The sequence below is a fragment of the Pelodiscus sinensis genome, chromosome 1 (genome assembly GCF_052426305.1).
Source record: "Pelodiscus sinensis isolate ZL-2025 chromosome 1, ASM5242630v1, whole genome shotgun sequence".
Lineage (NCBI taxonomy): Eukaryota > Metazoa > Chordata > Testudines > Trionychidae > Pelodiscus > Pelodiscus sinensis.
In genome coordinates this window covers 355,401,151-355,542,234 of record NC_143052.1, presented here as the reverse complement: position 1 = coordinate 355,542,234, position 141,084 = coordinate 355,401,151, and the positions used below count along the sequence as shown (strand labels likewise).

Genomic DNA, 141,084 nt, shown 5'->3' with positions numbered 1-141,084 from the left:
AATCCATTTGACCTGGGACGGTTACTCGTGGGGGGTTATGAACTCTGTTTGTGGTATTTTCCCAAGCTAATGCCATGTGACTTCTCTCTCTCTTTCATTAAAAGTTTATTTTCTACGCTCAGACTCTGTGCTTGCGAGTGGGGAAGCATCACCTCTCAGAGGTGCCCAGGGTGTGTGAATTTCCCAGATTACTGGGTGGGGGCTCGAGCCGGTTCTTTGTTAGATGGACCCCTAGATATTTATCCGGCCATGGCTGCTGCCGGCCCTACCTGGCAGAAGGGCTACACAGATAATATGGACAATGGGCGAGCACCTCCTGTGAAGGCGGCAGGAGGGCCACAAACATGTTGGGCCTGTGGGGATGTGGGGCATCTGAAGAGAGAGTGCACCCGGGGGACCTGCAGGGCCCCAGCTAGCCCTGAGGGAAAGGCTAAGCCACAAGTGGCCTGGAGGAGGGCCGGGGCCTAGGGAAGGCACAAGCAGTGTTTTTGTTGCCACACTGAGGGCCATATCAAGAGGCACTGCCCCCAAGGAGTGGATCAGAGGGCTGAGAAGCAGGTTCAGTGCTAGGCTACTCCAAAGGAGGGAGTGGTGAGCACAAAAGCCTCCAGGAAGGGAGTGTCTGAGGACAAGAGGCCCAAGATAATTCTGGGGACGCGCCTGGGAGCAGGCTGTTTCAGTGGGGACCAAACCCTTGCTAGGGTGGAGAAATAGTCATGCTCTCCTTGCAAATACTATACACTATTGACTGACACTGGAAAGGAGAGTAAAAGGCATTCACTCGGGCTTCTACAGTTTCTCTGGGGAATGTTTAGGATCCATGCTATACAAGAACAAGCGAAACAGAGACCTGTAAAAACAGATAAAGGGTCTCCGGGTTTGAAACTTTCACCAAGCTGCTGGTTCCTATTTCCAGCTCGGGCACAAACTCACTGTGTGTTCTTGGGTAAATCACTTTGTTGTTGCCTGGCTCAATCATTCCACGACATGGGGATAGCACTGCCCAGCAGCCTGACAAAAATGCTTCTCCATGTAGGGGTCTAAAGTACCAGGCAGAGCATGTTAGACCCAATTTCACTGCTCAGGTTCAGCCCCTGGGCAGTGGGTGCCCTGGAGTTCCAGAGAAGGGGCTGGGTATGTGTATAAATGGCCGGTTAATGGAAGGTGCTGTGTGAGCTACTGAATCCATCCCCAGCCTCTGTCCAGAATCCGTCCTTCCCAGCTAATACAGGGGTGTATCCTTCTGTCTCTCCCAGCGGTTGTCTTCCTGGCTCAAAAGCTGATCCCTTATCCTGCCCTGAAGGCCTGGCTCTCGACAAAGGATTCCCAGTCCCTCCCCCTTGCAGGTGCCCTACCCACCCCCAGTTGGGAGAAACCAAAGCTACAGAAATGAGCCACATTTGGTCTCTGCCCACAGGACTCTGAACCTGAAATGTAGGGCCCAACCCTACTCCTAACCCTCAGCTGCTTCGACACAGCTCCCTGCCTTCCCTGTCCATTTCTGACTGGCCTGCCGGCCCCAGCTCTGCATGGTCAGTGCATAGATGACAGCTTCTCCCCTCTGAGCACTGGATCAGAAGGAGCCCAGAAGGGGTGGAGAAAGGGACAAGGAGATAATCCAGGTACGTTTGGGGGGCGGGGGAGTGAGCAACAGAAGTGGGGCCCTAGGGAAATGTCGGAGAAAGGGGTAGGGAGTTGAGGGGAGCGATGGGGCATGTAGAGGGGCTCAGAGATCTAGTTATAAGAAGTTAGAAAATCTCAGAGGGCTAGCTGTGTTAGTCTGCAATTTTAAAAACAATGAGAAGTCCTGTGGCACCTTAGGGTATGTCTAGACTACATGCCTCTGGCGACAGAGGCATGTAAATTAGACTACCCAACATAGACAATGAAGCGGGGATTTAAATATCCCTGGCTTCATTAAAATAAAAATGGCCGCCGTGCTGTGCCGGCTCAGCTGATCGTCGGCAAAATGGGGCAGTCAAGACACGGATCGGTCGACAAGGAAAGCCTTTGCTGACCGATCCTTTATGCCTTGTGAAATGAGGTTTACAGGATCAGTCAGCAAAGGCTTCCCTTGCCGACCGATCTGCGTCTTGACTGCCCCCTTGTGCTGATGATCACCTGAGCCAGCACAGCATGGCAGCCATTTTTATTTTAATGAAACCGGGGATATTTAAATCCCCGCTTCATTGACTATATCAGGCAGCCTATTTTACATGCCTCTGGCGACGGAGGCATGTAGTCTAGATGTACCCTTAGATATGTCTACACTACCCCCCTAGTTCAAACTGAGGGGGTAATGTAGTCATATGGAGTTGCAAATGAAGCCCGGGATTTGAATTTCCTGGGCTTCATTTGCATAAAGCCGGTCAGCGCCATTTTTAAATGCCGGCTAGGTCGGACCCCGTGCCGCGCGGCTACACGTGGCACAGACTAGCTAGTTCGGATTAGGCTTTCTATCCGAACTAGCTGTACACCTCGTGGAAATCTCCGGCTTCATTTGCAACTCCATATGACTACATTACCCCCCCTAGTTCGAACTAGGAGGGTAGTGTAGACATACCCTTAGAGACTAACAAACATATTATACCATGAACTTTTGAGGGTAAAAGCCACTTCATCAGACGAATTGGGGTGGAAATGTCAGAATCCAGAGTATATATAGAGGTTTCACATGGACCAATCCCTCAGTATTTCAAAGGGACACAGCAAAGTAACGTCAGGAAAGGATTTAATATTTCTTTGAAAGCCCAGCAAGAGTTTCAGAGGAAAAAGCCCATCACCAGCTGGCTCTGAATGAAGACCACTTTGGGAACTAGATCTTGAGGAGACAGCTTTAGGTCCCTTTCTGGAAAAATAGCTGGAGCAGCCTGGCCCGGATCTGTTTGGTCCTCACCCCGTAGATGATGGGGTTCAGCATGGGGGGGACCAGGAGGTACGCGTTAGCAATGAAAACATGGAAATACACAGCCACATTGTGGCCAAACCGATACGTGAGGGAGGAGAAGAGAGCGGAAATGTAAAAGGCTAAGATGGCACAAAGGTGGGAGACACAGGTCCCGAAAGTCTTCATCCGGACGCACTTAGTCGGGAGGCTGAAGATGGCCCTGAGGATTTGGGCATAGGAAACGGTAATAAAAAGCACATCCAGACCAATTACAGAGAATACCACAAAGAGGCCGTAGTAACTACTGCTATGGGTGTCAGCACAAGCCAGCTTCACCACGGCCATGTGCTCACAGTGTGTGTGGGGGATGATTTTGTTATTGCAATATGGCCACCTTCTCGCTAGGAGGACATAGGGCATTACGAAGACGCCTCCTCGCAGCACCATGGCTAGGCCAATCTTGGCCACCGTGGGGTTAGTCAGGATGGTGGAATGTCTCAGGGGATCACAGATGGCCACGTAGCAATCCAACGCCATGGCCACGAAGATCCCAGACTCTGTCACTGCGAAGCAGTGAAGGAAGTACATCTGGGCGAGGCAGGCACTGAAATGTATCTCTCTGGAATTGAACCAGAAGATGCTGAGTGTTTTGGGAAGGATCGAGGTGCACAGGGCTAGGTCGGTGATGGCCAGCATGCAGAGGAAATAGTACATGGGCACATGGAGACTCCTCTCCATCTTCACAATGAACAGGATGGTGAAGTTCCCCAAGAGGGCTATGGTGTACATGGTGCAGAAGGGGATGGAGATCCAGACATGGGCCGCCTCCAGGCCAGGGATGCCCAGCAGGATGAAGGTCGAGGGGTTGGTGAGGTCGGTTGTGTTGGACTCTGACATGGGGTAGGGCAGAAGGTGTCCAAATCTGAGGCAGAACGGTGTCTCCTAAATGTACTATATGTTCTCCCAGCTTCGAGTATGTGATCAGGTTCTAGGGTATTGGTTGCAGTACAAATACCTGAAAAGAGAGGCAATTTTAATATGAGACTTCACATGCACTACTGGAGGCTGGTTTCATGAGTGAATCAGACTGGTCTTTCTTCACACATTAAAAATCACATTTTCATTATTCAGAGAAATAAACGATGAGCCACCAACCTTACTCCTTCTAATTCCATAAGTCATGGTGCTCCATGCATCAATCATTCATATACCTCATGGTGTGGGAAACCTAAACAGGTACCATCAGGAAATCGGAGCGTTGAAATTGGTTAGACATCATTTTTCCTCAATGCAATGAACCCAGGTTTGAGGGTACCTGATGAAGTGAATTCCCTGTTCACCGATTTGCACAAAATCTGAGGGCAGAACATGTGCTGGAGAAAATATCCCATGTAGAACAAAAGACTTCAGAGACAATGGTAGCAGCTGCATGGAAACACCTTCTGGTTCACAGCAGTTGCCAAAGCAAAGACAAACTTCAGGCACCTAAAGGTTGGACTAGATACGAATTTGAGCTCAGTTTTGGTCGCCCAGTGTCTATGAAGGACATAGAAGATAGAAAGGGAGGTTCTGAGAAAGGCTATGAGAATGGGGGAGGCTGGTGCACATGGATAGACTGGACTGTCTAGGACTGCTGAGTTTTCGGTGGAGACAGAGAAGAGGGCATATAATGGAAGAAAAGAACATAAGGGCTTGTCTACACTACGGAGAAGATCGACGCTAACAGAATAACAGAACACTGGAGCCGTGTCCAGACTCAGGGGTTTTTTCGGGAAAAGTAGCCTTTTCCCGAAAAAACTTCCCCTGCGTCCAGACTCAAGCCGCGTTCTTTCGAAATTATTTCGAAAGAACGCGGCTTTTCTTTCGATGGCGGTAAACCTCAATTTACGAGGAAGAACGCCTTCTTTCGAAAGTCCCTCTTTCAAAAGAAGGCGTTCTTCAATGTAAAGAGGCCGTCTTCGAAAGAGAGCATCCAGACTCGCTGGGTGCTCTCTTTCGAAAAAGCGGATTTCTCTTTCGAAAGATCCGCCTGCAGTCTAGACACGATCTTTTGAAAGAGGCTCTTTCGAAAGATGCTTTCGAAAGAGCCTCTTTCGAAAGAAGCCTGCAGTCTAGACATAGCCTAGAACTGGAAGGGACCTTGAGAGGGCATTGAGTCCAATCCCCTGCCCTCACGGCAGGACCAAGCGCCATCTAGAGTAGACCATCGATGCTGCCGCAGTCGATCTTCTGGGGTTCGATTTTGTGGGTCTAGAGAAGACCTGCTAATTCAAACTGGGAGGGTGCTCCCTTTGGTGCCAGTAGTCCTGATCATTACGAAGAGTAAGAGAAGCCAATGGGAGCGTGTGCTTCCTTCAACCTCATGCTGTGTGACTGCACCAAAATGCGATTTAAGATACTTTGACTCCTGCTATGTAACTAATGTAGCTGGAGTTGCAGATTTTAAGTCGACTTTCCCCTTTAGTGTAGACCGGACCTAAGTGATTACATTCAAATGGAAAAAAAACCCAGAGAGTATTTCCCAACCTGTAATATCTATAGACACATTGTGCTTAATTCCCTCAAATGGAGGCAAATTAAGAGCAAACCTCTTTGGAAAGAAAAAAAATAGAAAATTGGGAATTTGTTAAGAAGAGTCTGTTAGGATGTGTCTACACAGCAGGGCTTAACTCGAAATAAACTACGCACATTGAGCTACGTACATTGCGTAGTTTATGTCGAAATAGCTTATTTCGAAATTGGGATGTCTACACAGCACTTATTTCGAAATAGAGCACTCTTCCTCTGACTTCCCTTATTCCTCGTACAATGAGGGTTACAGAAGTCGGAGTAAGAAGCCCTCCAGCTTGGCAGTATTTTGACACTATTTTGAAATAGCTGCCTGCTGCGTAGACGCAGACTACGTTATTTGGAAATAACACTAGTAATTTCAAGATAATATTGCTGTGTCGCGATACCCTTAGAGAGATAAAAGTTCATAATTCCACCGTCAAAATAGTGGACAACTCTGGCTAAAATTTTTCTTCCGTAGCAAAGGGAAGGCAGTGATTTGTGGGGAGAAATCAATATATAAGAAATTGAAAGAAGGAAATAGCAAGTAACACAAAGTGGAAATTATTAAAATAGATAAGGGATGTTGGCCACAGCAAGGATGGAGCCACTCTTGGCAGAGCTAAGGAAAACAAAATTACATGAAGAACAAAAGAAATCGAAGAAACGTTTTAGCCCAATTGCGAGGGGTTGAAAGGAAACTTGTTAATGTGCTAGAAACGATAGACATGTTCCAGAAATTGTTTTGATCTGCATTTGGAAACAAGCAATTTTAGGTACAGATTGAACATCCCTAATCTGGCACTCTCTGGTCCGTCAACATCCATGTTTCAGCATGATTTTAGTTAGCTGGATGTCCATTCACCGTGGCTGTGTCTAGATTTGCAAGTTTTTCTTTTCCGTTAAAAGCATTTGCAGAAAAGAGCGTCTAGATTGGCACGGACGCTTTTCTGCAAAAGCACTTTTTGCAGAAAAGCGTCTGTGCCAATCTAGATGCGCTTTTGCGCAAAAAAGCCCCGATCGCCATTTTCGGGATCGGGGCTTTTTTGCGCAAAACAAATCTGAGCTGTCTTCACTGGCCCTTTTGCGCAAATGCTTTGCGCAAAAGGGACTTTTGTCCGAACGGGAGCAGCATAATATTTCCGCAAGAACGCTGATAATCTTACATGAGATCATCAGTGTTCTTGCAGAAACTCAAGCGGCCAGTGTAGACAGCTGGCAAGTTTTTCCGCAAAAGCAACTGCTTTTGCAGAAAAACTTGCCAGTCTAGATGCAGACCATATGGACAATGGAATGGTTTCTGGTTTGAAATGTGCAAATGAAAGCCATCCAGAGTGTTACCCTCAATGTCTAGATGACCAGCTGTAAACAGTCTTCTTTGTACTTGAAGTCTTAACAGTGGCTGGTCTTAGAAAGTCACATGTCCACCCCAACTGGTAGGCTGGACCAAGTAATTGTCCACGGAAAGGTGGTATCTACAAAACAATAGAAGTAGGAGTTTTCTTTGTCTTTGGCTGGTATGGTACTCCCAGGAGAAGGAACCAAAAGCCCCAGGGAGAGGGAACTTCCCTGGTTTGGAGGCTTAGCTGGAATAAGAAAAGCTTTAGGGTGAGTTTGTAATAAGTTTGTGCTGAAGTTTCAGTGGGAGAATTAATGAAGCGTTTTTTGTTATTGTAAGTTTGTAATCTACTTTGCTCTGCCTCTTCTCACTTATAACCACTGAAAACCTACTGCTTGTACCTATAAAATCTCTTTTACATACTATCAAGCCAGTGTAAATGATTGTCACCTGGAAAGCAATCCGTATGTACATTCCCCCTTTCATTCCTCAAGGGGGCTTACCCAAATAATTCCTTTGGGATTCTGATCCCATTTCGGGAGGGGTATCCCAGGACGTTGGGCCCAAAACGACATTTCCTTTGGACGTAAAGAGTATCATTGTCTGTTCTGCTCCTCGTTGGGGGAAGGGGGAGTGAGGTAAGCTCAGGGCCTTGGCTGGGAGAGACTAGGGAGCTGGTCCGGCAGGACCAAGCAGTGAGGAGCGCCAGAGAGCAGGAAGGTGAGTGGCAGACGGTGGCCCCCACAAGGGGGTCTTCTCTGAGAGCCTCCTTCACAAACGCTATATAATACAAACTGGTTAGCTGACTGATCGCCGAACACAGCTGTCAATGGGCCATGGACAGTGAATGGGGAAGTAAAAGAGGCAATGGGTTAAACTATGGCGTAGCAGGTTTTGATGAACTCTCAGGAAAATCCCGGTGCAGTCCAGCCCTAATTCACATCCCATCTTTGGGCTCAATACCAGGGTAAATGGGTGAAATGCAATGGCCTGTGTTATACAGGAGAGCAGTTTGGATTAGCTATTGAGCCCATCAACTAGTCTTTATGAATCTATTTGTAAGCTAGAGGCACTGAGATGACTTCCAAGGAAGAGCAAATGTGTCCCCCAGCTTTAGCTGAGCTGCTGTTGGCTGTCAGCTTATGCAATAGCAGCTTATGGTTTTTGCCCCAAAGGTCCCATGTTCAATTCCTCCTGCTGACGACCAGAGTCCATCGGCTCTAAATATGGAAAAGAAAGTACATGGGGCAGGTATATTTACTCTGTCTCATAACAGACAAAACAAGAAAATTCGATTCCATTGAAAGTTTAAATAAATAACACTGAGAAAAGAAAATTAGTATCATAATCTATATCTGGCTAGGGGATTCATTGCCACTGGCATTATTGGAGGGAAGAACTTAGCTGAATGGGATTCATAAGTTGATTGGCCATAGTAGGTGGTTTTGGTGGCAACCAATTGTTTTTAAAGTGGCCTGACACCTTGAATTGGGAGACCTGATTTTCAGCTGTTTTTAAGTTTGCCAAAGTTTTTAAGCATTTGGCCTGAAATTCTCTTTCTTTCTTTCTTTCTTTCTTTCTTTCTTTCTTTCTTTCTTTCTTTCTTTCTTTCTTTCTTTCTTCAAGCATAACAGTTCAGGCAACTTCCCAAAGGAAGCTAAAACAGAAGAGCCCTTGTCACTCTTGAAAAACATTTATAATTATTCAGATGCAGAACCCTAGCACCTCCATGCTTTCCGGCACATAGAAGTCATATAAGAGCCCCACTGTTAAAAGCCAGAGCACTGAGCTGCATTACTACAGAGCCAACTCCTGAGAGCGTCACTCAAGTCACTGACCAGAAAGGGTGTTTTGCCTCAGAGGGACCTGGGTGAACTATGGACCATGGCCTCAGACTTGGCTTTGTATTGCGCATCAACTAAGAAATTTCCTCCTGAAGGATCCCACTGAATCCCACTGAATCCATATCGGGTGGCAGTCCCGTTGACGGGTAGGGAGTGGGGGAGGAGGAGAAGGGAACAGCCAAGGGAACATTTTGACCCATCACACCAGAGCAAACCCATCACCAATATGAAGGACCCTGGGATGTTTCATGACTGTGCAGAGCAGAGAGGACCACAGACTTAATCTCTACCCATTAGCCAGTTCGCACTGGATTTGCCAAACAAGTGAACTCCTCACCAAAGGATAAATACCTGTGAATTCTGAGAGGGACCTGTCTTCCCTGGGAATCCCCCTCAGGCAGCCGTGTCCCGCTGCTCTCTTGGCCCAGTGTCTGCAAGAGCATCCCACGCCGAGAGCTGACACAGGGGTGTGCACTGGTTATAACACAACTCCGTGCAGTCCCGGTGAAATTGACTCAACCTCTAGTGTTTAATTAATCACCGGAAGGCAAATAGGCTGGAGACCAGAAACACTCTAGCCAATCTTTCTCTCTCTGTGCTTTTTATCCCACTTTATGAGTAAACAGTAATTAAGGGTCTTCCCCGAAGGGAGATGAGAACTCCTCGGTTCTCCCTACATCAAGGCGGAACTGGCTGCTCTGTGTATTTTTTTATATTTAAAATTTGCACTTGATTAGTAAGAAACCGAGGGATAATCTATAGTTCTCCCTATGGTTTAACATACTGTAAATGCCCTTGATGGCTAAATAGCTAGTAAATGGACAGACCTGGAAAAAGATGCCAAAGGGAGATATGAACGCTTTTTGATCCGTCTTTAAGGGATCAGAGGTCAATAGCTCTCCTCAGTAACTACCGTCATACTGTGCAGTACGGCTCACGGAAGGATCTAAAAAATGCCCAGCAAAGGATAATGACTATGAACATATCCTCACGGTATAGATAGGTAAACTGAGGCATAGGGCAAGGTGACTTGACTAAAGTCGCACAGAGAATGACAGAACCGAGAGGGTCCGGCCTTCCCTACTCTAATGATGGTCTTTTTCTCAGTACCTGTGTACTTGACAAGAGGGAAGTGGGTTCAGGTTTAGCAAGGTCAGTTGGTTCAGAGGTGGGTGATGGACCTCACTGGGCGAAGAAGGGTAGTGCGGAGAACAGAAGAAGGGTAGTGTGGAGTCCCCTGGAATACCCTTCTCAGCCCCTATCGCACTGTGAGCCTGTGACAAGCTGCAATCCTCTTGTACACAGAGAGGGACATTTCCAGATGAGTTAAGAACATTAGAACAGGTGACAGGGGAAGGATCACATGATAATTCCCTGTTCTGTTCACTTCCTTTGGGGCATCTGGCATTGGCCACTGCTAGATGCCCCAGAGGAAGTGAACAGAACAGGGAATTATCACGTGATCCCTCCCCTGTCACCCATTTCCAGCCACTAACAAACAGAGGCTAAGCACACCACTGCTGCCCATCCTTGCTAATAGCCATTGATGGATTTATCCTCTATGAATGTATCTAGCTCTTTTTTGAACCCTGTCTACTCTTCACAATATCCTCTGGCGAGGAGTTCCACAGGTGGTGCTCTGAGTGAAGAAATACTGCCTTTACTTTGCTTTAAACCTATTACAGTAGACTTCCGATAATCCGGAACCTATGGGACCTAGGTGGTGCCGGATTATCAGATATGCCTGACTATCCGGAGGTACTATAAACTGGTTAGGTATATACTGTATACATTTTATACTGTATATAAAGTGTTCTTAACCCTTTTTATTGTACATACTGTATACAGTATACTGTCATGTTTTAGTGTTTTTAAGCCTTTTTTGCCCTTTTTGCTCAGTTCAGCTGCTGCCGCTGTTACCTTGTGACTCATTTTTTGCCGAAGTTCACTCACTAGGCTCTTGCCATTTTGATGCCAGACTATCAGGAGTGCCGGACTTTTGGATGCCGGACTACTGGAGTTTTACTGTCATTTCATTATATGACCCCTGGTTCTTATGTTATGGGAACAAGTAAATAACTTTTCCTTATTCACATTTTCCATACCAGGCATGATTTTATAGACCTCTATCATATCCCCCTTTAGTCTCCTCTTTTCTAAGCAGAAAAGTCCCAGTCTTTTTAATCTGTGCACATATGGCACCTATTCCAAACCCCAAATAATTGTGTTGCCCTTTTCTGAACCTTTTCCAATGCCAAGATATCTTTTTTGAGACATACGCAAATGAGAGAGACTTGGAGTGAGCAATACCTCACCCTGGCTGATGATACCAGCAGGGTTATACCGTATATTCCGGCGTACAAGACGACTTTTGATGTTAAAAAACATCCCCCCAAAATTGGGGGTCGTCTTGTACGCCGGGTATACATCCCAGGCGCGCCTGGGATGCCCCGCCGCCAGCTTCCCCCGAGGCTTTGCAAAGCTGCTGCGGCTTTGCTCCCGATGCCTCTGGTCTGCTGGGGACCATCTCCAGCAGACCAGGGACACCGGGAGCAAAGGAGGCGGAGGGGCGCTGGGGTATAAGATGAAACCCTATCTTTTAATTAAAAAATTAGGGGGTCGTCTTATACTCCCAGTCGCCCTATACGCCGGAAAATACGGTAGATTTCCAAAGCACAGACTGCGTCTGCTTCCCCTTCCAATCTCCTTTGTCTTCTGGAGCTTCTTTCAGGTGTTCAGTGGGCAGGGTGAGGGGAGAGACAAGTGATGACTCCAGTCCCCATCTTTTATAATTTCTTCCAGCTTGCTAGAAAGTCTGGGCATGTGACATGGAGGATCCACTCCCATTGGCCAAACATTCTCCATTGTTTGTGTGCTCCCTGTGAGGAAGCTTCTGACATAGAATCCCATTCTATCTGAGAAGTCATGGAAGAGAGGGAAGATTTCAAATGACTGGAAATGGGCAAATAGAACGGCACTCTATTTAGATTTAGGTATTCACATGGGCTGTGTCTAGACTGCAGGGTTTTTTCGAAAAAAGTAGCCTTCTTTCGAAAAAACTTCACCTGTGTCTAGACTACAGCTGCGTTCTTTCAAACTTAAATCGAAAGAACGCGGCTTCTCTTTCGACAGCAGTACTCCTCATTTCATGAGGAAGAATGCCTTTTTTCGAAAGTGCTCTTTCGAAAAAAGACGTTCGTGAAAGCAAACAGGGCTTTTTCGAAAGAGAGCATCCAGACTGCTTGGGTGTTCTCTTTCGAAAAAGCGGCTTGCTTTTTCGAAAGTACTGCTTGCAGTCTAGACGCTCTTTTTCGAAAAAGGCTTTTTCGAAAGTATCTTTCAAAAAAGCCTCTTTCGAAAGAGGCTTGCAGTCTAGACGTACCCATGGAGAGGACATTTACAAAGTATGTGGATGTTACCAAGATGGGAGGGGTTGCAACTGCTTTAGAGAAGAGGATCATAACTCAAAATCACCCAGACAAACTGGAGAAGTAGTCTGAGGTAAATAGGATGAAGTTTAATAAGGAGAAATGCAAAATACTCCACTTAGGAAGGAACAATCCGCTGCACACATACAAAATGGGAAGTGACTACTTAGGAAGAAATACTACAGAAAGGGAACCAGAGCTCATAGTGGACATCAGGACTCAAAAAGCAAACATAATCCTGGGATACATTAAAAGGAGTCTTGTTTGAAAGCCATGAGAAGTCATTCTTCCGATCTACATTATGGTAATTAGGCCTCAAATGGAGCACTGTTTCTAGTTCTGGGCTCTACATTTTAAGAAAGATGTAGACAAATTAAAAAAAACCCACAAGAGAGCAAAAAGGGATAAAAGGTCTAAAAACTAAGACCTATGAGGCAAGATAGGAGGGGTCGCCACTGCTTGAGAGGAGAGGGTCATAACTCAAAATGACCTGGAGAAAAGAGTTTTTAAAAGAGTTTAATTAACCTGGAAAAGAGAACAATGGAAATGGACATGATTGCCGTTTTCAAGTAGTTTAACGGTTGTTACAAGGACGATAAGCACTGGGCTTAAATTGCAGCAAGGGAGGATTAGGTTGGGCATTTAGGAAATTACATTCTGCCAGGCTCCTTAAGCACTGGAATAAATTGCCTAGGGAGGTTGTAGAACCTCCATCAGTCGAGATATTTAATAGCAGGGTAAGCTAACACTTTTCAGGGATGAACTAGAAGGCTGGACTAGATGACCTGTCGAGGTTTCTTGATTCTCCCATTCCTTTGAGGGGACTTGATGACAACAATAGATACTGTCTGGCTACTTCTCTGTTGTCCATGAAAGGCTGTTCTGAGGTGTTTCCAACCTCCCGTCATACTTTAGGACACAAAAGAAGATTTTGTAGCTTCACACTCAATGGGAGCATGTACAACCCAGTGAGACATCAATGTTTAGCAGATAAAAATGTTTAGAATGGTCCACCCAACGTTTGCTTTGTTCAAAGAGTGTATTAAAACCTTCACCATGATGTGGAGTACAACAGAGCTGATCCAGTAAGTGATGGGAGAGGGGAGGAGAGGAATGTAGCCTGGGAAGGAGCTATAGTGGAATTTAGGTGGGTCAGGCCAATCTGAGCAGAGATTCTAAGTTCGTCCTCTCTATCCCAGGTTACAAGTGAGTAGAACCTTAAGATTCCCCATCGTGAGGGTCGGCAGTTGATCGACAGTCACACTTTAAATCAGGAAATGCAACGAAAATCAATTTTATTGCCACGGGAATAACGATTACAAAAACCACAAAGAAGATGGCACTGAGAACACAGATGATCTGGATCTCTTCCCCAGCTGGCATTAGCAAAATTAAACTAAAACGTATCTAAGTGTACAGATACTAACTATCTAACAGCATTTCGTACCCATGGTGCTCTTAGGCTACATTTAGACTGCAAGGCTCTTTCGAAAGAGGCTTTTTCGAAAGAGACTTTTGAAAAAGCCTTTTTCAAAAAAGAGCGCCTAGACGACAACTAGTACTTTTGAAAAAGCAAGTCGCTTTTTCGAAAGAGCACCAGGCAGTCTGGATGCTCTATTTCGAAAAAGCACAGTTTGCATTACACAGTGCCTTTTATCGAAAGAGTACTTTCAAAAAAAGGTGTTATTCCTCATAAAACGAGGTTTTCTGTGTCCGAAAAAAATGCCATGTTCTTTCGATTTACTTTCGAAAGAACGCAGCAGCACTCTAGGTGCAGGGAAAGTTTTTTTGAAAAAAAGGCCACTTTTAAAAAAAAAAACCTGTAGTCTAGACAAATCCCTTAGGCTATGTCTAGACTGCAGGCTTCTTTCGAAAGAGGCTCTTTCGAAAGCATCTTTCGAAAGAGCCTCTTTCGAAAGATCGCGTCTAGACTGCAGGCGGATCTTTCGAAAGAGAAATCCGCTTTTTCGAAAGAGAGCACCCAGCGAGTCTGGATGCTCTCTTTCGAAGACGGCCTCTTTACATTGAAGAACGCCTTCTTTCGAAAGAGGAACTTTCGAAAGAAGGCGTTCTTCCTCGTGAAATGAGGTTTACCGCCATCGAAAGAAAAGCCGTGTTCTTTCGAAATAATTTCGAAAGAACGCGACTTGAGTCTGGACGCAGGGGAAGTTTTTTCGGGAAAAGGCTACTTTTCCCGAAAAAACCCCTGAGTCTGGACACGGCCTTAGTCTCCCCAAAGACTGTGTGTGGAAGGACCAGCCTCCCTTCTCCTTCACGGCCTTAGAGCAGGTGGAGCACGCGATACCTACAAGCAAGACTTAAACAATATAAAATAAGCAACATAGAAATAGAAAGATAGAATCGAGATACGCATTTGGTTTCTGACCTCGAAAAAAAACAAGTTGCAATCTGGAGCAGGCTCTGTCAGTAACGGCTGCAACAGCCCCGACTTCCCCAATTCCTGGGCCTATATTACCCTTTTGGCGCCAAAATGTCCCAGATGTTCAACCTCTTGCTCTAAGTTGGCCTTGGTAGCCTAAGATTTCTGTGGGTGTCTATACGTGATTGGAGGAAATATGGGGATAGCCCATAAATATTTATGAACGAGAACTGACTTTTTTTTTACCACAGCGGTTAGGTCCAGGAAATCTGGTACTTTAACTTTTGTGGAAGTAAGAAAAATCAGTTGGTAGAAGTTGGCAGATTCTGCTTACTGGTTCCAATCAGAATTAAGTAACGGCCTTCCAAATCCAGTCAAGCTACCCACAAAATGTTCTTTCCTAATACATACCTTGAAACATAACAAGAAATAAATCTTATTTATCATCCACTACCATATTTCTGCTAAAGCTATATCATGAAGAAAATGTAACTCAGTAGGCCCCTTGCATTGCTAGCATGCTATCAAAATATATCAGGAAAAAAAATGGGATAGCATAGGACAGATATAGCTTGGCAAGCTACAGAAGCAAGCCAGCGGGGTAGGGGTCTGTAGAAAGAGGTGGGAAAGGAGGGAGGAATCTCAAGGCAAGTTGAACAAGACGCAGCCCAATGAAGTGTCCATACACCAAACCCCCAGAGCGTCACGTTGACTATGAACAGTAAGATCAGCAACAGGTTTAAAGTCTTTTTGACTCTCCAGTGGGGTGACTCAGGGAAAGAATCCAGCTCCGTGTCACTGACCAGCTCTTCCTGGAGCTTGCTCAAGAAGCCACAGCACCAGGAGAAATTCCAGCTACACACTGGAATAAATTGTCTAGGAAGGTTGTGAAACCTCCATCACTGGAAATATTTAATAGCAGGGTGAGCTAATACGTTTCAGGGATGAACTAGATAATGCTTTGCTTGGACATGACTTCAGAGGGCTAGTCTAGATGACCTGTCAAGATCCCTTGATTCTCTCATTCCTTGGAGGGGAGTTGATGACTACAATAGATACTGTCTAGCTACTCCACTGCTGCACATGAAAGGCTGTTCTGAGGCGGGGCTGGCCTTACCATGAGATGAACTCAGGTGCCAGATTGTGGGGGGCACTACTAGGACCCAGAGTGTAGAAAATTGTGTCTGCTGCTGTTAGTTCTCCTTTATTTGAGTAGGTAGCGGAGCAGTACCATGAGAGGAGTAGAACAGGAATAAGGCAGAATTGAGACCTTTCAAAGTTTTGGCCCAAGCGAGGGGGCATGGGGGCGTCATTTGAGCTCCCTACCTCAGGTACCAAAATGTTGCAGGCTGGCCCTGCTCTGAGGCGTCTCCAGTCTCCCATCATACTCTAGGACATGAAGGAAGGTTTCATCGCTTCACACATAATTGTAGCCCATACAACCCAGTGAGATATCAATGTTTTTAACAGAAAAAAATGTTTAGAATGGTACCAGACAAGGTGTATTTTATTCAAAGCGTGTAGCAAATCCTTCACCATGATGCAGGGTGCTACAGAGGTGATCCAGTGAGTGATGGGAGAGAGGAGGAGAGGAGTAAGTCACTGAGGTGGGGGGTCTGTGTAAAGAGGTGGGAAAGGAGGGAGGAGTCTCGGGGCAAGTAGAACAGGTGGCAGCTCAACGAAGCGTCCATAGACCAAACCCCCAGTGTGTCACATTGACTACGCACAATAAGGTCAGAAACAGGTTTTAGGTACTTTTGACTGTCCAGTGGGGTGATACAGGAAAAGTGTCCAGCTCTTCATGGAGCTTGCTCAAGGAACCACAGCACCAGGAGAAATTGTTAGGTCCCTTTATTAGTAAAAATCTGGAATAGACTGTCCCGGATCTGTTTGGTCCTCACCCCATAGATGATGGGGTTTAGCATGGGAGCTACCAGGACGGACACATTGGCAATGAGAACATGGAAATGCAGGGGCACATTCTGGCCAAATCGGTGTGTGAGGAAGGAGAAGAGACCTGGCATGTAAAAGACTAAGATGACACAGAGGTGGGAGCCACAGGTCCCAAAAGTCTTGAGCCGGGCGTCCTTGGTAGGGAGGCTGAAGATGGCCCTGAGGATCTGGACATAAGACACAACAATACAAAAAACATCCATGCCAATCACAGAGAATACCACAAAGAGGCCGTAGTAATTACTAATGCGGGTGTCAGTGCAGGCCAGGTTCACTACGGCCATGTGCTCACAGTACGTGTGGGGAATGATATTTGTTCTGCAATATGGCCACTGTCTGGCAAGGATGGGATGGGGCACTAAGAGCACGCCACCACGCAGAGCCACAGCCAGGACAATTTTGGCCACCACAGGGTTTGTCAGGATGGTGGAATGTCTCAGAGGATCACAGATGGCCACGTAGCGATCTAAAGCCATGGCTACGAAGATCCCAGACTCCATAGCTGAGATACAATGGAAGAAGTACATCTGGGCAAGGCAGGCATTGAAATCAATCTCCCTGGAATTGAACCAGAAGATGCTCAAAATTTTGGGCAGGGTGGACGTGGACAGGACCAGGTCGGTGGTGGCCAGCATGCAGAGGAAATAGTACATGGGCTCATGGAGGCTCGGCTCCCTCTTCACAATGAACAGGATGGTGGAATTCCCCAAGAGGGCTATGACGTACATGGTGCAAAAGGGGATGGAGATCCAGACATGGGCCACCTCCAGGCCAGGAATGCCCAGCAGGATGAAGGTGGAGGGGTTGGTGAACTCAGTTATGTTAGACTCTGACATGGCATAGAGGAGAAGGTGTCCAACTTTGAGGCAGAACGATGTCTCCAGCATGTATCGTACGTTCCCCTTGACTTCCTGTGTTTGCTTAGGGTGATGGTCACAGTAGAAATTTTCAGCTCTGATGTGTCTCCTGTATTCACTGTGCTTACCTCAGACTTCCTGAATGTGCCCAGAATTATGTCTGTAACCCTGTGTGGAGAGACAATGTAAATATGAAGCATGACATGCACTGCTACATGCTCTTCGCATGGGTGAAGCATGAGTCTTTCATTGATCAGAGAAATGAATTATGAACAACCAACCCTACTAATGCCACTTCTGTATTTAATGATGCTCCATCTGTCAATAATTCCTACCAGTTGTCCTATAACAAACCTTAAGAGGCAGTAGCAGGGAAATGAAGGTGGCTATTGGCCATTCCTCGTTGTTCATTAATTGAATGAAACTCAGGCAGAGACGGTGACGTAAGGAGTCCCTCATTCAGCCAGTTCCTCAAAAATCTGAGAGTGGAAAAAACACCAAACCTTTGCCAAGACATGTGCCAGGGGGAACCATCCCAGCTACAGCATTCCCATGGGGAGAAGACCTGGCATCACCAACAGCAGCTGCATGGAAACACCTGCTTTTTGGCATCAGTGGCCAAAACAAAGACAATTTTTGGATGCCTAACGAATGGGATGGAGGAAAACCTGCTCGCAACCTGCACTCGGTTTTGCTCACCCAGGGTACGTCTACACTGTGGGGGTATCCTGGAAATCCCCCACTGCATCCAGAGAACACGTTTGCTCTTCCACTTTTTTTCCCGGAAGAGCAAACACGCTCTTTTGGGAAGCCCTATATTCCTCATTCCACGAAAAATAAGGGCTCCTCTGAAAAAGAAGGCTTTTTTGTCCGTCTATATGGGGCCAAATGGCAGAAAAGCCTCTTCTGGAAATGCAATTGGAAAAAGCTACAGAAATTGCAGAGCGTAATTTGAGTAGCTTTGTCCAACCCCCCCCCCCCCATAGTGTAGACCTAGACCCAGTCTCTATAAAGAATACAGGAGATAGAAAGAGGATATGCAAGACAGGCTGTATGAATCTTAGAGCCTGACATATGAGCAGAGAATGACAAGTGTGGAATTGTTAAGTTTAAAGAAGATGAAGAAGGGGATATAAAAATTATATTAATTAGGGAAAAATTAAAGAATGGAACTGATTACAATCCAAGGGGATGTCTACTCAGCAGGGCTACAATTGAAATAAGCTATAGAACTTGAGATATGTGAATTGCGTAGCTGAAGTCGAAGTAGCTTAACTCAGCTTTTGGTGCTGTCTACACAACAGAAAGTCAAAGGAAAAATACACGTCCTTTGACTCCCCTTACTCCTCATGAAATGAGAGTTACAGGAGTCGGAGTAAGAAGTCCGCCATCTTTCCATAATTTCTAAATAAAGGTTGTGGTGTAGACACGTTCTTTATTATTTTGGAATAACGCCAGTTATTCTGAAATAACACTGCTGTGTAGCTACACCCAAATGCGTAACCAGATAACAATTTCTAGCCTTAATGCTTCCAAAGGGCTAATTCCCCAAAGCTGATGCAATGTATCAGCAAAACTGATACATGAATGAAACGTGGCAGCAATTTAAGGAAAGTTTATGAGACAGTTAAAAGCCCATAATTCCACAGTGAAGGAAATGGACAACTTTAGCTGAAAACATGGTTTAATAGCAAAGTGAGAGCAGGAATTATAAAAGAAAATATATCAAACTAAGCAGGAAAGGAAAATCGCGAGGAACAGACATGTGAAGTTATTAAAATTTATATGGAATGTAAAAGACATCAGGGATAAATACATTCAGGGAAGGGCTAAGGATGAAAAAAGGAGATTAGTAAGTATATTAAGAACAACAACAACAAAAATAGAAAAGTTTAAGGCAATTCCTACAGGGAATGTCCCAGAAAAAGTAGATGTGTCTGCTTCCTCTGGAATTGTGGTTGTGGGTATTTTGGAAGACTCGGACAGAACAGTTAAGCAAACTTCTCAATAAAACTGGGAGAAGAGATGTCTCCCCATTTAAAAGATTGTATAATTATTTCAGAGGGGCAGTCTAGCACCTCCATGCTTCCCAGAAGTTAAAAGTCAGGTGATAACCCCCAATTAACATCCAGGGTGATATGCAAGGGGAGGAGGTGATAGTGTCTGTGTATTAACACAGAGCTGGTTGATGAGGTAGTTGCTCAGTTCTTACTCCAAGGGGAGTTCTGCCTCAGCAGGGCCTGAGCAAACTACAGGCCACACTCTGACATTTTGGACTTGCACTATACATCAATGAAAACCTTTCCTGCTGAAAGATTCCCTGTGGTACTCAAATGCACCCACTTCACGACTGGAGGCAACAGCTGGGGTGGCAAGAATGCCCAGAAAAGTGACAATTGACCAGTGATAGTGAAGCAAACTCAGAATCGTAGAATCCCAGGGCTGTCGAAGACCTCAGCAGTCATCGATTCCAGCCCCCTGCCCAAAGCAGGACCAACCCAACTAAATCAACCCAGCCAGGGCTTGGTCAAGCTGAGACTTAAAAACCTCTAGGGATGGAGACTCCACCCCTCCCTAGGGAACCCGTCCCAGTGCTTCCCCACCCTACTAGGGAAATAGTTTTTCCTAATATCCAACCTAGACCTCCCCCACTGCAACTTGAGCCCATTGCTCCTTGTTCTGCCATCTGTCACCACTGAGAACAGCCTCTCTCCATCCTCTTTGGAAGTTCGTTTCAGATAGTTGAACGCTGCTGTCAAATCCCCCCTCACTCTTCTCTTCTGCAGATTCAACAAGCCCAAATCTCTCAGCCTACCCTTGAAGGTCATGTGCTCTAGCCTCCCACATAATTTTTGGTGCCCTCTGCTGGACCCTCTCCAATGTGCCCACATCCTTTCTATAGTGGGGGACCCAAAACTGGATGCAATACTCCAGATGTGGCCTCACCAGACCTAAATAAAGAGAAATAATCACTTTTCTAGATCTGCTGGCAATGCTCCTTCTAATGCATCCTAATATGCCATTAGTCTTCTTGGCTACAAGGGCACACTGTTGACTCATCTCCAGCTTCTCATCCACTGCAATCCCCAGGTCCTTTTCTGCTGAACTGCTACTTAGCCAGTCGGACCCCAGCCTGTAACTATGCTTGGGATTCTTCCATCCCTAGTACAGGACTCTACACTTGTCCTTGTTGAATTTCATCACATTTCTTATGGCCCAATTCTCCAATTTGTCAGGGTCACTCTGGACCATGTCCATACCCTCCACTGTATCTACCGCTCCAACCTCTGGCAAGGCCCTTGGATTTTTAACATCTATGCAGAGCAGCAGGGAGCACAGACCTGTTCTCTGTCTTGCCTTGCACTGGGGTTGTCAAGCAGGGGAGCTCCTCAGCAAGCGACGGTACCTGTGAATCCTGAGACCGAAGCGTGTTCCGTGGGAACCCCCGTCAGGCAGTCACGTCCCGCTTCTCTGTCATCCCAGCCTCTGCAGCAGCATCCCACGCCGAGAGCTGGCATGGGGCTTGCTACCACTTATGATAATACTCAGTGTAGTCCAAAGGAGTTCTCTCAACCTCTGGTGGGTAATCGAGCATCTGAATGTAAACAGGCTGGACTCAAGTCTGCCTGAGCTACTTATCCAGCTGTAGGAGTAAACAGTAATTAAAGGACCTTCCCAGAGGGAGATGAGATCTCCTGGGTCCCATGCGGGGTCAGAGAGGAATTGAGGGCTCTTCCAGCTCTATGATTCTATGAATTGGCTGCTGGGTGTATATTTAACAATTAGTGTTGATTGGTAAGAAAACTTAGGATAATGCCCAGGTCTCTGTCATGCCTGATACCCTATAAATGCCTAGGAGATAATAGACAGAGTGAGCTGGAGAAAGATGCCTGATGGAACAAACAAACTCGTTACAGACACACGGGGCTGTCTAAGAGAGCAGAGATCATTAATCTCAACAGCAACTGTCATCATACTGCGCAGGGCCGTTCATTCAAGGGTCTTCAAAACACCTCCCAGAGGAAAGACCCTATGGCTGCATCTAGCCTGGCATGATTTTGCGCAAATACCTTTAATGGAAAAGTTTTTCCGTTAAAAGTATTTGCGCAAGAGAGCATCTATACCGGCATGTGCCTTTGCGCAAAAGATTTGCTTTTGCGCAAAAGCATGCATGCCAGTGTAGACGCGCTTTTGCGCAAGAAAGCTCCAATGGCCATTTTAGCCATCGGGCTTTCTAGAGCAAGAAATTAACGTGGCTGTCTACACTGGCCCTCTCGCACAAGAATACTTGTGCAAGAGGGCTTATCCCTGAGTGGAAGCCTCAGAGTATTTGTTCTAGAACCACTGATTTGTACATTACAAAGTCAGTGTTCTTGCGCAAATACTCGCGGCCAGTGTAGACAGGCGGCAAGATTTTGTGCAAAAGCAGGCGCTTTTGCGCAAAATCATGCCAGTCTTGACGCAGCCTATGGGCACATCTAAACTATATTTGTCTTTTGAAAGAGGAATGTTAATAAAGCAAATTGAAAGTGCAAATGACGCACAGATTTCAATATCCCGTGCTTCATTTGCATATTCGTGTCCAAGTGCTTTTTTGAAAAAGAAAGGGTTTTTTGAAAGTGAAAGCGCAGTCTAGATGGGGTCTTTCGGGGGAAAAAAATCTTTTTCCAAAGAAGCCGTACTCCTTCTCTCCCTTGGGTGCATCATTGTAATCTCAAAAGCAGCTATCTCTTCAATCAGACCTACTTCCTGTCTTAGGTAGGCAGAATAAGAGTTCTAATTGTATCCACAACAAAGTCCTGAAAACCAGGACCTGGATTGGGGTACTGTGGCGGGGCAGCTCCGCCCCTCCCGGAAACTGCCGCGGAGCCATGGCAGCGGGGGAAAGAGACCCCCCTGAACGCGGCGAGTACAGCCGGCCACGCCCCGCGAGCCAGGACAGGGACGCACCGGCCGGGTGACGAGCTGGGACAGGCGGACCCCGGAGGCAGGGGGCAGGGGGAGGAGGCCGGGAAGATGACGTCACCGGCACGCCGGCCGGAAGAGTCGCGGGAAGATGACGGGGGCGGCGACGTCATCTGCCTGCAGCCGGCGGGCAGTTCAAAAGGGAGCCCAGTGCCAGCAAGCAAGGGGGATAAGCGGGAGATGGGGTCACTGCAGCGGAGGGTTGGCGGGCCCAGGTACTGGAGGCCCTGGGTGGGGCCGCGGCCCGAAAGCCTCGGGAGCGGAGCCACCTAGAGCTGGGGAAGAAGCGACCCAGGGCGGGGACGTGAACCTCGAGAGCAGGGGAGTTTAGGGTTCTCGACCCCCCCCCCCGTTAGGTGAGGATCTTTATCCTGACCTTAGGGCCCTGGGTCGGGGTTCGGAGCGAGGGTGGGCCCGGACCCCCTTCCCCAGCCAGCCGAGCTCGTCTGGATCCGAGTATTTGTAGCCGATAGGTGTTGAAGCGACCAGAGGGGGGGAGCGCATGCAAGCCCCCCAGTCACAGGTACTCTCTCTTGTTCCTTTATTTATCCCCAAGAGGTCAGTTGTGTGACTGTTCCCCACCTAGTCAAGCGGCGAGGAGTCCTGTGGCACCTTATAGACTAACTGAAGTGTTGGAGCATAAGCTTTCGTGGGCAAAGACCCACTTTGTCAGATGCATGCACCTGGTCAGTTACCCAAATTCCTCCTAAAGCTTGTGTCTTGGGCTTGGGGCCTGGGTGTACCGATTCTCAAGTCTCACTTAAACTTCAACTCAACTCTCACACCAGTGTTCAAAGTTCCAGTGTCACTCAGAATAACAAGCTGTGCATTTCACACTGACCCCTGCACCATCGTGTGGGGAACTTGGAAGCTGTCCGAACTGCAGTTCCTTCTTTTTATTCTGCTGGACTGGTCTTCCTCCCTGCTATTCTGTGGCCCAGAACCATCTCTCCAGACCCTGTTATCACCCAACATATCAGCACGTGGAACCACACACCCAAATGAGCTACCAAACAAGAAACAAAGTGGTTTATTCACTGCAGAAGAATCAATGTCAAATCATGATACCTGATGGCAGATAAAAGCACGTTAGCAAGAAAATGAAACAAGATGACAATCTGAGATGTACTCAAACTAAATAGGCTTGGAGTGAGCAAAATCTCACCCTGGCTCATGATACCAGTGGGCTTATAGGTTCCTAAGGCAGGGGCTGCATCTGCTCTTCCATTCAATGTCCTTTGTCTTCCGGAGCTTCTTTCACATGTTCGCTGCAGGTGGATGGGGGCAGAGAAAAGTGATGACACCAGTCCCCATCTTTTATAATTTCTTCCAGCTTGCTAAAAAGTCTGGGCATGTGATGGACAAACGCAAAGTGCTCTACTTAGGAAGGAACAATCAGTTTCACACATGCAGAATGGGAAGTGACTGTCTAGGAAGGAGTACGGCAGAAAGGGATCTAGGGGTCATAGTGGACCACAAGCTGAATATGAGTCAACAGTGTGACGCTGTTGTAAAAAAAGCAAACATGATTCTGGGCTGCATTGTCAGGAGTGTTGTGAGCAAGACATGAGAAGTCATTCTTCCACTCCACTCTGTGCTGATTTCGCCTTAATTGGAGTATTGTGTCCAGTTCTGGGCACCACATTTCAAGAAAGATGTGGAGAAATTGGAGAAGGCCCAGAGAAGAGCGACAAGAATGATTAAAGGTTTAGAGAACATGACCTATGAAGCCAGGCTTCATGAACTGGGCTTGTTTAGTTTGGAAAAAAGAAGATTAAGGGGGGACATGATAGCGGTTTTCAAATATCTAAAAGGGTGTCACAAGGAGGAAGGCGAAAATTTGTTCCTCTTGGTTTCTGAGGACAGGACAAGGAGTAATGGGCTTAAAGTGCAGCAGGGGAGGTTTAGATTGGACATTAGGAAAAAATTCCTAACTGTCAGGGTGGTCAAATATTGGAATAAATTGCCAAGGGAGGTGGTGGAATCTCCCTCTCTGGAGATATTTAAGAACAGGTTAGATAGACATCTGTCAGGGATGGTGTAGACGGAGCTTGATCCTGCCTTGAGGGCGGGGGGCTGGACTCGATGACCTCTCGAGGTCCCTTCCAGTCCTATTATTCTATGATTCTAAGAGCAACAAAAATGATGAAAGGTCTAGAGAACATGACCTACGAGGGATGACTAAAAGTATCTAAAAGGGTGTTACAAGGAGGATGGAGAAAAAATGTTTTCCTTGGTCACTGGTGATAGGAAAAGAAGCAATGGGCTTAAACTGCAGCAAGGGTTGGACATTAGGAAAAACTTCCTAACTGTCAGGGTGGTTGTGGAATCTCCATCCCTGGAGATATTTAAGAACAGGTTAGACAGACACCTGTCAGGGATGGTCTAGACAGTGCTTGGTCCTGCCATGAGGGCAGGGGACTGGACTCGGTGATCTCTTGAGATCCCTTCAAGTTCTAGTGTTGTTTGATTCTATGATTCTATAGAGGGTCCACTCCAATTGGACAAACATTCTCCATCGTCTTTGTGCTCCCCGTGAAAAGGCTTCTTACACAGATTCCCAGTATTTGTACATTATATCTGAGAAGTCAAGGAAGATGGGAGAGATGTCAAATGACCGGAAAAGGGCAACTATAATGCCAATCTATTTGATTTAAAATTGGGCACAGAGCGCACTTATCAAGTGTGTGCATGGTACCAAACTGAGAGGAGTGGCAAGTGCTTTGGGTTATTATTGAAAATGGCCTGGAAAAATTGGAGAAATAGTCTGAAGTTAATACAATGAAATTCAATGAGGACAGGAGCAAATACCTCCACTTGGGAGGGAACAATCAGTTCTTAGGAAGGAATATTGAAGAAAGGGATCTAAGGGTCATAGTGGACATCATGACTCAAAAAGTAAAAATCCTCCTGGGATATATTAAAAGGACTATTGTTTGAAAGTCATGAGAAGTAATTCTTGTGCTCTAATGTATGCTGATTAGGCCTCAAATGGAGCATTGTTTCTACTTTTGAGTTCCACATTTTAGGAAATATATAGACAAATAAAAGAAGTCAGAAGAGAGCAAAAAGGGATTAAAATCTAGAAAATATGACCTACGAGGCAAATAGTTTATTAACATGGAAAAGAGAAGACTGAAAGGGGACATCTGCACAACAGGGCAAAAGTTGAATTAAGCTACACAAATCGAGCTACGTCAATTGCGTAGCTGAAGTCGAAATAGCTTAATTCGGCTTTTGGTGCTGTCTACACAGCAGGAAGTCTGAGTTAGAGCACTCGTCCTCCGACCTCCCGTACTCCTCGTACAATGAGGATTACAAGAGTCAGAGTAAGAAGTCCTCCAGCTCAGCATTATTTTGAAATAAAGGCTGGCAGTGTAGACATACTATTATTTCGGAATAACGTCAGTTATGCCAAAATAACACTGCTATGTAGATGTACCCAAACTGGACATGATTACCATTTTCAAGTATTTTAAGATTTATTACAAAGGGAAGTGAGAAAAAAGAATTGTTCTCCTTCCCCTCAGAGGATAAGGCAAGAATCAATGGGCTTAAATTGCAACAAGGGACGTTTAGGTTGGACATTAGGGAAAAAATCCTGTCAAGCTTGATACACACTGGAATAAATTGTCAAGGACGGTTGTAAAACCTCCATTACTGGAAATATTTAATAGCAGGGTGAGCTAATACGTTTCAGGGATGAACTAGATAATGCTTAGCCCGGACATGACTTCAGGGGGCTAGTCTAGATGACCTGTCTAGATTGCTTGATTCTCTCATTTCTTGGAGGGGAGTTGATGACTACAATAGATACTGCCTGGCTACTCCACTGCTGTACATGAAAGGCTGTTCTGAGGCGGGGGTGGCCTTCAAGAAATGAACTGAGGTGGCCGTCTCAGGTGCCAGACTGTGTGGGGCGCTACTAGGACCCAGAGGGTACAAAATTGTGTCTACTGCTGTTAGTAATAGAAATGTAGCCGTGTCCGTCTGCTATGTACATTGGACAAACGTCTCAGACACTTCGCCAAAGGATCAATGCCCACAAAACAGATATTAGACAGGATCACAAAGAAAAAAGTTTCTTGCCCTTTCAACCACAAAGGACACTGTCTCAACGACTTAACTACTTGCATCCTGCTTCAAAGACCTTTTAAATCTGCACTTGAAAGGGAATCCTCTGAACTGTCATTCATGCTAAAATTCGACACTTTACGCGTGGGTCTTAACAAACACTCTAGTTATCTTACCCATTACAAAGATAGCTTCCCCAATTATCACCTCTAATATCATTAGCCCACAGACATTTACCTTCCCCCTCCCCCCCCCCGCATCCCCCTTCTGTTCTGAAATTTGATTTGTCCTTTTCATATGTGTTCATTTTTTTAATTATATCCTTTGGTATATATGGTTGTGACTATTTTCTTCCACTATTTGATCTGAGGAAGTGGGTCTGGCCCACGAAAGCTCATCATCTAATAAACCATCTTGTTAGTCTTTAAAGTGCTACATAGTCCTGTATTTTGCTGCTGTTAGTTCTCCTTTATTTGAGTAGGTAGCGGAGCAGTACCACAAGAGGACTGGAACAGGAAGAAGGCAGAATTGAGACTGTTCAAAGTTTTGGCCCAAGCGAGGGGCCACGAGGGCATCATTTGAGCTCCCCACCTCAGGTGACAAAATATTGTGGGCTGGCCCTGCTCTGAGGTGTCTCCAGTCTCTCATCATACTTTAGGACAGTGGTCTCCAACCGTTTTACACACAAGATCACTTTTTGAATGTAAGTGAATTCCAAGATCTACCCCAAACTCAAATATCCTTCCCCCACCTCCTTTGTGCTCCTTTGCCCCGCCTCTCTCTGTGGCCCCTCCCCTGCTCACTCCATTCTCCTCCCTCCCAATACTCATTTTCACCAGGCTGGGGCAGCGGGTTTGGGAGCAGGCTCTAGTCTAGGATTAAGGGATTTGGAGTGTGAGAGGGGCTCTCATCTGAGCATGGGGCTGCAAGCTGTGGTGCTGGAGGGGGTTCTAGGTGCAGGCTCTGGGAGGGTGTTTGGATGCTTGGAGGCTTAGGGCTAGGGCAGGGTCTTGGGGTGCAGGAGAGAGTTCATGACTGGGATAGGGGTTCAAGATGTGGACTCCAGCTGGGCACCGCTTAGCTCAGGTGGCTCCTGAGTGATGGTGCAATGAGACTAAGGCAGGCTCACCCCTGCCCTGGCCCTGCGCCACTCCCAAGAGCAGGTAACAAATTTGCTCTCTCCCTAGTGATGTTGTGCCCTCTCTCTGGTCTGTGGAGATAGGATACAAGATACATCAGCACCCATCCTATCCCTAGCCCTGCCCTGTCCAGCAAACAGGAGACTCCTGGAGGAACAGCTCCAAGGCAAAGGGCAAGAGATGTGCAGCAATTGGAGGAGGGGCAGCTGAAGTGCTGGCACTTGATAGCCACGTGGCCAAACCAGTCAGGATCATCTGTCAGAGGCTCCAAGATCTACCAGTAGATCCCGATCGACTGGTTGGTGACCCCTGCTTTAGGACATGAAGGAAGGTTTCATCACTTCACACACAATTATAGCCCGTACAACCCAGTGAGATAACAATGTTTAGCAGATAAAAACGTTTAGAATGGTACCAGACTAGGTGTGCTTTATTCAAAGCGTGTAGCAAATCCTTCACCATGATGCAGGGTGCTACAGAGCTGATCCAGTGAGTGATGGGAGAGGGGAGGAGAGGAGTAAGCCACTGAGGTGGGGGTCTGTGGAAAGAGGTGGGAAAGGAGGGAGGAGTTTCAGGGCAAGTAGAACAGGTGGCAGCCCAACGAAGCGTCCATAGATCAAACCCCCAGTGTGTCACATTGACTACGCACAATAAGGTCAGAAACAGGTTTTAGGTACAGGCAGTCCCCGGGTTACGTACAAGATAGGGACTGGAGGTTTGTTCTTAAGTTGAATTTGTATGTAAGTTGGAACTGGTACATATTGTAGGGGAAACTCTAGCCAAACATTTCTCCAGAGCTCAGTTTTATTCTCCCACACCTCACTTCCCTCAGTCCTTATTCTCAAGCTGAGGTGTCTGCTGAGAAAAGCTGCTCTGCGTCTCCTTGGTTTGCTGTGGGGGGGCGCTAGCTTCGCGTCTCCCTGGTCTGCTGGGGGGAAGCAGCTAGTGCGGGGTTGCCTCACCCCGTTTGTAAGTAGGGATCCGATGTAAGTCGGATCCATGTAACCTGGGGACTGCCTGTACTTTTGACTGTGCAGTGGGGTGATTCAGGAAAAGTGTCCAGCTCTTCATGGAGCTTGCTGAAGGAACCACAGAACCAGGAGAAATTGTTAGGTCCCTTTATTAGTGAAAATCTGGAATAGACTGTCCCGGATCTGTTTGGTCCTCACCCCATAGATGATGGGGTTTAGCATGGGAGGTACCAGGAGGTACACATTGGCAAGGAGAATATGGAAATGCGGGGGCACATTCTGGCCAAATCGGTGCGTGAGGAAGGAGAAGAGACCTGGCATGTAAAAGGCTAAGATGACACAGAGGTGGGAGCCACAGGTCCCAAAAGTCTTGAGCCGGGCGTCCTTTGTGGGGAGGCTGAAGATGGCCCTGAGGATCTGGACATAAGACACAACAATACAAAAAACATCCATGCCAATCACAGAGAATACCACAAAGAGGCCGTAGTAACTACTGATGCGGGTGTCAGTGCAGGCCAGGTTCACTACGGCCATGTGCTCACAGTACGTGTGGGGAATGATATTTGTTCTGCAATATGGCCACCGTCTGGCAAGGATGGGATAGGGCACTAAGAGCATGCCACCACGCAGAGCCACGGCCAGGCCAATCTTGGCCACCACAGGGTTTGTCAGGATGGTGGAATGTCTCAGAGGATCACAGATGGCCACGTAGCGATCTAAAGCCATGGCTACAAAGATCCCAGACTCCATAGCTGAGAAACAATGGAAGAAGTACATCTGGGCAAGGCAGGCATTGAAATCGATCTCCCTGGAATTGAACCAGAAGATGCTCAAAATTTTGGGCAGGGTGGACGTGGACAGGAAGAGGTCGGTGACGGCCAGCATGCAGAGGAAATAGTACATGGGCTCATGGAGGCTCGGCTCCCTCTTCACAATGAACAGGATGGCAGAATTCCCCAAGAGGGCTATGATGTACATGGTGCAGAAGGGGATGGAGATCCAGACATGGGCCACCTCCAGGCCAGGAATGCCCACCAGGATGAAGGTGGAGGGGTTGATGAACTCGGTTATGTTAGATTCTGACATGGGGGGAAGGTGTCCAACTCTGAGACAGAACGATATCTCCGGTGTGCATCGTACGTTCCCCTTGACTTCCTATGTTTGCTTAGGATGATGGTCACAGTAGAAATGTCCAGCTCTCACGTGTCTCCTGTATTCACTGTACTTACACCAGACTTCCTGTATGTGCCCAGAATTATGGTGGCAGTGCGAATGCCTGGATGGAAAGACAATGTCAATATGAGGCATGACATGCACTGGTAGAGGCTCTTTGCATGGGTGAGGCAGCTCTTTTCTCCTTCACACACTATAAAATGAGACTTTCATTGGTCAGAGGAATGAATTATAAGCAGCCAGCTCTACTAATGCCAGTTCTGTATTTAATGTTGCTCCATATTTCAATAAACTCTACGGCTGTGTCTACACTGGGCTGCTTTTCCGGAATAACTTGCCAGCTGTCTACACTGGCTGCTTGCTTTTCCGGAAAAGCAATGACGATCTACTGGAAAATTGTCAGTGTTTTTCCGGAAAAACTATGCTGCTCCCATTCGGGCAAAAGTCCTTTTCCGGAAAAACTGTTCCAGAAAAGGGCCAGTGTAGACAGCACAGTAGTCTTTTCCGCAAAAAAGCCCCAATCGTGAAAATGTTGATCGGGGCTTTTTTTCCAGAAAAGCGCGTCTACATTGGCCACGGACGCTTTTCCGGAAAAAGTGCTTTTCCGGAAAAGCATCCTGCCAATGTAGGCGTGCTTTTTCCGGAAATACTTGTAACGGAAAACTGTTCCGTTTTAAGCATTTCCGGAAAAGGGTGCCAGTGTAGACGTAGCCTACCCGTTGTCCTGTAGCAAAGAGTAAAGGGCAGCAGCAGAAAAAATGAGCGTGGATATAGAGAAAGAGAGATAACAAGAGAGAAAGAACACAGGACAATCTTTGCTAAGTATTTTCTTTAAAAAGGGAAATTTTAAAAAAAGTTGTGAGAAGGCAATGAAATATTGGAAATACTGGTATGGAATCAGTTAAAAAGTGTAGGCATATAATTATTGCCAGTCAACAGCAGGATTTACTGCAGATTTAGATGCAATCTCAAGAAAAACACCCTTACTGTAAGAAGAGGAGGATATTGGAAAAGACACCTTGGTATCTCATGGATATTACTTTGCTGGGGGCTTTCCAGAGAAGGTTGAATAGTTATCCCTCTTGGGTGTTTTATACAGAACATTCTCTGCATCTTGACCCATGCGGTCAATGTTCCCTCTAATCTTTTTCCATCCATGTGTGGAATAATTTTAAATGCATCAAGCATGTGCGAATGAGCACCACCCATAGAAACAAAAAAAACTAGTTGTGAGTGCTCTGCTAATGAGCTGGTTGGCCTCTGGATTTCTCCTGAGGGGTTGCTGAAGAGCACAGCTTACAGGGAACTTGGCTTGAGGTCTCTTCTCACTCTGTGGATCTATGATTCCATGATGTATATTCCCATGATAGACCAGAACTTTGTCAAACACCAGATCAATACTGGAGCAACTGGGTGAAATTGGGTGCCCTGTGTCATACAGAAGGTCAAACTGGATGGTCTAAGGGTCCCTTCTGACTCTGAACCCTAGGGGTGCGTCTAGACTGGCATGATTTTGCGGAAAAGTGGCTGCTTTTGCGCAAAATCTTGCCTCCTGTCTACACTGGCCGGAAGTATTTGCGCAAGAACACTGACTTTGTAATGTACAAAATTAGTGGTTCTTGCACAAATGCCCCGAGGCTTCCGCTCAGGGATAAACCCTCTTGCACAAGTATTCTTGTGCAAGAGGGCCAGTGTAAACAGCCATGTTAATTTCTTGCGCAAGAAAGGCCGATGGCTAAAATGGCCATCCGAGCTTTCTTGCGCAAGAGAGCGTCTACACAGGCACGGATGCTTTGGCGCAAAAGCAAATCTTTTGTGCAAAGGCACGTGCCAGTATAGACGCTCTCTTGCGCAAATACTTTTAACGGAAAAACTTTTCCGTTAAAAGTATTTGCGCAAAATCATGCCAGTGTAGACGCAACCTAGGAGTCTCTCGATAAAGTAACCAGATCAGGCATTTATATGTATTCAGTCTCACACCACATGAACAAGAGCACATTCCACACCATTGAAAGTCTGAGAAAAGTCATCTCTTTACGCACTCAGTATTAAGCCTGTAGAGCTGCTTGGAACAGACATTATTGGAGCAAAGCACTTAGATGAACGGGATTCCGCAATGGACTGGTCATTTTTGGTCATGCTCATGGTGCTTGCTTGCATTTGGGCCGCCTGAGAATTGCAGCCAGGAGTCCTCCTTTTTTGCTGCAAATAGGTTTGCCCATCTTTCAGAGTTTAGTCACCCATGCTGGGTGTCTGGTTCCTCTAGAATAGTGGGGGGTTGGTGTGATTTTTTTTGAAAGACTCAGGCAGAACAGTTCAACAAACTTCTCAATAAAACTGGGAGAAGAGATGTCTCCCCATTTAAAAAAGAAATCATAAAATTATTCCAGAGGGGCAGTCTAGCACTGCCATGCTTCCTAGAAGTTAAAAATCTGGTGACGGCCCCCAATTAACAGTCAGCGCCCTACTATGTGTAAGCGGGGGAAAGGTCCCGCTAATGTGGGGAACTTTCCTGGCTTCTACACCACCCCGGTGAAATGGACCAGCGAAGGGATCTGAGTCCCCGCTCCCACTTCCTTTACCCCACAGCTCTCCTGATCCTGGGGGCTCCCCCTCCACTCTCCTGAGTAGCAGAGCCCCCGAAACCCCAACAAGGCTGGACCCAGGTTTCCTGGGGCTTAATCCCCAACCGTGTAGACAGACCTTGTAGGGGCAGGAGTTAGGGTGTCCCCACTCGGAGGTGCTCTCTTCACACTGCAGGCCTTCTTGGCCCAGTGATCATTTCATAAGATTCTAAGCAAATACAATTTATTAAACATCAACTGATTAAAGAGAAAAGAATAAGAAAAAATGAGAATGGTTCAATGAGAACACACAGCCCTGCTCTGTAGCACAGGGACATCAAAACAGCAGCCTGCAGAGTGTAAGGACAGTCCACAGTCTCTTCCTTATAAGCCCCTTAGAGACCCTGGATGTGCTGCAGGGGGACTGCAGGCTGGACACGCTTGCTCTGGCAGTGACCACACAGGCTCAGGCTCTAAGTGGCCAGACCCCTCTCCCAGTCTGGCCTGCTCGGCCTCTTGGCTGGTGATATCTCTCTGCCCAGAGCCTCTCCCCACACTTTGCTGGTCCCAGCTGCTCACCACACCCAGCTGCAGGCTGTGCTGCCTTGTCAGTCTCCAGCTCCTTGCGTTGCTTCTCTGTCCCTTTTGGCTCTTTGAGCACTGCCAGTCTGCTGCTCACCACAGGGTCTGCACTCCTTGGGCTGTGTGTGCCTGGCCCTGTTGCTGCAGGACTGCCCCCCAGCACAACTTGCACTCCTTGGGCTGTGTGTGCCTGGCTCTGTTGCTGCAAAACTGCCTCTCCACACAGCTTGCGCTCCTTGGGCTGTGTGTGCCTGCCTCTGTTGCTGCAGGACTTCTTCTGCACACAGCTTGCACTGCTCTTAGCTGTCTCTCAGCTCTCTCCTTGCTCAGAGAGACCCAGAACAATCCCAGCTCACAGGGAGGACGGGGCCTGGCCTCTTGCTTTCCTAACTGGCCTGTCCAACCTGTCAATCAGGCTGAGCTGGAGTGTTGGCTGCTTTCCATTGTCTCTGGGGTCTGTCAGTCTCAAGGACCCTTCCCCTTTTGATACCGAGAGCTGGCAAACAAAAAACTCCTACAGAGTTTTAGTAAGGGGCTAACAGTCCCCTTACATATGCAAGGAGAGGAGGTGACAGTGTCTGTGCATTAACACACAGCTGGCTGCCGAAGTAATTACTCAATTCTTACTCCAAGAGGAGTTGTGTGTGAGTAGGCCCTGAACAAACCCCAGGCCACAACCTCAAATGTTGGACTTGCACTGTACGCCACCTAAAACCTTTCCTGCTGCATATACCCTGTGGTACTCAAATGAACCCACTTCACGGCTGGCAGCAAAAAGCTGAGGCGGCACGAATGTTCAGAAAGGCGACAGTTTGGCCAATGGTAGTGAAGCAAACTGATGACCACTGGCAAGGCCCTGGGACTGTTAATAGCGATGCAGAGCAGCAAGAAGCACAGACCTCTTCTTTGTCCTATCATAGAATTGTAGAACCATAGAGCTGGAAGAGCCGAGCTTGGTCAAGCCGAGACTTAAACACCTCTAGGGATGGAGACTCCACCCATCCCAGTGCTTCCCCACCTGCCTAGGGAAATAGTTTCTCCTAATATCCAACCTAGACCTCCCCAACAGCAACTTGAGACTATTGCTCCTTGTTCTGCCACCTGTCACCACTGAGAACAGCCTCTCTCCAGCCTCTTTGGAAGTTCGCTTCAGGAAGTTGAAGGCTGCTCTCAAATCCCCCCTCACTCTTCGCTTCTGCAGACTAAACAGACCCAACTCGCTCAGCCACTCCTCATAGGTCATGTGCTCCAGCCCCCTAATCATTTTGGTTGCCCTCCACTGGACCCTCTCCAATGTGTCCACATCCTTTTTGTAGTGGGGGGCCCAGAACTGGACACAATACTCCAGATGTGGCCTCACCAGAGCCGAATAAAGGGGAATAACGACACCTCTGGATCTGCTGGCAATGCTCCTCTTAATGCAACCTAATATGCCATTAGCCTTCTTGGCTACAAGGGCACCCTGTTGACTCATATCCAGCTTCTCATCCACTGTAACCCCCAGGTCCTTTTCTTCAAAACTACTACTACTATCATACTCACCTTGCACTAGGATTGTCGAGCAAGAAAGCCCTTTTGAAAGCGAAGGTACCTGTGAATCCTGAGATCCAAGTGTCTTCCCTGGAAACCTCCCTCAGGCAGCTGCGTCCTGCACCGCTCTCAGCCTAGCGTCTGCCGCAACAACCCATGCAGAGAGTTGACACATAGGTTTTGCCACTTATTATAATGCTCAGTGATGTCCCAGCGGGTTTGCTTAAACTCTAGTGAGAAATCCAGCATGTGAATGTAAACAGGTTGGACATAAGCTTGATTGAGCTACTTATCCAGCTGTAGAAGTAAACAGTAATTAAGGAGCCTTCCCAAAGGGAGGTGAGAACCCTTGGGCCCCTTGCGGGGTCAGAATGGAAGTGGCTGTGCTGTGTATATTCAATAATGATTGTTGATTGGTAAGACAACTAAGGATAATGCCCAGGTCTCAGTAGTGTCTGATACCTTGTACATATCTAGGAGGGCGGGCAGATAATAGACTGACCAGGAGAAGAGGCCTGAGGGGACAAACAAACTAGTTGTAGACCCACAGAGCTGTCCAAGGATGTGTCTACACATCAGGGCTTAATTTGAAATAAACTATGCAAATGAAGCTACGTCAGTTGCATAGCTTATTTCGAAATAGGTAGTGTCCACACGGCACTTATTTTGAAACAGAGCACTCTTCCTCCCACTTCCTTTATTCCTCATACAATGAGGCTGTGTCTACACTTGGCCACTTATTCCGGAAAAGCAGGCGCTTTTCCGGAATAAGCTGCGAGCTGTCTACATTGGCCCCTTGAATTTCCGGAAAAGGACTGACGATTTACTGTAAAATTGTCAGGGTTTTTCCAGAAAAACTATGCTGCTCCCGCTTGGGCAAAAGTCCTTTTTCCGGAAAACTGTTACGGAAAAGGGCCAGTGAAGACAGCACAGTAGTGTTTTCCGCAAAAAAGCCCCGATCGCGAAAATGACGATTGGGGCTTTTTTGCGGAAAAGCGCGTCTACATTGGCACGGATGCTTTTCCGGAAAAAGTGCTTTTCCAGAAAATCATCCTGCCAATGTAGACGTGCTTTTTCCGGAAATACTTATAACGGAAAACTGTTCCGTTTTAATCATTTCCGGAAAATCATGCCAGTGTAGACGTAGCCAGAGGGTTACAGGAGTCGGAGTGAGAAGTCCTCCAGCTTGACAGTATTTCGACATTATTCTGAAATCACTGCCTGCTATGTAGCCGTGGATTAAGTTATTTAAAAGAAACGCTAATTAGTTCGAAAGAATGTTGCTGTGTAGATGTACCCTAGGAGAGCAGAGAGCAGAAATCTCATCAGTAACTATTATTATACTGTGCAGGACCGTTCATTCAAGGATCTTCAAAATACCTCCCAGAGGTCTACATTATGGCGTTATTTTGAAACGACTCCCCTTAGTTTGAAATAACAAGGCCAGCATCCACATTACCAAGCCTACTTTTTCAAAATAAGGGACTTGTGATTTTGAAATAATAACTCCTGCTTGTGAAAAGGAATATGGTTATTTTGAAAGTGTTACTTCGAGAGTTGTTATTTCAAAATAAGTTATTTTGAAATAAATTCCGAGGAGGGACATGCCCTTCATGGGCCATTGCTTTGACTGTTTCATCCATGAGATACTGGCTAGGTTGGATGTAAACTATCCGGGGGTGCTACCCAGAAGCAAACACATTGGATATGCTGATCCTTTAGGAACATAAATCACACATGCACAAAAATAACTGCATCGTATTCAGTACATCGTAACTTTTCCATTCATACCTTACATGACACACAGGTTACATCTACATTGCGCATTTGTGCACAAGAACCTATGCAAATGAGGCATGGCGATGATTATGAGCTGCCATTTTTGCGCAAGGGGCTTTTGTGCAAGAAAGAGCAGTCTACACTATTCCATCTTGCGCAAAAACCCCCTCTGGAGCAAGAGTCATTCTGCCGCTTATTTTCAGGCAGAACGGCTCTTGCAAGAATGTGCAATGTAGACGTAGCCACGTTGTAAAAAAAATCATAATCCCATCATTTGTCGCCTTTTTTGAGGCATAAGGATCTTGCGCCAAAGGAATTTTTTGCGCAAAATGGACCCGTCTACACTGTTTGTTTTTGCGCAAAAAGCATCAACAGAGAATATACAAATGACAACGCAACAAATGTTAACGAGCACTTCATTAGCATACTCTCTGCCGGCAAAAGGCTGCAGTGTAGACATAGCCTCTGTCTGTGGACCAGAGCAAGGGGAGATGGTGAAGGTGAAAGCCTCTAACACATTGGTGCCCGTATTTGAATGTAACACGTTGGACAGGTGACTCATTCTGGATGTGTTTACACTGCAGGGCTTGCCTCCAAATAAGCTACACAAATTGAGCTACGTCAACTATGTATCGTATTTAGAAATAGCATATTTTGAAATAGGGAATGTCTACACAGCACTTATTTTGAAATGGAGAACTCTTCCTCCAACTTCCCTTATTCCTCATACAATGAGGACTACAGGAGTCGGAGTAAGAAGTCCTCCAGCTTGACGGTATTTTGACATTATTTCGAAATAATTGCCTGCTGTGTAAACGTGGATTAAGTTATTTTGGAATAGCACTAGTTATTTCGAAATAGTGTTGCAGTGTAGACATACCCTCCCCATCCCCAGCACTATGTACAACTGCTTGGAGACCTTGTTGCCAGCTCTTGCAATGGTAGTTGGGCTTCTGGCAAGCCAGGATAATGATTTTTTTCAAAATAAAGGGATATGGAAGAATCAGAGCCCATTCCAGGGGTGTGGTCAGCCCAGGACGAGACTAAGGAGATGTGGGGGGTTTCTCAAAGGCCTCAAAGGAATAGCACAAAAAAGGCCTGTGCAGTGGTGTGGTGTACGGGGCGAACTGGGAAACTGTTCTCCTTCGTAGTAAGGCTTTTGATCGAACGACAGGTTTGTGTGGAACAAGCCACACTAGTGGTGGAGGTATTGGCCTTAAAGACATGAGCCACTGCAAAGGCAAAGGAGTCGTGTCAGACCATTTAGCAGTAAACGGATTCTTTGCTGGGGTGGCTTGCAGATCTAGAGGAGGAACTGTGCCCATGTAAACATAGGAGATATAAATATGGGAGTCCTGAACCATCTGGCCCACCGATGGCAGTAAAACAGGCTCCTCCCCCTGAGAATACCGTGTTCCCATGGTTGCTGGTGGATGTTTCCCAAGGAGGGTGGGGAAGCTCTGGGATGGGTTTCCTAGGGAGGGGGTGGAATCTCCAACCCTAGAGGTTTTTAAGTCCTGGCTTGACAAAGCCCTGGCTGGGATGATGGAGTTGGGGTTGGTCCTGCTTTGGGCAGGGGGCTGGACTCAATAACTCCAGAGGTCTCTTCCAGCCCTAGGATTCTATAAGGGTATGTCTACACTACCCAGTGCTTGCTTTGCATGTTCCCGGACGGTCGCCATTTTAAAAGTTGACTAGCTCAAAGTAACTGCCCGTGTCTACGCGCGGCAGTGAAACAGGATTCCAATTTAAAGCGCTAACTCGAATTAGCTGGTATGCCTCCTGCGATGAGGTTTACCAGCTAATTCAATTTAGGGGCTTTAAATCAGACTCCCGTGTAGACACAGGCAGTTACTTTGGGCTAATCGATTTTTAAAATGGCAACCGGCCGGGAACATGCAAATCAAGCGGTGGATATTTAAATCCCGGGCTTGATTTGCAATTTCAGTCACCCTCATTAGCCTCTCTAGATTGAAGTTTTTCTTCACTCAGTGCACGATCAACCTGTGGAACTCCTTGCCAGAGGATGTTGTGAAGGTCAGGACTTTAACAGGGTTCAAAAAAAGAACTAGATACATTCATGGAGGGTCAGTCCATCAATGGCTATTTGCCAGGGTGGGTAGGAATAGTGTCCCTAGCCTCTGTGTGTCAGATGCTGGAAATGTGTGACAGGAGAGGGATCACGTGATGATTTTCTGTTCTGTTCACTCTCTCTGGGGGCACCTGATTGGCCACTGTCGGCAGACAGGATATTGGGCTGGATGGGCCGTTGGTCTGGCTGTTCTTATGTTCTTATGTTTATGTTCACTGCGTGTGGGTTTTTTTTCCTGCATGGCCAGAAGGGTTGTTAATATAATGGGAATAGAAAAGAAGAGTTAAAAAGTGATACAGGTCATGCGGTGAGTATAATACATGTGCACATTCTTTAAGTCAAGGCCCAACAACTAGTTGTGAGAGGCAAGCGGGTATTGGCAGGAAGATGTAAACCACTAAAAGGCCAAAGAAATTCCTGTCTCCAACCATATCACAACCTCTTGGTCCTCCTTCCTTCTGTGGGACATGAAAGAGGAGGGATGGAGACCACAGACTCAGCACCCTCCAAGGCAGAACATCACCAAAAACTGAAAGGGGGAGGGGTAAGAGTCTCCATTTCCAGAATAATTATGCCAGCTAAGGAGAGGGGCAGATCAGAGCTATGGATACGTTTGTTGGCAACTAACCCCAGTACATGTAACAGGGCCTAAATATCCGACTTCTAGTCCGTTTCTTTTTGTGTACAGCCCAAGAACTCGGGGTGAGGGTGAAGGGAAAGGTCTCTAACTGCAATAGGACAAGGGGAGGAGAGGAGCAAGAGGCAGGGGTGAGATATTGGGGGCAAAGCAAGGGAAGAGCCGCTGGCAGAAGGGGTCAGCAAAATAGCGGGGATAATAGAATCCTAGAACACGAGACGAGGAAGGGACCTTGAGAGCTCATCGAGTCCACTCCCCGGCCCTCATAGCAGGACCAAGCACTGTCTAGACCAGGGCTACTCAAAACATGGCCCGTGAGTCACATGTGGCCCACGGCCTGTTTGTTTGCGGCCTGCGGTGCGGTTTGGGTTTACGCGGGGCTCAACACGCAGCCCACGGGTGGGATCCTTTGAACATGGCCTCCACTGGGAACACTCTCCACAATGGCGAGGCATCTCCCAGGCCAAGTGAAAGACACAAGCGGATGGGCTGGCTGGAACAGATGGGTACAGGGTATCGGCATTTCTACCCCCCAGGGAGGAGGTGCCAGAAGTGCCAGGGCATTGTGGGAAGGGCTTTGTATTCATGCCCATCAGTGTGAAAGAAGCTATTTGCATATATTTGCATTAATATTTGCATGTATGTGCAACCATACTTAAGTTGCAGCCCTCAGTATGAGCTGCGAGTATCATTGTGACCCCTCGGGCTTCCAGAGTTGAGTAGGCCTGGCCTAGACCATCCCTGTTGGATGTCTGTCCAACCTCCTCTTCAATATCTCCAGTGATGGAGCTTCCACAACCTCCCTAGGTAATTTATTCCAGTTTTTAACTGGGTCAGGTGTCGGGTACCAGCAATTAGAAAGATGGAAACTCAAAGAGTTCTGCATAGATTGATCCTCATATGGGAATCACTGACCCAGCACTGTGAGAATAGGGAAAGATTTAATGTCATTTTCAATGCCCAGGGAGTGATTTGGGGAAGACGGCCCAGCACCATGTCACCAGCCAGTTCTGCATAGAGATCCGTCTGAGAGGCCGAGCCCTAAGAGACAAAAAAAATTACCGGTAAGTCCCTTTATGAACCATCAGCTTCAGCAGCATGTCCCGGATCTGTCTGGTCCTCACCCCGTAGATGATGGGGTTTAGCATGGGGGGCACCAGGATGTACATGTTGCTAATGAGAACGTGGAAATGTAAAGGCACTTTCTGGCCAAACCGATGGGTGATCAAGGAGAAAAGAGCCAAAATGCAAACGACTAAGCTAACACAGAGGTGGGAGCTGCAGGTGCCAAAAGTCTTGAGCTGGGCATCCTTTGTGGGGAGGCGGAAGACGGCCCTGATGATCTGTGTGTAGGACATGGCAACACAAGAAATATCCAGCCCACTCATAAAGAATAGCACAAAGAGTGCGTAGTAACTGCTAAGGCGGATGTCGGCGCAGGCCAGCTTCACCACAGTTATGTGCTCGCAGTAGGTGTGGGGGATGATATTGGTTCTGCAATACGGCCACTGTCTTGCCAGGACAGGAATGGGCAGTGTGAGCATGGCACCACGCAGCACCACAGCCAGGCCTATCTTGGCCACCAAAGGGTTAGTCAGGATGGTGGAATGTCTCAGGGGATGGCAGATGGCCACGTAGCGATCCAATGCCATGGCCACGAAGATCCCGGACACGATATCTGAGAAGCAGTGAATGAAGAACATCTGGGCGAGGCAGGCATTGAATTCTATCTCCCTGGAATTGAACCAGAAGATGCTCAGAGCTTTGGGCAGAATCGAAAAACACAGGACCAGATCAGCTACTGCCAACATGCAGAGGAAATAGTACATGGGCTCATGGAGGCTCAGCTCCCTTTTCACAATGAACAGGATGGTGATGTTCCCCAGGAGGGCTATGATGTACATGGTGCAGAAGGGGATGGAGATCCATGTATGGGCGGTCTCCAGGCCGGGAATGCCCAGCAGGATGAAGGTGGAGGTGTTGGTGAAGTCAGTTGTGTTGGAATCTGACATGGAGTAGAGTAGAAAGGTCCCACTCTGTCACAGAATGGTGTCTCCTGATTGTACCGTTAGATCCCCTGGCTTCGTTAGATTTCCTGGCTTCTTCTATGTGCCCAAGATCCAGGATGATGCTCTCAGTACAAATGCCTGGATGGAGAAACAACATTTATGTCAGACCACTTCATCTCCCCCCAGAAAAAAAAGGACTCCGGTCATCTGAAGAAGTGGGCTGTGCCCATGTAAGCTCATGATCCCATCTCCATGTTTTGTTTGTCTATAAAGTGCTCCCAGACCACTTGTTGTTTTCTCAGTTTACCTGTACAGCCTAACTCGGCTACCCCCTGAAGCTTCATAACATACACTGCTACTGTTCTCACGGGAGATTACCTGTTCTTTGTTACCCCAAATTTCACTGGAGACCACCCAGAGTACTCTCATATGGATTTATTAAATGAGAAATTAACAATGCTTTATGGGGTTAAACTCAAGAGGAGTGAGCATCACCCACAAAAACACAAGCACACACATTCATTAGTCCATTGACACACCATCATTCTTGCCCTCACACACTTACACATGCAAAAGGTTTAGAGCAGGCCAATGCACATTGACTCCGGAGGTCTGCCTCTCGCCATGGATCCCGGCTGGTGAGCTGGTCAGAAAGAGGGCTTCTGCCATGAGCTCGCTCCTTTTATTGGAACTGGGCCACTCTTGTCACGCATGCAGGGGTCCTTCCTCCACGTTAGTCACTCAGGAGCATGTCCAGACCTCCCTCACTATGGGACCGTTGTTTACTTAGAGCTGCCTTGGGTCTTTAATTAGTCACTACCTAGCTCCTGGCTCCTGGCTCCACGGGTTTAGCCTTGCTGTGTCCCTTACCCCAAACATGGTCCACTCCCCCACACACTCTTATCACAGGGCGGAATGCACCTTACAAGCACAGTGGCTAAAAGTGACAAAGTTGCAGCACTCAACAATCTTAGAATCAGGTGCAAAATGTAAAAGGCGTGAGGGCTGAAAGTTACAAAGAAACAAATACAAAGCCAAAGATACCTTCCAGAGCCCAGCATCCTACTGAGACTAAGACGACAACCGCCCCCCCTTAAACAATGTTCACCGCAATGCAATCGGCAGCAGGTTTTGTTATTCTCTAAGTCATGTGTGGTCAGGACCTTACAGTTTAATGCAGTGGTTCCCAAACTTTTTGGCATTATGCCCACTTTTTGAGTTTTGAGAAATCCACACACTCCCTGCCACAAAAAAAAAAATAGCTGAAATTTGTTGAGAAGAAAAAAAAAATCTGGCCAGGGCCAAAAAACAGTCGCAGCTCTGGGACCAATGTAAAAAAAAAAGAGAAAAATTTGTTGACCAAAAAAAAAAAAGTTGCTCTTTTAAGAGCAGAGCAGGCATTGCCCTTTTAAGGTGGCCATTATGAAGTCTGCCCAGGACACTCCATCCTCCTCCCGTCCCAACCAGCCCATGTGAGTGTGTTCCAGCAGATGCCCAAGCCAGGAGAAACAGAAAATACCGGACATTTCACATCTGGTATTTTCTGAACTTTTTTACTGGACGAACCGGGCTCTTTCTAGGAGGGGGGGATTGAAGAGGAGGGAGGCCTGGATCGCCTTGCACTCCCCCTGGAATTTCTTCATGCCCCTCAGTTTGGGAACCTCTGATTTAATGCATTTCCCCAAAATGTATGTGTAATATCAAGTAATAGCTTTGGCGGAGGCCTATATGCAACACTCTTCACACCATTCAAGTAAGCGTCTCATTATTCAAAGAATGGGTTTTGGAGTCATTGTTGACTACAGCTCATCCTGAGCTCCCAGTATAATTATGTTACCCAATGGGCGGAGGGAGTGGTGAGCGGGAGCAGAGACAGGATCGTATCTTTGCACGGCCTTGGCCTTGGCGAAACTGACACAACCATTTCTGGAGTCCAATTTCAAAACAGGTGTTGAGGAATTGGCGAGGGTGCCGAAAAGAGGCCGAACAATGATTGGAGTTTGGAGGAAATGCTGGAGAGTGAGCGGCAGCAAGAGCTTCATCCATGTATTTATCAGAAAGACTAGCAAGCAGAAGCAACTATGGAGAGAAAACCATGGGTGATACAGTGTTCTATAATCTACTAGGGAAAGGCAGAGTTAGGTCCAGTGGCTGGAATCATAGAATCATAGAATACTAGAACTGGAAGGGACCTCGAGAGGTCATCAGTCCCCTGCCCTCATGCCCGGACCCAGTACCATCTAGACCATCCTGGATGAATGTCTATCTAACCTACTCTTAAATATCTCCACAGATGGAGATTCCACAACCTCCCGCCAACTTTCTCCAGTGTTTCACCACCCTTGCAGGTAGGAAATGTTTCCTAATGTCCAACCTCAACCTTCCTTGCTGCCATTTCAGCCCATTGCTTCTTGTCCTGTCCTCAGGCATATTCCTTGACATGGGCATATTCCCTCTGGAAATAAAGGCCAGACGTTTACAGCTAAGGATGATTAACTGCTGGAATCAACTACCCACCTCCTAGAATCCTAGAATCCCAGGGCTGGAAGAGACTTCAGGAGTCACCGAGTCCAGCCCCCTGCCCAAAACAGGATCAACCCAACCAGACTGGATGCTTTTCTCAGGCTCCTCTACCCTGAAGATGCTACTGCAGGGCCGTCACAGTATTCCCATTTAGCCAGCACGTAGACTGTCTGTACGGGTTCTCCTGTCAGCTACCTCTTGTCCCCGGATTCGAGCATGGGCAGGAAGGGGTTAAGCCCTCAGGGCGCACTGAGCACCAGAGCGCTTGGAACGTGGCTGCCAGGGCTTCAGGGATCCTGGCCAGTGACGTGGTTCCATGTGGGAGGGTGCCGAGGGTACAAAGCAACCCCACCACCACCTTAGAGCAAGCCCTAGAGGAGAGGACAGTGTGTGAAGATGTTGCTAAGCACCTTTGCCTGGGGACCCGCAAGGCTGGGGCACAGACAGGCTGGGAATAACCACTCCAGGGCTTAGCTGAGGGGCAGAGGGAATCCCCCCTGCCAGGGCTGTGCGGGGTCTTGGCTCCTCCTGGCCATTGTCCCAGAACAGAAGGGGCTTGAGCTGCCCAGCCAGAGGCACCGAGGGCAGAGAGGAGCAAAGGGAAGCAGGGGGGTTACTAGGTGCCCCAGGGCGAGAACAGTGATGGGGGAAAGCAAAGGGTTGAGGGGCAGGCGGCAGAGGTGACACCAGCCCTGGGAGCAAGCAGCCAGAGGTGGCTGGAGATGGGGGGAGCCTGCTGGAAAAGAGCTGTCCCGGAGCAGGGACCACCCTTGGATACCACCGGGGGAGCGGCTGGCCCCCCACGCAGCGCTCAGCCACCAAATTTGAGGGGTTGCGACTGCTCTGGAGGATAGGGTCATAATTCAAAATGACCTGGACAAATTGGAGAAATGGTCTGAGGTAAACAGGATGAGGTTTCATAAAGACAAATGCAAAGTGCTCCACTTAGGAAGGAACAATCAGTTTCACACACACAGAATGGGAAGCGACTCTCTGGGAAGGAGCACGGCAGAAAGGGATCTAGGGGGTATAGTGGACCACAAGCTGAATATGAGTCAGCAGTGTGATGCTGTTGCAAAGAAAGCAAACATGATTCTGGGATGTATTAAGAGGTGTGTTGTGAGTAAGACATGAGAAGTCATTCTTCCGCTCTGCTCTGCGCTAGTTAGGCCTCAGTTGGAGTATTGTGTTCAGTTCTGGGCACCACATTTCAAGAAGGATGTGGAGAAATTGGAAAGGGTCCAGAGAAGAGCAACGAGAATGATGAAAGGTCTAGAGAACATGACCTATGAGGGAAGGCTGAAGGAATTGGGTTTGTTTAGTTTGGAAAAGAGAAGATTGAGGGGGGACATGATAGCAGTTTTCAGGTATCTAAAAGGGTGTCACGAGGAGGAGGGAAAAAACTTGTTCCTCTTGGCCCCTGGGGATAGAACAAGAAGCAATGGACTTAAACTGCAGCAAGGGAGGTTTAGGTTGGACAGTAGAAAAAAGTTCCTAACTGAGGTTATGGAATCCCCATCTCTGGAGATATTTAAGAGCAGGTTAGATAAATGTCTATCAGGGATGGTCTAGACAGTATCTGGTCCTGCTATGAGGGCAGGGGACTGGACTTGATGACCTCTCGAGATCCCTTCCAATTCTGTGATTCTATGAAAAACCAGAATTACACTTTATATTTGTACTCACACAAGAATGATACATGCATGCAAATAGGATGTAGAGATTCATCAGATTGTAACTTTTAGGATGACCTGTTACATGAGGCATTTTATCTAAAGCATCTTCAAGCTATGCATATGCATATGCCAGCTTCCATAAAACATGGGGTGGGTGACAACAGGAAGTCAGACTGCATGATGTAATGGTCCTTTCTGACTTTCAGCCCCAGGAATGTATTGATTGTGAACATAGATTAGGGATTTATATCTATTCTCTCTCAAAACACCCAAACCTGAGAACACTCCATATTATTGAAAGTCTGAACATCTAAAACAAGCAAAACAATTTTTTTTTACATAATCAATAGTTAACCTGTGGAACTCCTTGCCACAGTCATTATTGGAGAAAGGAGCTTGTGGAATGGGATTCACAAAGTTAAATCTGTTTTACGCCTTCCATTAGAAGATCTCATTTTCAGTTTCTAACAATATAGCCTACATTTGAGCAGTTAGCCATTTGGATTGTAATGTCCAGGGCTGAGTGTGGGCTTCTGAGGGATTTTTTTTGAAAGGAGAGGGCATGACAGCTCAGCTGAACTCAAGAATAATTTGAGGAGAGAAGTTGCTGAAAACATCTTAGAAGGATTCCCCATTAGGTGCCCTAGCTGCCCCGTGCCTTACTGCGGATAAAGGGCAGGTAACAGCCTCTGTGTTAACAGCCAGACCCTGAAACACAAGAGTAGGAGCGGGCAGTCTCTCTGCATTAACTTCTGCAGGCTCCCAATGACTTTACTCAGTTCTTACTCCAAGGGAAGTTTTGCCTCATGAGGGGCTGCGCGAAGGACAGCCTCCCAATTAGTCCTGATATTCTTTATCTCTGGAAACCATGGATCCTGCGCGATCCCTCGTGCCACTGAAATGCAGCCACGTTGCAGCTGGACATGAGCAGCTTGCACTGCTCAGGAAGGATGGACATTTTAGCCCCTGTTGCCGGGCAGAAAGATCTTTCCCTGGGACCATGGCTGTGCAGAGAAGAAAGGACCAGTCTGACTGTCTATCCCACCATCTGCACAGAGCACTGGGTCTGTGAAGCAGGGCAGCTGCTCCGAAGGAAACAGGTACCTTTGAATTCTGAGGGGGACGTGTCTTCTGTAGGAACCTCTCTCAGGCAGCCGCGTCCCGCCCCTCTCTCAGTCCAGTGTCTGCAGCAGCCTCCTACGCTGAGGAACAACACAGGAGTGCGCAGTGTTTATAACTCAGCTCTGGGCAGTCCCAGTGCGGTTCTCTCAGCCTCGAGAGGAGAAGCTGCATTTGGATGCAAACAGGCTGCAGATCTGAGCCAGTCCAGCCGACGTCTCTCTTACCGTGTCTGCACTTCTGGGCTCTTTTTTCAGTGTTAGGGGTAAACAGCAATTAAGGGATATTCCCCAAAGGGAGAGGAGAACTTTTGGGCTCTGGGTTGCGTAAGGAAGGAATTGGCTGCTCTGTGCATTTGTGCGTATTTAAGAAAAAATATAGTTAAGTAGTTAGAAAATGGGGGATAACGCCAAGGTTTCCATAGGACTGGGTACCATGTAAATATCCTGGACTCATTGGATTTGTTCTCCCCATCTCGGTTCATTCCTTCCCAGTGTCTCCCAGATGCATTTGAAATTTGAGGTTCCTGGCTCAGCCAGGCTTCCCAGTACTGCCCCAGCTAGAAGGCTCAAGGATTCCCAGAACTAAACCCTCTGCCTGGTCTTCTGCCTAATGGGGGGTATTTTTCCAGTGCAGAGAACCTGGGTTTCCAAGCACTTGAATGAGATGGAACACATTTTCGTCTGAGCCCAAAAAGGTCAAAGAAAATCTCCGTCTCTTTCTGCTGTCTCCTGACGACTGGCAGGAGCGGGGCCTGAGGCTGCCCTCGCTTCTTGAGAGCCCCTTTTTTTCTGACAAAGGACATCGAGTTTGGAGTCTGGTTCAGGAGGATATAGAAACCCTCAGCCAAAGCATGCTTTGCATATTGAGGCTCCATTGTGTCTCCACACACTCAACTAGAGCCCTTGGCAGTGCAGGAGGCAGCCAATTCCAGGGAGGCTGCATGGCATGGAGCTGCCAACCAGGGCCTGACTGGCATGTCCATACACCTCTCAAATAGTTTTCCTAATTGCGTTATATGGGGTCAGCAGTGAAATATTCTCTGAGTCCCTCTGTCAACCCCCTTCCTTTAGGGCATCCAAATGCCCACGTTCTCCACCATATCTGGTAGGGTGATACTCACTGCTGCGGCACCTCCTGCTGGCTTCCCTGGGAATCAGCACTGAGCCCTCCCCTGGTGGTGTCTCGTCCACTGTCACTTCCCTTCCTGGACTCATATCACTGCAAGGGCCACAACGTCTCTTTCAATGACACCACCTCCCAGCTGTGTCATGTCCGGGTTCCTCCTTCCACAGGGATCTACAGATTCTGCACTGCTCTTCCCAGGATGCTAACCTCACACTCACTGCAAGGCCACCAGTCCTCTCTCCTTCAGCTCCTTCAGAAGCTGCTCTGCTATACAACCCTTCTTATACAGGCTTGCCCGGGCTTGATTGGCTGCTTTGTGCTGCTCTAATTGATAGCCTGCTGCACAGCCTCCCTCGGACTCTGTGGGTCAGTGTGGGTCAGCCACCCCATCACAAGCCATTAACATGCTAATTTGATGAAGGGAAATGGGGAGATGTAATACATTTAGACCATTGTCAATTGTTTGACCTAGTACCAAGTACATTTTGACCTAGTACCTAGTACATTTTGATTAAAAAACTAGCTCTAGATGGTGTCACTACAGAACTCATTAGGGGTATGTCTAGCCTGCATCCCTCTGTCGGCAGAGGGATGCAGATTAGGCAGGTCGACATTGCAAATGAGGCAGTGATTTAAATATCCCGCGACTAATTTGCATAAAAATGGCCACTCCGTTTTGCCGACTCAGCGCTTTGTCGGCAAAAAGCGGCAGTCTAGAGGGGGATCTGTCGAGAAAGAAAGCATTGCAGGAGGCATAAGGGAGCTGTCAAAAAAGGCTTTCTCTCTCAACAGATCCCCCTCTAGACTGCCGCTTTTTGCCGACAAAGTGCTGAGTCGGCAAAACGCAGTGGCCATTTTTATGCAAATTAGGCACGGGATATTTATGTATGAGCAAGTAAGGAATGTATGAGAGGTAAGTGTAAAGGTCACCTGTTCAAAGAAGAAGCTGAGAACAGATGCAAAGAGGCCGAAGTTTGCTGTATATCCCCAGCAAGATGTAAGCAGTGGGCAAATTGATGGGACAAAACATTCATGATCGAAACCAGCTTCGCATGGCAGACCAAGGAAGGTAAGGTGCAAGAAACGTAGCTTCGTTAGAAAACCAACACGACGATGCAAAACCCAGTGATCCTGATGGCAAAGAGGAGAACTGTTATTATACAAGGAGAACTGTTTTGTCGTAAGAGTGGGGACATCCTGCCATGACTGGAGCATTGGTCCAGGCCAATAGACGCCTCATTCCTCCTCCCATGATCAGTGGGGTTGGCCATGGACCATGGACTGATAAATATAACATCGATTGGCGGGACTGTGTGTGGGTGTGTTTGTCTGTCTGTCTGGGTGTGTCTAGACTACATGCCTCCGTCGACGGAGGCATGTAGATTAGACAGATCGGCAAAGGGAAATGAAGCCGCGATTCAAATAATCGTGGCTTCATTTAAATTTAAATTTAAATGGCTGCCGCGGTGAGCCGACAAACAGCTGATCAGCTGTTTGTCGGCTCAGCGTGCTAGTCTGGACGCTCCCCTGCCGACATGAAGCCCTTTATCGACCTCCCCGTTATGCCTCGTAGGATGAGGTTTACCGGGGAGGTTGATAAAGGGCTTTCATGTCGGCAGGGGAGCGTCCAGACTAGCGCGCTGAGCCGACAAACAGCTGATCAGCTGTTTGTCGGCTCAGTGCAGCAGCCATTTAAATTTAAATGAAGCCGCGATGATTTAAATCGCGGCTTCATTTCCCTTTGCCAAACAAACAAATCTACATGGCTCCGTCAATGGAGCCAGGTAGTTTAGACGTACCCTCTGTGTAAGCAGATGTTAACTTCTTTGCCATTGTATTCTCAATAAATGTGGTGTATTACCTTTCCCCTCTAACGATCCCGGGGGCTTCTTATTAGCACGACAAGGTTGATCATTGGCCTCATCCAGTCTGGCCATTCTGATGTTCTTATACAGACTCCCGGTGTAGCTGCCGCCTGTGGTAACCCATTATCTCCAGCTCCTCTCCTAGAGGTAAGGTAGAACCCCAAAGGCCTGACCCCCACCTCTTTCTGCAGTGTCTGTAATAAGGTTTGAATGAACATTTACATTTTAACCGAACCAGGATCCCCGAAATGACGTGCCGCAAGACGTGAAATCATGTTCTTGTTTGAATAGAGGGCGTCTAATATTTAGTTCATTTTCTCTCTTTTGTATAAGAACTAGAAGATTTACCCAGTGTTGCTTGGGTCCTTAAGCCACTTCTTTTTTTTTGGGGGGGGGGATAAAATGAAAATGATCATGCTTCATTTAAATCACTGCTCTAGGGATGAAGGTTCTATATCCTTCTCTCACCACAAATTCTTGTGACGAGGTGAGAAGTGCCTGTCCAACATACGAACAGCCATACCGGGTCAGACCAAAGGTCCGTGGCAGCTGCAGCTCCAGCAGTCACAGCGAGTGGTGGGGTGCATGTCCCCCCAGCTGGGGCAGGTCCTGGTTTGTCTGTCTCCTGCACTCTCTGGCCAGTGTGAGGGATGCAGAAAACTGTGCACTTTCCCCATGCTTCCTGTCAAAGCCGGCAATGCTCCAATACAAATGGGGTGTATAATTCAATCCCCTCACCTCGCACAATCCCTAAGGGGTCACTGAGGGGTGGGGCAGGTCCAGAAGGGGGGTGCACCTGTTCTGAGCCCTTTTTGCCTGCCTCGTGATTCTGCTTCTTTTCTGTATGGCTTTTTGAGAACCGTTCCCATTTTAGGCACCTCCCATTTTCCTGGCACAGCCAGGTCCTGCCCTTGCTCTGTGCTATGGTAAGAGGAAGCTGCCTACCAAGTTTGGTATTCCTAGCTCTTAAAATTTTGGACAAGTTCTTGAACAAACAAACTCTCAGAGGGTATGTCTACACTACCCCGCTAGTTCGAACTAGCGGGGTAATGTATGCATACCGCACTTGCTAATGAAGCCCGGGATTTGAATTTCCCGGGCTTCATTAGCATAAGCGGGGAGCCGCCATTTTTAAATCCCCGCTGCTTCGAACCCCGTGCAGCGCGGCTACACGGGGCTCGAACTAGGTAGTTCGGACTAGGTTCCTATTCCGAACTACCGTTACTCCTCGTGAAACGAGGTGTACCAGTAGTTCGGAATAGGCACCCTAGTCCGAACTACCTAGTTCGAGCCCCGTGTAGCCGCGCTGCACGGGGTTCGAAGCAGCGGGGATTTAAAAATGGCGGCTCCCCGCTTATGCTAATGAAGCCCGGGAAATTCAAATCCCGGGCTTCATTAGCAAGTGCGGTATGCATACATTACCCTCCTGGTTCGAACTAGGAGGGTAGTGTAGACATACCCAGACTGATTGACAGAAAATATCCTCAGACATACAGTAGATTAGATACAATGCCCCATCAACTCATTGCTAAGTGACCTACCAAAAAAACCTGGAGATTTCCAGAGCCTAGACAGCCCTTCAAATTAATATTGTGATCCCTACCAAAATCTCAAAGAGTCCCTTTCCACCTTGGGGTTGGAAGAGGCAGGTGGAATGTATCTGGAGAGCGACAGGGAGAGGGGAAGAGAGGAGCAAGCAACAGGAAAAGGGGTGGAAGAGGCACAACTGGGGTGGTGCTTGACAAAAGGCTTACACCCCAACCAAGTCCACAAGCATGAATGCTCCAATTTCGGACACTGACACAGCACAGTGAGGTCAGAAAAGGATTCAATGTCTCTGAGATGAGTTAGTAAGGGGTACGTGTACACAAAGCGTTGATTTCAGGATACTGGAGGTATCCCAAAAGAGCTACCCCATTTTTTAACAAACCAATCGTAATTTTGAAATATTTTTTGAAATAACGGGCACGCTATTTCAGCACTCCTGTCAAAATAAACAACAAGAAGTCCCGTGGCACATTATAGACTAACAGTTTTATTGGAGCTTAAGTTTTCATGGGCAAAGTCCCACTTCGTCAGATTTGGATTTCCTGTTGAAATAGTTCCTTGAAATAGTGTGGGATCTTCCAAATTTGGCACTGTGTAAATGCGACAGATTTCGAAATAAGCTATTTTGAAATGGAATCGAAATAAGATATACAAGTTACATAGCACAAATTGTGAATCTAATTTTTAATTTAGGCTGCTGTGTAGACACACCCTAAAAGTGATTCAGGACAGAGGGCCTAGCACCATGTCATGAGCCACTTACGCATGGAGCTCAGTCTGATAGCCCAAGCCCCAGGAGAAAACTTTTAATTCCCTTTATGAGTAAAGAGCTTGAGCAGCTTGTCCCGGATCTGCTTGGTCCTCACCCCATAGATGATGGGGTTCAGCATGGGGGGCACCAGGAGATACACATTGGCATTGAGAATGTGGAAATACAGGGGCACATTCTGGCCAAACCGGTGTGTGAGGAAGGAGAAGAGAGATGGGACATAAGAGACCAAAATGACACAGAGATGGGAGCTGCAGGTCCCAAAAGTCTTCAGCCGGGCGTCCTTTGTGGGGAGGCTGAATATGGTCCTGAGGATCTGAATATAGGATATGACAATAAAAATGAAATCCAGAACAGCAACAAGCAGAGCCACAGAGAGACTGTAATAATTACTGAGGCTGATGTCCGCACAGGCCAGCTTCACCACGGCCATGTGCTCACAGTACGAATGGGCGATAATGTTGGTTCTGCAATATGGCCATTGCTGAGCCAGGAAGGGAATAGGCAGCACCAGCACACAGCCGCGCAGCACTAAAGCCACACCCATCTTGGCCCCCACATGGTTCGTGAGGATGGTGGAATATCTCAGGGGATGGCAGATGGCCACGTAGCGATCCAACGCCATGGCCACGAAGATCCCCGACTCCACCATGGAGAAGCTGTGAATGAAGAACATCTGGGTGAGGCAGGCACTGAAATTGATCTCCCTGGAATTGAACCAGAAGATGCTCAGCACTTTGGGCAGGGTGGACGTGGACAGGACCAGGTCGGTGACGGCCAGCATGCAGAGGAAATAGTACATGGGCTCATGGAGGCTCGGCTCCCTCTTCACAATGAACAGGATGGTGAAGTTCCCCAAGATGACTACAATGTACATGATGCAGAAGGGGATGGAGATCCAGACATGGGCCGTCTCCAGGCCTGGGATGCCCAGCAGGATGAAGGTGGAGGGGTTGGAAAAGTGGGTCTGGTTGGAATCTGACATGGCGCAAGGGAGAAGGTGTCCAACTCTGTGGCAGAACAGTGTCTCACGAAAGTGCCACAGATTCCTGTGACTTCCAGTAAAAATGGTTGCCCAGGGTCCAGGTTGATGGTCACTGGATAAACACCTGCACAGAGACACAATGTTAATGAGACACAACATGCACTGTTGGGGGCTTTTCTCATTTTTTGAGATTATTCAAGTAAACAAACCATTAACAACCGACAGCGCCATTGCCAATTCCACGTTTGATGATGCTCCATGCAACAATGATTCCTGCACATAGCAGTGTGGAAAACCTTAATAGACACCAGCAGAAAATAGGGTGGATACTGATTAGCTCCCAGTTTGTCTCCATCCGATGAAAGCAAGAGAAGAGAGTCCATGCTTGTCAAGGCTGATTCCCTAACAGCACAGACATCAGATCCAAAGTCCCACAACAGAAAACAATAAAAACCTAATGGATGTATCAAAACTTTACCCTGCTTACAGATGGTAAAGAGTCTTTTCTTGGAGAGAGACATGTTGTCTGTCCCCCTCAGTATCTAGAGCAAACTGGCTCAGAGACAAAAAAGGGAAACCCCCCCAAAATTCCTTTGTCTCAGTTTGAAATCCCTATCTGCATTTCTATTGGCTGACTGCTACCTGGCTAGGTACAGTTAACCCCATAGTCCCCAGGCTACTGGCCATCCCTCATGACCATGACAATGCCTTAGGCAGTTCTCCAGTCACCCCAGTTGCTCCAATTCTGAGAGTGGGGGAAACCCCAAAGCTTTGCTAAGACTTGTGCTAGGTTAGAACATCCCAAGAACAGTGCACCTCAGGGAAAAGACCTGGATGTCACTGAGAGCAGCACTTTGGAAACACCTGCTCTTTCACAGCCGTGACAAAACAAAGACAATGGCTGGATACCTAAAGAATAGGATGGAGATTAACCTGCTCTGGTGATGCTCTCAGTTGTGGTAACCTAGTCTCTAGACATGATGTAGCAGGTAGAAAGGAGAATTTCAAGACAGGGTATGAGAACTGGGGAGGTTGGCAGGTGCGGACAGCGGAAGAGTCTGAAACTATTTAGTTTACAGCAGAGACAAAGTAGGGGGCATACGATAGAGAAGAGGCCGGGTTGATTTAGATGGGATTGGTCCTGCCTAGAGCAGGGGGCTGGACTTGATGATCTTCAGAGGTCTCTTCCAGCTCTGTGGTTCTATGATAAGGGGATGGCTTGATGAGATAATATGAACTTGGTAACTAATTGACCATTCATTTTCAGTGGGAAATATGTCAATGGAGAGTTACTATAGGAGTTACTATAGAGAACTTTCTGGGTGTCTGGCTGGTGAGTCTTGCCCACATGCTCAGGGTTTAGCTGATCGCCATATTTGGGGTCGGGAAGGAATTTTCCTCCAGGGTAGATTGGCAGAGGCCCTGCAGGTTTTTCGCCTTCCTCTGTAGCATGGGGCACAGATCACAGCTGGAGGATTCTCTGCATCTTGGAACCTTCAAAGTATTTGAAGGCTTCAATATCTGAGATCTAGGTGAAAGGATTATTCTAGGAGGGATGGTGAGATTCTGTAGCCTGCACTGTGCAGGGGGTCAGACTAGATGATCATAATGGTCCCTTCTGACCTTAAAGTCTATGAGTCTATGAGGCAATGAAGAATGGAACGAAGTCCCTTCAACTGGGAAAACAAAGAGTAGTTCCCAACAAGTAATATCTAAGGGTGTGTCTAGACTACATGCCTCCGTTGACGGAGGCATGTAGATTAGCCAGATCGGCAGAGGGAAATGAAGCCGCGATTAAAATAATCGCAGCTTCATTTAAATTTAAATGGCTGCCCCGCTCTGCCGATCAGCTGTTTGTCGGCAGATCGGGGCAGTCTGGATGCGCCGCGCCGACAAAGAAGCCTTTCTTGATCGGCACAGGTAAACCTGGTTTCACGAGGCATACCTGTGCCGATCAAGAAAGGCTTCTTTGTCGGCGCGTCGCGTCCAGACTGCCCCGATCTGCCGACAAACAGCTGATCGGCAGAGCGGGGCAGCCATTTAAATTTAAATGAAGCCGCGATTATTTTAATCGCAGCTTCATTTCCCTCTGCCGATCTGGCTAATCTACATGCCTCCGTCGACGGGATCCCTCCTGTCACCCATTTCCAGACAAACAGAGGCTGGGGACACCATTCCTACCCATCCTGCCTCATAGCCATTGATGGACCCAACCTCCATGATTCTATCTAGCTCTTTTTTGAGCCCTGTTAAAGTCCTAGCCTTCACCACATCCTCTGGCAAGGAGTTCCACAGGTTGACAGAGTGACGAAAAACGTCATTTTGTTTGTTTGGCAATAACAAATTCTCTGTTTTATTCTCTATCCCTTTTTTAATGATTCCAAACATTCTATTTGCTTTTTTGACTGTCACTGCACACTGAGTGGATGTTTTCAGAGAACTATCCACAATGACTCCAAGATCCCTCTCTTGAGTCGTTGTAGCCAAATTAGTCCCCATCATTTTCTATGTCTAGCTGGCATTATTTTTTTCCAATGTTCATTACTTTACATTTATCAACATTACATTTCATTTGCCATTTTGTTGCCCAAATACCTGAAAGGCTGCCATAAAACACACGACAAAAAGTTGTTCTCTCTTGCCAGCAGGCAGAACAAGAACCTGTGTGTTCAAACTCCAGCAGAACAGATTTAGATGCAATCTCCAGATAAAACTTCCCAACTAAGACCAGGAGGAGAATGGAATGTGGTTCTGGAAACCCCTTCAGTGGAGGTTTTCTGGAGAGGTTGGAGAATAATCTGTGTGGGATGGTTTAGGTGCAGCAAATCCTAAAATTTGGTAGGGGTGAGAATACCTGACTCTTCTCAGCCCCAGGTACTGTGGCTCTATAACATGAAGTCCTAATGTTGCTTGGGCCTTAATCAGACACAGGTTACAGGACCCAATATTGGGCTAACTGCCTGAAATTTCACGGCCTGTGTTATAAAGCAGACCAGGAAGTGATAGTTCATAAGAACATAAGAACATAAGAATGGCCGTACTGGGTCAGACCAAAGGTCCATCTAGCCCAGTATTCTGACTACCAACAGTGGCCAGCACCAGGTGCCCCAGAGAGGGTGGACCGAAGACAATGATCAAGCGATTTGTCTCCTGCCATCCCTCTCCAGCCTCTGACAAACAGAGGCCAAGGACACCATTTTATCCCCTGGCTAATAGCCTTTTATGGACCTAACCTCCATGAATTTATCCAGTTTCTCTTTAAACTCTATTATAGTCCTAGCCTTCACCGCCTCCTCTGGCAAGGAGTTCCACAGGTTGACAACACGCTGTGTGAAGAAGAACTTCCTTTTATTAGTTTTAAACCTGCTACCCATTCATTTCATACCTCTCATGACCCATGAACACGGGAAGCTTCCGTTTCATTTAACCACGATAAAAATAAAATGAGTCACCCAAACCCCACTTAGCCTGTGGAACTCCTTGCTGCAGACACTGGAGCGAGAAGCTCAGCTGAAGGAGAGTCACAAATTGACTGGCTGTGGCAGCTGCTGCTCCTATAGTGAAGGCTGGCTGAACACTTTCATTAAAAGACTCCATTTTTGGATGCTTCTACGTTTGCCAAACTTTAAGCCTCTGAGCTGAAATTGCCAATGCTGGGGGTCTGCTTCCGATGGAATTGATGTTTGACCGTCGCACATGTTACAGTTCAGCCGACTTCCTGAGTGAAGGGAGGAAAGGAGGTGTCTTACCCCTGCTGAAAAATGTGTATCCTTCTCCAAGTGAGGAGTCCTGCTTTTTGGCAGATACAAGGCAGGGAACCTGCCCCACACCCAGGTTACTGGCCAGAGCTCTCCATTGCGAGCGGAGGAGGTACGAGTCTCTGTGAATTCACAGACCGCGGACTCCTGAGCTCCGTACTGTGTCCTAACCCCAATCCAAGCCTGAATTCAGTGCAGCCTGAGGAAAATACGGGCTGACGTCTCAACCTTGTGTTCTACATAAAACCATTCATCCGGAAGGATCCACTCAGGCACTGAAGCGCAGCCACCATCGGCTGGAGGCCATCAATCAGGGCGGGTTGAGGGGCACCGAAAACAAGGCCCCGCTGCTTAGTGATTCGGAAACAAGCAGGGGCAAGCCCCCCGGGCTATTTCATGGCTGTGCTGAGGGGAACGGACCCCAGACTGACTCCCTAACTCATCACGTGCCCGGTGCCTTGTTCTGTTTTGGGGCAGGGAAGCACCTCAGCCCAAGCTGGGGTCCCTGTGAATCCTGAAAGGGATGTGGCCTCCTTCCCACGGAGCCGGGCCCCATGTCGGTCTCACCCTGGCCTCTGCAGCAGCATTCCACGTGGGGCGTGCGCCATTTCTAACAGAGCTCTGTGCAATCCCTGTGGGGCTCGTTCGTCCTCCAGGGAACCCGTGAGCACCTGGCTGCAAACAGGCTGGAGACCCGCCTGTCTGGGCTTCTGGGCTCTTTCTCCAGCTTTAGGAGTAAACAGCAATTACGGGACCTTCCCAGAGGGAGAGGAAAACTCTTGGGCTCTGGGCTGAGTCCAAAAAGACTTGGCTGCTTTCAAATCATTGTTGAATTATAAGAAAACAGGGGCCGATGTCTAGGTCCCCACAGCCACTGATGCCCTGTGGATGCCCAGAATAGCTGGATAGAGAGCAGACAGGCAGAACTGGAGAGAGAAGATGCGGGGGGAAGATACAGGCATTTTCTGCAGGCACTCAAAGCTCTTGCTAAGCAATCAATAAACAGTGATTCTCCTCAGGGTGAAGCTCTTTTCATTAAAGGTGTCAAGTATCAGAGGGGTCGCCGTGTTAGTCTAAATCTGCAAAAGCAGCCAGGAGTCCTGTGGCACCTTATAGACTAACTGAAGTGTAGGAGCATAAGCTTTCGTGGGCAAAGACCCACTTCATCACAGGCATCTGACGAAGTGAGTCTTTGCCCACGCAAGCTTATGCTCCTACACTTCAGTTAGTCTATAAGGTGCCACAGGACTCCTGGCTGCTTTTTCATTAAAGGATCTTCAAAACTCGGAGCACAGGAAAGTCCATAGGATGAAACCCCCATTATACAGATAGGTAAAGTGAGGCACAGGGAGACATGACGTGGTCACCATCAGGCAGAGACCAAGAGGTGGAAGAGTCCCAACTTCCCTGCCATGACAGCAGTCTCTGTGTCACACCAAGAAGGGACTGGGCTTCTGCTCTAGCAGGGCCTGTTTGTTAGGTGGGAGGCAGAGGAAAGGCTGGAAGGAGGAGGCTGAAACAGCACCATCTTCTCTAGGGCTGTGTCTAGACTACATGCCTCTGTCGGCAGAGGCATGTAGATTAGACACATAGGCAAAGGCAAATGAAGCCGCGATTTAAATGATCGCGGCTTCATTTACATTTACATGGCTGCCGCGCTGAGCCGACAAATAGCCGATCAGCTGTTTGTCGGCTCACACGCTAGTCTGGACGTTCCCCCTGTCGACATCAAAGCCCTTTGTCGGCAGCCCAGTTATTCCTCATGGAATGAGGTTTACCGGGGCTGCCGACAAAGGGCTTTGATGTCGGCAGGGGGGACGTCCAGACTAGCGCGCGAGCCGACAAACAGCTGATCAGCTGTTTGTCGGCTCAGCGCGGCAGCCATGTAAATGTAAATAAAGCCGCGATCATTTAAATCGTGGCTTCATTTGCCTTTGCTGAACAAACAAATCTACATGGCTCTGCCGACAGAGGCATGTAGTGTAGACGTACCCTAGGTGACGCTGAGGGTTTCAGAATGAGCTGTTGTGTGGGTGCTCCAGCTCCTGGGAGGGGGGAACCCCGGGACTCCACTTCCCCTCCCACCCTGGGGTCGCTCTGGGGGAACCGACAGTACAAGCAGCACCAACACAATGTCCCTATGGATGAAGGGTAGCAAGGCCTTCCCCCCCCCCCCTAGTTATCCTGGAACAAGTCGGGGAGGGCTAGATGAGCGTTTGCATTGGATTCATTCTTTCCCTCTCGGTCCATTCACTCCCAGTGGGTCCCAGAAGGAACTGGAATGGGAGGTGCCAGGCTGAGTCAGACTTTCCAACCCCGCCCCGGCTAGAGGGCGCTCGGATCCCCAGAGCTGGGCTCTCGGCCTGCCCCTCTCCCAGTTAGGGGTATTTCTCTGGAGGGAAACACCAGCGTGTTTGAGAATTGGAACGAGGGTGACAAATCTTCCTGGCCCAGCCCAACAGGGGGCAACCCCAGCTATCCGACACAAAAAAAGAGTTCCAAAAGAGTTGTCTCTGGAGATCGCTGCCCTGCAGATGTTAATTGTAGTGCATATTTGAACCCCTGGACTATCTCCGAAGACCAGTTCTGAGCGAATGCCACAGCAGTATTCCAAGAGGTGTGGCATAGGCATGAAATGCTGAGTCGCCTGCTATGGGATGGTAAATACAGAACTAAAGAGCAGGGCTACACTCCATGCCTTTTCCAGCCGCGTGCGAGAGTTTGAGTCATCCTTGCGGAATATCCTGTTGGATGTGCTAGGGATTAGCTCTGCCTCCTTTTCTGGTGGGTCGTCTCCTGCTGTCGCCTCAGGTCCGGGACCTGCGTCACTTCCAGGCTTGCATCATCTTGCTCTATGGCTGTCCCAGGTCCTGTGTTCGCCCCTTTCAGGAAGAACAGAAATTCCTGTCCAGCCACTCCCTCAGTATCCTGGGATTGCGTCGCATGTGGGTAAAGCACCTTCCTTGCCCTTATCACGAGGCCTCAGCACACTGGCCCTAGAGGCCTTAGCAGCTGCCTCTGTTCCTGCCTAGCACTGCTCTGCCCACAATGCTAAACTCATATTGAGGGCAAGGCAGCCAGTTCCCTCTCCCGGAGCTCCAGAGAGTAACTGAAGCTTCTCCGCTCTGCAGACCTTCTTATCCAGCCCGGCCTGGACTGGCTGCTCTTAGGAACATCAGACTGGCCATATTGGGTACGACCAAAGGTCTATCGAGCCTAGTATCCTGTCTTCCAAAGGTGGCCAATGGCAGGTGCCCCAGAGGAAATGAACAGAAGAGGGACTCACCACAGAGATCCATCCCCAGCTTCTGACAGAGGGTAAGGACACCATTCCTACCTGTCCCCACTAATAGGCATTGATAGACCTAACCTCCATGCATTGTGACAGGGTCAGGCCAGGGACCTGGCTGCTGCAGAGAGGGGGAAAGGCAGCCCAAAAGAGAAGAAACCCTGTTAGGGTCTGTCTACACTACAGCACTAATTCAAACTAACTTAGTTCGAATTAGTTAATTCGAACTAAGCTAATTCAAACTAACGCATCCAGACTAAAAAACTAGTTCGAATTAGCATTTTGCTAATTCGAACTAGCATGTCCACATTGAGTGGACCCTGAACCGGGGTTAAGGATAGCCGGAAGCAGTGCCGGCAGGGCATCAGATGAGGACTTAGAGCGTGGAGATGCTGCCTCAGGCTAGCCGAGGGCTGTGCTTAAAGGGACCTGACCCCCCACCCCGGACAGACGGTTCTCAGGGGTGCCCCGCTTGCAAAGCAGTCCTGGCTTGGATTGCCCGGAGTACCCACACTGGGCACATCACAGCACTCGGCCATCAGACCGGCTGCACTTGCCGCAGGGTGCCATCTGGGGAGAGGGGGCAATTGGGGGGCTGCAGGAGAGCTTCCACACCCAGAAGCCCGCAGAGCCAGCCCAGTCCTCCCCATCGGGAGCTCATACCCCATTCCTCCCTCACCTCCTTCCACTTACCCTTCCCTAGCCCCCCTTCCTGATGTACAAAATAAAGAAAACGTGTGGTCAAAAATAGAATCTCTCTTTATTGAACAAAACTTGGAGAGACTGGGAAAAGGAGGTGGGAGAGGGGAAGAGAGAGGGTGGGAGAGGGGAGGGCAACTAAAATGATCAGAGGTTTGGAAGAGGTCCGATATGAAGAGAGGCTAAAGAGACTGGGACTTTTCAGTTTAGAAAAGAGGAGACTGAGGGGGGATAGGATAGAGGTCTATAAAAGCATGAGTGGGGTGGAGAGGGTGCATCAAGAAAAGTTCTTCATTAGTTCCCATAATAGAAGGACTAGAGGACACCAAAGGAAAGGAATGGGTAGCAGGCTTCAAACTAGTAACAGAAAGTTCTTCTTCACAAAGCAAAGAGTCAACCTGTGGAACTCCTTGCTGCAGGAGGCTATGAAGGCTAGAACTAGAACAGAGTTTAAAGAGAAGTGAGATAAAGTGATGGAGGTTGGGTCCATGGAGTGGTATTAGCCAGGGGGTAGGAGTGGTGTCCCTGCCCAAAGTTTGTGGAAGGCTGGAGAGGGATGGCACGAGACAAATGGCTTGGTCACTGTCTTTGGTCCATCCCCTCCAGGGTCCCTAGGGTTGGCCGCTGTCAGCAGACAGGCTACTGAGCTAGATGGACCTTTGGTCTGACCCAGTACGGCCATTGTAAGCTCAGGGTCGGGGGTCTCAGTGGACCACCTTGATTTTCATGCACACCTGTTCTTGGGTGGCCAGGCTGGCAGCTCTCCTGCCCTAGATGGCCACTTTCCTGTGCCTAGTGCGGAGGTCGTGGATGAGGTCCACGATGTCCGCACTAGCCCAGGCGGGTGCCCGCCTCTTGCGGTCCCGGGCAAGCTTTTCCGTTAAAAGCATTTTTCGGAAAATCATGCCAGTGTTGACGTAGCCCAATAGTCCTGCATCCAATAGTCCAGCACTCCTGATAGTCCGGCATTAAAATGGCAAGAGCCTAGTGAGTGAGCTTTGGCAAAAAATGAGTCACAAGATAACAGCGGCAGCAGCTGAACTGAGCAAAAAGGGTAAAAAAGGCTTAAAAAAATGAAAACATTACAGTATACTGTATACAGTATGCACAATAAAAAGGCTTTAGAACACTTTATATACAGTATATAATGTATACAGTATATATATAACCATCTTACAGTACCTCCTGATAGACCGGCATATCTGATAATCCGGCACCACCTAGGTCCCATAGGTTCCAGATTATCAGAAGTCTACTGTATATAATAGCCCAATGTCTGTGAGTCTGGCCATTTTTCCGACAAAAATCTATAGTGTAGACATACCCTCCTGGAGAGAAGCACCTACGACAGGTCAGTCCTGTTTTGTGAGAGACCCGTGAGAGCTGTGAAAACCAAACTCTGTTCTTTCTGATTCGGAGCAGGGAGTGAAGCACAGATGTCTCTGTGCCACTTGCGTGCTGTGAACTCCAGGCGGATGAGTTTTTCACGTGGGGCTGTCAGTCGGTCTGTAGGGAGTTGTTCCACTTGGTAAAAATGAACCTTCAGGGCAGCCATGATTTGTGTGTGCAAAGACACCGGCACACACATGTAAACACACACGGAGACTCACATGCGCGTGCGCACACACACAGATGCGCCCGCCCACCCCCCCACCCACCACACACAGATGCATAAACATTCATTCCCAAACTGAAAGGCCCCATCCAGAAGGCACGGTCTGCGAACCCCTCGCAAACCTTGCTTGCTTGGGAGGGGGGCCGAGGAACATCTGGTTGGAGAATCCCGTCAGAATTGAGACCTGAGCACAGATTCCGAGCGCTCAGCCTGCTTTCTGCAGGCCACTGGCGGCACCTTAGGCTCCGATGCGCCAGGGTTCTGAGAGGGAAATACTGACGGGAATACTCGGTCTCCGGTACCTCATGGCCAGGCAGTACTAAAAGACATGTTCCACTTGGTTTCCTTTGCTTTCTGCACCAATTCTACAGCAGCTCCAGCAGGGTGGGTTTGTCTCACCACACCCAGTGGAGTGGAGTTGCTTGAAGTTTTTGGCCATGAGTTTCAGGTCCCAAAAGGTGTCTGATTTATCTTCTTGGTATCCAATAATCCCTTTGCCTCTCGGATTATCACCTCTGACAGGCCCCATATGCAACTCGGGAGGATAACCTGTGGAAATATAAACAACAAGCACTTCTTGGTATTTAAAGGAGCTTATCTTGCTTAATTTGTTTTTTAAAAATACCAGGACCTGCAAAATGCAGCTTAAACTTGTACTCCTTCAACTGTGTGGCATGTCTCCACTCAGGCTGATGCTCCAGATGAAATGAGGTCTCAAATTATCTGATTCACCATAGTCCATGCCATTCCCCTTCTGGAATTAAAAAAATAACACACACATGGAGATATACCATCTCACAGAGCTGGAAGGGACCTTGAAAGGTCATTGAATCCACTCCCCTGCTCTCATAACAGGACTAAGCTCCAACCCTGACAGATTTGCCCCAGATGCCTAAATGGCCCCCCTTCAAGGATTGAACTCACAACTCAGAGTTTAACAGGTTACTGCTCAAACTACTGAGCTCTCCCTCGCTTCAGTGTCATGCTTAATCATTACTTGGTGTCCTACTTGCCATTCCCTACTATCACCCCACTCATCAAATGCTTGGTTCATCTTTTGTTTTTCTACCAGTTGTGCTACAGCTGTTCCCTGGTCTGTTGCCAACCCTATTTGAGCCTGTTTATTCGGACTGTTGACAGTGTAGGACTATCAGGAAAAGGAGAGGGTGTTTGAAGGTCTGTGCCGCGGAGTGGCGTACGGGGTAAAATGGGAAACTGATCTCCAGTGTAGTAAGGCTTCGGAGGAGATAGAGGAATAATGACGGACCTTTATGGAACAATCCACCCTAAAGGTGGAACTTCAGAGGGTAGCTGAGTTCGTCTGTTACAGAAAAAAACAGCAAGCAAATGGTCTGGTAGCACTTTACAGACTAACAAAACATGTAGATGGTATCATGAGCCTTCATGGTATCATGAGCTTTCAGGTCATCTGAAGAAGTGGGCCATGCCTACAGAAGCTCATGACCCCATCTACATGTTTTGTTAGTCTATAAAGTGCTACCAGACCATTTGCTTGCTGTTTTTTTTTTACTAAACGTGGAGGCAATGGATGTGAAGACACGAGGCACAGCAAGGAAAAAGGGGCCGTGCGAGACAGTTGAGGTGGGATGAATAGGCGGGGAGGTTTGCAGATCTAGAGGATGAACTGAGTCTGCAGGGCAAGGCTCTCTGGGCTCTTTAGGATCTGATTGGGCTGTGGCTTGTGGAGGTAGGAAGAGAGGTGGAAGATCTAACTCCTGAGGACCAGATAGCCACATGGGCAGAGTCTGTTGGGCTGGGCCACATCACACATTGAGGTGGTAGGGTTGGGAAAACCATTTCTAATTCCAGGGCAGGTGGCCAAAAAAAATGGCTGGGTTGTACCCCTATATTTGTGTAGAAGTAAGATGCAGAGACTCCCTGGGGATATGGGACAGGATATATGTAATCACACAGAGGCCTGGGCCTGGTACTGGTTGAATCCCCTGACTACTCGTGGCTAATAAAATGGCACTGGGTGTGTTTTCCTCCTGGAGCACATGGGTTGTTAATATAACGGGAATAGAACAGAATAGTTAACATGCTACCAGGCATGGGGGGAGTATAATATACGAGCGCACCCTGGCCGTGTCCAGACTCAGGGTTTTTTTCGGGAAAAGTAGCCTTTTCCCGAAAAAACTTCCCCTGCGTCCAGACTCAAGCCGCGTTCTTTCGAAATTATTTCGAAAGAACGCGGCTTTTCTTTCGATGGCGGTAAACCTCAATTTACAAGGAAGAACGCCTTCTTTCGAAAGTTCCTCTTTCGAAAGAAGGCGTTCTTCAATGTAAAGAGGCCGTCTTCGAAAGAGAGCATCCAGACTCGCTGGGTGTTCTCTTTCGAAAAAGCGGATTTCTCTTTCGAAAGATCCGCCTGCAGTCTAGACGCGATCTTTTGAAAGAGGCTCTTTCGAAAGATGTTTTCGAAAGAGCCTCTTTCGAAAGAAGCCTGCAGTCTAGACGTAGCCCCTGTGTGACTGTCTCACTTCCTATCTCATGTCAAGGGCAAGGACCGAGTTGGGAGGGGCAATGGAGAATGAGGGGAAGGTGCAATCCACTGACATTCCAAAGACATACCTGTTCTCGTCCATCCCACAGTGTCACTCTGTTGTTCCCAAAGAGGAAAGGACCAACAATTGTACGGACTGGGAGCAAGCATGTCCATTTCAGGAAGAACGTTTGCTAAGGAGAAGGGCGGATCGGAGTGACAGGTGTGTTTCTGCGACGCTCAGCTCCATTCGCATCAACGTGCTTACACCTTAGAATCTTAGAACCATAGAGCGGGAAGAGACCTCAGGAGGTCATCAAGTCCAGCCCCCTGCCCAAGGCAGGACCCATCCCAACGAAATCAACCCAGACAGGGCTTTGTCAAGCCAGGCTTCAAAACTTCTAGGGTGGAGATTCCACCCCCTCCCTAGGGAACCCATCCCAGTGCTTCCCCACCCTCCTAGGGGAATAGTTTTTCCTACTATCCAACCTAGACCTGCCCCACTGTAACTTGAGACCATTGTGCCTTGTCCTGCCACCTGTCACCACTGAGAACAGCCTCTCTCCAGCCTCTTTGGAATCCCCCTTCAGGAAGTTGAAAGCAGCCTGTATGCCTTGTCTTCGGCTCCCTGTGCTCATCACAAGAACCAGGGGAGAGTGTGCAGGGAAAGATCTCTCACAGTGACAGGGGAAGGGGAGGAGAGGAGCAAGGATGGGGTGAGATCTCAGGGAGAGGATTAGAGGAGGGGCAGAGCCCTGGTAGAAGAGGTGGGCAAAGGGCAGAGTTTAGGGAGTCCAGTTTCCAGAATTTTGAAACGTGCATGACCTGACTCTCATGTGTCCCTCACTGACACATCACACCAAGACCAGGAAAAGGTTCATGTCTTTTCTGGGCAGAGGGTCCAGCACCGTATCAACAGCCAGCTCTGCACAGCTCTCCATCTGAGAGCCAGAGGCCCAGGAGAAAACTTTTAATTCCCTTTATGAATCAACAGCTGCAGCAGCCTGTCCCGGATCTGTCTGGTCCTCACCCCGTAGATGATGGGGTTCAGCATGGGGGGCACCAGGATGTAGACATTGGCAAAGAGAACATGGAAATACAGAGGCACATTCTGGCCAAACCGATGGGTGAGGAAGGAGAAGAGAGCAGGAATGTAAAAGGCTAAGATGGCACAGAGGTGGGAGCTGCAGGTGCCAAAAGTTTTGAGCCGGGCGTCCTTTGTGGGGAGTCTAAAGATGGCCCTGAGGATCTGTGTGTAGGACATGGTGATACATGAGATGTCTACCCCACTCACAAAGAATACCACAAAGAGGCCATAGTAACTACTGACGCGAACGTCGGCGCAGGCCAGCTTCACCACGGCCATGTGCTCGCAATAGGAGTGGGGGATGATGTTGGTTCTGCAATATGGCCACTGCCTTTCCATGAAGGGATAAGGCAGTATGAGCATGCCACCACGTAATGCCACGGCCAGGCCCATCTTGGCCACCACAGAGTTTGTCAGGATGGTGGAATGTCTGAGGGGATGGCAGATGGCCACGTAGCGATCAAATGCCATGGCCACGAAGATCGCAGACTCCATTGCTGAGACGCTATGAATGAAGAACATCTGGGTGAGGCAGGCACTGAAATCGATCTCCCTGGAACTGAACCAGAAGATTGCCAGCATTTTGGGCAAGATAGAGCAGGACAGGACCAGATCAGCTGCCGCCAGCATGCAGAGGAAATAGTACACGGGCTCATGGAGGCTCGGCTCCTTCTTCACAATGAACAGGATGGTGAAGTTGCCCAAGAGGGCTATGACGTACATGATGCAGAAGGGGATGGAGATCCAGACGTGGGCCAACTCCAAGCCAGGGATGCCCAGCAGGATGAAGGTGGAGGGGTTGGTGAAGTTAGTTGTGTTGGAATCTGCCATGGAGTAAGGGAGAAGGCGTCCAACTTGGAGGCAGAACGGTGTCTCCTGCTTGCACCGAATGTTCCCGTCACTTCTTGTGTGTGCCCAGGATCTAGGGTGAAGGTCTCAGTATAAACACCTGGAGGGAGAGACAATGTTAATATGGCTGTGTCTAGACTACACCTCTCTGTCAACAGAGAGATGTACATTAGGCACGTTGAAATTACTAATGAAACAGGAGACAGACCCATAGTCTCCTATAGACAACCACCTAACCTCAAGATGATTCTTACCAACCACCACAGGACATACCACACTAATACCAACCCTGGAACCTCCCCTTGCAACAAACCCCGTTGCCAGCTTTGTCCACATATTCACTCTGCTGATACCATTATTGGACCTAACCAAGTGAGTTATAAGATCAAGAACACATCCCTGCGCATCCAGAAATATAATCTATGCTATCATGTGCCGAAAGTGTCCGTCTGCTATGTACATTGGACAAACGTCTCAGACACTTCGCCAAAGGATCAATGCCCACAAAACAGATATCAGACAAGATCACAAAGAAAAAACAGTTTCTTGCCATTTTAACCAGAAAGGACACTCTCTCAATGACTTAACCACCTGCATTCTGCTACAAAGACCTTTTACATCTGCACTTGAAAGGGAATCCTCTGAACTGTCATTCATGTTAAAATTCGACACTTTCCAAAAAGGACTCAACAAACACTTGAACTATCTCACCCATTACCAAGATAGTTTCCCCAATTATCACCTCTAATACCATTAACTCACAAACATCCCACTCTCCCTACCTCTAATATCATCAATTCACAGACACTTACCTTCCTTCCTCCCCCCCCCGCTGCATCCCCCTCCTGTTCTGCAATGTGATTTGTCCTTTTCATATGTGTTCATTTTTTTAATTGTATCCTTTGGTATAAATGGTTGTGACTACTTTCTTCCACTATTTGATCTGAGGAAGTGGGTCTGGCCCACGAAAGCTCATCATCTAATAAACCATCTTGTTAGTCTTTAAAGTGCTACATTGTCCTGTATTTTGCTTAAATATCCAGTGCTTCATTGGCATAAACATGGCTGCCACTTTTTTTTCGAAATGGAGCTTTTTCAAAAAAAACCCAGCAGTTGATACATGGATCTGTCGAAAAATAAAGCCTTTTTCGAAAGATCCTGTAAACCTCATTTTAGGAGAGAGAAGGGATCTTTCGAAAATAACGCCGAGGTGCAGATATACCCTGACTGACCTGACCTAACCCTTCTGCTCAGTGTTCTCCACCCTGCTTGGCCCGGGAGGTGCACCAACTCCTCCTGGTACCTGGCGCTGCCTTGGCATCACAAAGCAACACAGGGACATGCAGGGTCGCAAGCTCCCTCCCCGGGTTTCTGTCGGGCTTCACACTGGAATGTGTCAAGCAAGAGCCTGTCGGCGTTGTGTGGTAGGGAGGGGGCAGAAGATGCTGCCAGCCGAAAATGGGTGGGATGGGGGAAGAGAGGACCTGGGCTGGCAGCAGCGTGTCCCTTCCTGCCCGCACAGCGCCGAAAGGCAGCTCCCCCCTCCAGCCTGCTGCTGGCCACCGACATAACCCAGCCACCTCCAGTCCCCTGGCTCCAGCGTGGGCAAGAAGGGGTTAAGCCCTAAGGATGCCTGGTGCTTCAGAGCCCCTGGAACGTGGCTGCCGGGGCTTCCGGGAGCGTGGCCAGAAGGTGGCTCAGCAGGGGAGAGTGTGAGGGGGTGGAGCAGCGCTGGGAGCAGGACCTAGGGCAGGGGCAGTGTGTGGGGAGACAGCTAAGGGCCCCGCCTGGGGACTGGGATGGTTGGGATAGAGCCCACCAGCTGGAAATTGCTTCCTCCCACCTCTCCAGAGCTTAGCGGAGTTTCTCCCCGGCCACAGCCAGTGGCAGGGGAGGAAGGAGCCGGCCAGCCAGGCTGTTGGGGAGCTGCAGGATAAGAACGTCCATACTGGGTCAGACCAAAGATCCATGTAGCCCAGTATCCTGTCTGCACACAGTGGCCAGCACCAGGTGCCCCAGAGAGGGTGGACCGAAGACAATGATCAAGCGATTTGTCTCCTGCCATCCCTCTCCAGCCTCTGACAAACAGAGGCCAAGGACACCATTTTATCCCCTGGCTAATAGCCTTTTATGGACCTAACCTCCATGAAATTATCTAGCTTCTCTTTAAACTCTATTATAGTCCTAGCCTTCACAGCCTCCTGTGGCAAGGAGTTCCACAGGTTGACTACACGCTATGTGAAGAAGAACTTTCTTTTATTAGTTTTAAACCTGCTCCCCATTAATTTCATTTGGAGTCCTCTAGTTCTTCTATTTAGGGAACTAATAAATAACTTTTCTTTATCGGCTCTTTCCACACCACAATCCGACGGGGTGATTCCCTGCACAGCACCGGGAGTGGGACGCACTCCACCATGGGGGGGGGAGTGTGTGGAGGAACAACAGAGCAGCAAGGGGGTTACCAGGCACAGCAGGGGGAGGCCAGTGAGAGAGGCGTGAGTGTGAAGGACCCGTAGGTGGGCACAGAGGTGACACGTCACCCGCTACCGCCGGCCCGCACCCATCAGCCCCTGCAGCAAGCAGTCCTGAAGGTTTTTAAGTCCCGGCTTGACCAAGCCATGACTGGGCTGACTGAGTTGGGGCTGGTCCTGCTTTGAGTAGGGGGCTGGACCCGATGGCTCCTGCGGTCTCTTCCAGCCCTGGGATTCTATGAAACAGGAGTGGGGTGATCGTACTGCAAAAGAGCTGGCCCACAACAGGGTCAACACCACCGGATAAGCAGGGGTACCCAACTGCCAGCCTTGCAAACCTCTCCCCACTCAAACACACACCAACCGCCACTTGACCCTCCACTCCCTGCTGCTGGGTGGGTGGTTAGAATCACAGAACCCTAGAACTGGAACAGCCCTCGAGGGGTCATCGAGTCCAGTCCCCGGCCCTTACGGTCCATGACCAAGTACCATCTAGGTCACCGTCTAGTTTGACAAGCAAGGATCTAGCCAGCAATAGGACCCACCAGGGAAGGGAGAGACAGAAAATATGGGATAATTTGAATTTTTTTTTAATTACACACACCTGCAGGAGGGCTTAAATACGCCACTGTCCCTTTAAAAACGTAATGTCTGGTCTCCCCCAGCTAATCGTAATTCCCTAAGAAAGTTGTGACATGCAAATTCTTACTCTAAACAGTTGTTCTAACCATCTTTTTTTCGGAGCAGCCTCCTCGCTTGGGCCCGATGCATCCCCCAGTTCAGTCTTAGTAAGAGGGGTGTCTCCTGGTGTCTGCCCATTGCCTCTTTGTTTGGCTCCCCCCACTTGTATTCCTCTTCCCTTTGTGTTGAGTTCAAACTTTTCCCACCTCCAGGGGAAACATGGGGGAGCCACAATGGGTTCTAGCCTCATGTCTTTCTGGGACCGACCACAGCTTGGGCTTTCAGGAAGAATTAAACCATTCACGGGTCATTTGCTTGAGTCATTAAGATGCTAAAATATCCCTAATGCCCCTCATTAGCATATTTAGAATTAAAAGCAGATTCACACTTCCTATTGCTGATTTCACATACAAGACAGAAACCTGCACAAAAACAGGATATAAAGATTGACCAGATGAGTACCTTAAAATGGACATGTTCAATGAGGAAAGCATCTTTAAGTTATGCATAGTCATATTCATAAGCCAATTTGCATAACGCATGGGGGGTAGTGAGGACAGGAACTCAGGTTGGATAATGTAATGGGCCTTTCCAACCTGCAACCCCATGAATTTACTGATTCAGAAAATAGATGAGGCGTTTATAGTTGCTCTCCCGCACAACTCACAAACAGGGGAACACTCCGTATTATTGAAAGTCTGAGCATATGAAACAGGCAAAACATAATCAGTATTTGGACTGTGGAACTCATTGCCACAGTCGTTATCGGAGCAAATTGCTTAGAAGAATGAGATTCACAAAGTTAAATCTGGTTTACACTGTGACGGACCCTCCCCTCGTGCTTTCTGAAGTGGACTTTGGATACGTCTACACTGCAGCTTCTGGAAAAGCTATGCCAGGTCTAAGGAACACATCTACTTTTTCGAAAAATAATTCGGAAAGGTGGACGGGTACTTTCACCATCCCTGTAAACCTCGTTGTACAAGGAAGAAGGGATGTGCCGAAAGAGGAGGATTTGCCAAAATTTGGCACCGTGTAAACACTCCAAATTTCAGAAAAGCCTCTTCTGAAAGAAAAGTTAGAAAAGGATGGCAACTTGCATATCTTTTTCTGACTTTCCTTTGTAGTGGAGACACAGCCTTAGGGAAACAAATGCACATAACTCAAAATTGCTTTGGACAAATTGCTTCATGCAACCTATCAATCTCCATGTCATAATCTGCTGGGTTCAGTTTATCTTATTTCGGCATATGTATCGTGCTTGTGTGTGAAATTAGGCATATGGAGTGTGGAATGGTTTGTAGTTTTTAAATGTGTGAATGAAAGCCATCAATGTCTTGATGAACAACTGTTAGACAGTCTGGGTATGTCTAGACTACATGCCAGTGGAGCTCAAGCACGAAGCCAGGAGAGAGGTTGCTGAAAAATCCTTCCAATGACTCCATGTTAGGTGCCCGAGCCCTGCAGCAGATAAAAGGCTGCTAACAGCCTCCGTGTTAGCAGCCAGCCCCTGAGATGCAAGGGAGCGTGGGGGACAGTCTCTCTGCATTGACCCACAGCTGGCCCGTGAGGTCTTTACTCACTTCTTCCTCCAAGGGGAGTTTTGCCTTGTCATGATTATGAGGGTTAGCCAGTAGCCTGGGGACTAAGGGGTTAACTACACCTAGGCAGGTGAAGTGGCCAATAGGAATATAGGTAAGACTTTCAAACTAGGACAAAGGAATTTGGGTTTTTTCTTCTTTTGTCTCTCTGGCTATGTCTAGACTGCAAGCCTCTTTCGAAAGAGAGCGTCTAGACTGCAGGCGGAACTTTCGAAAGAGCAAGCCGCTTTTTCGAAAGAAAGCACTCAGCGAGTCTGGATGCTCTCTTTCGAAGAAGCCCTATTTACATTCAAGAACGCCTTCTTTCGAAAGAAGCACTTTCGAAAGAAGGCGTTCTTCCTCGTGAAATGAGGTTTACCGCCGTCGAAAGAAAAACCGCGTTCTTTCGATTTAATTTCGAAAGAACGCGGCTGCAGTCTAGACGCAGGTGAAGTTTTTTCGGAAAAAGGCTACTTTTCCCGAAAAAACCCCTGAGTCTGGACACAGCCTCTGAGTTCCTCTGCAGCTAGTGAGAGGCAACCATGCTTCTCTCTCTCCAAGAAACAATTTTTCACTTCTGTAAGTAGGGTAAAGTTTAGATAAATCCGGTTTTATTGTTTTATGGTTTGGGTATGGGATCTGATGTCTGTGTACTAGGTAAAGATGTTTGCCTCTTCTTTTTAACAAGTTCTAGCCCGTGGTGTAATTCCTCCATGAGTACATTCTGTTACCTTTCCATCTAATCATTATGCTCACAACTGGAGTATTGTTGTGACAATAAAAGTTCTTCTCTTTTCTTTCTATTAAACTGGGACTGGTTAATTGTGGGTCCTGATTTTCCATTTTAGGGGTGAAATTTCCAAAATAATCTTTCCCCGGGTCTCTTTATTAATATTTGGATGATGGCAGCGGAAGGTTATCCCCAAAATCTAGGGTTTTATGATTTTGGGGGGAAGTTTTATATCAAAGCCTGAGACTAAGACTTTGGGGTTCACTTGCTGGCCCCCACTTCTGCATTTATCATGCCAGAGTGGGGAAGAAGCCATCACATGCCTCACGGCAAAGGACCAGCCACAGCCTCAGAATTTGTCCTTGTGTTGTAGATCTACTGAAACATTCAGCCTGAAGGGTCCCATGTGCCACGCAAATGCAGCCACGTTGTGGCTGGACACCAGCAGCTTGCACGGCTCAGGAAGGAAGGACATTTTAGGCCCTGTTATTGGAGTAACTCATCACCTCACCAGGGTCCTTCCCTGGAGTGTGTCATGGCTGTGTGGAGAAGAAAGGGCGGCACGCTTACCCTCTAGCACACCACACACACGTAGCGCTGGGTCTGTGGAGCAGGGGAGCTCCTCAGCAAGAGATGGTACCTGTGAATCCTGAGATGGACGTGTCTTCTCTGGGATGCCTCCTCACGCCTCTCTCAGCCCAGCCTCGGCCGCAGCCTCCCACGCTGAGAACCTACAGAGAGGTGTGCGCCATTTATAACACCACTCTGGGCCGTCCCAGGGGGCTTCCCTCAGCCCTGGGGGGAGAAGCTGCATCTGGATGCAAACAGGCTGCAATCCAGAGCCAACGTCTCTCTTCCCATGACTTCCCTTCTGGGCTCTTTGTCCAGCTCTAGGACTACACGATAATTAAGGGACCGGCCCAAAGGGCGAGGAGAACTTTGGGCTCTGGGCTGAGTCAGGGAGGAATTGGCTGCTCTGTGCGTCGGTGTGTACTTAACAATTATAATTAACTAGCCCACTTGCCTGTCCCTGCCGGTCCTTAACTGTAATATGTTTTTTTTAAATAAAAGAAACATCTATAAGCGTTATTTAATTGATGATTGTGTAGGGCAGGGGGGCTGTGTGGTGTGGAGACCCGGGGGGGGTGAGAGTATAGGAGTCAGGGGGCTGGAAGACATGGGGGGGTCAGGGGAGGGGTTGGGGTTGAAGAAATCAGGCGGGGGAGGGAAGGCAGGCGTTAGGGCAGCAGTTTGGCTCTCAGGGCAGGAGGGCTGTGGGAGATTCGGGGCAGGGGGTGGCAGGAGCAGGAGTCAGGTCGGGGGCTCAAAGCTGGGTGTCGGGTACAGGAGTCAGGTCAGCTCTGGGAGATGTGGAGGGGATCAGGGCAGAGGGTTGGGTGTCGGGGGGCTGGGCAGGAGTCAGGCCAGGAGGTTGGCTCAGGATGGGGGTTAGGTGTGTGGTGGGGGGCGATGGCCAGAGGGTGGGAGTGCAGGAGGGAGGGTAGGGGTTGGGAGAGCTGAGGATAGGATTAACCCTCTGCAGCCGGCGAGCCTGGCTCGATTTCATTCCTAGTAAAGGCGAAAGGGGGGATGGGGCCAGGTTTGGCTCCATTATTGTGTTTGTAATTTCAAGTTAGGGGGACGAGCTGTCCCCTTTTTAAAGGGACAGTCCCGTACTGAAGCAGGTGTCTCCACTTGAAAAAATTGGGCAAGTTGTCCCGTATTTTCTGACTCTCCTTTCCCATCGGCACTGGTGGGTCCCGTTGCTGGCTGGATCCTTGCACCCCCCAGCCGTGATGGAGGGAGGGGCAGTGGCTAGCACGGAGGGTGAGTGTGCGAGGCTGGTGGTTGGGCACCGGTGAAGTGGGCGGGGCCGGCCGCTCCCCCTGCCAGTCTGTCATTTCGGTTCCTGCTCCACACCAGCTGTTTTCCAGCAGGCTCCCCCTTCCCTCTGCCCTGTCTCCGGCCAGCTCTGGCTGTCAGCTGCAGGGGCTGGTGACGTATCACCTCTGTGCCCACCTGTCTGCGCCCCTGTCACTGTCCTTCCCCTGCTGTGCCAGGTAACCCCCCTGCTGCCCTGTTGTACCTCCATACCTCCGGTGGGGTGCGCCCCACCCCCAGTTCTGTGTGAGGAACCAGCCCCGGTCGGATCCCTCACTCCCCAACAGCCTGGCTGGCCGGCTCCTTCCTCCCCCTACTGCCTGTAGCTGGGCCGGCCTCCAGGGACAGCTCAAGATGCTCTGGCCTGGGGCCGTGGCCAGGAGGAGCCGAGCCCTGCATGTGTCAAAGCCCTGTACAGCCCTGGCAGAGGGGAGCTTCCCCGCCCCCAGCTAAGCCCAGCAGTGGCCGGGAGGAAGCTATTTCCAGCCTGTTGGTGCCCCGTCCCTCCACGTGCCCGGCTTCTCACTATCCCCAGGGAGTGGGGGGCTGCTCTGTCCCCCAGACCCCCTCCTCTGCTGAGCCACCTCTCTGGCCAGGTCCCCTGAAGCCCCGGCAGCCACGTTCCAAGCGTTCTGGTGCTCAGCACAGCCTTAGGGCTTAACCCCTTCCTGCCAGGGCTGGAGCCAGAGGACAGGCGGTTGCTGGGTTATGCCGGTGGCCAGCGGCAGCCTGGAGGTGTGAGCTGCCTTTCGGTGCTGTGCGGGCAGGAAGGGACAAGCTGCTGCCAGCCACAGAGGAGATGGGGTGGGAGGAGGGAGGGAAAGGATGACCTCTGGAAAAACACAGGGCAGGACACCCCTAATTGCATCTGCACCCCTTTTGGGCTAAGAGCAGCCCATCCCTTTCCTCCCGCACAGTGTCGAAAGACTGCTGCTGGCTGCATTGTGCTGTGAACCCCATGAGAAGTCTGGGGAAGGGGAGGGGGGCTGTGACTTTGCATGCCCCTCACATGTTGCCTTGGGAAGAATCAGCACCAGATACCAGGAGAGGTGGGTCTGTCCTGGGGGCTAAGCCAGGTCTGGAGGGTGGAGGATATTGGGTAGGAAGGTTTCGGTCAGGTGAGTCGGTCACACCATAGAATCATAGAATCATAGACTCATAGGACTGGAAGGGACCTCGAGAGGTCATCGAGTCCAGCCCCCCGCCCTCAAGGCAGGACCAAGCTCCGTCTACACCATCCCTGACAGATGTCTATCTAACCTGTTCTTCAATATCTCCAGAGAGGGAGATTCCACCACCTCCCTTGGCAATTTATTCCAATATTTGACCACCCTGACAGTTAGAAATTTTTTCCTAATGTCCAATCTAAACCTCCCCTGCTGCACTTTAAGCCCATTACTCCTTGTCCTGTCCTCAGAAACCAAGAGGAACAAATTTTCTCCTTCCTCCTTGTGACACCCTTTTAGATATTTGAAAACCGCTATCATGTCCCCCCTTCATCTTCTTTTTTCCAAACTAAACAAGCCCAGTTCATGAAGCCTGGCTTCATAGGTCATGTTCTCTAGACCTTTAATCATTCTTGTCGCTCTTCTCTGTACCTTTTCCAATTTCTCCACATCTTTCTTGAAATGTGGCGCCCAGAACTGGACACAATACTCCAGCTTAGGCCTAACTAGTGCAGAGTAGAGCGTGTGAGAGTGCCGTACGGGCGTGTGTGTGTCTCTCCAGCTATGCAATTTTTTCTTTTTAGCAGGGGCTCCCTCAACTGGATGTTGATTTAAATGTTTGTACTGCACGGCAAAGAATGATAGTCCTGGAACGCGCTTGAATGTGCGTAATTGTCCTAGGCGTCCCCTGTTCAGAATAGGGAAATACGGTCTCCTTAATCATTTATTATCGTTATTGTTATGTGGAAACCTCCAGAGGCCCTGCTCCGCTTCAGGGCCCCTTCGGCTGGGCCCTTCACACACACGGAAGGAGAAACAGCCCCTGCCCCAAGGATCTGGGTGGTTGTGAGACAGCTACAATGCTCAGCCCTGCCCTGGCTGTTAGAACTATACCCTGGAACTTTGAGAATCATTGGCTGTGTCTACATTGGCACCCTTTTCCGGAAAAGGGATGCTAATGAGACACTTCGGAATTGCAAATGCCGCGGGAGATTTAAATATCCCCCGCGGCATTTGCATGAACATGGCTGCCGCTTTTTTCCGGCTCAGGGTTTTGCCGGAGAAAAGCGCCAGTCTAGACGGGATCTTGAGGAAAATAAACCCTTTTCCGGAAGATCCCTTATTCCTACTTGAAAGTAGGATAAGGATAAGGGATTCCTTGAAAGTAGGAATAAGGGATCTTCCGGAAAAGGGTTTATTTTCCACAAGATCCCGTCTAGACTGGCGCTTAAATCCCCCGTGGCATTTGCAATTCCAAAGTGTCTCATTAGCATCCCTTTTCCGGAAAAGGGTGCCAATGTCGACACAGCCATTGGGAATCATTTAGAAAGGGATACTTACTCAGACAGGAAATATGTTACTTCTTTATAAATGCACAACATGCCCACATATTGAATACTGAGTACAGAGCTGGTACACGATCTCAAAAAATTATATCTATATCTATATCTATATCTATATCTATATCTATATCTATATCTATATCTATATCTATATCTATATCTATAGATATATAGATATATAGGAATTTGAACGATACAGAGAAAGAGAAAGTCCCCTTTGTCCCTTTACCTTTGGGATTTTCAGCGTGGGAAAGAGATGACTAAGCGGGAATCGGACACAGGTCTATAGAATCATGAATTGCACAGAAAAAAATCAATAAGGAAATGTTATTTACTCCTTCACATAACCCAAGAACGAAGGGTCACCCAATGAAATGGATCCACAGCATATTAAAAACAAAGAAAGAAGTGTTCTTGAAGTCAACCTCTGGAACTTGTGACAGACCATGTTGTGAAGGCCAAACTGTAATGCAGATCCAATAAAAACAAGAGAAGTTGGCAGAGGATAGGAACATCAATAACTATTAGCCGGGAAGGGCAGGGATAGGAGTGGGCAATACGTCGTTAATCACTTGATAATGGTCATGTACTGTCCATTCTCTCCGAAGCACATGGCATTAGCAACTGTTGGAAGAAAGAGTAAAGGGTTGGGTGGACCATTGGCCTCATGGACGTTCCAAAGTTCTTACATAGACCCCAGATGTATCTGCTTCCTCACTGGGACCCACTACACACCTCTCTCCCCCCAGGAGCTGAGACAGGACCCTGGAATCCTGACACGGTCTCTCCCTCTCTCTCTTCAAAGTTAGTAACAAAGCGGGAATATACATTAAATTGTTAACGTAAGAAACGTCCTTTACGTGAATTGCCACAGCATATCAAAACACGTCAGCATTAGAGCTCGGTTTGCTTAATATTGATTTAATTTGCTTTCTTGCGCATAGGGATTAGATACAATGCTCCTGTCAGCCAACTGATAAGTTATCTCCCCAAAAGATAGCATATTCAAGAGCCTAAATAACCCCTGGAGTTACAGTTAAAGCTCTAAACTTTACCAAAATATGAAATGGCTCTCTTGCACCTCTTGGTGGGAGGTGGGAGGAGGAAATGACCCAGTGAATGAGAAGCTGAGAAGAACAAAGCAAGAAACCGAGGCAGGAATTGGGTGGAAGATGCAGAGTGTTGTCTTGACAAAAGAGGATTGGTAAGGGTGAGTCTGGGGGGTCCTATAAAAAGCAATGAGAGAATCCAGCTAGATGTTTATTGACTGATATCTCAGTTAGTCATTCCATAAGATGAGGAAACGGTCCAGTGGCCGAGTGACCGTCCAGTCAGTGATGCAATGGGCCCAGCAGCATGTCACCAGCCGGCTCTGCTCACAGCTCAGTCTGACAGCAGCTGGAGAAAACTTTTAGATCTGCTTATGAGTAAGGAGCCGGAGGAGCCTGTCCCGGATTTGCTTAGTCCTCACTCCGTAGATGATGGGGTTCAGCATGGGGGGCACCAGGAGGTTGATGTTGGCCATGAGTATGTGGAAATGGAGGGGCACATTCTGGCGAAAGCGGTGTGTGAGGAAGGAGAAGAGAGCTGGAATATAAAAGGTTAAAATGACACAAAGGTGGGAGCCGCAGGTCCCAAAGGTCTTGAGCCGGGCGTCCTTTGTAGGAAGGCTGAGAATGGCCTTGAGGATTTGGCTATAGGACACAGCAATTAAAAACACATCTGTACTGATCACTAAGATTATCACAAAGAGGCCATAGTATGAACTGACACGGGTGTCGGCACAGGCCAGGTTCACCACGGCCATGTGCTCACAGTAGGAATGGGGGATGATGTCGGTTTTGCAATATGGCCACTGCCCTGCCAGGAGGACACAGGGCAAAACTAGCATGCCACTGCGTAGAACCACGGCCAGGCCAATCTTGGCCACAACGAGGTTTGTGAGGATGGTGGAATGTCTCAGTGGATGGCAGATGGCCACGTAACGATCAAAAGCCATAGCCACGAAAATCCCAGACTCCACCACAGAGAAGCAGTGAAAGAAGAACATCTGGGTGAGGCAGGCGCTGAAAGCGATCTCCCTGGAATTGAACCAGAAGATGCTCAGCGTTTTGGGCAGGATTGAGGTAGACAGGACCAGGTCCGTGATGGCCAACATGCAGAGGAAATAGTACATGGGCTCATGGAGGCTCGGCTCCTTCTTCACAACGAACACGATGACAGAGTTCCCCAAGAGGGCTATGGCGTACATGGCACAGAAGGGGATGGAGATCCAGATATGGTCCCCCTCCAAGCCAGGGATGCCCAGCAGGATGAAGATGGAGGGGTTGGTGAAGGTTGTGTTGGAGTCTGTCATGATATGGGGGAGAACGTGTCCAAGTCTGTGACAGAACGCCGTCTTCTACGTGCACCGTAACATCCCCCTTACTTTCTGTATGCGCCCAGAGTATCGGATGCCGTTCATATGCCTGGTTGGAGAGAAAGTTAACATGAGGTGTTACATGCGCTACTGGAGGCTGTTCTCATGAACGACGTGAATTGATCACTCTTCATACATCGAAAACTAACAATTTCGATATTAAGATAAATGAATTATGAACACCTGACCCCACTAATGCGAGTTCCATCTGTGTCGGTGCTCCATGCATCACTAATTCTGCACATTGTGTTGTGGGAAACTTTCCTAGGCACCAACCAGATACACAAGTGTGGGTACGGATTGTCCTGCATTGTCTGTTAATGCAATGAAATACAGGCGACAGAGTCCATGTTCTAGGGAGTTTCCCATTCGCCCCTGTGCTCAAAATCTGAGTGGGAAAAAACCAAAGCATACCAGTGGAAACACTTCAGCTGGAACATGTCAGGGAAAATTCTTGTGTGTCATCAATAGAAGCTCCATTGGCCAAAACAATTGTCACATTTCTAAGGAACGGGATGGAGAATTGCCTTCTCAGTTTGGATCACCCAGTCTCTCTATAAGGGACAAAGCAGACTAAAGAGGGATTTCTGAGACAGGCTCTGAGAATGGATGTCATATGGTTACATAAGAATGGCCAGACTGGGTCAGATCAAAGGTCCATCTAGCCAGTGTCCTGTCTGCTGCCGGTGGCCAATACAAGATACACCAGAGGGAGGGATCACAACAAGTAATCCTCACATGATCCCTCCCCTGGCTAATAACCATGGAGGGACTTAACCTCCATGAATCTATCCAGCTCTTTTTTGAACCCTGTTAAAGTCCTAGTCTTCACTACATCCTCTGGCAAGGAGTTCCACAGGTTGACTGTGCACTGAGTGAAGAAAAACTTCCTTTTGTTTGTTTTAAACCTGCTGCCTATTCATTTCATTTGGGGACCCCTTATTTTTATATTGTGGGAGAGGAGACGAAGGGGGGATAGGAATGAGGTCTATAAAATCATGACTGGTGTGGAAAAAGTGAATAAGGAAAAATGATTTACTTCTTCCCTCAATAAAAGGCAATGGCCATTCTTATGGTCTTATGTTAAGCACTAAACATTGGCTGTTATCAACATGGATCAGGGATGTTAAAAATCATCGGGAGACGAGCCCTATTTGGCAGAGCTCCGTGGTCTCAAACAAATCCTAGGAAAGCTTGGGACCGATTCCTTGAGGCAGAAAGGAAATGTGCCAGGGTTCCAGACAAAGTCGATGGGTTTAAGGAACAGGTTCACTCGGAAAAGAAGCAGCATGAAATCCAGTCACTCCTCACATGCGTCTGTCAGCAGGTGGCTGAGCGATCACAGAACACACCTGTTGCAATGGTGCAATGTTCTATTATAAGATTATTTGGCTCGCCCTGTTTGGCTTGCCTGGCGCTGACAGGGAAGAGGGCTGGGGTATGGGGGATCACTCTACTCTGTCTGCCTGGCATTGCAACAAGGGATTGGGTAAGCCACTGACCCCTCTCCCTTGTAGGGTGGGGAGGAGGGTGGGTGGGGGGCAGAAATGGGCAAGCCCCCACTCTCTGACCCACTGAGTCCCTGCCTCAGCCAAGCTCCACAATCATCCTGGTGAGTAAAATATTCAATGGCTGTGTCTAGACTGCATCCCTTTTCCGTAAAAGGGATGCAAATTAGACACATCGCAATTGCAAATGAAGCGGGGATTTAAATCCCCCCCCACGCTTCATTAGCATAAAAATGGCTGCCGCTGTTTTCCGGCTTGGAGCTTTGCCGGAAAAAAGCACCAGTCTAGACATGGATCTTTAGGAAAATAAAGCCTTTTCCGAAAGATCCCTTATGCCTTATCCTAAAATATGCGGTTCTTGCATGTAACATTCCTAAAGCTAGCTTGTTTCTCCTTGGTTTATATTGATACAATATTTAAAAAAGGAAAATCTGTGTGTGCGCTAGGAACAGATCAAGTCCCTTCCTCCTGCATTAACCTTTTCACATAACTCCTTTCCTTGTGTTTTCTGTTCAACTTGCCAGTTATCTGCACTGGATGCTTGATTTTGCGCAAGAGCACTGACGTTCTATTGTCCAAAATCAGTGCTTCTTGCACAAATACTCTGACGCTCCCGTTCAGGAAAAAGCCCTCTTGCACAAATGTTTGTGCGCAAGAGGGCCAGTGTAGACTGGCACCTTAATTCTTTGCACAAGAAAGCCTGATGGCGAAAATGGCCATCGGAGCTTTCTTGCGCAAAACCGCGTCTCTACTGGGCACAGATGCTTTTACGCAAAAACACGTTTTGCGCAAAAGCATCCGTGCCAATCTAGACGCTCTTTTGCAGAAATATTTTTAACGGAAAAACTTTTCCGTTAAAAGTATTTCCGCAAAATCATGCCAGTCTAGACGGAGCCTTACAGCTTTTGCCAAGGTGCATTTTGATGTTGAAAATTAAACTGTTCCAGGGAGAGGATACAGCGCCTATGCGCTTTCCGGCAGATAAAGTTCAGGAAACTGACTAACACACATGAAATGGATAAGGAAGAGGTGGCTGTCTCTATGCATCAAGCCACAGCTGTGCCACTTAAAGGCAGCTACCTGAAGACTGGAGGCTGTCAGCCAAGGTAGAGGGGTGCACAGAAATGAGACATTTTTGCCCCGTGTCACTGGAGCAAACTCATCCCCAGTGGCAAGCGCCCTGAGATGTTTAATGGCCATGCAGAGCAGAAAGAGGGACAGACTGAGGCTCTTATCACACCTACATGGTCAAGCAGGAAAGCTCCTCAGCCAGAGACAGGTACCTGTGAATTCTGAGAGGGACGTGTCTTCCCTGGGACTCCCCTCAGGCAGCGGCGCCCCACACCTCTCTCAGCCCAGCACCGGCAGTAGAATCCCACAGCTGAAGTCAACTCAGGGGGGTGCACCCTTTCTAATATAGCTCCGTGCAGTCCCAGAGGGGTCCACTCATCGTCTAGTGGGGAAGCAGCCTTTGGATGTAAACAGGTGGGAGACGAACCTGTCTCGCCTACTGGACTGTTTGTCCAGCTTTAGGAGTAAACAGCAATTAAGGGCCCTTCCCAAAGGGCGGGGAGAACGCTTGAGCTCTGGGCTGAGTCAGGGAGGAATTGGCTGCACTGTGCGTGTGTGTGTATTTCACAATTACAGCTGATGAGGATGAACACTGTGGATGATGCCTAGAGATTCATAGGGACCGAGCCCTTGGGAATGCCCAGGAGGAATCAGTAGATAAAAGACAGACAGATCTGGATAGAAATGACTGACAGGAGCCACCAACGCTTTCTGCAGGCACACAGCCCCGTGGCTATTGGATCAGAGATCAGTCATTCTCATCATTAACGACCATCCTCCAGGGCAGTACCGTTCATTGAAGGATGTTGAAATCCCATAGCAAAGGACAGTGATGTTGAACATATCCCCATTATACAGAGTGGTAAACTGAGGCACGGAGCGACAGAATTGGTCGGGGTCCCATAGAGAATGGAGGGCAGGGTGACCGATTGCAGGTGTTCATGTCGGGAAGGTGTTTTATTTGGCACTGTGCCATATGTTGATTGACATAGAACTGTATCAAATGCAGAAACAATCAACACGGCGCCTATTGAATGGATTAGAAACTGGCTAAAAAAATAAGTCTCTAAATGCAAGTGTAATGAGGGAGGAAATCTTCATCAAAAGGGGGTTCGTTTCGAGAGGGGTCATGGAGGAATCAATTTCAGCTCGAAAGTATTTAACATGTTTACCAAGTACCTGAAAGAAAACATAGAATCATCATTAATAATGTCTTCAGATAACAAAAAAACTGGGGAGAGTGGAAAATAACAAAGTCAGGCCATTGATACAGAGTGAGATCCTTGCTTTGTGCACTGGGCACAAGCAAACAATATGGCCTGGTCTATACTAGAGCGGAAGGTTGACTTGAGAAATGCTCCTTCAGCTACTGTTGGAGTCGATGTGTCTTAAGTCATGTTTCTGCATCATCCCCACAGTGGGAGGTTGACTGGATTCCCTTACTCCTTGTGAGGAGCAGGAGTACTGGCGCTGACAAGGCGCCCTCTGAGTTTGATTGAGCGGGTCTTCACTAGACCCACAAAATCAAACCCCAGAAGATCAACCGCAAGAGCATCGATCTTCTGCGTAGCATAGACATGGCCTATGTATTTCAATAGAAAAAGCCCACGAGTCCCTAGCTATCAATCCTTTGCTTTGTGTCTCTCAGACCTGGCTAGTTCGGGCCCTGTAGCAGGGCAGAGGCCTAGAGATCTCTCCCCGATGGTTTCTCTAGTGAGGGGATCTCCTCTAATTTCAGCGAGGCTGCACCCGCTTACACCAGCTGAGTATTTGGCCCAATTCCTTGAACTACAGAAGAAACATTAGCAGAGATCAGGGAGTTGGGAGGGCGGGAGTACGAGCCTGCCATGGATTTGCTGGGTGATCTTAGGCACCGCCCCTCCATGCATTAAATCAGGGGTGGCCAACCCACGGCTTGCGAGCTGCATGCGGCTCTTCACCCCTGAAAGTGTGGCTCGTGAAGGCTCTCCCACAGCTCGCAAAGTCTCCCCACACACCCCTACAAACAGCCCCCAGTTCCCTGTGCTCACTGGGTGCAGGGGAGCCATCCAGTGTGGCAAAATGGTGTCGGCAACATGGCGTCAGCCAGGTGGCGCTTGATGTGGCCAAAAAACCCGTGGTTTTTAAAGGGGCAGCGTCCTTTTTTTTTTCTTTTTTTTTGCTCAACAATTTTCGTGTGGCTCTTCATATTTTTTTCCAAAGCTGTTTCGGCTCTTTTTGTTTAATGGGTTGGCCATCCCTGCATTAAATGGAGATCATTACTTGTGATTTCAAGTGGGCTACTGCTGAAATGCCATAATCAGATTCTTCGACTCACATCCTGCACTGATTTGCCTACTTGCCACACGTCGTTGGCCTGCACACAATGTGTAAAATTCCTGGCAGTGTGTGGTCCCTGGTAAACAAGCAAGATAAGGCTGGAGACTGAGCTGTGTGGAACCCCACTTTTGTGGCTGTGCTGTATAGCTCTTTCTTTAATAATTCCCCCCTGTTGAAGAAGGACTCTGACTCCACTGATCATGACACACACGTGGCCTCATTGCATCTAACACAGCCCAGAGGAGCAATGATGGTTTGTGTGAAGAGCAACAATATTGTGGTGTGTGTGGGGGGAAGGCGGAGCCAAAACTCCTGGTTCCACTTCACAGCTATGTCGCCAACTGATTTTTGTGGCCTTTGGTAAATCATTTTACTTCTCTGCCCAGCATCCCACTGCACCAGCTTCAACGTTGATCCCTAGTCCTGCCCCAGAGGCCTGGCTCTGGGCAAAGGGCTCCCAGCCCACACCCACTGGAGGGACCTAGCCAGCTTTAGCTCCTCAGTTGGGAGGAACCACAGGGAACTGAGAGCTAAAGCCGTAAGCCACATTCTGGTCTCTGCCCTCAGGGCTTTGTAGCTGAGCTGTACGATGCACAGCCTGCCTGTCAGGGGGTGAGGAAGCCTGGACCCCTCAGAGTCAGGCCGTTAGGCCCCTAAGACCTCTCAGAGGGTTTCTCTCCATGTGTGTCTCAGCCCCTGTGGCTCCAGGCCAATAGCTACACCCCATCTCAAGGAGGTAGCCCGGCCTAGAAGCCATGGTCGCCCAATCTGCAGCTCTTCCAGCAGCGCCCCGACAGCTCCTCTTTCCCTGGCAGCTGCAGGCCCCGACTGAGCTGACCCACCCCGCCTGCCTTTATAGCCGGCCTCCAGCTGGAGCCAGCCCAGCATTACTGGAGGGGGCGGGGCTCTCTCAGCCCAGTAACCAGGGGTAACCCTATGGGCCCAGTGCGAGGTTGGTGCATCCAGTCACGCTGCCACCTGGCTCCCAGCCCTCAGCTGCCTCTATGCGGCTTCCTTCCTCCCCTGCTCCGGACTGGGCCCAGCACCGCATCCTCACTCCCCTTGCTTCATCGACACCAGGCTCTGCTCAGCTGGGGCAGCTTCCTACCTCCAGTCAGGCTTCTTGTCGTATGCAGCTGGTCCCAGCCCAGCCCCCAGGAAAAGGGAGCACAGAGCCTCTAGCTCCAGCCCTCGATGTTCTAACCTTAGGGCTGCTCACAGCGCATGGCCTAGCCCCAGACAGAGTGTGACGGGGGATGAATTCAGTGCTCCTCCTGGCTTCTCACTTGGGGGCAGTGGGGTTGCTGATACGCAGACGCAGAACGAGGCAGGTAATAAAAGCTCATCATTAAACTGCATCAAGAATGGTTCGACGGTCCTGAAAGCATTGCCAGGCGCTCCCGTTGAAAGGTAGGAAACAAAGGAGACAATGGAAAAACGGGCGGGGATGGTGTCCCGAGAATCGTCCTGTCAGGGCTGGGAATGGGCAACTGGAGAGGGATCACGTGATAATTCCCTGTTCTGTCCATTCACACTGGGGTACCTGATACTGGCCACTGTCGGCAGACAGGATACTGAGCTAGATGGGCCTGTGGTCTGACCCAGTCTGGTTCTTATGTAAAAAGGTCAATATTGGTGTCTCCAGGGGGGGTCCATCCCAGGGCCAGTACAATTCAATACATTCATAAATGATCTGGAAAAAAAAGGGGGTAAACAGTGAGGTGGCATAACTTACAGATGATACAAAATTATGCAAGGTAATTAAGTCCAAAGAAGACAATGAAGAGATAAAAAGCACACAGTCAACCTGTGGAACTCCTTGCCAGAGGATGCACTGAAGGCTAGAACTTTAACAGGGTTCAAAAAAGAGCTAGATACATTCATGGAGGTTAGGTCCATCAATGGCTATTAGCCAGGGTGGGTAGGAATGGTGTCCCTAGCCTCTGTTTGTCTGGAGGTGGGTATAGGGGAGGGATCACGTGAGGATTACCTGTTGTGATCCCTCCCTCTGGGGCAACTGGCATTGACTACTGTGGGCAGACAGGACACTGGACTGGATGGCCCTTTGGTCTGACCCAGTATCATAGAATCATAGAGCTGGAAGAGACTTCAGGAGTCCAGCTCCCTGTCCAAAGCAGGATCCCTCCCAACTCAATCATTCCAGCCAGGGCTTGGTCAAGCTGGGATTTAATAAAAACCTCTAGGGATGGAGATTCCACCCCCTCCCTAGGGAACCCATTCCAGTGCTTCCCCACCCTCCTAGGGAAATAGTTTTTCCTAATATCCAACCTGGACCTCCCCCACTGCAACTTGAAGAGTTATGGCTGCTCACATGTTCTTATTTCACAAAACTGGCTGTACCATTGGCTTCGTTTCCACATGTCGTGGTGCAAATGTGGAAGAATACAGGGATTCTGAGGTGCTAAGAGGATGACTGGACAGAAAAATGACAGATGAAATTCAGTGGTGGTCAATGGGAGATCATGCAGGTGGTGACACAGACAAACAATGCATGCAAAAAGGACGGGGGCTAAGTTAGCTGTTACAACTTAGAACACGGTGGTCACCGTGGATAGTTTTCTGAAAAATTTTGCTCCATGCATAAGTGCAATGTAGAAGCGAACCGTGTGTTGGGAATCTTTCAGAAAGGGATAGATAATATCATGGAAAAGATGCCACCTCTTTACAAAGGCACAGCATGACCACATATTGAATACTGAGTACAGATCAGGTCACCCAATCCCCCCAAAATTATATTGGACTTGGAAAAAGCACAGTGTGAAAAAAACAGAAAGTATGAGGTGACCAGAACACATTGGCTGTGTGTAGATTGTAACCCTTTTCCGTAAAAGGGATGCAAATTAGACAGCGCAATTGCAAATGAAGCGGGGATTTAAATCTCCCCCGCTTCATTTGCATAAACATGGCTGCTGCTTTTGTCCGGCTTGGGGCTTTGCCGGTAAAAAGCGCCAGTCTACACGAGGATCTTTCGGAAAATAAAGCCTTTTCTGAAAGATCCCTTATTCCTGATTTTTACGGATAAGGGATGCGATCTAGACACAGTCATTGTGTATGAGGAGAGAAGAAACAGACTGGGACTTTTCAGCATGGAAAAGAAATGTTGAAAGGGGGGGGTCTATAAAATCATGAATGGCACGGAAAAAATTCAGTAGCAAATGCTATTTACTCCTTCACGTAACACAAAAACTAGGGGTCACCAATGAAATTCATAGGCAGCAGATTTAAAACCAACAAACACAAGGGATGTGTCCAGACTCAGGGTTTTTTTCGAAAAAAGTAGCCTTTTTTCGAAAAAACTTCACATGCGTCTAGACTGCAGCCGCGTTCTTTCAAAATTAAATCGAAAGAACGAGGCTTTTCTTTCAACGGTGGTAAACCTAATTCCACGAGGAAGAACGCCTTCTTTCGAAAGTGCTCTTTCGAAAGAAGGCGTTCTTGAAAGCAAACAGGCTTTTTAGAAAGAGAGCATCCAGACTCACTGGGTGCTTTCTTTCGAAAAAGCGGCTTGCTTTTTCGAAATTCCACGTGCAGTCTAGATGCTCTCTTTCGAAAGAGGCTTGCAGTCTAGACATAGCCAAGGATTTGTTCACAGATAACCCTATGGAATGCTTTGCAGAGGATGTGATGATGGCCAAACTATAACACAGGTACAATAAAAACTGGATAGGTCACTCATGACCAAGAGGGGTGTGAGTGACATGTACACAAATCGATGGCCCAGTGAGCCATGCTCAGAAAGCACAGTACGGTCAGGAAAGAGGTTATGTCTCTTTGACAGTCCGAGGATATTCAGGAAAGCGGGCCCAGCAACATGTTGTCAACTAGTTCTGCACAGATGCACCAGGAAACAAAATATCAGGTGTCTCCATGAGTATGGAGCCGGAGGAGCCTGTCCCGGATCTGTTTGGTCCTCACCCCATAGATGACGGGGTTAAGCATGGGGGGCACCAGGAGGTTGACGTTGGCCATGAGAATGTGGAAATGAAGGGGCACATTCTGCCGAAAGCGGTGCGTGAGGAAGGAGAAGAGAGCTGGGATGTAAAAGATTAAAATGACAGCGATGTGGGAGCCGCAGGTCCCAAAGGTCTTGAGCCGGGCGTCCTTGGTGGGGAGGCTGAGGATGGCCCTGAGGATCTGGGTATAGGACACAGCGATTAAAACCATGTCCATAGTAGTCACCAAGATTACCACAGAGAGGCCATAGTAAGAACTTGCCCGGGTGTCGGCACAGGCCAGGTTCACCACGGCCATGTGCTCACAGTATGAATGGGGGATGACGTTGGTTCTGCAATATGGCCACTGCTGTGCCAGGAGGACACAGGGCAGTACAAGCACACCACTGCGCAGCATCACGGCCAGGCCGATCTTGGCTACAACGAGGTTTGTCAGGACAGTGGAATGTCTCAGTGGATGGCAGATGGCCACATAGCGATCAAACGCCATGGCCACAAAAATCCCAGACTCCACCACTGAGAAACAGTGAATGAAGTACAGCTGGGTGAGGCAGGCACTGAAATCGATCTGCCTGGAATTGAACCAGAAGATGCTGAGGGCTTTGGGCACAATGGATGTGGAGAGGACCAGGTCGGTGACAGCCAGCATGCAGAGGAAATAGTACATGGGCTCATGAAGGCTCGGCTCCTTCTTCACGATGAACAGGATGGCAGAGTTCCCCAAGAGGGCGATGGCGTACATGGCGCAGAAGGGGATGGAGATCCAGACGTGGGCTGTTTCCAGGCCCGGAATGCCCAGCAGGATGAAGGCGGAGGGGTTGGTGAAGTCGGTGGTGTTGGAGATTGACATGGAGCAAGGGGGAGAAGGTGTCTAAGGCTGAGGCAGAACAGCGTGTCCTGCATGAACCGTATGTTTCCGTCTTCCGGTGTGTGCCCAGAGCAATGGCTGCTGTACAAACGCCTGGATGGAGAGACAATATTAACATGAGACCTTCCATGCGCTACTGGACGCAGCTCTCATGACACGTAGTGGTCATTGTGCACCCATTAGAAACGGAAAATTGCGTTATTCAGAGGAATTAATTATGAACGGCCGCCACAATTAATGCCAATCCCGTGTTTAACAGCGCTCCAGGTGTTCCTGATTCCTGCACATGGGGGTGTGGGAAGCCTTCATGGGCACTGTGATAGGGGGCGGTCACAGACGACCCTTTCGGGGTGCCTCCTGGGGTGCTGCCACGGCCACTGCCTCTTGCCTTCATGCTCTCTGGGGCTCCTCAGCACCCGGTCCTGCTGGGCCAGCTCCCCTGGTCTCCCCCAGCCAAGGCGCCGAGCTGAGGTCCCTGCCCCCACCAAGAAGCAGCACAGACACTGAACCTCTTCAGGTCCAAGGAGAGTGCAGTGTAGGGCCGAGCCTCCCGGGATACCCCTCCCCACATGGGCTCAAACCCCAATGAACTAGGGAAGCCCCCTTTAACAATGAAAGGGGGAATGTGCACACTGGTTGCCCCCCACCCTGAAATAACAATTATTTAAACTGGGTTTGATAGGAAATAAAAAGTGATTTTATTAAATAGAAGCAGTAGGATTGAAATGGCAATAAGTGAAAACAGGCCGAGCAAAGTAGGTTACAAACGAAAAGACACAAAACCGCTTGGCTAATTCTACCCTGAAACCTCAGTGCAAACTTAGTCAAACTCCCCCTAGAACTTCTTTTCCAGCTGCCCCTCCTAACCAGGGCTGTCTCCCCACCCTAAGGTCTTTGGCTCCTTTCCTTGGTGCAGCCCAGCCAAAAGCCCCAGGTCCCCGCTTTCCTATTCTTTTTGGGTACGTCTACACTTGCTCCCTACCTCAAGATAGGGATGCAAATGTAACGTACCAAAATTGCCAATGAAGTGTGGGATTTAAATATCCCACGCTTAATTGGCATAATCACGTCCAGGCGTCATTCCATACAATGAGGGATAAGAGTTATTTCAAGAGAAGGGTTTTCTCTCGAAATAACGCTGCCACATAGGACGTTTTATTCCTCAAGAACATGATTTCAAAATGGCGACCAGACGTGATTATGCTAATTAAGCACGGGATATTTAAATCCCATGCTTCCTTAGCAATTTCAGTACACTACATTTGAATCCCTATCTCGAGATAGAGAGCAAGTGTAGACATACCCTTTATTAAAGAATTGAAGCTGCTCCCTACCAACCACTGCTAGGACTTATGGACAAAAGAGATTGTTTAACAGTTGAGAGTAACGCCCTCCATGTCTCCCATTCACACATCTGAAACCCATGAACTATTCCCTACCCCATATGTCTACGTTTACACACACACGTGTAAGAGAAACAGACCCAGCTGATCGGCACATGAAGATCGATGGGTTACATGAAATAATTCTCTCAAATCACCTTTGAGTTATGTATATTCATGTCCGTCTGTCCATTTCATAAAGCATGAGAAGGGGGGTGTCCATCACAGGCACTAATGAGATGCGGGTTATATCGCATTATTCCTTACTGCAGGGAAACCCATGCCAGAGACTCCGGGCTTGGGGAGTTCCCCATTCACCCAGGGGTTTAAAATTTCAGTAGGGAAAAAAATAAGTCATTGCCAAGACACATACCAGGCGGAATCGTTCCAGCTAGGACGTGTCAGGGAAAAGACCTGGGTATCATGGACAGCAGCTCTATTGAAACATCAGCTGATTCGCAGCAGGGGCCCACACAAAGGGGACTATCAGCCATCTGCAAGCCTGCAGACATGGAGTACAGGGGGCGGTTGCCCTAGCGGCTGGTGATCCTAAGGGGACCGGGGCTTCCATCTGCTGCTACTGCTACTGCTACAGAGCCACTTTGCCCCCCTGTGTGTGAACCTGGCAGCCCCCCAGTCCGGGTTACGATCTCCCTCCTAGTTTGGCCTGTGAGGACTCTGGGTTGGAGGCATCTCCCAGCGCTGGGCCTCTGCCCAGGGCTCCCTGGCTCTCCTCCTGCTGCTCACTGAACGCAACTCCCGGCTGCCCCAGTCCCAGCTACGCTCGCTGCTCCTGGGCTGCTTCCCCGTCCCCCTGGCTCTTGGGCTGCAGCCCTGCCCCAGCCGGGCTCGGCTCTCTGGTCTGTTCCTCAGGCTGGCCTGGCTGGTCCAGCTCTTCTCCCTTGCTCAACACAGGCCCCGGCTCTCCCCTCAGCTCGGCCCCACTCTGACCCAGGCGATTTCAGCTCGCATGGAGGACAGGGCCCCACTGGCTTCCTGGCTTGCTCATTAGCCAGCCAACCCCCACCCCCGAGATTTTAGAAGTGCCCAACAGACCCCTCACACACACACACACACACACACACACACACACTGGTTCTCTGGCACAGGAAAGGCCAGAACCGAGGGAACGGGGAGCAATTGGTACCAAAAGGAGAAGCACCAGGCAAGCACTAAACATTGGCCATTATCAACCTGGATCAGGGACGTTAAAATCATCAGGGGCCGATCCCTATTTGGCAGGGCTCCGTGGCACAAAAACGCGGGTCTAAGGCACATTAACCAGCCACGGAGTCCTAGTTAAGGGTGGGGCCGATTCCTTGAGGCGGAGAGGAAACGTGCCAGGGTCTGGGACAAGTGGGCTGAGCAGGGGGCTGAGCAGGGGTCTGTCCCGGATGGTGCGGGGTCATACCTCCTGTGGGCCAGTTCTTATTCAAACAGAGGTTTGGGAGTTCTCTACACAGATAACCTGGGGGCATTGAATGTAAGAGATCAAACGACACACAAAAAGGGAATATTCAGTTCCACTGAACATCTGAACCTATGACACTGATAAAAAAAACTGTTTCTATTATGCATATTTGGCTGGTGGAACGCCTTTCCACCAACATTATTGGAGCGTAGAGCATGGCTGAATGGGACTCCTAAATTGGACAAATATTGGAATAAATTGCCAAGGGAGGTGGTGGAATCTCCCTCTTTGTAGATATTTAAGAACTGGTTTGATAGTCATCTGTCAGGGATGGTGTAGACGGAGCTTGGTCCTGCCTTGAGGGCGGGGGGCTGGACTCGATGACCTCTTGAGGTCCCTTCCAGTCCTATTATTCTATGATTCTATGATAAATTGACCGGCCATGGTAGCACGTGAAACCCTCAATTAGAAGACCTCATTTTCAGTTGATTCAACATTTGCCCAGTTGGAACTGTTTGGCGTGAAGGAGGAAGTCTCCATCCCTGGGCTTTCATCCGTAACTGAGCCACTTAAATGCAGCCAACTCAGGGCTGGAGCCAGGCTGAAGGGGTATACAGCAATGAGCGACATTTTGGCTCATGATGCTGGAGCCAATTCAACCCCTGTAGTAAATGTTCTGGGATGGTCAACGGCCCTGCCGAGATGCAAGAGCCGGAGAACCATTCTCTGTCCGCCATTCCCATATTACACTGGGTTTGGGGAGCAGGGGAGCTCCTCAGCTGGAGATGGTACCTGTTGTATCCTGAGCTGGAACAGCCTTCCCTGCGACTGCCTCTCAGGTAGCCATGATCAGCACCGCTCTGACCCAACTGGCCCTGGGGTGTGCCCCATTTATAACAGCTCCGTGCAGTCCCAGCAGGCTTTGCTGAGCCTGTGAGGGAAAAGTGGACATCGACCTTTCCACAGGCTGGAGACCTGCCTGTCTGGGCTGCTGGGCTATTTACGCAGCTTTCGGAGTAAACAGCAATTAAGGGCCCTTCCCAAAGGGAGAGGAGAACTCCTGGGCTCTGGGCTGAGTCAGGGAGGAATTGGCTGCTCTGTGCATTTGTGTGTAATTAACAATTGTGTTAATTGGGAAGAAAACGATGGACAATGTGAAGCTCTTCCAAGGGTCTGATACCCTGGAAATGCGCAGCATGTGTGAGCAGAGAATAGACGGATTGATGTGGATAGATCTGTCTGTGGGAAGATGCTCCCTGCAGACAGCACCTTTCACTGAATGATCAACACCCCCAGTTTCCTCCACCCAGGAAACTGACTCTGAACATATCCCCATTGTACAGATGGGTAACCTGAGGCAAGGGGAGACATGAATTGACTGAGATCACCTAGAAACTTGAGTGTCAGGATGCAAGATGGAATTCAGCTATCCTGACTTCCCTGCTGTAACGAGGGTGTCTCTGTCATGCTGGGAGGAAAATGGACTCCCGCTCGGGCAGGGCCTGTTCATTGGATGGGGGGCAGAGGAAAGGCTGGAAGAGGGAGCCTGAGCCTCGCTCACCTTCTCCCGGTGAATCTGAGGGTTTCAGAACGAGCTGGAGTGTGGGAGCTTCCCCCTCCTGTGTGGAGTGAACTCCGGGACTCCACTTTCCCTCCCACTCACACACCTGCCCACCCAGCACAGTCCCTGGGGTCGCTCTGGGGGGATGGAGTCACTAAAAGTAACACCCACAGCACGTTCCTGTGGGTTCAGCGAAGCCGGGGGCCTGTCCTGGGACACAGACCTTGCGCTCCCTCTGGAGCTGCTGTGGAACAAGAAGGTCCTCTAGGCAGGACAGAGGTTGGATTGGCATTTGCATTGGGTTTGTTTCTCTGCCTCTCGGTTCATTCCCTCCCTGTGTCTCCCAGGAGAACTGGAATCAGATGTGCCAGGCTGAGTCAGACTTTCCCGTCCTGCCTCTGCTCCTCATTCCACGAGGAATAACGGAGTTCCAATTAGGATCTCTACTTCGAACTACCTACTCCGTGCCATGTGTAGCCACGGTCATGGAGTTCGGACTAAGGAAACATGCAAATGAACATGCAATGGCAGCGCCTGGGAAAATGCAAAAAATGGCGGCACCCGGGAACATGCAAATGAAGCCCGGGATATTCAAATCCTGGACTTCATTTGCAACTCTGGTTGCCCTAATTACCCTACCTAACTTGAACTAATGAGCTAGTGTAGACATACCCATGGAGGTTATGTCCATCAGTGGCTTTTACCCAGGATGGGTAGAAATGGTGTCCCTGGCCTCTCTTTATCTGGATGTGGGTGACAAGAGAGGGATCATGTGAGGATTACCTGTTGTGTTACTTCCCTCTGGGGCATCTGGTATTGGCTACTGTCCGAAGACGGGACACTGGGCTAGATGGACCGTCAGTCTGACCCAGTATGGCCGTTCTTACGTTCTTAAACAAAGAAAGTATTTCTTGACAGATAACCTATGGAATTTTTTGCAGAGGATGTTGTGAAGGTACAAAAACTCGATAGGTCAATCAATGACCATTCACCAGGATGGGCAGGGATGGTATTCCTGACCTCTGTCTGCTATAGTTTGGGAGTGGGCTACAGGTATACATCACTTGATACTGACCTTGCATTGTTCTTGCCCTCTGAAGTACATGCCATTGGCCAGTGATGGAAAAAAGTAGCTTAGAGTGTGTCTAGACTACTGAGTTTTGTCGACAAAAGTGGACTTTTGTCGATATAACTATACCTGCGTCTACACTACCGCTGAGTTCTGTCGACATAACGTTGACAGAACTCAGCAGTTTTGTCGACGCTGGTAAACCTCATTTTACGAGGCATAACACCTTCTGTCAACAGAGTTCTGTCGACAGAAGGTGTTATTGCCTGTAGGGTTGCACCTAGACTACAGGGTTTTGTCGACAAAACGTCCGTCGACAAAACCCTGTGGTCTAGACATACCCTTAGATGAAAGATAGTAGGCGAGATGGACCGTTGGTATTTCCCAATATGGACATTCCAATATTCTTAAATAGCCCCCCCTCCCCCGGGCTTTGTCTACACTGCAAGGGATTTGTGCAAGAAGAGATCTTCCGCAAAAAATTCTTGCCCAAAATCATGTCCACTGCTCAACAGTGCATCGCAAAAGCGAAGTGCTTTTGTGCAAGAGAGCATCCACTCTGCAAGGACGCTCTTGCGAAAGAAAGCTCTGATTGATTCCCATTCACAGAATGGCCAGCAGAGCAACTGTGCTTTTTCTTTTCACGCAAGAAGCCCTAGCGGAGCATCCGCACACACCTGTTTGCGCAAGAGCTGTAGCGCAAAACGGGGTTATTCCTCATGGGGAGGAATAACTCTACCGGCAAAAGCTCTCTGTCCTGTCGATTTACTGTATTTCTTTTGCGCAAAAATGCATTTGAGGTGTGGACGCTCTGCCGGTTTTTGCGCAAAAACCTTGTAGTGTAGACATACCCCATATGTATTTGCCCCCCAATGCAACTGACTCTCTCCCCAGAGCTGAGGTAGTACCCTGGATACCTGACAGGGCCTCTCTTTCTCTCTATTCAGAGTTAGCAGCAAAGTGGACCTCCCAAAACCAGGTCTCCCTCCTCCGGCAACATCTGAGGTCCAGCAGGACCAGCGGTTTGTGGACCAGGAAGTCCTGGCAAGAGGGCTGGTGGCAGAGTAGGGGCCTGAACTGGTGACAGAGCCCAAGTAGCACAGCACAGGTTGTGGCAGGCCCAGTAGCGGGGCTGAGGCCAGAGACATAGCAGCAGCATATCCCCAACAGCAGGGCTGGAGTCAAGGACGCGAGGCATGGGGGGCAGCTGAGGCCGGCAGCAGGAAGGGAAGGTGGTTTGGAGAGCTGGTAGCAGGCAACCTCCTCAGGTCTAGCAAATTCCCTCATTCGGGACCGGGCAGTTCCCGAGAGAACCGGCCTAGAAAGGTCCAACCTGTATCGGAGCTGAGTGGATTGAAAATGAATTTAATTTTCCTCCTTTTATGCAGGAACTAGGAACAGTTGTTCCTGTCAGCGAACTGATATGTTATTTCCCCCTGAAGCAATGTTTGTATGAGCCTAAGCAAGCTCTGGAGACTTGGTTAGCGCTACAATCCCTTTCAAATCTGAAATGGCTCCCTGCCACCTCATGGTTCCGGGTAGGAGGTAGAAATGACCCAGTGAATGAGGAAATGAGACGACTGGAGCAAGGAAGAGAGGCAGGGATTGGCTGGAAGAGGCACAGCAGTGTTTAATTTTGGACCTAAAAGGACAGGTTTTGGGGAGTGTACAGCTGGAAGCAATGAGAAAGGCGGGAATCCAATTAGATGTATGTAAGGTCGACAGAAGGAACTGAACCTGGGACCTCTGGAACTCAGTGCATGAGCCTCTACAGCTTGAGGTAAAAGCCAGCTGGCTCTCAGCTAAGGCCGTAGAGCAAACCCATTTTCTCTCTGTACGTGGCCCAAGTGCCGCTCCATACGATAGCGCACCACACCCAAGAGGGATTTGAGTGACATGTACCTAGACCAAGTGCCCAGTGTGCCATGCTCAGAAAGCACAGTAAGATCAGGAAAGAGGTTATGTCTCTTTGATAGTCCGAGGATATTTAGGAAAGCGGGCCCAGCAACTTGGAAACAAAATATCAGGTGTCTCTATGAGTAATGAGCCGGAGGAGCCTGTCCCGGATCTGTCTGGTCCTCACCCCATAGATGATGGGGTTCAGCATGGGGGGCACCAGGAGGTTGACGTTGGCCATGAGAATATGGATATGGAGGGGCACATTCCGGCCAAAGCGGTGCGTGAAGAAGGAGAAGAGAGCTGGGATGTAAAAGATTAAAATGACAGCGATGTGGGAGCCGCAGGTCTCAAAGGTCTTGAGCCGGGCGTCCTTGGTGGGAAGGCTATAAATTACCCTGAGGATCTGTGTATAGGACACAGCGATTAAAACCATGTCCATAGCGGTCACTAAGATTATCAGAGAGAGGCCATAGTAAGAACTTGCCCGGGTGTCAGCACAGGCCAGGTTCACCACGGCCATGTGCTCACAGTACGAATGCGGGATGACGTTGGTTCTGCAATACGGCCACTGCTGTGCCAGAAGGACACAGGGCAGTACAAGCACACCACTGCGCAGCATCACAGCCAGGCCGATCTCGGCTACAACGAGGTTCGTCAGGACAGTGGAATGTCTCAGGGGATGACAGATGGCCACATAGCGATCAAACGCCATGGCCACAAAAATCCCATACTCCACCACTGAGAAACAGTGAAGGAAGAACATCTGGGTGAGGCAGGCACTGAAATCGATCTCCCTGGAATTGAACCAGAAGATGCTGAGGGCTTTGGGCACAACGGACGTGGAGAGGACCAGGTCGGTGACGGCCAGCATGCCGAGGAAATAGTACATGGGTTCGTGGAGACTTGGCTCCTTCTTCACAATGAACAGGATGGCAGAGTTCCCCAAGAGGGCTATGGCGTACATGGCGCAGAAGGGGATGGAGATCCAGACGTGGGCTGTTTCCAGGCCCGGAATGCCCAGCAGGATGAAGGCGGAGGGGTTGGTGAAGTCGGTGGTGTTGGAGATTGACATGGAGCAAGAGGGAGAAGGTGTCTAAGGCGGAGGCAGAACAGCGTGTCCTGCATGAACCGTATGTTTCCGTCTTCGGTGTGTGCCCAGAGCAATGGCTGCTGTACAAACGCCTGGATGGAGAGACAATATTAACATGAGACCTTCCATGCACTACTGGACGCAGCTCTCACGACACGTAGTGGTCATTGTGCACCCATTAGAAACGGAAAATTGCGTTATTCCGAGGAATGAATTATGAACAGCCGCCACAATTAATGCCAATCTCATATTTGACAGTGCTCCGGGTGTTCCTGATTAGAACATAAGAACATAAGAATGGCTGTACTGGGTCAAACCAAAGGTCCTTCTAGCCCAGTATCCTGTCTGCCGACAGTGGCCAGCACCAGGTGCCCTAGAGAGGATTCCTACACATGGGGGTGTGGGAAGCTGTCCTTGGCACCAAGAAGACGTGTGCATGAGGGAACGGGTTATCCCGCATTATTCCTTACTGCACAGAAACCCACGCTAGAGACTCCGGGCTTGGGGAGTTCCCCATTCACCCAAGTGTTTAAAATTTCAGTGGGATAAACCAGTCCTTTGCCAAGACACAGACCAGGTGGAACCATTCCAGCTAGGACGTGTCAGGGAAAAGACCTGGTGTTATTGACAGCAGCTCCATGGAAACAGCAACTCATTCGCAGCAGGGGCCCACACAATGACAACCATAGGCCGTCTGCAAGCCTGCAGAGAGGGAGCACGGGGGGCGGTTGCCCTAGTGGCTGGTGATCCTAAGGGGACCGGGGCTTCCAGGTGCTCCTACTGCTACTGTGCCCCCTGTGCGTGAGCCTGGCAGCCCCCCAGTCTGGGTCACGATCTCCCTCCTAATTTGGCCTGTGAGGACTCTTGGCTGGAGGCATCTCCCTGCACTGGGCCTCTGCCCAGGGCTCCCTGGCTCTCCTCCTGCTGCTCACTGAATGCAACTCCCGGCTGCTGCTCTAGTCCCAGCTATGCTCTTTCTCCTGGGCTGCTCCAGCCCCAGTTTCCTTGGCTCTTTGGCTTCAGCCCTGCCCCAGCCGGGCTCAGCTCTCTGGTCTGTTCCTCAGGCCGGCCTGGCCGGTCCAGCTCTTCTCCCCTGCTCAACACAGGCCCTGGTTCTCCCCTCAGCTCGGCCCCACTCTGACCCAGGCGATTTCAGCTCGCATGGAGGACAGGGCCCCACTGGCTTCCTGGCTTGCTCATTAGCCAGCCAGCCAACCCCCACCCCCGAGATTTTAGAAGTGCCCAACACACCCCTCACACACACACACACACACACACACACACACACACACACTGCTTCTCTGGCACAGGAAAGGCCAGAACCGAGGGAACGGGGAGCAATTGGTACCAAAAGGAGAAGCACCAGGCAAGCACTAAACATTGGCCATTATCAACCTGGAACAGGGACGTTCAAATCATCAGGGGCCGATCCCTATTTGGCAGGGCTCCGTGTCACAAAAACGCGGGTCTAAGGCGCATTAACCAGCCACGGAGTCCTAGGAAAGGGTGGGGCCGATTTCTCAAGGCGGAGAGGAAACGTACCAGGGTCTGGGACAAGGTCGATGGGTTCAAGGAAAGGTTTATTCGGCCTTTGGAAAGAAGCAGCGTGAAGTCCGGTCACTCCTCACGTCCAGACATCCTGCGTCTGTCAGCAGGTGGCCAAGCGACCAAAGAACACACCCGTTGCAATGGTGCAATGTCCTGTTATGAGGTTGTTTGGCTCAGTTCTGCTCACCTGGTGCTCCTCACAGGAAAGGGGGTTGGGGATGGGCGATCACCCCGCTCTGCCTGCCTGGCATTGCGATGGGGGAGCGGGCTAGCCACCAACCCCTCTCCCTTGCTGGAGCACTGGGTGGGCAGAACGGGGCAAGCACCAGTACTCCGACTCCACCGAGCCCGGCCTCAACCAAATACACAGGGAAGGGTTGGAACTTAACTTCATTTACCACTTTGAGTCTTATGCCAATGCAGTGCACAGAGATATCAGTTGGCGCCCACACTGCCTTCCACATCTGAATAAAGTAACCATCCAACCAAACAACGGAGCTGACAATGGTTCTTACCAGCCTCTTGGAACTATTTCAACCATCTCCTCCCCATCTTTTTTTCTCATTTATTCCCTTCTTTCCCCCTTCCTCTTCCCCTATTTATTCTTGGACCTGGACTTCTAATACTCCAGCCATCTGAAGAAGTGGGTTGTACCACGAAAGCTCATGACCCCATCTACATGTCTGGTTAGTCTGTATGGTGCTACTAGACTATCCGTTGTTTTTTAAGTTTGTCTAACTCAGCTCCCGCTCTGAAGCTTTTGACCACGCTTCACAATCATCCTTGGTGAGGACGTGTTGAACATGTGTTTAAAATGATTTCAATCTTGTACTGTATGTAACGTCTTTTGGTCAGCAAAAAAACATCCCCTGAACCTAACTTCTGCTATTTCCAGGACATCTCCTCTGGCAACTGGATTCACTTAACATTGTCTTACTTCAAGTAGCATTATTCAGGAACATAACCATGATGCTTAAGCAAGGAATTGCTATACACATATCCCGGGGGGACAGGGGGTGAAATACTTTCAGGTCCATTACTTGTTCAACAGGGTGTTAAACAGCATCTGCAGCCGAGCTTTAGATCTATGAGAACTAGAGTTACAAAGTGATAGGTCAGCTGTGCATCCTATTTAGAACCACAAGTGGGCAAATAGGCTTCAACAAAGAGAGAGAGAAAAAGAGGGAAATCCAGGACAGTTCTGTGTTAAATATAAATGAATTCAAGATAAAGGAAAAGTTTTCAAAGATTTAATGGGGTTTGGGAACAATGGTAATTCTGGAATTGGATTAGTTTAAAAAACGTCTCAGAATATAATGAATACCTCAGCTGGAGATGGTACCTGTATATCCTGAGCTGGAACAGCCTTCCCTGCGACTGCCTCTCAGGTAGCCATGATCCGCACTGCTCTGACCCAGCTGGCCCTGGGGTGTGCCCCATTTATAACAGCTCCGTGCACTCCCAGCAGGCTTTGCTCAGCCTGTGAGAGAAAAGTGGACATCGACCTTTCAACAGGTTGGAGACCCACCTGTCTGGGCTGCTGGGCTATTTACGCAGCTTTCGGAGTAAACAGCAATTAAGGGCCCTTCCCAAAGGGAGAGGAGAACTCCCGGGCTCTGGGCTGAGTCAGGGAGGAATTGGCTGCTCTGTGCATTTGTGTGTAATTAACAATTGTGTTAATTGGGAAGAAAACGATGGACAATGTGAAGCTCTTGAAAGGGTCGGATGCCCTGGAAATGCGCAGCATGTGTGAGCAGAGAATAGGCGGACTGATGTGGATAGATCTGTCTGTGGGAAGATGCTCTCTGCAGACAGTACCTTTCACTGAATGATCAACACCCCCAGTTTCCTCCACCCAGGAAACTGACTGTGAACATATCCCCATTGTACAGATGGTTAAACTGAGGCATGGGGAGACATGAATTGACCGAGATCACCTAGAAACTTGAGTCTCAGGATGTGAGATGGAATTCAGCTATCCTGACTTCCCTGCTGTAACGAGGGTGTCTCTGTCATGCTGGGAGGAAAATGGACTCCCAATCGGGCAGGGCCTGTTCATTGGATGGGGGGCAGAGGAAAGGCTGGAAGAGGGCGCCTGAGCCTCGCTCACCTTCTCCCGGTGAATCTGAGGGTTTCAGAACAAGCTGGAGTGTGGTAGCTTCCCCCTCCTGTGTGGAGTGAACTCCGGGACTCCACTTCCCCTCTCTCTCACACACCTGCCCACCCAGCACAGTCCCTGGGGTCACTCTGGGGGGATGGAGTCACTAAAAGTAACACCCACAGCATGTTCCTGTGGGTTCAGTGATGCCGGGGGCCTGTACTGGGACACAGACCTTGTGCTCCCTCTGGAGCTGCTGTGGAACAAGAAGGTCCTCTAGGCAGGACAGAGGTTGGATTGCCATTTGCATTGGGTTTGTTTCTCTGCCTCTCAGTTCATTCCCTCCCTGTGTCTCCCAGGAGGACTGGAATCGGATGTGCCAGGCTGAGTCAGACTTTCCCGTCCTGCCTCTGCTCCTCATTCCACAAGGAATAACGGTAGTTCCAATTAGGATCTCTACTTCGAACTACCTACTCCGTGCATTGTGTAGCCACAGGCACGATGTTTGGACTAAGGGAACATGCAAATGAACATGCAATGGTGGCGCCCAGGAATGTGCAAAAAATGGCGGCACCCGGGAACATGCAAATGAAGATAGGGACATAATTCAAAATGACCTTAGCAAGTTAGGGAAATGGTCAGAGGTAAACAGGATGAGGTTTAATAAAGAGAAATGCAAAGTGCTCCACTTAGGAAGGAACAATCAGTTCCATACATACAGAATGGGAAGCGACTGTCTAGGAAGGAGCATGGCGGAAAGGGATCTAGGGGTCATAGTGGACCACAAGTTGAATATGAGTCAACAGTGTGATGCTGTTGCAAAAAAAGCAAATATGATTCTAGGTTGTATCAACAGGTGTGTTGTAAGCAAAACTCGTGAAGTCATTCTGCCGCTCTACTCTGCGCTAGTTAGGCCTAAGCTGGAGTACTGTGTCCAGTTCTGGGCACCACATTTCAAGAAAGATGTGGAGAAATTGGAAAGGGTACAGAGAAGAGCGACAAGAATGATTAAAGGTTTAGAGAACATGACCTATGAAGCCAGGCTTCATGAACTGGGCTTGTTTACTTTGGAAAAAAGAAGATTAAGGGGGGACATGATAGCGGGTTTCAAATATCTAAAAGGGTGTCACAAGGAGGAAGGAGAAAATTTGTTCCTCTTGGTTTCTGAGGACAGGACAAGGACTAATGGGCTTACAGTGCAGCAGGGGAGGTTTAGATTGGACATTAGGAAAAAATTCCTATCTGTCAGGGTGGTCAAATAGTGGAATAAATTGCCAAGGGAGGTGGTGGAATCTCCCTCTCTGGAGATATTTAAGAACAGGTTAGATAGACATCTGGCAGGGAAGGTGTAGACAGAGCTTGGTCCTGCCTTGAGGGCGGGGGGCTGGACTCGATGACCTCTTGAGGTCCCTTCCAGTCCTATTATTCTATGATTCTATGATATTTAAATCCCGGGCTTCATTTGCAACTCTGGTTGCTCTAATTACCCTACCTAGCTTGAACTGATGAGCTAGTGTAGACATACCCATGGAGGTTATGTCCATCAGTGGCTTTTAGCCAGGATGGGTAGAAATGGTGTCCCTGGCCTCTCTTTATCTGGATGTGGGTGACAAGAGAGGGATCATGTGAGGATTACCTGTTGTGTTATTTTCCTCTGGGGCATCTGGTATTGGCTACTGTCCGAAGACGGGACACTGGGCTAGATGGACCGTCAGTCTGACCCAGTATGGCCGTTCTTATGCTCTTAAACAAAACAAGTATTTCATGACAGATAACCCATGGAACTTTTTGCAGAGGATGTTGTGAAGGTTTGGGAGAGGGCAACAGGTATACATCACTTGATACTGACCTTGCATTGTTCTTGCCCTCTGAAGTACATGCTATTGGCCAGTGATGGAAAAAAGTAGCTTAGATGAAAGATAGTAGGCGAGATGGACCGTTGGTGTTTCCCAATATGGACATTCCAATATTCTTAAATAGCCTCCCCTCTCCGGGCTTTGTCCACATTGCACGGGTTTTGTGCAAGAAGAGATCTTCCGCAAAAACTTCTTGCCCAAAAGCATGTCCACAGCTCAACAGTGATCACAAAAGCGATGTGCTTTTGTGCAAGAGAGCATCCACTCTGCAAGGACGCTCTTGCGAAAGAAAGCTCTGATTGATTCCCATTCACAGAATGGCCAGCAAGGCACCTGTGCTTTTTCTTTTCACGCAAGAAACCCTAGCGGAGCATCCGCACACACCTGTTTGCGCAAGAGCTGTAGCGCAAAACGGGGTTATTCCTCATGGGGAGGAATAACTCTACCGGCAAAAGCTCTCTGTCCTGTCAATTTACTGTATTTTCTTTGCGCAAAAATGCATTTGAGGTGCGGACGCTATGCCGGTTTTTGCGCAAAAACCTTGTAGTGTAGACATACCCCATATGTATTTGCCCCCCAATGCAACTGACTCTCTCCCCAGAGCAGAGATAGTACCCTGGATGCCTGACAGGGCCTCTCTTTCTTTAGAGTTAGCAGGAAAGTGGACCTCCCAATACCAGGTCTCCCTCCTCCTGCAACATCTGAGGTCCAGCAGGACCAGCGGTTTGTGGACCAGGAAGTCCTGGCAAGAGGGCTGCTGGCAGAGTAGGGGCCTGAACTGGTGACAGAGCCCAAGTAGCACAGCACAGGTTGTGGCAGGCCCAGTAGCGGGGCTGAGGCCAGAGACATAGCAGCAGCATATCCCCAACAGCAGGGCTGAAGCCAAGGACGCAAGGAATGGGGGGCAGCTGAGGCCGGCAGCAGGAAGGGAAGGTGGTCTGGAGAGCTGGTAGCAGGCAACCTCCTCAGGTCTAGCAAATTCCCTCATTCGGGACCGGGCAGGTCCTGAGAGAACCGGCCTAGAAAGGTCCAACCTGTATCGGAGCTGAGTGGATTGAAACTGAATTTAATTTTCCTCCTTTTATGCATGAACTAGGAACAGTTGTTCCTGTCAGTGAACTGATATGTTATTTCCCCCTGAAGCAATGTTTGTATGAGCCTAAACAAGCTCTGGAGACTTAGTTAACGCTACAACCCCTTTCAAATCTGAAATGGCTCCCTGCCACCTCATGGTTCCGGGTAGGAGGTAGTAATGACCCAGTGAATGAGGAAATGAGACGACTGGAGCAAGGAAGAGAGGCAGGGATTGGCTGGAAGAGGCATAGCAGTGTTTAATTTTGGACATAAAAGGACAGGTTTCGGGGAGTGTACAGCTGGAAACAATGAGAAAGGCGGGAATCCAATTAGATGTATGTAAGGCCGACAGAAAGAACTGAACCTGGGACCTCTGGAACTCAGTGTATGACCCTCTACAGCTTGAGGTAAAAGCCAGCTGGCTCTCAGCTAAGGCTGTAGAGTAAACCCATTTTCTCTCGGTACGTGGCCCAAGTGCCGCTCCATACGATAGCGCACCACACCCAAGAGGGGTGTGAGTGACATGTACCTAGACCAAGTGCCCAGTGTGCCATGCTCAGAAAGCACAGTAAGATCAGGAAAGAGGTTATGTATCTTTGATAGTCCGAGGATATTTAGGAAAGCGGGCCCAGCAACTTGTTGTCAACTAGTTCTACACAGATGCACCAGGAAACAAAATATCAGGTGCCTCTATGAGTAATGAGCCGGAGGAGCCTGTCCCGGATCTGTCTGGTCCTCACCCCATAGATGATGGGGTTCAGCATGGGGGGCACCAGGAGGTTGACGTTGGCCATGAGAATGTGGAAATGAAGGGGCACATTCCGGCCAAAGCGGTGGGTGAGGAAGGAGAAGAGAGCTGGGATGTAACAGATTAAAATGACAGCGATGTGGGAGCCGCAGGTCCCAAAGGTCTTGAGCCGGGCGTCCTTGGTGGGAAGGCTAAAAATTACCCTGAGGATCTGTGTATAGGACACAGCGATTAAAACCATGTCCATAGCGGTCAATAAAATTACCACAGAGAGGCCATAGTAAGAACTTACCCGGGTGTCGGCACAGGCCAGGTTCACCACGGCCATGTGCTCACAGTACGAATGGGGGATGACGTTGGTTCTGCAATACGGCCACTGCTGTGCCAGGAGGACACAGGGCAGTACAAGCACACCACTGCGCAGCATCACGGCCAGGCCGATCTTGGCCACAACGAGGTTCGTCAGGACAGTGGAATGTCTCAGTGGATGGCAGATGGCCACATAGCGATCAAACGCCATGGCCACGAAAATCCCATACTCCACCCCTGAGAAACAGTGAAGGAAGAACATCTGGGTGAGGCAGGCACTGAAATCGATCTCCCTAGAATTGAACCAGAAGATGCTGAGGGCTTTGGGCACAACGGACGTGGAGAGGACCAGGTCGGTGACGGACAGCATGCCGAGGAAATAGTACATGGGTTCGTGGAGACTTGGCTCCTTCTTCACGATGAACAGGATGGCAGAGTTCCCCAAGAGGGCTATGGCGTACATGGCGCAGAAGGGGATGGAGATCCAGACGTGGGCTGCTTCCCGGCCCGGAATGCCCAGCAGGATGAAGGCGGAGGGGTTGGTGAAGTCGGTGGTGTTGGAGATTGACATGGAGCAAGACGGAGAAGGTGTCTAAGGCTGAGGCAGAACAGCGTGTCCTGCATGAACCGTATGTTTCCGTCTTCAGTGTGTGCCCAGAGCAATGGCTGCTGTACAGATGCCTGGATGGAGAGACAATATTAACATGAGACCTTCCATGAGCTACTGGACGCAGCTCTCACGACACGTAGCGGTCATTCTGCACCCATTAGAAATGGAAAATTGCGTTATTCCGAGGAATGAATTATGAACAGCCGCCACAATTAATGCCAACCTCATATCTGATAGCGCTCCGGGTGTTCCTGATTAGCACATAAGAACATAAGAATGGCCATACTGGGTCAGACCAAAGGTCTATCTAGCCCAGTATCCTGTCTGCTGACAGTGGCCAGCACCAGGTGCCCTAGAGAGGATTCCTGCACATGGGGTTGTGGGAAGCTGTCCTTGGCACCAAGAAGACGTGTGCATGAGGGAACGGGTTATCCCGCATTATTCCTTACTGCACAGAAACCCACGCTAGAGACTCCGGGCTTGGGGGGTTCCCCATTCACCCAAGTGTTTAAAATTTCAGTGGGATAAACCAATCCTTTGCCAAGACACATACCAGGTGGAACCATTCCAGCTAGGACGTGTCAGGGAAAAGACCTGGTGTTATTGACAGCAGCTCCATGGAAACAGCAACTCATTCGCAGCAGGGGCCCACACAATGACAACCATAGGCCGTCTGCAAGCCTGCAGAGAGGGAGCACGGGGGGCGGTTGCCCTAGCGGCTGGTGATCCTAAGGGGACCGGGGCTTCCAGGTGCTCCTACTGCTACTGTGCCCCCTGTGCGTGAACCTGGCAGCCCCCCAGTCCAGGTTACAATCTCCCTCCCAATTTGGCCTGTGAGGACTCTTGGCTGGAGGCATCTCCCTGCGCTGGGCCTCTGCCCAGGGCTCCCTGGCTCTCCTCCTGCTGCTCGCTGAAGGCGACTGCCGGCTGCTCCAGTCCCAGCTACGCTCTCTGCTCCTGGGCTGCTTCCCCGTCCCCCTGGATCTTGTACTGCAGCCCTGCCCCAGCCGGGCTCGGCTCTCTGGCCTGTTCCTCAGGCTGGCCTGGCTGGTCCAGCTCTTCTCCCCTGCTCAACACAGGCCCCGGCTCTCCCCTCAGCTCGGCCCCACTCTGACCCAGGCGATTTCCGCTCGCATGGAGGACAGGGCTCCACTGGCTTCCTGGCTTGCTGATTAGCCAGCCAGCCAATCCCCACCCCCGAGATTTTAGAATTGCCCAACAGACCCCTCACACACACACACACACACACACACACACACACACACACACACACACACACACACTGTTTCTCTGGCACAGGAAAGGCCAGAACCGAGGGAACGGGGAGCAATTGATACCAAAAGGAGAAGCACCAGGCAAGCACTAAACATTGGCCGTTATCAACCTGGATCAGGGACGTTAAAATCATCAGGGGCCGATCCCTATTTGGCAGGGCTCCGTGTCACAAAAACGCGGGTCTAAGGCACATTAACCAGCCACGGAGTCCTAGGATAGTGTGGGGCCGATTCCTCGAGGTGGAGAGGAAACGTACCAGGGTCTGGGACAAGGTCGATGGGTTCAAGGAACAGGTTCATTCGGCCTTTGGAAAGAAGCAGCGTGAAGTCCAGTTACTCCTCACGTCCAGTCATCCTGCGTCTGTCAGCAGGTGGCCAAGGGACCAGAGACCACTCCTGTTGCAATGGTGCAATGTCCTGTTATGAGGTTGTTTGGCTCTGTTCTGCTCTCCTGGTGCTCCTGACGGGAAACGGGGTCGGGGGATGGGCGATCACCCCGCTCTGCCTGCCTGGCATTGGGATGGGGGAGCGGGCTAGCCACCAACCCCTCTCCCTTGCTGGAGCACTGGGTGGGCAGAACGGGGCAAGCACCAGTACTCCGATCGCACCGAGCCCCTGCCTCAACCAAATACACAGAGAAGGGTTGGAACTTAACTTAATTTACCACTTTAATTCTTATGCCAATGCAGTACACAGAGATATCAGTTGGCGCCCACAATATCTTCCACATCCGAATAACGTAACCCTCCAAGCAAACAACGGAGGTGGCAATGGTTCTTACCAGCCTCTTGGAACTATTTCAACCATCTCCTCCCCGTCTTTTTTCTCCTTTTTTCCCTTCTTTCCCCCTTCCCCTTCCCCTATTTATTCTTGGATCTGGACTTCTAATTCTCCAGTCATCTGAAGAAGTGGGTTGTACCCAAGAAAGCTCAAGACCCCATCTACATGTCTGGTTAGTCTGTATGGTGCTACTAGACTATCCGTTGTTTTTTTAGTTTGTCTAACTCCTGCTCGGAAGCTTTTGACCACGCTTCACAATCATCCTTGGTGAGGACGTGTTGAACATGTGTTTAAAATGATTTCAATCTTGTACTGTATGCAATGTCTTTTGGCCAGCAAAAAAATATCCCCAGAACCTAACTCCTGCTATTTCCATAACATCTCATGGGGCAACTGGATTCACTTAACTCATCCACAGCTGAGCCACTTAAATGCAGCCACCTCAGGGCTGGAGCCAGGGTGGAGGGGTGCACAGCAATGAGAGACATATTTGCCCATGATACTGGAGCCAACTCATCCCCTCTAGCAAATGCCCTGGGATGGTCAACGGCCGTGCTGAGATGCAAGAGCCAGAGAACCATTCTCTGTCCACCATGCCCATATTACACTAGGTCTGTGGAGCAGGGGAGCTCCTCAGCTGGAGATGGTACCTGTGTATCCTGAGATGGAACAGCCTTCCCTGCAACTGTGTCTCAGGTAGCCATGATCCGCACTGCTCTGACCCAGCTGGCACTGGGGTGTGCCCCATTTATAACAGCTCTTTGCAGTCCCAGAAGGCTTTGCTTAGACGGTGAGGGAAAAGTGTAATTCGACCTTTTAACTGGTTGGAGACCCATCTGTCCGGGCAGCTGGGTTATTTACGCAGCTTTCGGAGTAAACAGAAATTAAGGGCCTTTCCCAAAGGGAGAGGAGAACTCCTGGGCTCTGGGCTGAGTCAGGGAGGAATTGGCTGCTCTGTGCATTTGAGTGTAATGAACAATTACAGTTTATTAGGAAGAAAACGATGGACAATGTGAAGATCTTCAAAGTGTCTGATGCCCTGGAAATGCGCAGCATTTGTGAGCAGAGAATAGAGAGACTGATCTGGATAGATCTGTCTATGGGAAGATGCTCTCTGAAGACAGCACCTTTCACTGAATGATCAACACCACCCTACGAAACTGACTCTGAACATATCCCCATTGTACAGAAGGGTAAACGGAGGCATGGGGAGACATGAATTGACCGAGATCACTTAGAATCTGGAGTGTCAGAATGCGAGATGGAATTCAGGTGTTCTGACTAGCCTGCTCTAACCATGGTCTGTCTCTCTGTCATGCTGGGAGGGAAATGGACTCCCGCTGGGGCATGGCCTGTTCATTGGATGGGGGGCAGAGGAAAGGCTGGAAGAGAGAGCCTGAGCCTCAGCCACCTTCTCCCAGTGAATCTGAGGGTTTCAGAACGAGCTGGAGTGTGGGAGCTTCCCCCTCCTGTGAGGAGTGACCTCCGGGACTCCACTTCCCCTCCCACTCACACACCTGCCCACCCAGCACAGTCCCTGGGGTCGCTCTGGGGGGATGGAGTCACTAAAAGTAACACCCACAGCACGTTCCTATGGGTTCAGTGATGCCGGGGGCCTGTCCTGGGACACAGACCTTGCCCTCCCTCTGGAGCTGCTGTGGAACAAGAAGGTCCTCTAGGCAGGACTGAGGTTGGATTGGCATTTGCATTGGGTTCGTTTTTCTGCCTCTCTGTTCATTCCCTCCCTGTGTCTTCCAGGGGAACTGGAATCGGAGGTGCAGGCTGAGTCAGACCTTCCAGTCCTGCCCCGGCTGGAGGGCATTTGGATCCCCAGCTCTGGACTTTCTGCCTGCTCATCTGGCTCGTCGGAGTTATTGCTCTGAGCAGAGCGTCTGGGTTTTTAAATACAGGAACGAGACTGAACAAATTCTCCTGTCTGAACCTAAGAAGTGGCCTTCCTCTGTAGCTAAAGGCAAGGAGGCTGTGAATGCTGTTCCTCACTCCAGCACAACTAATTCAAAAGTGGGGGCCTGCAAAAGCACCCCAAAATCTGATGTCTACAGGCTTTGGTACAAAAACTTCCCTCAAAATCCTAATACCCGGACTTTGAAGAATAAAAACCGCTGCCACCCCCCAAGTAGTCCAAGAAAACCAGGGAAAAGATCTTTGGGAAACCTCCCTAAAACCTCAGGCGTACCACAAGCTCTTTTCCCCAAGGAGCTTGAAAAAGAAAATAGAAAATACCAGCTGCTGTCTGTGGTAGCTGCCCCCTAGTCTGAGGCCTGCAGATATCCACAGACAGATTGCCCAGGACACAGAAATGAGCCAATACCAGGTCAATCAAAAATAGAAGCAAACGTTTATCAACAAAACCCAAATGACAGTTGCCAGCATGGTGACAAGATGGAAAAGAGCCCCCCGTTAATCTAGATATTCAGGGAAATCCCCTGGACTCAGGACTTCAAGTACAAAAGGAAAACACTTCTAAAGGGAAAAGAAAAAAATACACTTAGAACAGCTCAGCCATTAATTCCACATTCCCAAACCAGAAAAACAATAAAACCTGATGGATTATCTAAACTTTGCCGTGCTTATATATTGTGAAAAGACATTTCTTGGAGAGAGACAGGGCTTCCCATCTCCCTGTTACTTGAAAGAAACTGCTCTCTCTGACAAAGGAGGGAAAAGTTAAAAATTCCTTTCTCCCAGTTTGAAAACCCTACCTCCATTGTGATTGGCTGATCAGATACCTGGCTAAGCTAACCCATTTTCAACCAGGCTGCTGGTTAGCCCTCATGGTTATGACAAAGGTCTACACCCTGATTAGCTGTATTGTTGTATTGATTATTTATTAACCTATTTTTCATGGTGGAAAGCATTTGCGCAAGAGGGCTTTTGCCCGAATGGGAGCAGCATAGCATTTCCGTAAGAACACTGACAATCTTACATGAGATCGTCAGTGTTCTTGCGAAAATTCAAGCGGACAGTGTAGAGAGCTGGCAAATTTTTCCGCAAAAGCAGCTGATTTTGCGAAAAACTTGCCAATCTAGACGCAGTCACTCTGTCTTTGTTTCTCTTTCTGGTCATTTACAGGCCATTTTGTAATATTTGTGTGTGTGTGAGCATATGTATGTATGTTTGTGTGTGTGAGCGTGTGTGTGTGCGTGCGCATGTGCGTATTCTGTGTGTGTGTGTGTTGACATATTCAGAGTGAAAAACATGAAAGGACAGGGGTTCATAAGAAAAAAATTGGGTAGGTTTAGCACTGATTTTGAAAGAAAAAAGAATATCATTATTATTTTGGGATGCGGGGATGTGGGGCGTATGAGTTTTGAGATGTCAGTGCAATCATTTGAAAGACTAGAAAGAGAGAGCTTGAAAAAGAGTGAAAAGAATGGAAAAATCAAAAAAGTTGTAAACAATAGAAAAATGATTTTTTAAATTAATCACAGGGTAAAAAGATTATTTTCCTTTTCTTTTGTGACTTCCTGATGAAGCCCAAAGGAAACGCGCCACCTTGTAATTGGAATGACAGCTGGGTCGGTGTCTGGGTTGGTGCTAGATGGGGTGCTGTGTTTGGTTTATGTTCATCCATCCAGTCTTCTTGGGCCTCAGAAACTTTTGAAATCTGCATAGGGGTAGTCCATGTGTGTGTGTGTGTGTGTGCACGTAAACAGCTGGCTAATGGAAGGCTGTTTGTAACAAGAACATACTGACCTATGTCCAAGACAGGTCTACACTTATAGCATGATAGATAGTGATCGAACACCTCCCCCCAGTATGAGGTCATGGGTGGATCTGCCACGTCAGAGGGTGGCAACTTGGTACCTCAGGAGTGATGTGTACTTTGTTTGTACCCGTGTATGAAAGTGCATCTCATGGGAATTGCCTTTCTCCAACCAAAGGTACCATATCATACTCAGGGCCCTGACTGAACTGGTCCATTGTCAGGGGATAGAGATGCAGAGTGGTTCGGTAGAGTTGTCTACTGGCAACTATTCCTGTACTTCATTGGACAATAAGCCTGGCCTGATGCCTTCCATCCTTATCAGATTTTGTGGTCTTTGGGGGCTCTCACAGCATCTGCTGTGTCGAATACTTGTGCAACGTCAACACAACACACAAAGGAGCATCTGCGTGCAGCTGAACAGTTCTCATCATTGAAGGAGGAGGTGACATGTCAGGGCACCCCCCCTCCCAGTGATGTCTGGTTACCTCAACAGGACTCTCAATTGACCATTGACCCAGTGCTGGAGACAGACAGCTCCTCCGAGACACGTCTTTATACAGGAATGCAAACAGGTCGTGTATCACTCCTGACACCTCTAGGTGCCACCCTCTGGTATATCTGGCTGCCTCCCGTTGCCTTTGTTGAAGCAAACGCCTCACTCAGTTTAGGCAGCTGAACAGACAGCTTTATTGATCAATAAGGCAAAGTGTGCTAAATGTGGTCCCAGCAGAGCCGGACCCAGTAAGGCTGGCTAATAGAGGGTAAAAATATGACACCCAATCAGGGTCCCTGCGGGAGAAACCACAAGCCATCAGATCACCTCAGTATTAGAGTTTAGTGGATTTATTCTATTTCTATTGGAATTAATTACAGGTCGTCTGTCGCTAACTGCTACATTACCTGTCGTAACACCAGATATTTCAAATGCCTCAGTAGCCACTGGCATGAAGGTTAAATGCCTCTCTCCCCCCATTACGAAATCTGACATGGCTCCCTTGCAGCATGGGGAGGGGGAGATGAGCCAGTGAGTGAGGGAAGAAGAACGGGAGCAAGTGGAAAGGGCAGGCTCTCATGGGGGAGAGGAAGAACAGAGGCCGATTCCTCGCTGGAGAGTTGTGGGTTAGTAGCTCAGGACAGCGACACAGTCAATGCAGGATTCACTGGTGCGGTGTCCTGACAGGACTCTTGTTCTGTCAGTGATGATAAACGTTCAGCTGCGTGCGGTTTCGTAGGCTCCCTCTGTAGATCATGCCAGTTCCACGAGGAGTAACGGTAGTTCGGAATAGGAAGCCTAATCCGAACTACCTAGTCCGTGCCGCGTGTAGCCACGGGCACGGAGTCCGAACTAGCCGACATTTTAAAATGGCGGCGCCCGGCAACATGCAAAGGAAGCCCTGGAAATTCAAATCCCGGGCTTCATTTGCAACTCCGGTTGCCTACATTAACCACCCTAGTTCAAACTAGGGTGGTAGTGTAGACATACCCTTAGTCCCCAGGCTGCTGGTCATTTCTCATGATCATGACACCCCCTCGGCCGGCCAAAGAATTAAGTTGAAGTAACCCAACATTCATAGACAGAAATGAAAAATCTATGATACACACCATATGTATCATCTTACGCACTAATGACACATTTGCTACCTCCCCTTGGACTTCCCACCGAACATTCACTACCCGTTGTTCTGCTTTCACTCTTGTTTTAAACTATTTTATCACTTACTCAGCTGGGTGTCCCTGTACTGTCCTGGTGGGGCGTATGTAAATACTTCATGTGGTTCTATCCTTGCTAGCGGTTCCAGTGACGAGAGACGCTGACTTGCAGGCAAACATCGGCCTGTCTGTGACTCATAGAGTAACTCTTGCTGACTTTGGTTCAAACACCAGGCAGATGCTTCAGGCTCTGTCTTTCTCCTACAGTGGACAGTTACGAGCAATGAGATAGCTGGCAAATCCATCGGTAATGAGTTCTACACAGGTGGCTTACCCAGATAGTCAGGCTGACAGTATAGAAAGGTGAGAAGAGGATTTAATGTCACTTGGACTGTCCGGAGTGTGATTCAGGGAAGAGAGCCCAGCACCCTGCCACCAGCCAGTTCCGAATGTAGCTCAGCCCGAGAGCCAGAGCCCAGGAGAAAACTTTAGGCCCTTTTGTGAGTCAAGAGACGGAGCAGCCTGTCCTGGATCTGTCTGGTCCTCACCCCATAGATGATGGGGTTTAGCATGGGGGGAACCAACAGGTACAGGTTGGCAAGGAGAACATGGAAATGCTGGGGCACATTGTGGCCAAATCGTTGTGTGAGTAAGGAGAAAAGACATGGGATGTAAAAGGCTAAGATGGCACAAAAGTGGGAGCCACAGGTCCCCAAAGTCTTGAGCCGGGCGTCCTTGGTGGGGAGGCTGAAGATGGCCCTGAGGATCTGGATGTAGGACACCGTGATAAAAAACGCATCCAGACCAGACACAAAGAATAACACAAAGAGCCCATAGTAACTACTAACACGGATATCAGCACAAGTCAGCTTCACTATGGCGATGTGCTCACAGTATGTGTGGGGGATGATGTTGGTTCTGCAATATGGCAGGAGCCTTACCATGAAAGGAGAGGGTAGTACCAGCATGCTGCTGCGCAGACCCATGGTCAGACCAATTTTGGCCACCACAGGGTTTGTCAGGATGGTGCAGTGTCTCAAGGGATGGCAGATGGCCACGTAGCGATCCAACGCCATGGCCACCAAGATCCCCGACTCCATTGCTGTGAAGCTGTGAATGAAGAACATCTGGGTGAGGCAGGCACTGAAATCGATCTCCCTGGAATTGAACCAGAAGATGCTGAGGGCTTTGGGCAGGATGGACGTGGACAGGACCAGGTCGGTGACAGCCAGAATGCACAGGAAATAGTACATGGGCTCATGGAGACTAGGCTCTGTCTTCACGACAAACAGGACGGTGAAGTTCCCCAAGAGCGCTGTGATGTACATGATGCAGAAGGGGATGGAGATCCAGACATGGGCCTCCTCCAGGCCGGGAATGCCCTGCAGGATGAAGATGGAGGGGTTGGTGAATTCGGTGTTGTTGGAATCTGACATGAAGTAGGGGAGAAATTATCCAACTGTGAGGCAGAACGGTGTCTCCTGCATGCACCGTACGTTCCCTGGACTTCCTATGGCTGGCCAGAGTGTAGGGGGATGGTTGCAGTAACAACACCTGGTTGGAGAGACAATGTTAGTTGGAGCCACAACATGCACTACTGGCGGTCGTTCTCATGGGTGAAGCAGATAGACTCATAGAATACCCATGTATCTGGGGTGATCTAGACCAGGGCTACTCGACTTCGGAAGCCCAGGGGCCACAATGATACTCACAGCCACGGCTGTTTTATGACGGTAGAGCCCGGAATGACGTACTTTTCCCAGCTCACACAAAGGGAATGGGAATTCCTCCGTGCATACTGGCACTTGTTTTCCTGGGGCTGCTCGGCCCCCGACGGAAGCCTAGGTCACTGGTCCCCCGATGGAAGCCTGCTCGTAACGCTGATGGGCATGAATATGATTAAGGCAAGACTACGCAACACATGGGCCCCATATAAGTCACTTCTGCTGATCTTAGTCAACTGTAATAGTTACCCGATTTCCACCCTTATGACAGCACTTTTAATGAGTGATTTTACAATGAAAATTGTAGACCCGTGATTTGGGCGGTTAGCTTGACGCTGCAGGGGGGGTGTTTCAGAAAACGTTTCCAAGCCAGCGCGCTCCAACCTGCGGCGGGCAGGGAGCTGAAAGAGTCAGGCCAGACACGAGAGGCAAAAAAGGCCAGGTGCCCATGAACCTGTTTCCCAAAAGCAAACAATTCCGCTATGTAGGAAAGATAGAAAATATGGCAAAAGACCAGCTTGGCTTAACAAGGAGATCTTGCACGATCTCAAAATAAAAAAGGAGTCATATAAAAAATGGAAACTAGGACAACTAACAAAGGCAAGCAACACGGGAATGCAGGGGCAAGATTAGAAAGGCAAAGGCACAAAATGAGATCAAACTAGCTACAGGCATAAAGGGAAACAAGAAGACCTTTTATAAATACATTAAAAGCAAGAGGAAGACCAAGGACAGGGAAGGCCCACTGCTTAGTGAGGAGGGAGAAGCAGTAACAGGAAACTTGGAAATGGCGGAGATGCTCAATGACTTCTTTGTTTCGGTCTTCACCGAGAAGTCTGGAGGTGTGCCTAACGTAGTGAATACAAGCAGAGAGAGGGTAAGTTTAGAAGATAGGATACACAAAGAACAAGTTAAAAATCACTTAGGAAAGTTAGATGTCAGCAAGTCACCAGGTCCTGATGAAATGCATCCCAGGATACTCAAGGAGCTGATAGAGGAGGTATCTGAGCCTTTAGCTATGATCTTTGAAAAATCATGGCAGACAGGGGAGATTCCAGAAGACTGGAAAAGGGCAAATATTGTGCCCATCTATAAAAAGGGGAATAAGAACAACCCAGGAAACTATAGACCGGTCAGTTTAACGTCTGTCCCAGGGAAGATAATGGAGCAGGTAATTAAGGAAATCATATGCAAACACTTGGAAGGTAATAAAGTGATAGGGAATAGCCAGTATGGGTTTGTGAAGAACAAGTCATGCCAAACTAATCTGATAGCTTTCTTTGATAAGATAACGAGCCTTGTGGATAAGGGAGAAGCGGTGGATGTCATATACCTAGACTTTAGTAAGGCATTTGATACGGTCTCGCATGATATTCTTATTGATAAACTAGGCAAATATAACTTAGATAGGGCCACGATAAGGTGGGTGCATAATTGGCTGGATAACCGTAGTCAGAGAGTTGTTGTTAACGGTTCTAAATCCTGCTGGAAAGGGATAACAAGTGGAGTTCCTCAAGGGTCTGTTTTGGGACCCGTACTGTTCAATATCTTCATCAATGATGTAGATATTGGGATAGAGAGTACGCTTATTAAGTTTGCAGATGATACCAAACTGGGTGGGGTTGCAACTTCTTTGGAGGATAGGGACATAATTCAAAATGACCTTAACAAGTTAGAGAAATGGTCAGAGGTAAACAGGATGAGGTTTAATAAAGAGAAATGCAAAGTGCTCCACTTAGGAAGGAACAATCAGTTCCATACATACAAGATGGGAAGCGACTGTCTAGGAAGGAGCATGGCAGAAAGGGATCTAGGGGTCATAGTGGACCACAAGTTGAATATGAGTCAACAGTGTGATACTGTTGCAAAAAAAGCAAATATGATTCTAGGTTGTATCAACAGGTGTGTTGTAAGCAAAACTCGTGAAGTCATTCTGCCGCTCTACTCTGCACTAGTTAGGCCTCAGCTGGAGTACTGTGTCCAGTTCTGGGCGCCACATTTCAAGAAAGATGTGGAGAAATTGGAAAGGATACAGAGAAGAGTGACAAGAATGATTAAAGGTCTAGAGAACATGACCTATGAAGCCAGGCTTCATGAACGGGGCTTGTTTAGTTTGGAAAAAAGAAGATTAAGGGGGGACATGATAGCGGTTTTCAAATATCTAAAAGGGTGTCACAAGGAGGAAGGAGAAAATTTGCTCCTCTTGGTTTCTGAGGACAGGACAAGGAGTAATGGGCTTAAAGTGCAGCAGGGGAGGTTTAGATTGGACATTAGGAAAAAATTCCTAACTGTCAGGATGGCCAAATATTGGAATAAATTGCCAAGGGAGGTGGTGGAATCTCCCTCTCTGGAGATATTTAAGAACAGGTTAGATAGACATCTGTCAGGGATGGGGTAGATGGAGCTTGGTCCTGCCTTGAGGGCGGGGGGCTGGACTCGATGACCTCTCGAGGTCCCTTCCAGTCCTATTATTCTATGATTCTATGAACCCTGTCCTGGATTCCCAGAGGGGCTGACGTCCCCACTCAGGAGTCCATCGTGCCATATGGGATGGAGGCAGGGCTGCCCAGCCACGGCGCCGGACCCAAACGTGGCCAGTGTGAGCCAGTCAGCACCTCTCAGGCTCTGCCCACTAGGCTAAGCAGCCAGCACTACCCACAATGCCCCAGTGCTCCCAGCACCTCCTCCCTGGGGGTTAGAAACGCCGACACCCTGTACCTGTCTGTTCCAGCCAGCCCGTCTGCTTGCTTCTTTCACTATGCCGGGAAGATGCCTCGCTGCTGTGGAGCATCTTCCCAGGGAAGACATGTTCAAAAGACCCCACCCGTGGGCCGTGGATTGATCCCCATGCAAACCCAACCACAAACAAACAAACATGTTGAGTAGCCCTGGTCTAGACGGTACTGGGTCCTGCCATGAGGGCAGGGGACTGGACTCAAGGACCTCGCGAGGTCTCTTCCAGTCCTAGTGTGCTATGATTCTATGATTTGTGGCAAGAGCCCCGGGGTGTTTACTGGCTGTGCAGAGTGGAAAGGGCCACAGACTCCTGTCCCATCACGCCTGCAGAGCCCTGGGTGTGCACAGCAGGGGAGCCCCGCGGCCAGAGAGGGTCCTTGTGAATGCTGAGCGGGACAGGTCTTCCTTGGGAGTCCCCCTCAGGCAGCTGCATCCCACCCCCCTCTCACCTCAGCATCTGCAGCAGCCTCCCACGCCGAGAGCCAGCACGGATTGTGCCCCCTTTATACTGCAGCTTTGTACAGCCCCCGTGGGACCCGCTCGGCTTCCAGTGGGGAAGCAACATCACGGCGCAGTGTGGCTGAAGACCAGCCTGTCTGAGCTGCTGGCTAATTATTGAGCTTTATATGTAAACAGCAATTAAGGGCCATTTCCCAAGCGGAAGGAGAACTCTTGGGCTCCGGGCTGAGTCAGGGAGGAACTGGGGCTCTGTGTGTTGTGTTTATTTATTGGTAAGAAGCCGAGGGATAATGCCCAGATCTCCATATGGTCGATACCTTGTAAGTGCCCAGGAGGGCTGGGGAGATGGCAGACAGACAGGGCTGCAAACAGGTGACAAGGGTTGACACGGACAATTTCTGCAGGAACAAGGAGATGGCACTAGCAGATCAGAGATGGGTGATGCTCACCAGTAACCGTGATCGCTCTGTGCAGCCCCTTTCACGGAAGGCTTCTCAAATCACCCAGCAAAAGAAAGTCGCCGTGACCCTATCCCCATTGTACAGATAGCTAAACTGAGGCATGGGGTGGTGTGATCTGGCCAAGGTCGTACAGAGAGTCAGAATCCAGGAGTCCCGACTGCTCTGCTGTCACTGTGGTCTCTCCTCAGTAACTGAACGCAGGAGAAGAAGCTTGGGCAGGCGGGGAAGGTAGGCCGGGGGAAGTGAGCCCCCAGCCCTCCCCTCCACTGAGACCCTGCCCCCCACAGGAGCCAAGCCGCCTCCCCAGGCCCCACCACAGAGAGGCAGTGCGCTGTCACCGCCCCCTCACCAGGGTGGGCAGGTGAACGTTCGCAGCCTGCCCAGACCCAGAGCATGAGGAGGAAGAAGAACATTCATCCTCAGCCTCCCTGGCCCCACAACTCAGAGGAGGGGGAGGGGGCAAGTTTGCAGCTTTCCCGGCCCTGGAGCACAGGGTCGTTCCTTGGGTGGGTGAGATGGATTTCCCCGGGGTGCTGAGCCCTCAGGCATGCAGACGTGAGCCGCCTCTCCAGGCCCTGCACTAGCACAGCCCCACCCAGACAGGAGCACACCCAGCTGCCGACACACGCCGGCTTTCCCTGGTCACTATCAACCAGCCATCCAGAGGATCCAGCCGCTTCCCCCAGCTGCCCAGCGCAGGACCCCAGAGCGGTGTGATCTCACCCTGGGCTAGTGTGAGTTTGTTACAGTCGGCCGTATCCCATGGCGGAGAGGGTCACGAACCAGCCCCGGAGCCTGAGCCTGCTCTGCATTTCAACGCACCCACTTTCTGGGGAAAATAGTAGAAAAGGGTTCATAAGTACACAACTGTAAGGAGTAAGTGATGATAAAGAGCAGTCCACAGATAAGGGCTGTTGGTTGGGGTGACTGCAGAGGGGTGCAGGAGTCGGGGTTGCGGGCGAGGGGTTCAGGGCCGGGGGAGGAGGTTCATGGAGGGGTGCAGGAACTGGGGTGGAGGGCATGGGGGACTCAGGACAGAGAGTTGGATGTTGGGGGTCCAGGGAGTGGGGGGCTGCTCAGGAGAGGAGGTAGTGGAGGAGAAAGGGTGCCCTGAGCCCCCCCTCACATCCCCTATCTCTGACTCCTATGCCTGCCCCCCCACAGCTTCCTTCTCTGACTCCTGCACCCCCCAACCGACTGTCCTATCATACCCTGCTACTCCCCTGTCTTGAGCCCCCTGCACTGAGCGTGTGTGGGCCACAAACGAGGCTGTGAGGCTGTTACTCTTCCTGTAAAAAAATTCAAATTCCTTTTCACTCCTGGCACCAGAAGCTACATCTACACTGCGCATTTATTTCAGAATAAACTATTCTGGAATACCTTATTTCGAAATAGCACATCTGCACTGCAGGGAAGCCTCAAAAGTAGTCCGAGGCAGGCTCCCCTCATGTAGACGTGCTATCTTGACACAGATCCCCAGGAGGCAGCGGGGAGGAATAACTTAGAATGGCCCTGGTGAGGGGCTCTTTTGAAATAGTGGCAGTGGAGCATCTACGCCCGCCTTATTTCAAAATAGCTATTTCAGAATACGTGTTATTCTTCGCAGAACAAGGTTTACAGAAGTCAGAATAAGCCATCCATTATTTTGAAATTATTTTGAAATAATGGAATGGCTGTGTAGGGCCGTGTCCCGACTCAGGGTTTTTTTCGGGAAAAGTAGCCTTTTCCCGAAAAAACGTCCCCTGCGTCCAGACTCAAGCCGCGTTCTTTCGAAATTATTTCGAAAGAACGCGGCTTTTCTTTCGATGGCGGTAAACCTCGTTTCACGAGGAAGAACGCCTTCTTTCGAAAGTTCCTTTTTCGAAAGAAGGCGTTCTTCAATGTAAAGAGGCCGTCTTCGAAAGAGAGCATCCAGACTCGCTGGGTGCTCTCTTTCGAAAAAGCGGATTTCTCTTTCGAAAGAAGCCTGCAGTCTAGACATAGCCTAGATGCTCACATTGTTATTTCAGAATAACAGCTATTATTCCAAAATAACTTTGCTGTGTAGAAACACCCATAGTGTCCTTCACAGACCCGCTGTCCCTAGGTCTGGGTTCAGCAGCTCTTCCCCTTCCCTTCCAGTTACAGCCCTTCTGTTTCCATGTGTTCTCGAGAATCTCTCTCGGAAGAGAGGCAGAGGCAAAGCCAGCTGTGGACGAGCATAATTTTCTCTCCCAGCCTGATGCAGACTTCCCATTAGGCCAGACTTCTCCTGCAGAACAGCCGGGCAGCAAGCAGATTGACAGGTGACCAGGCCATATGACTGTGTTGCCCATGAGTCAGTGGGAGTAGGGAACCTCCCAAGAAAGGGCCCATCCATTGCCCTTGCAGATGGGCCCTGTCTGGCGTTTCCATGGTAATCCCTGACATGCCAACCGAGGGAGTGATCCAAAGCAGCAAATATAAAATTCAGATACACAGGCCAAGCGTCCTCATCTTCATCCCCAACTATGACACACGTGCACACATGGGAGAGTCACATTCAGTGAGTCACAGCCTGTCCAAGGACGTCCTACATGAGCCATGTTGCACAAAGCATTTTTCTGTTGCGTCATACACATCTCGTAAGCATAAGGATATGGAATGCCCCAGAAGAAAGACAAACAGGAAAACACATTATCAGCGTGGGAGAGCCAAATTTAACGTGATTGTAAGTGAACGGCCAAAACCCAGAGTTAGTCACCAAAAGGAATAAAACATAAGAACACACTCTTCACTCCAGCAGAGCCCAATTAAGCCAGGGGCTAGCTGGGCAGCTCCCCAGGGCGCCAACCTATGGAGGGCGCCTGATTGAAGTGGTAAGGGGCACCGCATCAGGCACCCCCCATAGTTTGCCACCTGGGGGCATAGAACCCCATACACATCAATCAGGTGCGTGCGCCCGCTGCCCAGGGTGCAAGAATGGCTCAGGCCAGCCCTGCACTCCAGATGTACCACTTCCCTCTGTAACCCATGAGACCTACTCTCCTCACAGAGCTGAGGGTGTCTTAAGGAGTCCCATTGGAGTCTCTTTCGCTACAGAGGTAGTAATCAAATAGGAACGTAGTCTGTAAATGGCTATTAGCCAGGATGGGTAAGGAATGGTGTCCCCAGCCTCTGTTTGTCAGAGGGTGGAGATGGATGGCATAAAAGAGATTGCTTGATCATTATGTGTTTGTTTCACTCCCTCTGGGACACCTGGCATTGGCCACTGTCGGCAGACAGGACACTGGGCTGGATGGACCTTTGGTCTGACCCAGCCTGGCCGTTCTTATGTTCTAAATGTACATTAAAAACATTAAACCTAACCAGTGTCCTAAAGTGACAAGCCACAAGAGTCAGAGGGGGAGTCATGTTAGTCTGTAATAAAAATGATTAGTCTTGTAGCACCTTAGCTCTTAGCTCAGCACTGTTCAAGCATGTCTACCCTACGAGGTTATTTCAAAAGAAGTGATTTCGGAAAAACAACTCCTGAAATAACTATTTCGAAATAATATATCCACACTACAGGGAAGCCTCGAAAGTAGTCCGAGGCAGGTTCCTCTAATGTGGACGTGCTAGATTTAGAGCCCCAGCAAGCACTGGGGAGTAATTAGTCTGAATGGCCCAGAGAAGTCGTTATTTCAAAATAGCAGCAGTGGAACGTCCACACGAGTGCTACTTTGAAACAACTGTTTTGAAATAGGTGTTATTCCTTGGGAAATGAGGGTTTATGATTTTAAACTAAGCAGCCCGTTATTTCAAAATAATCCTATATATAGTAGTCCAATGTATGTGACTCTGTAATGCTGAAATGCTGTCTGTTGCCTCTGGGTGGAGCTGTTGCCTCATTCACGTCAACATTTCAGTGTTATAGAGTCACACTGGGGTGCTACATGGGGACCACGGTGCCCAATTGGCTGCATGCTCCCCTGCGGCGGCCCGACTGAGCGGCGCAGAACTCAGCCGAGCGCCACGGTGGGAGGCGAAAGGGGGTGGGATGGTGACGTACACAGCAAGGGGCAGGGAAAGAGAGAGATGGAGAGAGGGGCAGGAGGCGGAGGAGAGATGAGAGGGAGGGGAGGCAGCAGGAGTAGGAGGAGGAGGAGAGAAAGAGAGACACGGACATGGAGGGGAGGCCCGAATCCTGTCTTATGATGGGCTATTGGCTAGTTACAAAATAATGGGCTTTCTGTGAGGGCACTCGCCTAGTTTTTTGAAATAAGAAGAGTTATTTTGAAATAATGCTGTACTGTAGGCACGCCTTTAGTGTCTATGGCACCACAGGACTCCTTGGTGTTCGTTATAGCCACAAGATGTCAGAGCACGTCAGTATCGGAGATTAGTAGATTTTTTGTATTACTCAATTTTCTTTCTTTTATAAAGGAATTAATTACAATGTGTATGCCAGCTAATTGCTAAATTACCTGTCAAAATAGTAGATATTTCAAATGCGTAAGTAGCCATTGTAAGGACAGTTAGAGAATCTAAAATGGCTCCCTTGCAGCATGGGTTGGGGGAGGAGGAGGTGATCCGGCAAGTGAGGAGGAAGGTGAGGAGCAAGCAAACATGGGCAGGGTCTTGTGTGGAAGAGGAAAAACAGAGGCCGACACGCCACAGGAGAGGTGTGGCTGGATACGATCAATTAGATGGATGGCAAGTCTATCTGTTAATGTGTTCCACACAGGCTGCTTTCCCAGTTTGATATGCTGACACAGCACAGTAAGATCAGGAAAATATTGAATGTCCCTTTGATTGTCCAGTGAGTGATTCAGGGAAGAGGGCCCACCAACATATCACCAGCTAGCTCTGAACAGAGCTCTGCCCGAGAGCCAGAGACCCAGGAGAAAATATTAGGCCCTTTTGTAAGTCCACAGATGGAGCAGCCTGTCCCGGATCTGTCTGGTCCTCACCCCATAGATGATGGGGTTCAGCGTGGGGGGTAGCAGGAGATACACGTTAGCAAAGAGAACGTGGAAATACAGGGGCACATTGTGGCCAAATCGTTGTGTGAGTAAGGAGAAAAGACATGGGATGTAAAAGGCTAAGATGGCACAAAAGTGGGAGCTGCAGGTCCCCAAAGTCTTGACCCGGGCATTCTTCATGGGGAGGCTGAAGATGGCCCTGAGGATCTGGATGTAGGACACCGTGATAAAAAGCACATCCAGACCCGTCACAAAGAATACCACAAAAAGGCCATAGTAATTACTGATGCGGATATCTGCACAAGCAAGCTTCACAATGGCTATGTGCTCACAATATGTGTGGGGGATGATGTTGGTTCGGCAATATGGCAGCTGCTTTACCATCCAGGGAGTAGGCACTATGAGCAGGCTGCTGCGCAGAGCCATGGCCAAACCGATCTTGGCCACCACAGTGTTGGTCAGGATGGTGGAATGTCTCAGGGGATGGCAGATGGCCACGTAGCGATCCAGCGCCATGGCCAATAAGATCCCAGACTCCATGGCTGAAAAGCAGTGAAGGAAGAACATCTGGGTGAGGCAGGCACGGAAATCGATCTCCCTGGCATTGAACCAGAGGATGCTCAGGGTTTTGGGGAGGATGGAGGTGCACAGGACCACATCATTGACAGCCAGCATGCAGAGGAAATAGCACATGGGCCCATGGAGCCTTCTGTCCATCTTCACGACAAACAGGATGGTTAGGTTCCCGAAAACAGCTATGATATACATGGCGCAGAAGGGGATGGAGATCCAGACATGGGCTGCCTCCAATCCAGGGATGCCCAGCAGGATGAAGGTGGAGGGGTTGGTGAAGTAGGTGGTGTTGGAATCTGACATGGAGTAGGGAAGAAGGCGTCCTGCTCTGAGGCAGAACGGTGTTTCCTGCGTGTTGTGGGTACCAAGGTCTAGGGTGAAGGTTGCAGTAACAGCACCTGGATAGAGAGACAATGTTAGCTGGAGAACCAACATGCACTATTGTAGGTTGTTCTCATGGGTGACACAGACTGGTCGCTTGTCACACACTGAAAAATGACATTTTCATTATTCAGAGCAATGTATTATAAACAATGGACACTGCTAATGCTAATTCCACTTTTGATGGGGCCCATTGTGGCAGTAATTCCTACAGATCCAGGGATGGACAAGCTTGATAGGCACCAGCAAGAAACACGAGCGTGGATACCAGCTTTTCCTCATTGTTCCTTACTGCAGTGAAATCTGTGAGTGTAAAAAAAGTGTCCTAGAGAACTGCCAGGCTACGTCTAGAATGCAGCCCTTTTTCGTAAAAGGGATGCAAATTAGATGTATCACAATTGCTAATGAAGCAGGGATATAAATCTCCTCCGCTTCATTAGCATAAAAATGGCTGCTGCTTTTTTTCGACTTGGAGCTTTGCCAGAAAAAAGCGCCAGTCTAGACGTGGATCTTTTGGAAAATAAAGCCTTTTCCGAAAGATCCCTTATCCCTTATTTTAAGAGAGATAAATCCCCGCTTCATTAGCAATTGCGATACGTCTAATTTGCATCCCTTTTACGAATCTAGACATAGCCCCAGGGAAAACCAGCTAATATGCACTTGGGAGAAAACACCAGCTTGTGAGCCCGCCAATATACAGGGAATATCTGGCAAATGTTATGAGAATGGCAGAGGCTGGCACATGTCTACAGATTGAAAATTCTGGGAATTTTTAGTTGAGGGAAGAAAGAGAGAAAGGAGCATATGACAGAGGAGAATAAAATAAAACTGTGGCATAAATAATGAGAGAACAGATTTCAACAAGTAACATCAATAGACACTTAGAATTTCTGTAGGGCTATGTCCCCAAAGCTGAGGGAAATTATCATCCACACTAGTTATTTATCATAAAAAGTTCTTTACTTGTTCTCATACCATAAGAACTAGAGGTCACCAAATAAATATATTGTCTTTTGTTTATCTACCCAGCATCTACACCCTTCGCCCAGCGGAAGGGTCTGTCCTAGCTCAGGTACTCTCTGTCCCACAATCTCCTTTCACCATCTCTGACCTGGAATATTTCCACAGTGCCATTGAACAACACACTATCCCAGAGAAACCATTCTTCCAAAGCTACAGCAGGACCAAATACCATCTAGATCATCCCTGATAGATGCCTGTCTAGCCTACTCTTAAATACCTCATGAGAGGTCATCGAGTCCAGTCCCCTGCCCTCATGACAGGACCAAATACTGTCTAGACCATTCCTCATAGACATTTATCTAACCTACTCTTAAGTATCTCCAGAGATGGGGATTCCACAACCTCCCTGTTTGACCACCCTGACAGTTAGGAAGTTTTTCCTAAGTTCAACCTCCCTTGCTGCAGTTTAAGCCCATTGCTTCTTGTCCTATTCTCAGAGGCCAAGGAGAACAATTCCCCACCACCACTGTCTGTGACACCCTTTTAGATACCTAAAAACCACTATCATGTCCCCTCTTAGTCTTCTCTTTTCCAAACTAAACAAGCCCAGGGTATGTCTACACTACAGAGTTAGTTCGAACTAACTTAGTTCGAATTAGTTAATTCGAACAAAGCTAATTCGAACTAACGCGTCTAGAACTAAAAACTAGTTCGAATGAGCGTTTTGCTAATTCGAACTAGCAAGTCCACATTGAGTGGACCCTGAACAGGGCTTAAGGATGGCTGGAAGCAGTGCCGGCAGGGCATCAGAGGAGGACTTAGAGCGTGGAGATGCTGTCTCAGGCTAGCTGAGGGCTGCGCTTAAAGGGACCCGACCCCCACCCTGGACAGACAGTTCTCAGGGGTGCCCCGCTTGAAAACCAGTCCTGGCTTGGAGTGCCCGGAGTGCCCACACTGGGCACATCACAGCACTCGGCCATCAGCCCGGCTGCACTTGCCGCAGGCTGCCATCTGGGGAGAGGGGACAATTGGGGGGCTGCAGGAGAGCTTCCACCCCCAGAAGCCCGCAGAGCCAGCCCAGTCCTCCCCATCGGGGGCTCGTACCCCATTCCTCCCTCACCTCCTTCCACTTACCCTTCCCTAGCCCCCCTTCCTGATGTACAAAATAAAGATAACGTTTCTTCCAACATTGACTCTGTCTTTATTGAACAAAACTGGGGGAGACTGAGAAAAGGAGGTGGGAGAGGGGAAGAGAAAGGCTGGAAGAGGGGAGGGCAACTAACATGATCAGGGTTTGGGAACAGGTCCCAGATGAAGAGAGGCTACAGAGACTGGGACTGTTCAGCTTAGAAAAGAGGAGATGGAGCGGGGACAGGATAGAGGTCTCTAAAAGCAGGGGTTGGATGGAGAGGGTGCATACAGAAAAGTTCTTCATGAGTTCCCATAAAGAAGGACTAGAGGACACCAAAGGAAAGGAATGGGTAGCAAGCTTCAAACTAGTAAGAGAAAGTTGTTCTTCACAAAGAGTCAACCTGTGGAACTCCTTGCTGCAGGAGGCTGTGAAGGCTACAACTAGAACAGAGTTTAAAGGGAAGTGAGATCAAGTCATGGAGGTTGGGTCCATGGAGTAGTCTTAGCCAGGGTGTAGGAGTGGTGTCCCTGCCCAAAGTTTGTGGAAGGCAGGAGAGGGATGGCACAAGACAAATGGCTTGGTCACTGTCTTCGTTCCATCCCCTCCAGGGTTCCTAGGGTTGGCCGCTGTCGGCAGACAGGCTACTGGGATAGATGGACCTTTGGTCTGACCCAGGACGGCCATTGTAAGCTCAGGGCTCAGGGTCGGGGGTCTCAGTGGACCCCCTTGATTTTCATGCACACTTGCTCCTGGGTGGCCAGGCTGGCAGCTCTCCTGCCCTAGACGGCCACTTTCCTGTGCCTAGTGCGGAGATCGTGGACGAGGTCCACGATGTCCGCACTAGCCCAGGAAGGTGCCCGCCTCTTGCGGTCCCGGGCAAGCTCCCGGGAGCCGCCAGTCTGGTCCTGGGAAGAGGGAGTGGGCTGGGGGACATCGGGTGGGTGGCTCGAGCCGTGCCAGGTGCAGGGTCTCCTGGCTGTGTGCTGGCAGGCTTGCACCTGGCACGAGCACCGTAGCCAGCCCGTGCCCCTTTAAGGGGTCCGGGGCCGGGAGGGGGGCATAGAGTTTCCCTGGTGTTGGCCAGAGTGGCCACCAGGGAAACCTGGGGAGGACTAGCCTCCCACTAGTTCGAATTAAGGGGCTACACAACCCTTAATTCGAACTAGTAAGTTCGAACTAGGCTTAATCCTCGTAAAATGAGGTTTTCCTAGTTCGAACTAAGCGCTCCGCTAGTTCGATTTAAATTCGAACTAGCGGAGTGCTAGTGTAGCGCCTATGAATGTTAGTTACAGTCTGGTATGGGGTAAGTTAGGAAAACATCCATGACTATGCTAAATTCCTTTGGACAACTGGGTTTATGGAATACAGGTCTTGTCAAGTAAACCTAAGTTAATCCCTTAAGTAGAGTACACATTTGGTTGATCAAAAGAACAACACAGATGCAACTGACTTTGATTTCTCCAAGGCATTTGACTTAATAGGGGAAAACATTCAGGTTTAAAAAAAAAAGAATATTCTACAATATCAGTACAGTGCAAGGAAAATGGACTAAAAACGGACTCACTGAAAGATCTCAGGAAGCTGTTGTCAATGGGCAATTTTCAGCCAATAGCATGTTTCTAGTGTGATCCTACCTAGATCAGTTCTAGACCCCAGCTCTTCAATGTTTTATCCATGATATGGAAGCAAACAGAAAATTGCTGCAGATGATATTTGGGTATGAGCCAAAGCGGGGCAGGGTGGCCCCAATGAGGTGGCCAGGGCAGGCACAGTGGTTGATCTGGAGTATTTTAACCGAGTGTGACGTAGTGGGGGTACCTGGCTGGTTTCTATGCTGCTGGCTCTGGGGGAACCCCCACTGGCTGCCGTGGGTACCACGACCCAGCAAAACAGGATGAGTCACTATGCAAACCAGTGGCCAGACACCCCCCATGGAGAGGAACAAAGGAAGGTGGATGCTGCCTTGGCTTGGGGGCAGGGCTGGAAGTGAGTGAGTTGGTTGCTGGCTGTCGGAGGGCATGGAGGAGAGCCTAGGGGAAGGGGCTGGAGTTTAGGGGCCCAGTCTCCCCCATCTCAAGGGGGCCTGAGGCATCCTAGCCCAGTTCCTGTAACCAGATTACATCTGTGCTGCGCTGTGCTGGAGGAGCAATAAACCACCCTCAATTCCACTGGCTGGTGCAGTCTGTTTGTGCCATTTCGGGGTGCAGGAGACGGGGAACCCCCAACGCGCCGTCACACTGGTGTCAGGAGCGGGATGCACTGCACCCCGTGGATGGAGCTTCCAGCGGCAAGCGACAAGGCGCAGTAGAAGCAAGAGCCCTGGAGCCAGGCGTGCTGGAGACAGAGCGAAGCGGTTCCTGGGAATCGTGGGGCGCTGCAGCACTAGACTGGTGAGTCTGCACCGAGGGGCCCAGCGGGCAGATGGCCTACGCCCAACTCTTGAAGGCAGAGCTGGTGGGGCTGTGCAGAGAGAGGGGCTTGCCTGTGCAGAAAGCAACCAAGGCCCAGCTGATTGCTCAGCTAGAAGAGAACGACCAGCCACAGGGCCAGGATCTTGTCCCCAGGGGAAGCAGCCAGACCCCCCCTGAGAGTGTGTCAGGCTCAGAGAGGGGGAGGAGCGCTGGAACCCACAGGAGAGATGAGACAGCTTCCCCCAGGAGGCCTGCAAGCTGCAGCCCATCTAGGGCAGGGGCCAGCCAAGCAGAGCTGCGGCGGCTGGAGATCCAGCTGCGGATCAAGGAATTGGAAGTAGAGGACCGAGAAAGGGATCGCCAAGATCGAGAGAGGCAGCGGCAGCATGAGCTGGCCATGGCAGAGCGGAGAACCGGCGGGGCACCGGCTGCGCCAAGTGCGGATGGGCCCCAGGGTCCCAGGACTGCCAGATGCTTGGAGAGGCCCGTGGTGGCCCAATTGAAGGACATGGGTGACATAGACGGGTTCCTCAGTGCCTTTGAGAGGGCCTGTGGACTGCAACGGGTTCCCCCAGCTGACTGGCTGCAGGAGCTCATCCCCGCACTGAGCCAGGAGGCGGCCGGAGTGCTCAGTCAGCTGGAGGACCTACAGCCCGGGGATTACAACCGAGTCAAGGAGGCCCTGCTGCACAAGTTCGGGCTGACCCCCGAGATGTACAGGAAGAAGTTCCGGGGGGTACAGAAAGGGCCACGGGAGACCTATGTGGATCTGGTCTCCCGCCTGGCGCAATACTGCCGCAAGTGGGTGTCTGGAGTCGGAGCCCAGACTGCAGAGGAGCTGCTCAAGCTGGTCATGATGGAGCAGTTCTATGCAGCGTGCCCACCCAAACTGAGGCTGTGGCTCAAGGACCGGAGACCAGAGAACCCCCAGGAGGCCGGGAGACTGGCGGATGAGTTCACGGAGAGCCGGTCCGGGTGTGAACGGGAGTCCCGGAGAGAAAGGGAACCGCGCAGAGACCGGATCTCGGCTGAGCGACGGAGGGAGTCAACTACGGGGCGAGACCAAGGAACAGGTCGTCTGCGCCCCAGAGAACCAGCCAGGGCCTGGACAGAGACAGCCCAAAGCCTAACTTGCCAGCGCTGTGGGCAAAAAGGCCACAAGAGGGCTCAGTGCACCAGGTCCCAGGACCGGGGACTTTCCAGGGTTAACTGGCTGGGGCGGGAGGAAGGGCAGGCAAACCTCAGCTCAGAGAGAGGGGAAGGATGCTCAGTGCACCTCCCCTGGGAGGTCTGATTCTCAGGAGGCGGATTTCTCCGTGTACCGGGTGGGGGCAGGACGGCCCCTGCGGAGCGAGTGCCTCATACCCCTGGAGGTGGATGGTAGGAAGGTGACGGGCTTCTGGGACACGGGGGCGGAGGTGACTCTGGCCCGATCCGACATAGTGGCCCCGGAGCGGATACTACCCCACGCGCAGCTGACCCTGAAGGGCATAGACGGGTCCCCGTTTAAGGTGCCTGTAGCCAGGGTGCATCTGAAATGGGGGGCGAAGGAAGGCCTCAAGGAAGTGGGGGTGCACCCGCACTTGCCCACCGAGGTGCTGATGGGGAACGACCTAGAGGAGTGGCCCCATGAATCCCAGCGGGCTCTAGTCACTACCCAGAGCCAGAGCCAGCGGGGGGCTGACAACGTGGGTCCAGGGAAGGACTCCTGGCAGCGTCCTCAGGGTCCCATCCCAGTGGACACGGGGTCCAGCCAGGCTGGGACTCCGGACCTAGGCAGAGGTGGGGGACAGGTCCCGATCCCTGCCTCAGCAGCTGAATTCCAGGCTGAGGTGCAGGCAGACCCCTCCTTGCAGAGGCTGAGGGACCAGGCTGGCCTCCGTGCAGCTCAGCCCCGGGGGAGAGGTGGCCAGGAGAGATTCCTGCGGGAGCGTGGGCTCCTGTTCCGTGAGTGGCCCCCCCCCAGGAAGGCGAGGGCATGGAGGGTAGAGCGGCAGCTGGTCGTCCCCCGAAAGTATCGCCTCAAGCTGCTGTATTTGGCCCACGATTCCCCCGTTGGGGGCCACCGGGGGATCCGGAGCACCCAGCTGAAGCTGCTCCAGCACTTCTATTGGCCGGGAATCTTTACAGCCGTGCAGCGGTACTGCCGGTCCTGTGACTCCTGCCAGAGGGGCGGGAAGGCCCAAGACAGGAGGAAAGCGGCTTGGGGGTCTCTACCCCAGATAGACCCTCTGGGCTGGCTGAGAGAGTTATGGGAGGGGAAGTCCTCCCTGGATGGAGCATCGGGGGTGGAAGCCGCCCTGGCTGTCCAGAGAAGGCTCGCTGGGCTCATGGCCCCGGCCCGAGAAACCCCGGCCAGAGATCAAGGCCAGCGGAAGGGTGGGTGTGACCCCCGAGGACAGGCCTGCGCCAGTCGCCCTGGAGCGGGGCGGCGAGTGGACAGAGGGAAGCCAATTCATGTGGGGCCTCGCCACGGCCGGCCCGAGTCAAGGGGAGCACCCATGTCCCCGGGGCGGGTTCCCACGCAGAGGACCCGAACTTCCCCAGGTCACGAGCGGAGTGACCCTGCTCAGTTCGCTCTCGGAGGGGGGAGAACTGTGACGTAGTGGGGGTACCTGGCTGGTTTCTATGCTGCTGGCTCTGGGGGAACCCCCACTGGCTGCCGTGGGTACCACGACCCAGCAAAACAGGATGAGTCACTATGCAAACCAGTGGCCAGACACCCCCCATGGAGAGGAACAAAGGAAGGTGGAATGCTGCCTTGGCTTGGGGGCAGGGCTGGAAGTGAGTGAGTTGGTTGCTGGCTGTCGGAGGGCATGGAGGAGAGCCTAGGGGAAGGGGCTGGAGTTTAGGGGCCCAGTCTCCCCCATCTCAAGGGGGCCTGAGGCATCCTAGCCCAGTTCCTGTAACCAGATTACATCTGTGCTGCGCTGTGCTGGAGGAGCAATAAACCACCCTCAATTCCACTGGCTGGTGCAGTCTGTTTGTGCCATTTCGGGGTGCAGGAGACGGGGAACCCCCAACGCGCCGTCACACCGAGTTAAATGCAAATTGTCATCTCAGTGCAGGGAATGCAGGTCTGACCCACCGTCTAAGTCGGCACAGGTATTATGGGACCCTGCTTTCAGAGTGATGCTCTGTGGAAAAGATCTGATGGGATCCTGGGATGCATGAATGGGGGGAGGGAGGGGTGTTACCCACCAGCCCTGTGGTCTTGGGGAGCCAGGGAATGACATTCATGGAAAACCAGCCCCCCCTTCTCCTAGGCCTCTGCTAGAATCAGACAGAGCAATGAAAAGGCCAGGGAAGACACACCTAAACTCACTAAGGAAACACCCCAGCCTCATCTGCATTGAAGATAGAACTCAGTAGCATACAGAATGGAGACCAGCTCTTCCAAGGCAGGAACTGCACTGAACTATGAGATACCGAAAGCAGAGAAGCACTGCCTGATGGGAAATCTAAGCTCCAGATGCTAATGAACCCAGGCCTGCTCACACCCAAATTAGTAATTATCAGACCAATTCTAGTAACGATCCTATTGACATCTAAAATACTGAAACTGCCTAGTTGCATTGTGAGCTCCTTCAAGGAACATCCCCCATAACCAGGGGTGATCAGTTTCTGTTGTCTCACCTCTTTCTCTTTGAACTATTGTCCTAGCCCTACAAAAACTCTTATCCTTGCTCCAAGGAAAACTGCATCAGTTCCATTGAGACTTCTTCATCTCCTATCTGATCATGCTGGGGGCTCTGCTCTGCTTGTCTCCTTCCCTCTGGCCCCCTGGCTACCATCACTATCTGGGAACTCCGATCAGTGGAAGATCCATGGAGTGGTGAGGTCTCTCTCTCTCTCTCTCTCTCTCTGTCTCTCTCTCTCTCTCCCATCAGCTAGCTCTCTAAGCACAGCCTCCTGATCCTGCCCTGTGTAAACTGTTGTATGGTTACCTAACATTTGTAATCAGTTTCAATTTAGATTTAATATTGTAACTGTTTGAGATCTATTCACTACTGAGAAATAAATCACTTTCATTATTAAGCTGGTTATTTCTCTCTCTCATACCCCAGAGTGTTGGGAAAATGTGGTAAGAGGGGTGAGTTGGAGCAGGGGACAGATTTTACCTCTACACCTAGAATCGGTAAAACCAACTTTGTCCTGTCCTGGAGTCCAGATTTGGAAAAAAAGGATGTCAAAAAGTTGGACAAGGTGAAAAAATCAGCCAAACACTAATCTGAAGCTGGACAAAATGCCTGACACAGAGAGACATGAAGAGCTTCACCTACCTATCAAGAAGAGAATCAGGCAAGAGATTCATGGGAAGAAAACCCTGGGTAAGAGCAGGCTCTTTAATCGAGCCAAAAAAGGCAGAGCACAACCGAGTAGCTGGAAGCCGAAACCAGAAAAATTCCGGCTGGAAACGACTGCCAGAGTTTATCACTGAGGGTGATTAACCATTGGAACAAATTACAGCACAGAAGTTGTACATTCTCTAACTCTGCATGTCTCTGGATCCAGACAGGATGTTTTTCTGGAAGATCTGCTTGCGGGCTTGTCTACACTTACCAAGCTGCAGCTGTGTTGCCATAGTGTATCAGTGTAGACATAACCGTGCAGGGTCCCCTCATCAATCGGTCCCCTCAGAGGCGGTAACGAGAATGGTGGAAGAGCTAGCACCTTGGCCTCCTGTTATCGACACTGGGGTCAAGTGGCTGTCGATATATTTTTCATTACATTCAACAAACCCCGCATCTTGACAGGGGGTTAGACTAGAGGGCCTTGGTCATGTTCCTTACGATGCAAAATCCTAAATTAGACCCTGTCTTAGTCAAACACAAATTATGGAGCTCAACATGGGGGTAGCTGTGGGGATACGGGAACTCAGACTGGATGTCCTAATGGAGCTTTCTGACTAGGAATCTTAGCAATCTACCGACAAAGAAACTAGATCAGGCATTTTCTGAATGCTGTCTCACAACACACGAGCAAGGGGATATTCAGTTAAACTGAAAGACTTGAAGATATAAATCTGACAAAAAAAAATTCTATTAAACCCATTTCTCCTGTGGAACTCCTTCCCAAGACATTATAGGAGCACAGAACCTACCTGAATGGGATTCAGAAATGGATTGGCCATTGTAGGTGGTACTGCCAGCGCCACCTTACGTTACGAGGTCTGACCCCTTCAGGTAGAAGTCCTCGTTTCCCGTTGCTTCTGAGTTGGCCAAATTCAAAGTAGTTGGACAGGACTTTCCAAGCTGAGAGTTGGCGTCTGGCACAGTATTATTAGAAAGTTTCAGGCACAACAGTTCAGCTGAATTCTCCAATGAAGCTAGGGAAGAAGATGTTTTGCCCATGGTGAGACCCACAGACTTACCGTCTACCACATCACACCCCCTGTGCCCTGCCTTTGTAGAGCAATAAAAGGATACCTGTGAATTTTGTCTTCCTTGGGAATCCCCTTTAGAACGCTCTGTCCCGCATCACTCTCAGCACAATATCTCCTGCAGCATCCCATGCTGAGAGACAACACTTCTGTGCGCTGATTATTATATAGCTCCGTGCAATCCCAGCGAGGTTCCCTCAGCCTCACAAGCAGACGTCTCCATGTGAGCAGGCTGGAGGAAAGCCAGTCTGGGCTATTTATCCATCTTTAGGAGTACACACTAATTAAAGACCCTTCCCAAAGGGAGAGGAGAACTCTTGGGCTCTGGCCTGAGCCAGGGAGGAATTGGCTGCTCTGTACGTCCGTGTGTATTTCACAATTAAAGTTAATTGGAAGAAAACCTGGCATAATGCTGAGAGCTCTGTGATGGGGTGATGTTACAGAAGACCCCTTCGGGGGCCTTCCAAGGCGCTGACACAGCCACTGCCATTCACCTTCCCACTCTGATCCACCCCCGATGAACTATTTGGGTAAGCCCCCATTAGCACTGAAAGGGAGACTGTGAACACTGGTTGCTCCCCCGGATAATAATTGTTTACACTAGGCTTGATAGTAAGTAAAAGTGATTGTAGTAGGTACAAGTAGTAGGATTGAAGAAGTTATAAGTGAGAACAAGCAGAGCAAAGTAGGTTACAAATCACAAGTAACAGAAGCACTTGGCGAACGCTAACATTAAGATCTGCAGCACAGACTAGACTATTACAAACTCACCCTAAAACTGTTTCTGTTCCCACTGCACCTTCAAAATCAGAGTCATCTCCCTTCCCCTGGGGTCTCTGGGGCTACATCTGCACTGCAGGCTTCTTGCACAAGAAGCTTTTTCCGGAAGAGATCTTCCACAAAAACTTCTTACGCAAGAGCGCATCGAAAAAGTGATGCCCTTTTGTGCAATAGAGCGTCCAGACTGGATGTAGAATAGTGATAGAGATGCAGCCGTGTTAGTCTGGTGTAGCTGAAACACAAGACAGGACTATGTAGCACTTTAAAGACGAACAAGATGGTTTATTAGGTGATGAGCTTTCGTGGGCCAGACCCACTTCCTCATATACCATATATGGTTGTGCCGATTTTCTTCCACATATTGATCTGAGGGAGTGGGTCTGGCCCATGAAAGCTCATCACCTAATAAACCATCTTGTTCATCTTTAAAGTGCTACATAGTTCTGTCTTTTGTTTCAGACTGGATGGGCGCTCTCTCGAAAGGAAACTCTGATTGCTTTGAACAGAATGGCCACCAGGACACTTGTGTTTTTTTCTATTTCCTCTTTTTGTGCAAAAAACCCTGTTCCCAGACCACACACACCTTTTTGCACAAGTGCTCTTGCACAAAAAGGAATTATTCCTCATAGAAGGAGGAATACCCATGCCGGAAAACCCCTCTGTTCTTTTGTTCTACTCTGCGAGTTTTTGCGGAAAAACTCTGTAGCGTAGACCCTCCTCGGGTTCATTCCACCAGCCCAAAGACAAAAGACTCCAAACTTCCTACTCTTTGTAAAGAATTCCCTTTCTGCATGGAGAGTCGTCTGGTCACTCCCCACCAACCACTGCTAGGACTTACAGACAAAAGTCTACTTGCATATGATTGCCCAGACACTGAGGCATCCCAGCTTAGCTCAGCTTTTATCGCTGTCTACACAGCAGGAAGTCGAAGGAAGAACATTCTTCTTTCCACTTCCCTTACTCCTCCTGAAATGAGGGTTACAGGAGTCAGAGTAAAACATCCTCAAGCTCGACACTATTTGGAAATAACGGCTTGTTGTGTAGACGCGCTCAATGTTATTTTGGAATAATTAACGTTAACGTTGCTAACTGCTATGTAGACATACCCTAACTGAGAAGCAGAAAAGTGTCTCCTGCACGTACTGTATGTCCCAGTGACTTCCCGTATGTTCTCAAGATCCCAGGTGATTGTGGCAGCAGAAACACCTGTATGGAGAAGCACTGTCCATTGGACATAATGCTCACACTGTCCGAGGCTGTTTTCAGGAGAGAAGCAGATTATTTGTTCTTCTCACTCAGAAAAAAAAATGGCATTTTCATTATTCATGGGAATGAACTGAGAACAACCGAGCCTGCGAATGCCAGTTCCCTATGCCATGTGGTTACATGTGCCAGTAATTACTCTGCCTCGTGGTGTGGGAAACCTTCCTGGGTACCAGCAGGAAACAGGAGGGTAGATACTGGGTGTCCATCATTGTCCCTTATCGCAATGAAACCCAGACAAGTCCATGAGGAAGGGAGTTCCCATGCACTTGGTTGTCCAAAATCTGAGAGTGGAAAAAACCACAAACGTTGGCCAAAACGTGTTCGAGGGGGAAACATCCCAAGTGGGACACACCTCAGGGTGTCACTGATAGCAACTGAATACCTGCTCACTTGGAACTGTGGCCCAAACCAAGCCAGTGATTGGATGCCTAAGGAATGACATGTGGAATAAGCTGCTCTGGACAAGTGCACAGTTATGTAAAATGGGCCTATTGTACGTGGGACGTGTCTAGGGCATGGTCAGAGCAGGGGCAGGGCTTGGGAAGGGGCTAAGTGGGGCAGGGTGGAACAGGGCAGGGCATGTGGTGGGGTGTTCGTCAGGGCCCCACACCTGAGGTACTGGTGAGCTGCTCCAGGCTCTCTATCCCCCTAGTAACTGCCCTTCCCTGGGCTATTCCTTGCCCCTAGTTACCCCCTGCCTGCCCCCTGGGATATCTTCTGGCTGCATGGCCCCTGTCTGAGGCCTGAGCGAGCCGCCTATTCACACGTACCCATGAGCTACCATGTCCCTGCCGCCTGAGCTACCCACCTGCCTGCACACAGCCCCTCGGCACTCCCGTTTCTCCACCCTGAGCCACCCTCTCCCTGCATCCTGAGCTGTGTTCAAACTTTCTCAGCTGATCCTCCCCCCACCCCTTTACAGTCATAATTTTTGGTTGTGCCTCTCCTCACCACAACCTAGACAGGCTGGATGGGCCTAGGATCCTGTCAGTCTGGGACTCACATCTCCTCCCCCCTCCCACCCTCGGGGCCCTCACAATCCAACCTGCAGCCCCCCGACAGGTGCCGCGCGGAGTGACAAGAGGGGTCACATGCCCCCAAGCACCATGGGCAGAAGGGCCAAGGGGCCAGCAGCCCAGAGTTTCTGGACATCTGGGGCTTTAGCAGGGGGAGAGGGGGCTGGCAGCAGTTTCAGGGCCCAGCTCTGCCCCCACTTGCTGGCTGCAGCAGGGGAAGCGAAACCAGCAGCCCCAGGTCACGCTGCTCTCCCAGCGCAGCGCTTGGAGGAGGGGCTGGATTCACCCTGATCGGTGGGGAGCAGAGCGATGTGAGCGAGGGAGCAGCCCCAGCGGAGGTTGCCGCTGCCAGTGAGTGCGGGGATCCCTGCCAGCCACAGATCCCTACCCCGCTAATCCCTCAGGCCCCATCATTTGGGGAAGAAGTGGGGCAAGAATGGAGCAAGGGCCGGGAAGAGGTGAGGCATGGAGCAGAGAGGGATTTTCTCTGCCCTTCCACACACTGGGGCGGGGTCACATGGCCAGTGTCCCTGTGTCACCCCTCAACAGTCGATGCTGAGTGTACCTACACCTGATGTCCTCCCCCTTCAACCAACGACAGCTCACCTCACCTATGTAGGAGCAGACGTTACATTTTTAAACCCAACCAGAGCTCTTCAGCAACCAGCCACAAGTTATCAGAGCACGTTGGTGTTAGAGCCCAGTGTATTTATTTTAATCTCAATCATCTTTCTTTTCTGTAAGAACAAGATACAGTTCTTCTGCCAGCTAACTGCTAAAAAACGCCCCCCAAAACCTAGAGTTTTTATCTGTCAAAACCCCAGAGCTTTCAAAGGCCTAAGTGGTCACTACAATGAAGGTTAAATTCCCCCCATTCCTAAACCAGAAATGGCTCCCTTGCCACATGGTGGGGAGGGGGAGATGATCCAGTGAGGGATAGAAGGATGGGAGCAGGTGCTAGGGCAGAGTTATGGGGGGAAGAGGATGAGAAGAGGCAGCATGTTGGCAGAAATGGTGGGGCAGGAGGGGTTGCTTTATGGGTACAGTTCTGAGCAATGAGATTGGTGGCAAATGTCTCACTTCATGAGTTCTACTCCTGCCGCTTCCCCAGTTTGCCATGCTGAAACAGCGCGGTAAGGGCAGGAAAATATATAATGTTGTGTCTTTGCCTGGCTAGTAGGGAAATAACAGGGCACCATGCCACCCGCCATCCCTGAATGAAGCTTACTCTGGGTGCATCTACACAGCACCTGAAACTCAAAATAAGATATGCAATTTGTGCTATGCAAATTGTGTAGCTTATTTCAAGTCTATTTTGAAATAGCTTATTTTTTCTTTTGGTGCTGTCTACACAGCGCCAGATTTCTACATAAAGCAATACTTTGAACCATCCCTTACTCCTCGTAGTATGAGGGCAAAATAGTGTGTCTGCTATATTTCAAAATAGCAGATGTGTTCAAAAGGCACAGGGTAGCTATTTCGGGAGACCTTCGGTATCCTGAAATAACTCTGCTGTGTAGACATACCCTATGAGAGCCAGTGCTCCAGGAGAAAGCATTAGTTCCCTTTCTGAGTGAAGAGACGGAGCAGCCTGTCCCGGATCTCTCTGGTCCTCACCCCGTAGATGATGGGGTTCAGCACGGGAGGGAACAAGGCATACATGTTAGAAAGGAGAACATGGAAATGCAGGGCCACACTGTGGCCAAATCTGTGCATCAATAAGGACAACACACATGGGATGTAAAAGGCTAGGATGGCACCCAGGTGGGAGCCACAGGTCCCAAAAGTCTTGCACCGGGCGTCCTTTGTGGGGAGGTGGAAGACGGCCCTGAGGATCTGGGTGTAGGAGATAGAGATAAAAACTACATCCAGACAGGTCACAAAAAATACCACAAAGAGTCCGTAGTAACTACTGACGCGGATGTCAGCACAAGCCAGCTTCACCATGGCCATGTGCTCGCAGTAGGTGTGGGGGATGATGTTGGTTCTGCAATATGGCCACTGCCTTGCCAGGAGAAGACCGGGAAGTGTGAGTACACCACTGCGCAGAGCCACAGTCAGACTCATCTTGCCCACCACGGGGTTTGTCAGGATGGTGGAATGTCGCAGGGGATGGCAGATGGCCACATAGCGATCCAACGCCATGGCCACTAAGATCCCAGATTCTATCATGGAAAAGCTGTGAAGGAAGAACATCTGGGTAAGGCAGGCATTAAAATCTATCTCCCTGGAATTGAACCAGAAGATGCTCAGCATTTTGGGCAGGATGGAAGTGGACAGGACCAGATCAGTGACAGCCAGCATGCAGAGGAAATAGTACACAGGCACATGGAGGCTCGACTCCTTCTTCACAATGAAGAGAAGGGTGAAATTCCCCAAAACAACTATGGCGTACATGATGCAGAAGGGGATGGAGAGCCAGATGTGGGCGGCCTCAAGGCCAGGGATGCCCAGCAGGATGAAGGAGGAGGGGTTGGTGAAGTCGGTGGTGTTGAAATCTGACATGGAGTAGGGGAGAGGGCGTCCAAGTCTGAAGCAGAACGGTGTCTCCTGCTTGCACCGTATGTTCCCTGGTGTTTCTTTAGATGCCCATGGACAGGAGGAATGGCTGCAATACAAACACCTGGATGGAGAGACAACATGAATATGAAACACAACGTGAACACATGGGGCGGGCTTTTTTGAATGTGTGAGGCAGATCAGCTGTTCTTCACACTGAAAAATGACAGTTTCATCCATCAGAGAAATTAATTATGAACACCTGACCCTACTAATGCTAGTTCCATATCTGATGGTGCTCCATGTGGCAGGAATTCCTACATAGCATGCAATGGGAAACCTTTATAGGCACCAGAAGAGAACACAAGTGTGGATTCTGGCTTTCCCTCATTATTCCTTAATGCAGGAAAATCCAGGCTAAGAGAGTCTACAGCAGGAGTGGACAATAATTTTCCATAGGGGGCCACTCCAAGAATTTGGGGAGTAGCCGAGCACTGCACCCTTCTATGATATTAATGCAGGGATCTGGGATGGAGGTTGGGTGCAGAAAGGACTTTGGGAAAAGGGGATTGGGGTACAGGAGGGTTCTGGCTTGGAGGAAGGGTGTAGGAGGGAATGCAGGGTCTTGGAGGGGGTTGTAACCTGGGGCAGGAGTGCAGGGGTTTGGGCTGTGACCAGGGACAGCAGATTGGTGGGGGTGAGGTCTAGGAGGGGCTTGGGACTTAGGAGTGGTGCAAGAATAACAATCAGAAAACAAACGAGTGCAAAAAAGAAAATACAAGACAGGTCTGTGTTCACTGTAAAGTACTGAACAATGGAGGGAATGTTTAAGAAGAATAGTCAACAAGGTTAGGAAACAATGGAAAAGCCCATATTGGATTCATTAATAAAGTAGAGAAATAATGTAATCCATGCCAAGGAACATCAAGGCTTAGGGAACACAGGTCTTGTCAAGTAAATCCGTTTGCATCCTTTAAAGGGAATATTGGTTTTGTTCATCTCATGAAGCACAAAGATGCTATAAACCGATTTCTCGGAGGGTATGTCTACTCTGCAGAGCTTTTTCGGAAAACGGGAACGGTCACTCAGAGCAGGGGAAGGATTTTCCCTCTGCACGTGGCATTGGGGAACCCACCTGCATGCAGTTTTGAGCTCCATATTTTGATAAGGAGCTGGAAAAAAGGAAGTGGTTCCAAAATGGAGCCGCACAAATAACCTGAGTCTGGACAAAGTGCCCGGCAGAGAGACTGAAGGAGCTTCACTTCGACAATCAAGTGAGACGTGCCTGGGTAGAAAGCAGTGGGCGAGGACGGGCTCTTTAATGGAGCACAGAAAGGCAGGGCACGACCCTGTGTCTAGAAGCAGAAACCAGACAAATTCCAGCTTGAAACCAGGGCCAAACATTTAGCTGAACTGTTGCTACAAACTGCGCAGGGAAGTGCTGGATTCTCCAACACCCCGTATCTCCCGATCCAGACGGCAGGTAGAAGATCAGCTTGAGGGCTTGTCTACACTTCAAAGGCTAGAGCCGTCCTGCTGTAGCACTTCAGTGCCAACATTGCTTACACCAAGAGCAGGGGTAGTCTTGCAACCACGGGTTATCCACCTCCCTGAGGAGGTTGCTGAGTTGGTGGAAGAAAAAAGACACGCTCACTGAGCCTGTGAAATCCTTCCTCAGAGCAAGTCTTACTCAGGGAGCTCAGTATGGGGGTAACTGGGAGGAATGTAATAACCTGTGTTATCCAGAAGCGGCGAGGAGTCCTGCGGCAGACTAACTGAAGTGTAGGAGCATAAGCTTTCGTGGGCAAAGACCCACTTCGTCAGATGCATGTGTTATCCAGGACGTCAGACTGGAATATTTAATGGAACGGTCTTCCCCCAGACCCTATAAATCTATTGATAAAGACACTAGGTCTGGCATTTATATTTACGCTGTCTCAGAACACGAGAACAAGGGAACGTTCCGTTACATTGAGAGTCTTCCCATGTATCGCCAATGAACAAAAACGGTTTACGTAACAGCTATGTCACCTCTTGAACTTCTTCCAAAGATACTAGTCTAGCAAAGAGCTTTGCTGAATGATATTTAAATAAATTAAATTAATGGAGATT

The 141,084-nt window shown here is 49.3% G+C and overlaps 13 protein-coding genes across 14 annotated transcripts; all 13 read right to left on the bottom strand.

The window, feature by feature from the left end:
• Positions 1–2,836: 2,836 nt before the first annotated feature.
• LOC102446395 (olfactory receptor 52R1-like) lies at positions 2,837–3,784 on the bottom strand. The gene has a single exon (XM_014570391.4). It carries the CDS (start codon positions 3,782–3,784, stop codon positions 2,837–2,839), a length of 948 nt encoding a protein of 315 aa, XP_014425877.4.
• A 12,485-nt stretch (positions 3,785–16,269) lies between these two features.
• Positions 16,270–17,268, bottom strand: LOC142827419 (olfactory receptor 52E4-like). The gene has a single exon (XM_075923008.2). It carries the CDS (start codon positions 17,266–17,268, stop codon positions 16,270–16,272), a length of 999 nt encoding a protein of 332 aa, XP_075779123.2.
• Positions 17,269–28,525: 11,257 nt separating this feature from the next.
• On the bottom strand, positions 28,526–34,550 carry LOC142826611 (olfactory receptor 52L1-like). 2 transcript variants are annotated; one of them, XM_075919717.2, is made up of 3 exons: positions 34,498–34,550; positions 32,727–32,746; positions 28,526–29,436 (listed from the first exon to the last, which is right to left on the bottom strand). In XM_075919717.2, the coding sequence occupies exons 1-3, from the start codon at positions 34,506–34,508 to the stop codon at positions 28,526–28,528; spliced, it is 942 nt and encodes a 313-aa protein (XP_075775832.2). In that variant the 5' UTR covers positions 34,509–34,550. The 2 variants fall into 2 exon arrangements, with proteins under 2 accessions (XP_075775832.2, XP_075775831.2); XM_075919716.2 differs by lacking the exons at positions 32,727–32,746; positions 34,498–34,550 and having other exon boundaries at positions 28,526–29,473.
• A 5,252-nt stretch (positions 34,551–39,802) lies between these two features.
• Positions 39,803–40,756, bottom strand: LOC149526096 (olfactory receptor 52N2-like). The gene has a single exon (XM_089771805.1). It carries the CDS (start codon positions 40,754–40,756, stop codon positions 39,803–39,805), a length of 954 nt encoding a protein of 317 aa, XP_089627931.1.
• Positions 40,757–51,418: 10,662 nt separating this feature from the next.
• Positions 51,419–52,366, bottom strand: LOC102444947 (olfactory receptor 52E4-like). Its single transcript, XM_006110801.4, has one exon. The coding sequence runs from the start codon at positions 52,364–52,366 to the stop codon at positions 51,419–51,421; it is 948 nt and encodes a 315-aa protein (XP_006110863.3).
• Positions 52,367–65,200: 12,834 nt separating this feature from the next.
• On the bottom strand, positions 65,201–66,148 carry LOC102445689 (olfactory receptor 52R1-like). The gene has a single exon (XM_006110804.3). It carries the CDS (start codon positions 66,146–66,148, stop codon positions 65,201–65,203), a length of 948 nt encoding a protein of 315 aa, XP_006110866.3.
• An 11,281-nt stretch (positions 66,149–77,429) lies between these two features.
• On the bottom strand, positions 77,430–78,413 carry LOC106731551 (olfactory receptor 52B2-like). Its single transcript, XM_075922979.2, has one exon. It carries the CDS (start codon positions 78,372–78,374, stop codon positions 77,430–77,432), a length of 945 nt encoding a protein of 314 aa, XP_075779094.2. The 5' UTR covers positions 78,375–78,413.
• Positions 78,414–87,211: 8,798 nt separating this feature from the next.
• On the bottom strand, positions 87,212–88,159 carry LOC102445452 (olfactory receptor 52E2-like). Its single transcript, XM_006110803.3, has one exon. It carries the CDS (start codon positions 88,157–88,159, stop codon positions 87,212–87,214), a length of 948 nt encoding a protein of 315 aa, XP_006110865.3.
• Positions 88,160–95,623: 7,464 nt separating this feature from the next.
• Positions 95,624–96,571, bottom strand: LOC149526095 (olfactory receptor 52E2-like). Its single transcript, XM_089777205.1, has one exon. It carries the CDS (start codon positions 96,569–96,571, stop codon positions 95,624–95,626), a length of 948 nt encoding a protein of 315 aa, XP_089633331.1.
• A 7,274-nt stretch (positions 96,572–103,845) lies between these two features.
• Positions 103,846–104,793, bottom strand: LOC102445933 (olfactory receptor 52E2-like). Its single transcript, XM_006112556.3, has one exon. The coding sequence runs from the start codon at positions 104,791–104,793 to the stop codon at positions 103,846–103,848; it is 948 nt and encodes a 315-aa protein (XP_006112618.3).
• Positions 104,794–112,754: 7,961 nt separating this feature from the next.
• Positions 112,755–113,753, bottom strand: LOC102450049 (olfactory receptor 52E8-like). The gene has a single exon (XM_006112572.4). The coding sequence runs from the start codon at positions 113,700–113,702 to the stop codon at positions 112,755–112,757; it is 948 nt and encodes a 315-aa protein (XP_006112634.3). The 5' UTR covers positions 113,703–113,753.
• An 8,743-nt stretch (positions 113,754–122,496) lies between these two features.
• On the bottom strand, positions 122,497–123,444 carry LOC102449558 (olfactory receptor 52R1-like). The gene has a single exon (XM_006112571.2). The coding sequence runs from the start codon at positions 123,442–123,444 to the stop codon at positions 122,497–122,499; it is 948 nt and encodes a 315-aa protein (XP_006112633.2).
• Positions 123,445–138,030: 14,586 nt separating this feature from the next.
• On the bottom strand, positions 138,031–138,978 carry LOC142830451 (olfactory receptor 52K2-like). Its single transcript, XM_075935417.2, has one exon. It carries the CDS (start codon positions 138,976–138,978, stop codon positions 138,031–138,033), a length of 948 nt encoding a protein of 315 aa, XP_075791532.2.
• Between the last annotated feature and the right edge of the window lie 2,106 nt (positions 138,979–141,084).

Bases quoted from the DNA above. Each gene is read 5' to 3' on its own strand.
- LOC149526096 (XM_089771805.1), bottom strand. From the start codon at position 40,756: ATGTCAGATTCCAACACAACTGACTTCACCAACACCTCCACCTTCATC.
- LOC142830451 (XM_075935417.2), bottom strand. From the start codon at position 138,978: ATGTCAGATTTCAACACCACCGACTTCACCAACCCCTCCTCCTTCATC.
- LOC142827419 (XM_075923008.2), bottom strand. From the start codon at position 17,268: ATGCTGGAGACATCGTTCTGCCTCAAAGTTGGACACCTTCTCCTCTAT.
- LOC142826611 (XM_075919716.2), bottom strand. From the start codon at position 29,473: ATGTCAGAATCTAACATAACCGAGTTCATCAACCCCTCCACCTTCATC.
- LOC106731551 (XM_075922979.2), bottom strand. From the start codon at position 78,374: ATGACAGACTCCAACACAACCTTCACCAACCCCTCCATCTTCATCCTG.
- LOC102446395 (XM_014570391.4), bottom strand. From the start codon at position 3,784: ATGTCAGAGTCCAACACAACCGACCTCACCAACCCCTCGACCTTCATC.
- LOC149526095 (XM_089777205.1), bottom strand. From the start codon at position 96,571: ATGTCAATCTCCAACACCACCGACTTCACCAACCCCTCCGCCTTCATC.
- LOC102445689 (XM_006110804.3), bottom strand. From the start codon at position 66,148: ATGGCAGATTCCAACACAACTAACTTCACCAACCCCTCCACCTTCATC.
- LOC102449558 (XM_006112571.2), bottom strand. From the start codon at position 123,444: ATGTCAGATTCCAACACCACCTACTTCACCAACCCCTCCACCTTCATC.
- LOC102445452 (XM_006110803.3), bottom strand. From the start codon at position 88,159: ATGTCAATCTCCAACACCACCGACTTCACCAACCCCTCCGCCTTCATC.
- LOC102445933 (XM_006112556.3), bottom strand. From the start codon at position 104,793: ATGTCAATCTCCAACACCACCGACTTCACCAACCCCTCCGCCTTCATC.
- LOC102450049 (XM_006112572.4), bottom strand. From the start codon at position 113,702: ATGTCAGATTCCAACAACACCGAATTCACCAACCCCTCCATCTTCATC.
- LOC102444947 (XM_006110801.4), bottom strand. From the start codon at position 52,366: ATGTCAGATTCCAACCAGACCCACTTTTCCAACCCCTCCACCTTCATC.